The sequence below is a fragment of the Heterodontus francisci genome, chromosome 36 (assembly GCF_036365525.1).
Source record: "Heterodontus francisci isolate sHetFra1 chromosome 36, sHetFra1.hap1, whole genome shotgun sequence".
Classification (NCBI taxonomy): domain Eukaryota; kingdom Metazoa; phylum Chordata; class Chondrichthyes; order Heterodontiformes; family Heterodontidae; genus Heterodontus; species Heterodontus francisci.
Window position 1 is genome coordinate 7867737 of NC_090406.1, and position 144179 is coordinate 8011915.

The 144179-nt window shown below is 44.7% G+C and overlaps 1 protein-coding gene across 3 annotated transcripts; it reads left to right on the forward strand.

Moving 5' to 3' along the window:
* The first annotated feature begins 21080 nt into the window (after positions 1–21080).
* LOC137351558 (tyrosine-protein kinase JAK2-like) lies at positions 21081–112139 on the forward strand. 3 transcript variants are annotated; one of them, XM_068016080.1, is made up of 24 exons: positions 21081–21214; positions 46223–46440; positions 50574–50697; positions 55895–56012; positions 59956–60101; positions 61592–61889; positions 63080–63202; positions 67694–67851; positions 69000–69111; positions 71789–71969; positions 73889–74013; positions 79826–79957; positions 80758–80845; positions 82558–82691; positions 85118–85256; positions 85748–85899; positions 88475–88625; positions 90903–91042; positions 91615–91804; positions 99406–99530; positions 102324–102496; positions 104446–104563; positions 106610–106717; positions 108337–112139. In XM_068016080.1, the coding sequence occupies exons 2-24, from the start codon at positions 46248–46250 to the stop codon at positions 108439–108441; spliced, it is 3333 nt and encodes a 1110-aa protein (XP_067872181.1). In that variant the 5' UTR covers positions 21081–21214; positions 46223–46247; the 3' UTR covers positions 108442–112139. The 3 variants fall into 3 exon arrangements, with proteins under 3 accessions (XP_067872181.1, XP_067872183.1, XP_067872182.1); XM_068016082.1 differs by having other exon boundaries at positions 46227–46440; XM_068016081.1 differs by lacking the exon at positions 21081–21214 and adding an exon at positions 41216–41593.
* The last annotated feature ends 32040 nt before the right edge of the window (positions 112140–144179 follow it).

Below are 144179 nucleotides of genomic sequence, written 5' to 3' on the forward strand. Positions count from 1 at the left end.
ACTGACACTCCCAGCGCAGTATTAAGGGACTTTACACTGCCAGAGATATTGTCCTTCTGATGAGATGATAAACAGAGGCCCCATTTATTCTCTCAGGTGGATTTAAAAGATTTCATGGCCATTATTTTGAAGAACAGCAAGGGAGTTGTCACTAGTACCCTGGGTCAATATTTATCCCTCAATCAACACCACTAAAAACAGAATATTTGGTCATTATCACATTGTTGTTTGTGGGATCTTGCTGTGTGCAAATTGGCTGCTGCATTTCCTACATTACAACAGTGATTACACTTCAAAAAGTACCAAATTGGCTGGAAGACACAGCACAGGACGACAGACTGCAAGTAAATCAGGTGAGTCATTGTTCCAATGGGTGAGGGGTATTGCTTTAAAAAAAAATTTGAAGTCCTCCAAAGATTATTTTTTTCTAAAGCACCGTGTAGAAAAAAACCAGGGAAGACCCAACTCCTTTCCCAAGCTGATCGAGGTCAGCACCATTACAGGAGACATCCGTTAGAAAAAACGTGGGAAAACCCAGATCACTGCAGAGCCTTCATCAACGCAGCCAAAGTTTAAAAAAAAGTTAAACTACTCGAGCATGAATAAGAGCTTCCATCAGCAGCAGCAGAATTGTATTCAACCACAATCTGTAACCTCATGGCCCAACATATCTACCATTACCATCAAGCCAGGGGACCAACCCTGGTTCAATGAAGAGTGCAGGAGGGCATGCCAGACCAGCACCAGGCACACCTAAAAATGAGATGTCAGCCTGGTGAAGCTACAACACAGGACTACTTGCATGTCAAACAGCAGAAGCAGCATGCAATAGACAGAGTTAAGCGATCCCACAATCAACGAATCAGATCGAAGCTCTGCAGTCCTGACACATCTAGTCGTGAATAGTGGTGGACCATTAAAAAACTGATAGGAGGAGGAGGCTCCACAAATATCCCCATCCTCAATGATGGGGGAACCCAACACATCAGTGCAAAAGATAAGGCTGAAGCATTTATATCCATCTTCAGCCAGAAGTACCGAGTGGATGATTCATCTTGGCCAACTCCTGAGGTCCCCAGCGTCACAGATGCCAGTCTTCAGCCAATCCGATTCACTTCATGTGATATCAAGTAATGGAGAACAGCACTGGATACTGTAAAGGCTATGGGCCCTGACAACATTTCGGCAATAGTACTGAAGACTTGTGCTCGAGAACTAGCTGCATCCCTAGCCAAGTTGTTCAAGTACAGCTACGACACTGGCATCTACCCAGCACTGTGGAAAATTGTTCAGGTATGTCCTGTACACAAAAAGCAGGACAAATCCAACCGGCCAATTACCTATCAGTCTACTCTCGATCATCAGAAAAGTGATGGAAAGTGTCATTGACAGTGCTATCAAGCTTCACTTGCTTAGCAACAATCTGCTCACTGATGCACAGTTTGGGTTCTGCCAGGGCCACTCAGCTCCTGACCTCATTACAGCCTTCGTCAAAACATGGGCAATGGAGCTGAATTCAAGAGGTGAGCTGAGAGTGACTGCCCTTGACATCAAGGCAGCATTTGACTGAGTATAGCATCAGGAGCCCTAGCAAAACTGGAGTCAATGGGAATCGGGGGGGGAAATTCTCTGCTGGTTGGAATCATACCTAGCGCAAAGGCTGTGGTTGTTAGAGGCCAATCATCCCAGTCCCAGGAGTTCCTCAGGGTAGTGTCCGAGGCCCAACCACCTTCAGCTGTGTCCTTCCCATCCATCATAAGGTCAGAAGTGGGGATTGTTCGCTGATGATTGCACAATGTTCAGCACCATTCGTAACTCTTCAGATACTGAAGCAGCCCTTGTCCATATTCAGGCTTGGGCTGATAAGTGGCAAGTAACATTCAAGCCACGCAAGTGTCAGGCAATGACCATCTCCAACAAGAGAGAATCTAACCATCTCCCATTAATGTTCAATGGCCATTACCATCGCTGAATCCCCTACTATCAACATCCTAGGGGCTACCATTGACCAGAAACTGAACTGGACCAGCCACATAAATACTGTGGCTACAAGAGCAGGTCAGAGGCTGGGAATTCTGTGGCGAGTAACTCACCTCCTGTCTCCTCAAAGCCTGTCCACCATCTACAAGGTACAAGACAGGAGTGTGATGGAATACTCTCCACTTGCCTTGATGGGTGCAGCTCCAACAACACTTAAGAAGCTCGGTACCATCCAGGAAAAAGCAGCCCGCTTGATTAGCATCACATCCACCACCTTCAACACTCACTCCCTCCACCACTGACGCACAGTGGCAACAGTGTGTACCATCTACGAGATGCACTGCAGCAACTCACCAAGGCTCCTTAGACAGCATCTTCCAAACCCACGACCTGTACCATCTAGAAGGACAAGGGCAGTGGATGCATGAGAACACCACCATCTGTAGGTTCCCCTCCAGGTCACGCACCATCCTGACTTGAAACTATAGCGCTGTTCCTTCACTGTCACTGGGTTAAAGTCCTGGAACTTCCTTCCTAACAGCACTGTGGGTGTACCTACACCTCAAGGACTGCAACAGTTTAAGAAGGCAGCTCACCACCACCTTCTCAAGGGCAATTAGGGATGGGCAACAAGTGCTGGGCTAGCCAGCGATGCCCACATCTCACGAATGAATTAAAAAAAAATACAGCCCCCACAAGTGCCAGGTAATGGCCATCTCCAACAAGAGAGAATCTAACCACCTCACCTTGACATTTTATGACATTACCATCACCGTAAACGGCCCCGTGTGTACATTTTCACATGCAGTTTCTAGACCCTTGTTTTTATCTTTGGCTACTGGACATTATAGGTGAGGATTTCAAAGGGTTAATGATTGAGACAGTGTAAGGAGTACCTGCGACCATGATGATGTCAGAGATCACACGTGAAAGAGACTGAAAGGCGATGCAACGTGGCTTCAGAGAAGTCATACAGACTGGTGCAAAGCTCTATATAGTTAGAATGTAATCAAAGAGTTGATGTTCAAATTACTGAAGACTCAATAATTTCTCTTAGCTAGATGAACCAAATGTACTAAGGTGGCAGCAGACTAACCAAACATACAATAGACATACCTTAAGTAATGTTTGGCAAGAAAACACATTTAAATTAATTTATTTTGCAAAGCAAATGACTCAAATATTTGCTTGAATTTAGTAACATTGCACACATGGCCACATCAGCTGTGGACTCTATTGAGAAACACTAGCTGCCTCAGGATGAGTGGGTGACAGACATCTTCCTCTTGATGGCAGCATCCTCTAAGTCCCATGAGAGTGGACGTATGGGTGAGACATCCAGGAGCCCTCATCATGTGTCAGAGGGATGTCAGCTGATCATTGTGTGGAAACTCATTTTCCGCTTATGCCTGAATTACTGATTCCCAGTACTGGGAAACAATGGGCGTGATATGTGTGGGTCACACCCTTGACCTCTGATGACAATGTCCAATCATCAAATTGACCCTAGGTTGCAGTACTGAGTAGTGCTGGTGGGAGATCTAAGATTGAATTTGCACGCACACACGCACACACACACACACGCACGCACACACACACACACACGCGCACACACACACGCGCGCACACACACATGCCCACACACACAAACACACACACACACACCCTTCTTTGAGTGCATTTGCACCCGAACATGAGCAGCAGTATGAAGCTGGGAGAGCATGATGGTGACACTGGTCAGATGAATATACTTCACTTCGACAAGCTCAAAATTGACGGCAAATAAGTTTGGGTAAAATTGGAATTCAGCGCAACAGAATCCTCATGTTGGCCAGACTGCCTTGTGGTTTACAAACCAGTGGGCTGAAACCGTCCATTAAGCAAAAGTGCATGCCCCATCATATTGCCTCCTCACACCACTGACCCACTTTCTGAGCAGCAGCTTGTACTTCCTTCAAATTTCTGTTGCATCTGATGATTCTTTTTTATTTCATGCTGAACCCAAGTTAACCAGGTTATATTCACACTGCACTCTGAAGGGCCACGTCAAGAATGTCTGGGACCGAATGTCTCTCAATGCTGCTGGCCCTGATTGTCCTGTCCGATGAGTAGCCCCTGGTTTTTAGGTGGTGTTCAGACAGGCAGGAAAATGGGCATCCACCATTTTGTGCTGCTAAGCAGTTTCTGATTGGCTGGAACAATGGCCAAAGGAGATGTCTACCTCAATGAGGGCTTCATTTGAATATTAATTTAGAGGCCTGTCAATCTTGCACACAATGGGCGGGATCTAATGCCAGTGCCGTGGGTCTCGGCAGCAGAAGGGGGTAGGATTGCCATTCAGGGCAGACAGGGCAGGCCGAATGTGATTGCATAGCAGCCAACCAATTAGCAAGATGGAGGCACGTGGCCTGGCCAATCAAGCACCAGGGGCAGGCAGGAAGGTGCCAATACCAGTGTCAGCTGATACAAGGGCAGGTGCTGGTGCCATTTTTAAATGGCAGCCAGATTTCCCTGCAGAGTTCTTGACCTTCCCAGGTCACCGTGCGAGCTGCTGAGAGGTCCGAACATGTGGCCCCTGAAGAGCTCTCCTCATTTGTGCTGCCTTTTGCAGGAGGAGTGGCAGCCTGCCGCATCAGGGGCCTTCTCTCAAGGTACTCCGAGGGTGGGCCCCACCAACCCATGCACACAGCACCAACAATGGAGCATTTCAGGCAACTGTGAGAAGGAGCATGTCGCAGAGCAGACAAAGGTTGGCCCACGGTTTAGTGTTGCCTCCCTGCGGGTTCTCCTCCAGGCTGCACGGGAATGGCGGGAAGTACTGTTCCCTAGGGTGGGAAAAACAGAGTCTCCCGCCTGACCAAGGAAGCCTGGACAGAGATAGCAGTAGAGGTCATCAGCCATGGGGTCCAGCAGCGTATATGGATGCAGTGTCTCAATGGGGTCAATGATCTCCTCCACCAGCCAGGGTGAGTGTAACTAAATGCTCAGAAGGCTCTGGCTTTCATGCGGGCAACACGCGATGGGTCTCGACACGTGATGGGATTGGCCGGGGGGGAGAAAGAATTTTGTCTGCCAGCACCAGCTGCCTCAGGATGAATGGGTGCATGTGGGCGACAGATATCTTCCTCATGATGGCAGTGTCCTCCAAGTCCTGTGAGAGTGGATGTATGGATGAGACATCCAGGAGCCCCCGTCATGTGTCAGAGGGACATCAGCTGATTAGGTGGTCAGCTAATCATTGTGTAAGACTCAGTTTCCCCTTCTGCCTGCAGGAGGAAATGGCACACAACATGGAGAGGGCTAGGACTGATAAAGGTGTACTGGACGTCCTCAAAGGAGGAGGCCCTCAATGTGGCTGGAGAGTAGGAAAGCCAGGCAATAGCAGATGGTGAGACAGGAGTGCAGAGCGAAGAGAGTGGAGGCCTTGAGTTTGGTGTCCACTGCTGTACAGAAAGGAAGCACACCGCCCGCAGCTGTGGATGGGAGGAGGGAATGGGAAGGCCTTAGCTCTAACGGTTTGTGTTCTCCCATGCAGGTTGCCGCACTTTGGAAGGACGGACTGCTGTCTCGACCAGGACCCTGCAGTCCAACTGTGTGGAGGAGGACAACAATTCCTCAGGCGTTCCACCATCACATCATTCCGCCACACCCTCCACCAGTGCAAATACACTCACATCGGTGGGTCCGTGGTTGCAACTAGATTCAGGGCCACAAGCTATGGAGCACCTCACAGACATGCAGGACCAGCTGACGGAGGCTGTGACAGCCGAGGGCCCTGACAATCGGAGGACAGTTGGAGGCCAGGCTCATGCTGAGTCCCAGGCTGATGATGGGCCTCTGGTATCAGGCACACATCACCTACTGGAGATGCAGAGACAGGCAGGGGAAGATCTGACATCTCCAGAAGCCCCTCCATCTCCGGTAGGCAGGGAGGTGACATTGCTGACTGAGAGGGAGGAGGAGTGGCAGCCTGCCGCATCAGGGGGCTTCTCTCAAGGGGCTCCGAGGGTGGGCAGACACTCCTCAGCCCCTCTGCCAGAGACCTGAGTGCTTCCAGTAGCCATGGCAAGAGAGGAGGCTCCTGCACCTGTGCTGGAGACCCTCAGATTTCAGGGGCCTTCCAGGCCTTAGGCAGCCAGAGGACAGCCGCCAAGGTCATCACAGGCCACGGAGAAGCACAATCCATAGCCTGCCTCCACCTCAGCTGTGAGAGCAGGGATCGCACTCTGAACATAGGAAAATAGGAAATAGGAGCAGGAGTAGGCCATTCGGCCCTTTCGAACCTGCTCCGGCAGTCAACTAGATCGTGGCTGATCTTCTACCTGAATGCCAGTTTCCCGCACTATCCCCATAACCCTTGATACCTTTAATATCTAGAAATCTATCAATCTCTGTCTTGAACATACTCAATGACTGAGCCTCTACAGCCCTCTGCAGTAGAGAATTCCCCAGATTCATCAGCCTCTACGTGAAGAAATTCTTCCTCATCTCAGTCCTAAATGGCCTGCCCCTTATTCTGAGACTGTGTCCCCTGATTCTAGACCCCCCTACCCCCACTCCACCCCCCCCTCTCCCCCAGCCAGGGGAAACATCCTTCCTGCATCAACCTTGTCGAGCCATAGAATCATAGAGTCATAGAGTTATACAGCACAGAAACAGGCCCCTCAGCCCATCGTGTTTGTGCCAGCCATCAAGCCCCTATCTATTCTAATCCTATTTCCCCGCTCTTGGCCCGTAGCCTTGTATGCTATGGTGTTTCAAGTGCTCATCTAAATACTTCTTAAATGTCGTGAGTGTTCCTGCCTCTACCACCCCCTCAGGCAGTGTGTTCCAGATTCCAACCACCCTCTGGGTGAAAACATTTTTCCTCAACTCCCCTCTAAACCTCCTGCCCCTTACCTTAAATCTATGCCCCCTAGTTATTGACCTCGCCGCTAAGGGAAAAAGTTTCTCATAAGACAATCTCACGATCCCAGGAATCAGTCTGATGAACCTTTGTTGCATTCCCTCCATGGCAAGTATATCCTTCCTTAGGTAAGGAGACCAAAACTGTACACAATATTCCAGGTGCGGTCTCACCAAGGCTCTATATAATGGCAGCAATCCTGTAATCAAATCCTCTTGCAAAAAAGGTCAACATGCCATTTGCCTTCCTAATTGCTTGCTGCACCTGTATGTTAGCTTTCAGTGACTCATGAAAAAAGACTCCTAGGTCCCTTTGGACATCGACACTTCCCAAAATCTCACCATTTAAGAAATACTCTGTCTTCCTGTTTTTCCTTCCAAGTGTATTCATAGTCTGTACATGTTCATGATTGTTGGCTATGTTTCAGTAAATAGTGTTTTTGCTTTGATTTTTCGGTTGTTTTAGGCAGTGAATATTGTCTTGTCACTTGCTTTGTATATCCTTGCCCCTCATCTGTCTGCCTGTAGAGGGGAAGGCGAATCTGGTCTTCTCTATGGATGGGGCATGAGCCTGGTGATGGACTCTAATAAGTGTTAAGTCTAAAGAGATGTAGTGGCAGCATGGTTTGGAGTTCTTATATGACAGGCATCTCAAGGGCTCCATGCTTGCTGGAAGCAGGTTATTACGACAGAGGTGGGAGGAGTGCACTGTTTATTCTAGTTCCACTTCTCCACAGATCACAACATATATTTAAGTTTTTCCCCACTTAACAATGCGGGCAATCATAGACTCTATTTTTATCCAAAAAATAAAATACACCAACCAGGTTTCTTTAATAAACAGCAAAATTGTCAGTTTAATATAAAACAAGACGTAACCAGTAACAAAGCAAAGCATTAACACAGATTGAAATATGAAAGTTCCCTTTTTACCTTAGCCCCTCACACACACATACACACAGATTAACTGAAAAAATAATAGAGATTTTCATTTTAGGGCGTTATTACAAAAAAACAGACAAAAAGAATACTTTGGCCAAATACTTGCTAATTCTTGAAGAAAACAAAACAGAAGATATGAAGAGATGTCAGATGTTCTTTTCTTCTGGATTGGCATCCCAAATACACGTAGATGGCTGTCACTGGGATCTTCCTGGAACAGTTCTTTTCAGGTGACGTTGAAGATCAGGTTAGGCAGGCTTTCCAGGAGAAATGCAACAACAGGGGTTTCAGTCTGTTTCTTACACTTGCTCCTCAGGGTTTCTTAAAGAGAGAGAAAAACTGGCAGGCTTTTTCAAAGAGCTGAAACAGGGTGATTTGGGGTTTGTCCTCAGCAGGTTAATTCTTTAACTCCTTTTCAAAACTCTGTCCATACCCAAACTCTGTCCAAAGCGAAACCAAAAACATTTCAGGAGTCAAGCCTCCTGACCCCTATAAATCTTGACCTGTCACTTAAATGTAAACATCTTCCCCAGGAAAGCCCCCTGCTGGGTATTTATCTGAAAACAGGTGCCCTCCAGTAACTGTTGTTTACAAGCCATGTCCAACAGATCTTCTGATGAAATAAAAACAAGAAATGCTGGAAATACCCAGCAGGTCTGGCAGCATCTGTGGAGAGAGAAGCAGAGTTAATGATGCAGGTCAGTGACCCTTCTTCAGATTTTCTGATGACCTATTTTTAAAAAAAAAACATGAGGTTTAGTATCTATGGAATCCTTTATTCAGTTTGAAAACACAAGTTATCAAAATTTAACAAAAATAAAATGGAAGCACTTGTAACAGGGTGTGAATGAGCCTCCCTTGTGCGGCTCTCCAGGGCTGTGGTCTCTAGTGCAGGCACCTCATGCTGCTGTCCTGCCTGCTCTGCTCCCTCCTCCACATTCTCCTGGTCAGATGAGGAGTGTGGCTCATCCAAGTCCTCTGGCTGCAAGGCCTCTTCCCTCTGCTGAGCTGGGTTGTGCAGAGCACAGCAGATGACGATGATACAAGAAACCCTCATTGCGGCATACTGCAGCACAACACCAGAATGGTCTCGGCAACAGAATCTCACCTTGGCCCATTTAAGACAGAGATGAGCAGAAATCTTTTCTCTCAGAGGTGAAATTCTCTTCTTCTAAAGGCAGTGGAAGCAGAGTCTTTGAATATTTTGAAGGCAGATTCTTGATAAGCAAGGGGCAGAAGGTTATCGGGGGTAGGTGGAAATATGGAGTAACCAGTTAAGCCATGAACTTATCGAATGGCGGAGCAGGCTCGAAGGGCCGAGTGGCCTACTCCTGCTCCTAATTCGTATGTTCATAAGTTCAGCAGTCCAAATATCTGCTCAATCATGGCCCAGGTCGACCCGTGGCAGGAATTGTAACACTCCTTGATTGAAGGGTTCCTCACCGGCCTCAGCAACCATGTCTTGTGTGGGTACCCTTTGTCACCGAGGTTTCATCCCTGAAAGTGTGTGGGAGGCTGGAACATCTGCGGCACCTGGGAGTGTTGAAGAACAAGCGCCATGACTGCACCCAGGGAAGCGGGCACACACCTGCAGGTTGTGCTTTTGGTGTTCACAGACCAATTGGACATTGATTGAGCAACACTCCTTCTTGTTAATGAAGGCCATAGGCTGGTCCGAGGGAGTTTTGATTGCCACATGGGTGCAATCAATTACACCCTGCACATGTGGAAATCCTGCAATAGTCCTGAAGCTGATAGATTCCCTGCCTGGCTATCAGGGTCAGTGTGGCAGCGCATGAGCTCTCCAGCCTTCTTGGACAATGCATTAGTGACCTGAATGCAGCGGTGGGTTGCAGCCTGCGAGACCCCACACATGTCCCCAGTGGATCCCTGCAAGGAGCTGCATGCGTAGAAGTTCAACGCAGCGGTGACTGTCAGCGCCACTAGCATTGGGTGCCCACCAAGTCCCAATGGTTGCAGCACATTATGCCACATCGCGCACAGGTTAGTGATGGCCCCCCCCCCATGCTAGCCAAAGTCTTTGCTGACACGGGCGCTCCAACATCTGGAGGTAATTCAAACGATTCCGGAAAACTCTGGGCCGTGGTGGGCCTCCACTGTTCCACTTGGCGTCCACTTACCCAGCTGGAGGCTCGCCCTCTTGCTGCTGCAGCACTGGTGCTTCTAGTGACTAGGTCACCCATCCCCTGCACTGCTCGCCCTTTACGCGGGAGTCCAGGAGGCTTAGGTGGATGAGTCTCATGGCTGTTTCAATCCCACCTTTACTGGTCGCTGCCCTTGCAGGAAATGCCCTCCAGTTGGCGACAGGCCTTCCCAATCCACCTGTCACCTGCAGCAATGCACCTCTGCTTGCCTTAACTACCACTAATGTCTGCCCCTCAGCCTCTCTGAGTTGCCCCACTGAGTGATTGTGATGGCCTCCTCTCCCCTTTCCATCAAAGTTTCCACTCCAATGGAAGGCAGCTCCACCATGGCTGACCTTCCCCTCATGAGGTCTCACCCCAATGCCGCCACCTTTGAATGGTCGGGATCTAACGGCCTGTGACCTTCATGCACTGCACATTTCACTCACAAGGTCGCATTAAATTTCATTCAGTTCCATGTAAATGAGACTGAAGTACCTCTTCGATGATTAAAATTGGCTCCCTGCTGCTTCTCGGCATCACTGTCTCCTTGCTGCCACTGGCAGATTGTGGCCCAGACTTCCCGGCGTCGGACTTCCAAAGCAGCAGTCAGGATTTTACTCCAACCAGCTGCAGAAGCGGGCCGGAAGTGGGGGTGGGGAGGGGTGTAAAATTGAGTGGGTGGGGGGGGAGGTGCTGCTCCCGTCGTCTTCTCGCCCCTGCTGCCATTTTACGAGGGCGACGGCGGCAAGAAACAGCCTCCCCACCCCAGGCCAATTAAGGCCCTTAAGTGACCAATTGCCACTTAAGGGCCTCCTCCCGCTACCGCTGGTATATTACAAGCGGCAGGTGGGCGGCTTAGGCCCCCAGTAAAAGCGGCCGGCTGATTGGCCGGCAACTCTTGGAGGCGTGACCTCTAGCCTCAGAGCGGCGGAAGTACCGCCCGAGGCCAATTAAGGGCTCAGGCCACGTAAAATCATAGCATGGTTGCCAGAACTGGTGGAGACGGGCTCGCTTCCGACCTATTTGCCAATGGGCGGGGCCATCGCCTCCCCCACAATTCTACCCTTTCCCCCCACCTCCACCTTGCTTCCCACTACATCAGCCAGCACTAAACTCTGCCCAATTTCTCATCATTCAGATGTGAATTGCATCCATCGGGAATGGAACTCCAGAATTGCTAGGTAGCAATAAACATGGAGGCATGGCAAAGATAGGGTAGGGTGAAAGTAAGTATATTTCAGCCATTTGACAAGCATCTTTTTTCATAATCTTTTTTCCATTGGTTAGATTCTTCTCACAGTTATGGTAATTTCTTTTTCTCCTCCAATACCATTGCCAGCACAAATGGGTTTTCCACTGGGGAACGCCCCATATTTCAATTTTCATGAAGAAGAGGACCTAAAGATGGGTGTCAGGTATGAGAGGGGTTTTTCTGTCTCCATCCATCAGCACTTGCACACTGTGTCTTCAGATAAATGGGAATGTATCTGGTATGGCAAATGATCATTGGAGTCTTCCTGTCTAAAGTGAAACTGGGAGAGAAACCTAGCCTCACCAGTGAACCCCTCAATTAATTCTTTAAAAATTCAAACTGAATTTCAAATTGATTGGTTCCTTTCCCTGGGAATTTTAAACTGATCTTTTAGATTTTAATAAAACATTTGTGTCAGTTTGAACCCTGCCTGCTGGGTGCCAATATTCAAGTCTATCATTGTTGTCGACAGAGACCCCGGAAGGAAAACTACCTGCATCACTGTCTCCAAGAAAACCTTGAACCAGTTAGCCACATCTACCAGCCAGAAACTTCAGGACCACCGAGTTCAGCTGGAAGACAATTGAATTACCAGACTCCACAGACTGTATATTCTTTTTTTATTCTTCCAGACTCTAATCCAACCAATCTATTCTTCTCCACTCTGTAGCCTATTTGTGTGTGTGTGTGTGTGCGCGGCTGTGTGTGTGTGTGTGAAAGTTGGAGTGTAGTTTATTATTTTACTTACATCAGGTCTAGGTTTTAAGTTCAATAAACTAACATCGTTCTTGTTGAAACTCAAGAAAACCTTTCCGATTGGTTCCTTTGTGATCATAGCACGTAAAGGGTTAAACACTCACTGAATTGGTAAGCATATCCACTGTTTAAAAGAAATAAACCGTGTTGTGGCCAACAAGGAGTGGGACAGGAGGTGAGCGTTTTGACCGCCCCCCCCACCCTCACCTGATCGTAACAATATATGTGTCACCAGGAATAGTGTTACTGAGATTCTTCATATTTCTGCTGTCTGATCACACAGGTTTAAAAAGGAATTGTCAGCCGTATTCAAACTGAGAAGATCATCAAAGCATGGTTTAAGTTTGAAATACTTGTCTTACCATCCTTATGTATGGCAACTGGACTTAAAAAAAAAAGAGCCAGGAAACCGAAACTCGACATTGTCACACACTGAACTCTAGCAGGTGTTGTACAGTAATGACGTGTGAAATTCTACCAAGGGTATGTTTACACTACAATCTTGACGTCATTGTAAAACAGAATGTCAAATAGAAACATTAAAATATCATTTTGGAACCAAGGTCTAAGATAACTCTAAGCAGAAGCAATGTGATATTTCCTGGATAAGATAATTACACATCAGTTGGGTATGACACCAGAGGGGGAATTTTCCCAGGCGAGGGGAGGCAGGCTTGGGTGTGTGCAGGAAGTTAAATTTGCCTAAAAGTGACACCGGGTCGGGAGTGTGACATCATCCCGCCCTCTTCTGGTTTTTACTCAGATGGGTTTAAAGGCGAGCAGGAAACTCCCCTGTGCACATGTTGGATAAGTAATTAAAATATTCAAATAGCTCAACAAGTTGTGTTTTGATCAAAGACTCTTGCTTTAACAGGCAACAGACCTAATTCCTGAGCTATGTGGAACTTGCCAGGGTCATTGAGGCGAGTGTAAAGTGGGAAAAGATTCTTCAGTGAAACTGACAGGCTGGGAAGCCTTTGATCAGTGAAGAGCTGCAGCCATGGCCAGGTGAGAGGATACTGCTCCCAGTACTCCTCACCCAGAGAGCTATCAGTGTTTGATACATGATTGTCAAATTCTGGGATGTTACTTCATCTGTCTTGCACTTCACTCACCTTCAGCTGCACTTCCTTGCTGCCAGCCTTCACCAAGGCATGGGAGCAACTTATGGAGCTCTACCTTGCATCTCTGACCAACACTAACAGCCAGAGCAATACCAGCACCAACTGCCTTTGCCTCTACCACATGCCCCTCCACAGGGAAGAGGGGATGGACACAGAGATCCAGTTTCAAGGCGGCCAGACCCCCAACACAGGGTCTACAGGCAGAGGATCAGCTGTCTCAACATGTGTGAGCACCAGTACCTAGGGAGGCGCAGGGTCTCACAGCAGGGCGCTGCTGTTGTCAGCAGCCTCCTGAAACAAGCCCTCCTTCTCAGTGGGTGAGGTGGGCATGTATAGCCAGTGGCCATCAAGGCGCCTGTCACTGGAGGGACACCCTCTCCCAACGCCCACCACCCGCCCCACCTCCCCCCCACTCCGGGTATCTCCCTGTCACCAAGATTGTGTGCTGTCTTTTCCTGTAAGGAAAGAAACTAGTGAGGTGTAAGTGCTGGTAATGGCCTTTGTGCGGGGGAAGGAAGCACACCATGGGTAGAATTCAGTGAACTCGTCGCGGGTTTCGTAAGTGGCTGCCGTGGCCGCTCTTTGCATATGCAGCTGGCCCACCGTGAGCACGTGATGGGCAACCAATTATCAAAATGGAGGCGCGGGGCCCAGCCAGTCACGTGACAGGGCAGGGGGGGTGGGGGGGTGGCAAGGTGCCAATGGAGGCGTTAGCGAAGACAACGCAGATGTTGGTGACATCTTTAAAGCGTCGTCAGCCCTGTTTAAAGTGCTGCTTCATTTACTGACTTTGTTGCTGCTTTACCTTTGATGATGTTTTGCCATTGCTGAACTGCAGTGCTGCTGACCCTCGGCCTGGACTCCCTCTGCTGCTGACCCTCTGCTGCTGACCCTCTGCTGCTGACCCTCGGCCTGGACTCTCTCTGCTGCTGACCCTCTGCTGCTGACCCTCAGCCTGGACTCCCTCTGCTGCTGACCCCCGGCCTGGCGTCCCTCTACCACTGAACTGCATTGCTGCTGACTAAGGACTCAGAAGTCCAGGACCTCTCCAGAAACCAAGAGGGACCATGTCAGGTGCAAGACACTGGGTTGCTCCACAGTTCTATGATGCCTCCCTGGAGGTTCTCCTTCAGGCTGCAAGGGAAAAGTGGCAGGTCGTTTTCCCCAGCAGCGGCAAGAAGAGGTCCTCCCACCTGACCATCAAGCCTCAATGGAAATAGTTGAGAAGTTCAGCAGCTGTGGGATTACCCAATGCAACTAGATCCAGTGTCGGAAGAGGGTCGATGACTTCCTTCGTTCTGCCAAGATGGCTGCTCCGTAGCTCTTTCCTTTTTAGGGATAGCAAATGGCTAAACAGGATTATGTGTGAGGGATGGCTGGAAATGGGTATTTATGAGATTGTCTCCTGCCTCCTTGACCCATCGCTCGATCTGTCTGGCATCCAGTGCAAGGGCTTCACCATCCAGTGCTGCTTGTTCATCTCCTTCCTCCTCTTCTTCCTCATTGGTGGAGAAATGTCGCTCAGTCATGTCATCATCATGCAAGGCCTCCCCCTTCTGCAGTGTTAGATTGTGAAGAGCCACAGCAGACCTTGATGATATGTGATACCCTCGCTGGGGCATACAGCAGGGCTCCACTGGATTGATCTAGGCAGCAGAATCTCATCTTCAGCAGCTCAAAGGCCTGCTCGATGGTTGCTCGGGTGGAGCCGTGGCAAGTGTTGTACCCTCTCCTCCGCTGCATTGCGAGGGTTCCTCACAGGCATCGGTAGCTAAATTTTCAATGGGTAGCCCTTGTCCCCGAGAATCCACCCCTTAAGGTGAGCGGGAGGGGCCTGAAGAGCTGTGGCACCTGGGACAGTCGAAGTATGTGGGCATCGTGGCTGCTTCCCGAGAAGTGGGCACAAACCTGCAGGAAATGCTTTCGGTGGTCGCAGACCAGTTGAACACTGATTGAATGAAACCCTTCCTGTTGATAAAGCCAGCTGGCTGGTCTGTTGGAGACTTGATCACCACATGTGTGTAATCTATCACAGCTTGCACCCGGGGAAATCCAGCGATGGCCTCTCAGCCTGACTATCAGGGTTGGTCTGGTAGTGCACATAGTCTCCGGCCCTCTTGAACAGGGCATTGGTCACCACCTTGATGCAGCGGTAGGCTGCTGCCTGGGAAACCCCTCACATGTGCCCGGTGGATCCTTGGAATGATCCAGACACTTAAAGGTTTAGAACCACCGTGATCTTCAGGGCCACTGGCATAGGGTGACCCCCAAATCCCATAGATCTCAACCCGTCCTGCAGCAGGGTGCGCAAGTCGGTGACGCCCCCCCCGGAGAGGCGTAGCCCTTGCTGACAATGCCGCTCGGACATTTGGAGATAGCTGATTCAAGTCTGGTACGCTCCCTCTGGCACGGCCAGGCGCTTCTTGGCACGGCCGGCTGCTGTTTGCTCTCGTTGTGGAGCTTCATGGTTCAGGTGCAGCTGCCTCTTGGCCCTCCCTCCATCAGAGGCGCCACATCACGCCACGGGGGTCCAAAAAGACAAGGTATATGAGACCCATGCCAGGAGACCAGTGGGCCTACAGAGCACTGTTGATGCAGAGGAGATCCTGCCTTGGCTTCTGAGCTTTTTCTACCTCTCCAGCAAACTCCCTGATGGCCCTCAGTGCACACCCTTGCTGAAAGCTGACCCTCTCATCCAGCAGTATGGGGAAAGCAAACATCTCACCCAACAGTTTGGTCACCCAATAAAGTCACCCAAAATCAAGCCACTTGCAGAGCCCTGAAGATTGTGACCCTCCTTGCATGACCTCACGACCATGAACCTCCTTACAGAACCCCCCGGGATCACAACCTCCCCCCTCCCCTTGCAGAGCACACTGCACTGCAGTCCAACAGTGGCTTCCACACCCTCCTTTTCCCCTATGCAGCACTGTTCATGGCTGTCGACCTGTTCTGGCACTGAAGCCTCGCCTCGGTGCCGCCAGCTTTTAACGGTCATAAACATGAAGACATGAGAGTGCCGACCGCCATCCACTAAATCACATGGTCACCATTAAATCAATATGAATTAGATGTAAATGCATTACAATTAACTGCTCAGTAATGTAAAATAAATTCCCATTGTGTCAGGCTGCCAATGCCGGTTTGGTGGGGCAACGCCACTGACTAAATCCGGAACCGACATCACGACGCCGGATTCCCGGACGGATGCTTCTGATGCGATTCTCCGTTCCCCCCACGTCACCGTTCCCACTTCAAATGGCTGCAGGAAATTCTGCCCCATTTGTGCAGGGCACTGTGAGGCGTGGGTGCAATCGGCTGAGGGTGAGAGCCGGCAGTTCAGATGGGGATCATAGAAATCAAAGAATGGGCCGAGTGGTTGTTCCTCTGAGGCAGGAAGTCCCGCCTCCAAGAGCTGCCAGTCAATCAGCGGGAGTGGCGGCTGCTGCTGGGACTGCACCCAGTGAGAGGGGCCAGCAAGGGATGAGGCCCCAGGATTAAGGTAAGTGTGTGGGGTCTCACTGGGGACCATCGATTGGGCCCTGGTGAGGGAGTGGGAGGGGAGGGTTTCAGTTGGAGGTTGGGGGAACGTGCTCCAGTGGGGGCGTCTTGTGCCATAGGGGTAATATACCAGCAGCGGCAGGCGGAAGCCCTTAATTGGTGACTTATGGGCCTTAATTGGCCTGCGGCTAGTGGGCCGATTGTTGCCTCCCCCGCTGCTCATAAAATTGCAGCAGGGGCTGGAAGGTGATTGGAACGACACCCCCTGCCTTCTACTCAATTTTACACAAACCCCCCCCCCCCCCGATCCCGCACCATGCCGCTCCCCTAGAGGGTGTAAAATTCTGGCCATTAACGCTATTTGTCTCCCCACAGAAACTGCCGGACCTGCTGAGTATTACCAGCATTTTCAGTTTTTATTACAAATGATCCCATTGCTGTTCGTGGGAGCTTGCTGTGTGAAAATTGACTGCCATTTTTCCTGCATTACATCTTCAAAAAGTACTTAATTGGCTGCAAAGCGCTTTGGGATGTTCCAGGTTTCAAAAGGCGCTCTAAAAATAAATGTGAATTCTTTCCCTCTTGTTTAAGGGAGTGCACATTTAAGGTGGCAGGTGAGCTGTCAATCTACGGGATTGTTTGCTGCGGAGCCTGGAGACAACTTCTTTCCAGAATGTGTCAGCTTCTTTGCGGAGGGGATGGGGGTGAAAGGGGTGAAGAAAACTGAAAACAAAAAAAATAAGCAATTTTTAAAAATCAGCCCGGTTTCATTTTTACATCACACACACATAATAAGTTTGCCTAAGTCAATAACAAACACGTGTTTAAGGGAGCCAGTTAAGCAATATTTCCTTTCAGTGCTCACTAAAGAACACAATAAAGAGGCCTCCAATCAAACAGGCGCTGATTACAGATTACATGCACTGTCTGCAAGGCAGTTTTTTTTGACCCAGCAATAATACACACCAGAAACCGCATTAGCTTGTCGGCTTCCGGCCCTGAGCTGTCAGGCCCATTTACTGCATCAACTTTATGCATGACATGCTGTTTTAGTAACACCACTGAGTGCACCACAGACGGATGCTTTGTCACTCCTGCGCTAAATTGCCAGGAAGCACAGAGAGGACAAGGGTAAGGGAGGTGGGGGAGGGAGCTGGGGCGGAGGAGAAGGGGGAGGTGAGGAGAAGGTTGCTTCCCGTCAAGATGCTGCTTGGTGTCAGGAAACGCTTGCCCCAGTGCACATGAGTACCAAATAATAGGCGTCTTTTCACAAAGGACACAATGACGGGAAAGCTTTGGTCCGCAACTTAAGCACAAAGCTTTGAAGTTAAAGGGCCACTCGCACAAGATGACTCACGAAAAGGAAAGAAACTGTAAAGTTTCTTTAAAAAGAAAGAGAATACAAGCAAAATAAGATTAAGAAAGAAAATACTTGTGAGGAAGCTTAAAAATTGTAATATTTCCAGGGTATTCGTTACTATGGTAACGATTAATCTGGCTGCTATGGCCACCATTATGTTCGAGAAACTTGCATTTTGATATGCCATATTACAATTCTCAGAAATATCCCAAAGTGTTTCATATCATTGAATCATACAGCATAGAAGGAGGCCATTCAGTCCATCATGCTTGTGCTGGCTCTTTGAAAGAGCTATCCAATTAGTCCCACTCGCCTTGCTCTTTCCCCATAGCCCTGCAAATTCCCCTTCAACGGTACATCCAATTCCCTTTGATTTCAAAATCCAATGAAATACTTTGAAGTGCAGTCACTGTTATCAGGACTAGGGGACACCGATTGAAGGTTTTGGGCAAGAGATACAGGGGAGAATATGAGGAAGACCTTTTTTACGCAGCGAGTGGTAATGACCTGGAACTCGCTGCCCGGTAGGATGGTGGAAGCAGAGACAATGATTTTAAAAGGAAATCGGATGGGCACTTGAAGGAAATAAACTTGCAGGGCTACGGGGATCGAGCAGGGAAGTGGGACTGACACGGAGAGACGGCATGGACCCGACAGGCCATGTGGCCTCCTTCTATGCTGTAAGTGACTCTATTGGCTGAATTTTATGATCATGCCACCAGGAGTAGTGGCGGGTACACAAAAAGGCAACAATCCCACTTGTGACATGAGCAGCCGCGTCGCTGTGATTGTGCGCGGCATTGACCATTTTGCATAATGGTGGCGGCCATCTCCTTCAATCATGTGGTGGGGGTGGTAACGGAGATGCCACTCATGGCATCACCTGATGTTTCCCCCCCATTCACACACAAGCCCCTTGAACATTCGGAATAGTGGCACTGGCCGCTGTAAACCCCATTTCCCCTATGTTACTCTGGTTTGGTCACCTTCCCTTTTGCGGCACCGAGGTCTCTTGCCTTTGGTGGCGCCAGCTTTTCAAACTCGCCAAACTGAAGAACGTGAGTGCCGCACGTCAACCACAAAACTGAGGAACTTCCGTTGGATCGCAGTGAATTAGATTCAAATTTATTTAAGGCAGCATTTCAAACATTTAAATTACGATGCCGTCACGTCAGGGCATCAGTACCGCCACAGCACTTCTCCGCCTCTGACAGAATCGTCACGCTGAGGTTCAGCACCGGGTTTTAGTGACGGACAACTGTGCGGAGATTCTCCAAACCCCACACGCCACCAAACTCGCCTCGGACAAGAGAGCGAAATTCAGCCCTATGACTCTTTGTGGTCACCATTGCATAGACCCTCAAAGAGCAGTGAGTTGAAGGGACAGTTTTTTAGAAGGTTTGCTGAGTCAGGATACTTGGAGAGCAAGTGCTTTCTCCTCCTGTTCTTCTTCTGAAATAGTTAGCATCCACCTAAGCTTGCCAAATGGGATCTCAGCTTAAGATTTCAACTGCAGGACCGCACTTCTGACAATGCAGCATTCCCTCAGTGCTACATTGAACTGTCGGCCTAGATTAGGTGACAACCGACAACCGACAACCTCCAGATTAAGAGGAGAGAGTGCTACCCGCTGAGCCAAGCAGAGCAAATATTTGTGACCGTATTAATTATATTCCAACACCTGGTGACAAAAGAACATTCTCATGTACATCCAGCATGGTTTCACAAATGATCTCAGTTGTAACAAATACCTCTCATTGTGAAGATTAATGTTTAACTAGGTTTATAAAAGCTCAACCTATTTCCTCACCCCAACACCAATTTTCTCCTCTCCCGAAACAATGGGCCTATTTAACGTTGTGGCTTTTGAGTGAGTTAGAATCAGGCCCAGTGACACTGATGAGGAATAACTTCTACATTGGACTGATCCTATTGGTAGAAATGGATGAGCAAGGAGGAGCGATTAGACAAACTCACACTCAGCAGTCGGGCAAACGAGTGGTTAAGGGCAACATCAGTAAGTTATGTAAAGTATTAACTGGTCCAAGAAAAGAAAGCCAGGAAAGGTCAAACAGAGGATATCAGTTTAAATTAGCAAAAAATTAAAGGAGATTTTAGGAACAATTTCTTTACACAAAAGAGTGAGAATTGTTGGAGATGATCTTCCATGTAGAGATTAGAGATATTGAGGATGCAGTAGATACTTTAATGTGAGAGATGACCTTTGACAGCTTCTAGGGCCTCTTCTTGTCCATAACTTATCTACTAATGACATATATATGGACACATTCTTCCTCAGAGATTATGGCTTTCTTTAGCTTCCTTGGTCCTCCCCTCCTTTTAAAACCCATGGTCTTTTCCAAACCAAAACTGGTGCCAACTCACCTTTATACCTGGATTTAGCTTAATTTCTCTCCTACCCTTTTCGACCTTGGTGCTGCCCTTCATATACATTTCTCAATGATTAACCAAACACTTACCGTGTCTGGGCAGGTATGTGACTCCAGTCCCACTCCAACAAAGTTGACTCTTAACTGCCCTCTGAAGTGTTTCCGGCAAGACCCTCAGCTACTGCAGTTCAAGAAGAAGGCCCACCATCACTTTGTCAGGGCAGCTGGGGAAATGGGCAACAAAAGCCAGCGATGCCCACACCCCGAGAACGAATTAAGAAAATCATCTCGAAAGGTTCTCCCGTTTCTTTCCAGTCTGTGGAATTTGAGTTTCTCTAGTTTTTCCTTACCTGAGTGACGCTTGGCGTCGGTGCTTCGCCAAGCCACGATTCAAGCTGTAATTTATATAAGGATTTAAGAGACACAAAATCATACATTCAGGGAAGAAAAGGTGGTTTGCTCTGATTTTTACAACACAATATTTGGAATTTATTAAAGGTCGTAGAAATTCTGAAAGGGACAGTTTAGTCTCCTTTGGTTTGGAGTGACTTTCCATCAATAATCACTTATTCAACTTGAACATGTTTCAAAGCACTTCACAGTGTGAACTGCCTTTGGAGTGCAGTGAGTACTGTTATGTAGGTTAAAGAGGGGAAAGAGGCTGTGCAGAAGCAGGAAGTTGCTCAGCAAGCTGTGTATCATCCATCCTTAACAGGAAGCCTAGGACGCATGCAGTAAACGCAGCTGCTCACAGAGCACAGAAGCCAGACACAGCAATGGAGAGCATTCTACCCGCTCGCTCCCCTCAGCCTGCAATGTGGAAACATCGCGAAGTGTAGGAGAAGCAGCATTTCAGGGTAAAGAAACTTCATTGACTGGTTTTATAATATTAATATGTTCTTTGTAGCATGAAAGGGCGTTTCTTCACATGTATACACACACATACACACAAAAACTCATATACACATACAAACACTCACACACACACAAACACTCATACACACAAATACACATATGAACACACATACACACACAAACATTCATACATGTACAATGCACATACATTAATACACACAAATACACACACAAACACACATACATGTACAACACACACATTAATACACACAGAAACACACAAACACTCACACGTGTACAACACACACACATTAATACACATACAAACGCACAACACACAAACACTCATACATGCACAAACACTAATACACACATACTCATCTACACACATAAACATTCATATACACACACTCATACAGACACACAAACACTCATATAGATACATACACACACAAAACACGCACACACTCATATGCACGCACAAGCACACATACACACAAACACTCATATAGATAAATACACACGTTCAAATACACATACGAACACACACACACACAATCACTCATACATGTACAACACACACACACAAATACACACATAAACACACACTCACTCATACACAAACACAAATACACACACACACATGCACACATATGCAAACACACACACATATACAAATGCACATACAAACACACACATACTTTCTAGCATGAGCTAATTAAGCAGGAATGGGTTATTTTTGCCCCTCCATGTTGCAGGAACACTTTGACCTGGTGTAGGAGCCCCAACAGCTGTGCTGACCTGAGACTGGTTAAATTGGCACAGACTGGGAATTGAGATTATGATGATGCGGTCTGTGTTGTTCAGTTACACACTGGACTAACAAGTAAATAAACAGAGGAGCCTCCGGTCAAGATCTGCACTTCAGAAGATAAGTTAGTTGAGGACATGTCCCACTGGCAGGGTCAAACCCACAGAGCTACTACTGTGTGCACTGCAAATTACGAGAAAGACTTGTATTTCTATCTTGCTTTTCACAACCTCGGGACATCCCAAAGCGCTTTACATCCAATAAAGTACTTTTGAAGCGTAGTCACTGTTGAAAACTCAGCAGCAAATTTGTGCACAGCAAGCTCCCACAAACAACAATGTGCTAATGGCTACTTTAGTGAGGTTGGTTGAAAGATAAATATTGGCCTAGGATACTGCGAGAACTCCCCTGTGCCTCTTCCAATAGTGTTGTGGGATCTTTTGCATCCGCCTAAGAGGGTAGACAGGGCCTTAGCATCTCTTCTGAATGGTGGCACTATCAACAGTGCAGCACTCCCTCAGTACTGTAGTGTGAGTCTAGATTCTGTGCTCAAGTCTCTGGAGTGAGGTGTGAACCCTCAAACTTCTGATTCAGGTGTGACAGCCATGGCTGACACTTTTCAATGTGACCTTAAATAGCAAGCAATATAAATCACACTTTTGTGCTCCTCCAGATATTAGTACTGGATAATGGAATGGCCAGCAGCCCATTTCCAGCCTCACAACCTGAGTGTAATCAGGCGGAGTGGATCACCTACTCCTGTGGGACCCACCCGATTCTCATTCCTCTGATTCCCGGAGACTGAAGATCAGATGGGTCCTGTAAGGGGGAAGCAATCAACCTAATCCACCAGATTACCCACCCAGCCAATTAGTGAAGCCAGAGACCTAACTTTCCTCTGCCAATGTTTCTTTAATCACTCCAGGTACAGCATGGTCTAGATACACAGTGAAGCTCCCCTCTCTACATCTCAACAATGTTCCTCAGCTCCAACTCTAGAAGCATTCTCCCCGCTGGATCAGAAATTCCTTTGCGGGCTATTTTTTAGCACTTTCATATAGTGACACCCGCATTCCCAGCCAGAATGGAAATGGCTTGGTAATTCCCAATCAATATCATAAAAAAACAAATCATCTGGTCATTGCCACATTGCTGTTTGTGGGAACTTGCTGTGCGCAAATTGGCTGCCACATTTCCTATTTTAGCAGCGACTACACTTCAAAACTACTTAATTGGCTGTGAAGCACTTTGGGCCATCCTGTGGCCGCGAAAGGCGCTATAAAAATGCAAGTTTTTCTTTCGTCTTTTTCTTTCCCCCCCAGCAATTATGCCTGGAGACCTCACTGCTACAAGTGACTGATTGATATTTTTATGCACAGAATTTGTATTATGAAACCATCCTCCACTCACTGCATTTTGCTGGAGAAATCATCCTGCTATTATTGTGAGAAGTTGCTGTAGTTTCGGTCATGAGCTCTGTTTGCTTAGTTTGTGGAGACTCTTTTTAACTAGACTCTGTAGACTGTTTGCTGGGTAAGTAAACTCTGTTTACCATAAATTAGACTGTTCTCTGTGAGTCCTGCCGAAAGCCCAGGCCTGCCTCATTGGCAGATACACTGGTGTCAATGGACTTCGATTTTTAACAGAGTCAGTAGCCTGTTTAAATTAATTGCCGCGAAATTGCTCGTAAAGCAACTTCAAGTACAGAGTTACCTGAGGTAACTAAGCCTCCCTTTGTAGGTAAATATGCCACAGGGTGTGGAACTGAACCATATGGGTCATGGCAGGGTGTGGTTAAACTCTCGTGGGTGCTGAGTTAGCTGCTCGATTTGAGTGTTGTTGGGAAGCATGGGGTGGGGACAGTGCTCAGACTGGCTTCAATGACACTTGGTTTGACAGGTAGAATAAAGCAGCCAGAGTTTCTGCTCCTGCTTGTTATCCAGTTCACATTGCAGCAAAGTTGAAGAATTGTCATAGAATGATATAGCAGAGAAAGGGGCCATTCGGCCCATCGTGTCCATTCTGGCTCCTTGCAAGAGCTGTCCAATTAATCGCACTCCTCTGCCCTTTCCCCATAGCCCTGCCAATTTTTCTCCTTCAAGTGTTCATCCAATTCCCTTTTGAATCTCCTATCACCCTTGCAGGCAGTGCAATCCAGATCATAATAGGCTCATTTGAATATTTCTCTTCTAGAATATTAGGGCGGCACAGTAGCGCAGTGGTTAGCACCGCAGCTTCACAGCTTCAGGGACCCGAGTTCAATTCTGGGTACTGCCTGTGCGGAGTTTGCAAGTTCTCCCTGTGACCACGTGGGTTTCTGCCGGGTGCTCCGGTTTCCTCCCACTGCCAAAGTCTTGCAGGTGATAGGTAAATTGGCCATTGTAAATTGCCCCTAGTGTAGGTAGGTGGTAGGGAATATGTGGATTACTGTAGGGTTAGTATAAATGGGTGGTTGTTGGTCGGCATAGGCTCGGTGGGCCGAAGGGCCTGTTTCAGTGCTGTATCTCTAAATAATTAAAAATAAATAAATATTCTTCAGGGCTATTAAAAAGAACATCCTTTCATTGTGTTCTGCTTTTTTAAATTAATATTTTTGCTTTCAGCGGCAAATGAGGCCTGGAATTCCCTCCCTCAACTTCTCAGTCTCTCCAATTCTCTTTCCTCCTTTAAGATGCTCCTTAAAACCTACCTTTTTGACCAAGCTTTTGGTCACCAGTCCTAAAAAATCTCCTTATGTGACTCAGTGCCAAATGTTCTCTGATTATGTTCCTGTGTAGTACCTTGTGACTTTTTGATATGTTAAAGGCAGTATATAAATGCCAGTTGTTGTTATTCATTCTTGGCGTGTGAGCATCTCTGGTGAGGCTGGTATTTACCATAGAATCACAGCACAAGCCATTCTATTCCACTATGACTGTTGCGCCTTAGGATGTTTTACTATGTTAAAGGTGCAAGTTGTTGCTGTTGCTTTTGTGGCGCTGGATGGTGGAGTGGGTCTTGCTTTTTGGGGTGGGTTTGAATCCATCTCAGACCAATGTTGTGAAGGTCCTCTTTATGGTTGGCCCTAAGGATCCTACTTGTGGCGAGTTTGGAAAGTACATTTCCCAGTTGATGGAGCTCGTGCAGCATGGAACACCCTCCTAGTTTGATGTTAGGTTGAGGGCCTCACTCAGAGAAGTCACCAGGATAGAACGTGTGGGAAATGGAAATGTCATGCTGATGAGGCGAGGGCGGGGGGGGGGGTGCGGTGGTTGGGTGAGGGGGGTGGGGTTTAGGCCTCTGAGATTTATCCTCCATACAAACAAGTAGTTCTAACCACATGTGCCCACCCTGTTCCCAAATCCTTTCAACCGCTTTTCCTGCATCCACATGGTTTCAGAGTGAAGAGACATTGAGCGAGAGAAAGTGTCCATGGAGTTAGGCTGTCATTCAGCATGAAACGCCTGTTCATTGTGATGGCTTCCATTCCGAATCAGCCAGGAGATAGGGCAAGGACTGGTCGCTCCCCACCTTCTCCCACATGCTAAAAGATAGAACTTCTTTTATTCACCTCGGAAGAGCAAGTGTCTGAGTGGTACAAGCACAAACCCATGACCTTCCAGCTCCAAGTCCCACGCTCAACCCAACTGAACTGCCCAAATTTAAAGGAAGCTTCCGTTCACTCCTGAGTCAGAAAGAGATACAGCACTGAAACAGGCCCTTCGGCCCACTGAGCCTGTGCTGACCATCAACCACCCATTTATACTAATCCTATATTAATCCCATTTTTCCCTCTCACATCCCCACCTACACTAGGAACAATTTTTTTTTTAACAATGGCCAATTATCAACCCACAGGTCTTTGGCATGTGGGAGGAAACCAGAGCACCCGGAGGAAACCCACAGGGAGAACTTGGAAACGCCACACAGGCAGTGCCCAGAACCAAACCCGGGTTGCTGGAGCTGTGAGGCTGCGGTGCTAACCACTGTGCCACCCTGTGTTGTGACACAGGTCATTACCAGCAATGGGTGACCCAGAATGAAAAAGTGACTCATTCTCAAGCACTAACCTCACTAACGACAATCAGGAGGATTTGTCACTATAAAACGCGTTGAATGTTGATGTCGTCATCAGGGACACTGGCTTAGAAGAGCTACTGACTAAAAATGTGGTGTGTGGGAGCTTCTTTGTTTATTCATTCACGGGATGCCGGCATCACTGGCAAGGTCAGCATTTGTTGCCCATCCCTTGAGAAGGTGAGGGTCAGCCGTCTTGAACCACTGCAGCCCATATGGTGTAGGTACACCCACGGTGCTGTTAGGCAGGGAGTTCCAGGATTTTGACCCAGCAACAGTGAAGGAAGAGCAATATAGTTCCAAGTCAGGATGGTGTGTGGCTAGGAGGGGAACCTGAAGGTGGTGGTGTTCCCATGCGCCTGCTGCCCTTGTCCTTTGAGATGATAGAGATGGCGGGTTTTGGAGGTGCTGTTTATGTTACTTTAACCAGCACAGTCGATGCCAAATAACCTCTTCACTAATGTTGTTTCAGCTAAGAAACAGCGAGTCTCAGTAACTCCCCCAGTGGAATATCCCCTGATGATATCATTATTTCTTGCTGTTATTTTTACATTAGAGTAGTGACTATGGCACTGAGCTGGCAACACAGAGGTTATAAAGTCGAATCCCACAAATGGCAACTTATGAAATTTAATTTCATAAACCTGCTCTTTTGTTAGCTGGCCACCAGTAAAAGACAATCAAGAAAACCCAGTTGTTTCACTAACGTCCTTCAGGAAAGGTAAATTGCCACCCTGCCCACTTAGGCCTACATGTGACTCCAGCCATACACTCTATGTGATTGACTCTTATTGCCCTCCAAGGTGAAGGAAAGCCTCACCACCACCTTCTCGGGGCAACAAGGGAAGGGCAATAAATGTGGTGATGTGAAATCTTGCTATGTGGAAATTTGCCTCTCTGTTTTCGACACAATAACAGTGGCTGTAGCACAATGATGCCCACATCCTTAGAATAAAAAAACTTCACCGAACTGAAACTACAGAAACAATATCAATTAGAATTCTTTATCAGTTCTGTTTTCTGCACTGACTCTTGCTGGGGCCCTGGTATATATCCTTGACCTTGACTCTCCCTGAGGCAGGGATCATAGGATCATAGGAACATAGGAAATAGGAGCAAGAGTAGGCCATTCGGCCCATTGAGCCCGCTCCGCCATTCAAACAGATCATGGCTGATCATCTACCTCTACGCCATTTTTCCCCACTATCCCCATATTCCTTGTTGTCATTAGTATCCAGATGTCTATCGATTTCTGTCTTCAACATGCTCAACGATTGAGCTTCCACAGTCCTCTGGAGGTAGAGATTTCCAAAGATTCACCACCCTCTGAGTAAAGAAATTCCTCCTCAACTCAGTCTTAAATGGCCTGCCCCTTATTCTGTGTTCCCTTGTTCTAGACTCACAGCCAGGGGAAACATCCTATCCACCCGGTCACGCCCTGTAAGAATTTTGAAAGTTTCAGTGAGATCATCTCTCGTTCTTCAAAACTCTAGAGAATAGAGGCCCAGTTTCTGCACTCTCTCGTCATAATCCCGCCATCCCAGGGATTAATCTGGAGAACCTCCATTGCACTCCCTCTATGACAAGTATATCCTCCCTTAGATAAGGAGACTAAAACTGTACACAATACTCCAAGTGTGGTCTCACCAACGCTTTATACAATTGAAGCAATACATCTTTACTCCTGTACTCAAATCCCCTTGCAATGAAGACCAACATACCATTTGCTTCTTAATTGCTTGCTGCACTTGCATACTAGCTTTTAGTGACTCATGAACAAGGACACCCAGGTTTCTTTGGACATCAACACTTTACAACCGCTCACCATTTAAGAAATATTCTGCCGTTCTGTTTTTTTCTACCAAAGTGGATCACTCCCCCCTGGGGTAGTGTCCCCTCATACAGACCCTGACTCTTGCTGGGATACAGCTTCATGGAGCCAGACCTCTCTCTGAGACCTTGCCCAAGTGACCATTCTTTACATGTGAGCCTCAATAGTTAGTGGAAGGCTGAAATAAAAACAAGAAATGCTGGAAATACTCAGTAGATCTGGCAGCATCTGTGGAGAGAGAAGCAGAGTTAATGTTTCAGGTCAGTGACCCTTCTTCACAACTAGCAGATATTAGAAATGTGAAAGGTTTTAAGCAAGTAAAGCGGGGGTGGGGCAAGAGATAACAAAGGAGAAGGTGTAGATAGGACAAGGTTACAGAGAATAACCGACCAGAAGGCCATGGAGCAAAGGCAAACAATATGTTAATGGTGTGTAGTGGAAGGCTGTTTGATTGTGGAGAGCTTCACAACAGAGCCCAAGTCATGCCCTTATGCAGTGTGCACATATATAAACATTCCAGCACTGGATCACTGGGTCACTGGATCACTGGACACTGGATAGCAATCTGGAACATTTGCCTTGGTTGATTCGTTTGGCTCTGCTGAGCCCAGGGTTGGTGAGTCCACTTGCAACACCTCTATCACCAGGCGGCATTTTAGAAAAAGGAATTTGCATTCCTATAGCACCTGTCACAATCTCAGGACCTCCCAAAGCAGTTCACAGCCAAGGTACTTTATTTTTGTACTACAGCCACAATTGTTGTGTAGAAAACAGGGAGGAAAATTTCCACACAGCAAGATCCCACAAATGACAATGATATAAATGACCAGATAGTCTATAAAATATAATATAAATATATATATATTATAGAATATAAGAGCAGGGAGGTTATGATGGAGCTGTATAAAACGCTAGTTAGGCCACAGCTGGAGTACTGTGTACAGTTCTGGGCACCACACTATAGAAAGGATGTGATTGCTAACGGCTAACTGGAGAGGGTGCAGAGGAGATTCACCAGGATGTTGCCTGGGCTGGAACATTTCAGCTATGAAGAGAGACAGGATAGGCTAGGGTTGTTTTCCTTAGAGCAGAGAAGGCTGAGGGGAGATATTATTGAGGTATACAAAATTATGAGGGGCATTGATAGGTTAGTTAGGAAGAAACGTTTTCCCTTGGCAGAGGGGTCAATAACTAGGGGGCATAGATTTAAGGTAAGGGGCAAAAGGTTTAGAGAGGATTTGAGGAAAAAAAATTTCACCCAGAGGGTGGTTGGAATCTGGAATGCACTACCTGAAGGGGTTGGTAGAGACAGGAACCCTCACAACATTTAAGAAGTATTTAGCTGAGCACTTGAAATGCCATAGCATACAAGGCTACGGGCCAAGTGCTGGAAATGGGATTCGAATAGTTAGGTGCTTGATGGTCGGCATGGACATGATGGGCCGAAGGGCCAGTTTCTGTGCTGTATAACCCTATGACTCTACAGTCTGTTTCTTAAGCGATGTCAGTTGAGCGATAAATAACGAGCAGCACGCCCCCTGAAACTGCCCAGGAAGCTGCAAAAGTTTCATTTTTACAAGAGCTGCTGAATTCTCGCAGGGGATTTTTGGTCTGTGTATTAATTTAATATTTCAGGGAAATCTGCAATGAGATAACTTCCTATTTATTGTGCTAGGCAGTTTCCAAGGAAGCCATAACCTGCTTTGGTAAATACAGTGCCATATTGCTGACATTATTTCCTGGCTTGACATAAACAATTTTGCAATGTGTTCAGTGCAGGGTGGAGTGAACTGTTTGATGTCCCCATAGTAAACTCCAGCTCATTTGCCTCGTGAGCTCCCCCAGTGGCTCCATTAGTTAAGGTAGTGTGTACCTGAGTGATAGGGAGCAATTTCTCCAGTCTGCGCTGTGCTGGTTGAGGCACTGCCGTTAGCTTAATTGAGGGGAAATTAGCAGAGTCCCCCGTTCCCAATCCCACCTCTTCATATGTGTGGATGCTGCATGAAGATTCTCTTAGGCTTGGCTATTAATGCTTTGCTCCCTGCATAGTCACTGTCCATTGTCACAAGTGAAGGATGGTCACTTGGATGAGGTTCTGGAGGATGACAACTGCACCCAATGTCGGCCTTGGTTCAATGGATAGCATGCTCATCTTTGAGCCAGAAGATTGTGTGTTTGAGATCCACTCCCAAAACTTGAGTGCAAAATCTAGGCTGACACTCCAGTGCAGTACCGAGGGAGTGCTACACTGTCTTACAGATGATATGTTAAACTAAGACTCCATCTCCACTCTCAGGCATGTAACTGATCTCATGACACTATTTCAAAGAAGAGCAGGAGAGTTCTTCCTGGTGATCTGGATAATACTTATCCCTCAAACAAAATTATAAAATAAATTATTTAGTCATTACCATATTGCTGTTTGTGGCAGCATGCTGTGTGTGAATTGGTTGCTGTGTTTCCTACATTACAGCAGTGACTACATTGTGTCATGCTAGGCCCCCACCTGCCAAGAATGAGGCACATTAATTTTGTCATGAACATTGATTTTAAACTGTTGCTGGAGCGAGGAAGTGACTTGTTAAACAGATCAGCCATGGCTGAAAAAGACATTTGTATAATAACAGACAGTGCTTGGAAGGACAAAGTACAATTCCCTGACACATTCAACCCACAATGGACCTTGATCATCAGGTATTGTGTGTAAGAGGAACATTCCAGAGACTGCTAAGGTGATGCAATCTAGGACTGGTTAGACCAACTGGTCACATGACTAACTGGCTGTTCCAGGTTTTTTTGAACTAGCCACAGAGAGTTTGAACTCAGAAAGACTGTTTGCTCCTGGACTGAGAAAATCTCTCCTGTCTGCTCCCATCTCTTTCTCACAAGCGTCTGAATCCACTGAAGACACATGATCCCAAGAGAGAAAAGTCTCCTACAGTGAACAAGGTTTAAGAAGAATACTGGGCCCCAACAAAAAGCAAGACCTACCTACAATTAAGGACTCTACAGTGAGCTTGAAGAATCATAACAAAAAATCTTCAGATATTGCCTCAAACTTTTCCACTTTATTTTTCTTCTGATCTTTTCTGTTTCTATTTGCACGTGTATATTGTGTATGCATGCTATCGTGGGCGCGTCGTGTATCCCTGGGCGTCAACCGAATTAGAGTTTAAGTTCAAGTTTCATAAATTTCAACTTTTCTTCTTTAAACCTAAGAAAACCTGTTTGTGCTCATTTCTTTGCCTTATAATTGGAAAGTGGTGAACAAGGATTCACCCAGGGAGAACTAAAAACACAGTGTTTTAAAAATTAAACCCTGTTACGGTAAGACCAGGTGAAGGCTGAGAGGGATTCCTAGACACCTTTCTCACCTGGTCGTAACAGAAATTTGGGTGCTAGCGTTTGGAATTTACCCACAGACAAACGAAAGAAATTGGAAGTGGGAAGCCAAATTGTTCCCAATCAAAAAAGAGCAAGATTTCAATCCAGGTTTTCTTGTGGTTGTGTGTGATTGAATACAAACATGTCACCTGAAATGCTGTAACCTGCAAGGCTACGGACCAGGTGCTGGAAGGTGGGATTAGTTTGGGCAGCTATTTTTTCCAGCCGGCGCAGACATGATGGGCTGAATGGCCTCCTTCTGTGCTGTAACTTTTCTATGGTTCTGTAACTGAAGCCAGTAGCTCCGCAAGCCAAGGTGAAGTAACTTGGGATAAGTTAAAAGCACTGTGTATGGAGGAAAATGGCTGAGCAGTGTGGGATCACTGTACGTGGCAAGGCTAGGAAGTCTGAACTCCTAAGGTTAGTGGCCAACCATTATTCCCCTGAATCTGAAGAAGCAGAAACAGGGTTGGAAGCAGACCCAGAGAGTTAGCAAAGATACAACTGGAACAGAGAAAACTTGATTAGAGGAGAAGGAGAAAGAAAGAGCCTTCCAGAAGGAACATGTAGAAAATGAAAGGCAGGAGAAGAAGAGAGAAAGAATATTCCGGAAGGAATGTGAGGAGAGAGAGCTGAAACGGCTAGAGTTAACTAGGCAGCGACAGAGTAACCCCAGTGAAAGCATAGCCAATATGGAGGAGCGTAATTCAGGGCTGGGTACAAAATTGTTAAAACTAGTTCAACTAATCCCAAAATTCACTGAGGAAGATGTAGAAGCATTGTTTGTGTCCTTTGAGAAACTGGCAAGGCAGCTAAAATGGTCAGCTGAGACCTGGCCTCTTTTATTACAAAGCAAGCTAACTGGAAAAGCCCATGCGGTTTCAGGTAACAGAGGAATTACCAGAAGATGCCTAACTCTATAGATGCTGTTTTGTTAGCTAGTAATCAGTCCCAATATTGCTGAACATCTGTCACATGGCAAGTCTCATATTACCACATGAGAGTTCATCAAATTATGAACTGACCAAAAAAACTATCCTTGGGGCATATGAATTAGTACCTGAAGCCTGTCGCCAAAAGTTTAGAACCCTCAAGAAGCAAGCTAATTCAACTTATCTGGAGTTTGAAAGCAGCAAGCAGCTGGCTTTTGACCAGTGGCTGAGGGCTCTTAAAGTACAGCTCAGCGATGAGAATCTCAGAGAAGTAATTCTGTTAGAGGAATTTAAACATTCTCTCCCACTCTCCATAAAGACCCATGTAAAGGAGCAGCAGGTCCAGAGAGTCCAGCCGATGAGTTTGCTTTAATTTATAAGTCAGTTTCCCAGGAAGAACCTTTCCTAGTCATGCCTACAAATCCGAAAAGGACAAAGGGTGGGAAAGTGTTAGGAGCCCAAGCAGTCCTGGGAGAGAAAGAAAGGCAGGAGACACAGAGGGCCCTCCTCCAGCCAAAGAGGAAGGTGTTGTGAGCAAGAGTGAGACCCAGAGACCTAAAACCAAGAAAACCTGTTTGTGCCTGTTTCTTTTCCTTATAATTGGAAAGTGGTGAACAAGGTTGTAACAACTGCAAAAAATTACTTCATTGGCTGCAAAGCACTTTGGGAACATCCTGAGGTTGTGAAAGGTGCTATAGAAATGCAAGTCTTTGTTTTTTTTTTAACTTGAACTTGAAGCCACAGAGGAATTACGAGAAGATGCCTAACTCTATAGATGCTGTTTTGTTAGCTAGTAATCAGTCCCAATATTGCTGAACATCTGTCACATGGCTCGAAGTGGGTGATTCCTGCTGTTAGTTATCTGCCATCAATTACGCATCTATCATAACCTGCCATTTCTCTGCAAAAAAAGAAGAAAAGCCCTGCAATTTCTTTTCCCAAATCATCAGTTGTTTTCATGATGAAATACTGGAGATTTTTTTTTTAGAGATGCAGCACTGAAACAAGCCCCTTGGCCCACCAACTCTGTGCCAACCATCAACCACCCATTTATACAATTATATATACAAATTATATATAATCCTACATTAATCCCATATTCCTACCACATCCCCACTATTCTCCTACCACCTACCTACACTCGTGGCAATTTACAATGGCCAATTTACCTATCAACCTGCAAGCCTTTGGCTGTGGGAGGAAACCAGAGCACCCCACAGAAACTCACACGGTCACAGGGGGAACTTGCAAACTCCATACAGGCAGTGCCCAGAATTGAACCTGGATTGCTGGAGCTATGAGGCTGCGGTGCTAACCACTGTGCCACCCTAATGCCTGCAGCTTAAGTTATAATGAGCCCATACCCCACTGCCATTTAAATCTAATTATGTGCCATTAGTACTGAAAAGTACTTTGTTGGCAGTGAAATGCTTTCTGGTGATCTGAGATCATGAAATGCACTTAAATAAATTCAAGTCTTTCTTTAGAGACTGATTAGAAAGGTTTTCTTGGCTTCTTTTACACAATTTGTACATGAGGCCACAAATAATTTCTGATCAATAGTTACATCTGAAAGAGGCAGTTGCTCAGCTTTTGCCTGTTTTCTCGGGTTTCTGTAAATGTTGGTGATCCCAGCACCCGCTCGTACCTGGCTCATCCGCTTTGTTCTGGCATGTATTCTGTGCTGCGTCTGGGAATTCCAGTTGTATGATGAATCAGGAACTGATCCAATCCCGGGTTAGCAATCTTTGCGTTGTGCTTGACCCCGAGCTAAGCTTCCGATCGCATATTCGCATCATCACCAAAACCGCCTACTTCACCTCTGTAACATTGCCCAACTCAGCCCCTGACTCAGCTCATCTGCTGCTGAAACCTTCATCCACACCTTTGTTACCTCTAGACTTGATGATTCCTCAGCTGTTCCGGGGATCTCCCATCTTTCATCCTCTCAGCCAAAACTCTGCTCCCACTTGGTTCCAGTCGCCCATCACCTCTGTTCTTGCTCACTTACATTAGTTTCTGCTTTGGCAGTGCCTCAATTTTAAAATTCTCATACTTGTTTTCAAATCCTTCCATGGCCTCTTCTCTCCCCGTCTCTCTAACCCTCTCCAGTGCTCCAATGCTCAGAGATTTTACACTCATCCAATTCTGGCCTTTTGCACATCCCCGATTTTAATCCTTCCACCATTGGTGCCCAAGCCTTCAACTGCCTAATCTCTGAAATTCCTTCCCAAAACCTCTTTTGTCCCCTATCTCTCTTTCCTCCTTTGAGACACTCCTTAAAATCTACCTCCTTGACCAAGCTGTCCTTATATTACTTAAGCTAGTTGGCAAAAGAAGCAATGGTGACATGAGGAAAAACATTTTCACGCAGCGAGTGGTTAGGATCTGGAATGCACTGCCTGAGAGTGTTGTTTAGTTTAGTTTAGAGATACAGCACTGAAACAGGCCCTTCAGCCCACCGAGTCTGTGCCGACCATCAACCACCCATTTATACTAATCTTACACTAATCCCATATTCCTACCACATCCCCCCCTGTCCCTATATTCCCCTACCACCTACCTACATTAGGGGCAATTTATAATGGCCAATTTACCTATCAACCAGCAAGTCTTTTGGCTGTGGGAGGAAACTGGAGCACCTGGAGGAAACCCACGCAGACACAGGGAGAACTTGCAAACTCCACACAGGCAGTACCCAGAATTGAACCCGGGTCGCTGGAGCTGTGAGGCTGCGGTGCTAACCACTGTGCCACTGTGCCGCCCAGTGTGGTGGAGGCAGATTCAATCGAGGCCTTCAAAAGGGAATTGGATTGTTATCTGAAAAGGAAGAATCTGTATGGCTTAGCGGAGAATACGGGGGATGGGGACTAGGTAAATTGCTTCTTCAGAGAGCCAGCACAGACATGATGGGCCGAATGGCCTCCTTCTGTGCTGTAACAATTCTATGATTCTATGAATTTATGTGGCTTAGGGGTGTGTGGTGGGTCTCTCCCAGAGGCATTTTCCAGCTACCCCCCCACCACAACTTCTGATGTCAGGGGGTCTGCAAAATTAAGCCCACTGTCTCCAAACCAGAGACCTGGAGGGGAATGTAAAAGAGAATCAGCAGAACAAATGAGCTGAAAATCTTAAAATAAAGCAGAAAGTGTTGGAAGTACAAGAACTGCAGCAACAGACCTCTCACCCAGTCTTACGATCAAATCATGGAGTAACAGCTTTGCCTGTGTATGACAAGCCCAATGTCCAGTGCACAGACAGGCAGTATTTTCCCACACTGCAGTCCAGTTTCTCGCTGGATTTTCAGCGTGTCACCTGTTCCCCAACCAATCCACTACACTCTGTATATTGTTTTTGATATAAGTGGCAATTACAAAGTCATTATTGCCACTAATTTATCTTAAATGTAAGATAGTGACTAATAAATCCAATGGGGAATTCAGGAGAAACTTCTTTACCCAGAGAGTGGTGAGAATGTGGAACTCAGGGTGGGCCGAAGGGCCTGTTTCAGTGCTGTATCTCTCTATGTCTCTATGGGGAGTGATTGAGGCGAATAGTATCGATGTATTTAATGGGGAGCTGGATTAACAGGTGGCGGAGAAAGGGTTAGAAGGATGTGCTGATCGGGTGAGATGAAGTAGGATGGGAGGAGGCTGTAAACCGTGGGGCAGAGTCAACTCCCTCTTGGCCCCTTTATTCCCTTCACCCACTTGATCCTGGCCATCACGTGGGACTAGGTCCTCTTAATTCAGGCTCAGGCTGGGTGTTCGGGATATCGGGGTTACAGGAGAGCCACCCTCCACCTAATCCACCGGCTACAGTTAATGGCTTAGTACAAAGAGGAGGAAACTCAGTCCTTTCTTTAACTATCGATTTACTTTAGTCACATTGTTGTACAATGTAAGAATAAGGCTTATACACTTTGTTAGACAAAAGCATGCAACTCAAACTGGGTTATACAGTTAATAACAAAGCTAGTTAGAATTGATAAGCACACCCACTAGGTTGCTTTGACCTTTCCCTGACCTAGTCACAGAAAACAAAGGATAATACCCGAAAAAGGGGAGAGCTGACGCTGGCCAGGCGTTCCGTTCCCTCTCTCTGTTACGTCGTCGCCGCATAACTGATGCAGGGTCTTGCACTTCCGCGATGGTTGGTCTCTGCTGGCTCTATGCCTGAGATTCTCCATATTTATTCTCTTTCTTATCTCTTCAAAACTGTGCTGTCTCTTTCCTGTTGGCTTAGGCCTGCTCACCTCGTTCGTATCTTCTCCCTATTGGCCCAGGCCCAAAGACCCCGGTATCACTCTGTGTCCAAATAAGGCTCTATTCCTGTGATCTCTCCCTTGTCTTGTCACATAAATTAATTAGTTCAAACTTGTTTTTCCAACACAGGCCAGTGTCTGAGCTGAGGTTACTTTAGTTCATGAGCTATGCAACAGTTTGTAACAGACTCCGTACTTCTTGCAGCCCCTGGCCAACATGGCTCATGTGGAGCATAAACACCAGCACAGAGCAGATGGGCCGACTGGCCTGTATCTGTGCTGTAAATACTATGTAACAAAAAATACACACCTGTGAAGACAAAAGACCAGGTAATGTTTCAGATATATCCCATTGATCAGTTATTATTGTGGCCTGATCTGGAAATTGAGTAAGGGGAATAGAGTGGAGTCAGAAACAGGGGATGGATTGAGGTTAGAATGATGCAAGTGTTGTTTAAGTTTGGCTGAAGTTAATAGGTGCAAGTTCGGGAAGTATCAGAGAAAGCTGATGCAGGTAATAGATGTCAAGAAGCCACAGATTCTGCACAAAAACAATTGGTGTCAAATATGGTGTGAAAACAAAAGGAAAATACAAACCTCAACAGTCATTGAATTAACAGATGAAAGATCTTTCATCAAGATTTGTTAATAGTTTGGTTATCAAAATCTAAATCTCACTCTGTCATTTCAATCCATCCTTGATCTTCTTAGATTCGACGCAGTTTATGGTTGGAATGGGGGCGGGTACAAAAATGAAATAAAATTAGAAGATGCTGAAATATGTCTTGTTAGTCAGAGTAAAGATGGGTTGTAATATTTAGATGTGCATGTGCCCTTCGTCAGAACTGAAGACTAAGAGAGAAGGTAACGGTGGGGAAGAAGGAGAAAGCAAGGGGGGGTGGGGGGGAGGGCGAGAATCAAGATAAACTAAAACAGAGAGAGGAAGTCAATGAGTTTCATGACCTGCAAATCGCTAAATAGAAAACAGTGAGATGAAAAGAGAGATGAAGATTGAGGGTGACGGAGAGCGATTAAAGAAAGAAATAGAATGGGCGCGTAGTTAATGTGAAAAGAGAGGGAAGAGATCAACACAATGGCAAAGGCAAGAAAATGGGGAAAGAGCAGAGGAAAAGCCACGACTGCCACAAGGTCTTCGAGAACGTACTTTATGGTCTGGCGCTAGAAATTGTCCACAAGAGCAGTTAGGTAGTAAAAACAATGTCCCTCTGAATAGGAACCTGCCATCCTTCCCCAGTCTGGCCTACAGGTGGCTCCGGTCCCAGGCTACATGGTCAACTCTTAATGTCGTCATGGAAACTAGGGATGGGGAATAAACGCTGCCCTGCCGGTGTTTCCCACATCCTGTCTCCCCTCTCAGGCGGATGTAAAAGATCCCATGACGTTATTTGAAGGAGAGCGAGGGAGTTCTCCCCAATGTCCTGGGACCAATACTTACCCTCAAGCAACATCCTTCTCGAAAAGCAAACAGATGATCAGGTTGTTTGTGGCAGCTTGCTGTGGCTGCCACGTTTCCTACATCACAGCGGTGACTATACTTCAATAATAATTTCACTGGCTGTAAAGTGTTTTGGGGCATTCCGAGGTCATAAAGTGCACTCTATAAATACAAGTCTGTTTTTCTTTCTTAAGTGCAACTCTGCAGCTTCACCCAAGATAATTGTGAACAAAATGATGTTGAAATCATGTGTCGGCAGTGTAATGTGATTGCAAGAATCTTGTGCTCAAGTTTATTGTGCTTCAATCCCAAGCGCTTTAAATGACAGCTAAAGGACGAGGGCCGTAGACGCATGAGAACACCACCACCTGCAAGTTCCTCTCCAAGCCACACACCTTCCTGACTTGGAACTATTTCGCCGTTCCTTCACTGTCACTGAGTCAAAATCCTGGAACTCCCTTCCTAACAGCACTGTGGGTGTACCTACCCCAAATGGACTGCAGCGGTTCAAGAAGGCGGCTCACCACCACCTTCTCAAGGGCAGTTAGGGATGAGTAATAAATGCTGGCCTTGTCAGCAATGCCCTCATCCCAAGCATGAATAATTTTTGAAAAATGATAAATGCAAATGCTTTCATTCCAAGGAGGAACTTTGACCCAGAAGCACTGTCCCTCCATGGTGCACAGAAACCTTTCATTTTCCTTGTAAGGTCCAAAAACTTCAAATGGAAGTATTTCTCTGTGGCGGTCTTTTTTTCCCCCCTGAATATTTATTCTGACTATGATTTCTTCAAAGCATCTTTTCTACATTTCAAGGCTCCATATAAACGTGTGGGTGTTGACTGAGATCTACTTTTTAAAAAAATATCTAGTTATGGCCTAGAACAGCGTTAGAGCCAATATTTTATTTCTTTCCACGTTCGAGCTGCTGGGTTTGTCAGCAACAAGCCACAACACACAAAAGCCGGAAAATTCAGATGACAACTTACACCTACGTCATAAAATAGCACTTCCTGAAGAACAAGAAAGATTGTGAAGACCAACTGTTGTAAAACATGAAACGTTAAGATTTGTCACTCAGTCTTTAGGTCTGGGGTGGGATGTGAGTAGGTTGCTATGGGAGGGGATGAATAACGTTTGAACAAGTTTGAAAGGAGAAAATGGTGAACAGTACACTTAAGTGAATAAACTCTTTCATTTGCGCCTAGGATTAATGGACACAAATACTAGGTTCACAAGCCCTGAGTGGAGAAAAGAACATTTCCTCCCCACAGAGTAAGTGGAACAGACTCCCAGAGAATGGGAAGCTGATTCAGGGTCAATTTAAAAAAGAGGAGCCAACTCAATGTTGCAAAGGGAAGTTGAGGGGTAGAGAGGAATTATTAAAAATAAATGTTTCGTGTCACGATAAAGAACTGCATAAAACACTTGTTAAGCCGCAACTGGAGTATTATGTGCAGTTCTGGCCACCACATTACAGGAAAGATGTGATCGCACTAGAGAAGGTACAGAGGCAACTTACAAAGATTTTGTCAGGACTGGAGAATTTTAGTGTTGGCGTACGTGTCTGCTTCTGTGATTCCCCCTCATGCTGAGCACCTAAATTCAATCCTGCAGCTGAGAGCAGTTACCGTGGAGACCAGATATTTCCGCATAGCAAGAGATGAAAATAGATCGGACACATAGCTCTAGTTAATAGTCAGTTTTAATGGGGCACTTTCTCTTGCAGTATGCAGGTGGGTAAACCCTGGCTCCATTATAACAATCCATTGGCTCTCTTTACTGGAGAGCAAGAGAAGATATTAGACTGAATCTCAGCTCAGTCGATAAGTTATAGCCAGGGAGGCTGTAAATATAGCCTTGGGGAGATTGAGCTGCAACTCTCCCAAGGGCCACAAGGGAAGGGGAAAGGGGTTGCAGATGGCTCCGAGCCCGAGTGCTAATTGATCAGTGACATGGAAGCTGCTGCAGTCTAGTCTCTCCAGTGTCAGATATTCATAACTCTGACCGATTCACCTACAATAGGAAGGATGGACAGGTCATGTTAAACCTTTATTCATCACTGGTGAGGCCTTAGTGGAATACTGCATCTAATTCTGGGCAGCACACTTTAGGAAGGATGCCAAGGCCTTGGAGAGGGTGCAAAAAAGAGACTTACCAGAATGGTACCAGGGATGAAGGACTTCAGTTCTGTGGAGCAACTGCAGAAGCTGGGGTTGTTTTCATTAGAGCAGAGAAGGTTAAGGGGAAATATACTGGAGGCATTGAAAATCATGAAGGGTTTTGAGAGAGTAAATAGAGAGAAACTGGTTCCAGTGGCAGGAGGGGCGGTAACCAGAGGACACAGATTTTGAAATAATTGGCAAAAGAACCAGGGAGAGATGAGGAGAGTGTCTTTTTACCCAACGAGTTGTTATGATCCAGTATAGATGAAAGGAAGATTCAATAGTAATTTTCAAAAGAGAACTTGAAAAGGAAAAAATTGCTACTCGGAAAGAAAAGGAGAAGTAGGAATATTAAGATAGGCCTTTCAAAGAGCCAGCACAGGCACGATGGGCTGAATGGCCTCCTTCTGAGCTGTACGAATCTTTGGAAAGGAGCTGTTTGGTGAGTCTTAGAGCAAATGAACTTCTGAGTCAATGACAAGGCAGCAAACAAGGGTTGCAGATGATGTCGTCAACCTGAAGTTGTTTACACTTTACTTCCCAATACAGATTATTGAGAAATATCCATAGATCTGAATTGAAAACAAACATACTTCGCACCTCTTTTCGTCATTTCATCATTCTTTTGCTTTTGCCGATGCAATGTGCCAAAGGATGTGAGTGGATTTTGAACGAGTAACATCGGTTCCACATCTTGTCCAGTATGGATTCTAAAAGAAAGATCATTTATATAAAAACAGAAAATGCTGTTGATCAGGGAGCAGCTATGGAGAGAGAAACAGAGTTAACGTTTCAGGTCGATGACCTTTCATCAGTTCTGAATCACTTGACCTTTCATGACCACAGGACATCCCAAAGTGCTTCATAGCCGATGAAGTACTTTTGGAGTGTAGTCAATATTTGACAGTGGAGCATGAATTTGTTCGACACCTTGGCATATTCATGCGCACTCCCTGATTGTCAGCTGCTTAATGAGACACCACTACGTTAAAGTCCAACCTCCATTGTGTGTAGAGTTACTTCCTTTTGCCATAGTAACCTGGAACTTATGGTGTTGACTTCCTGAAGTGGTTAGAGGTGATCACGATCTGAATCATGCTACACCAGTGGCGCTGATAATTTATTCGCCTCTGGCACAGTCCGGATTCTCTGTACCTATGTGCTCTCTCCCGTTACAAAGAAACTGAATTTAAGCAGTGCTGTAACCAAACTTTCAGGACATTCCAAAGCACTTTGCATCAACTAGTCGGGGAGAAACAATATTAAACCTGACTTAGCTGTCAGGAGCCGACCATTCCAGATCTTAAACTGCTCTATAGAGCAGGTGGCAAGGACAGCCCCCCAAAGCCACCCACGCGGAATCCTTCTTTGCATTCGTATGATGTCAGTATAATCTGGCTGAAATTTTGATTGGACAGTCTGAGTCAGAAGCAACTGTGGTTTTCCTGCCAGGTGAAGATAGTGGGAAGAAGACCTCAGACAGGTAAGTTTTTTTAAATTTTCCTTGTGGGATCCGGAGGTGCAGGAGTGCATCAACTTCCTTTCTATCCCACTTATCGAACACGCGATCCACTCAAGATGGCTCCAGAAGCCAATCTCACCATATATTTGGTGACCGTGAATGGCCACCAGGTGGACACTAATGGGCAGCGCTCTCTTTCTCTTTAACCGCAAGATTAATGTGATCTTCAGGATGTGGAAATAAATCCCACTGTCAAACCTCCAGGGATCTTCTGCTCCCCCCTTTAAATGCTATCCTATCTCCACATTTTCCTCATTGGCAGCAGTGGGCACCTTCTGGGTGATGGGCATCATCGCAGGAGCCTGCCCTGCAAGTATATGGGCTGAGATCTGTGGGTGGGAGGGGATTGAGGTAATGGGCAGCTGTTCTGCCTCAAGCCGCCTCCAACAGGAAGGGAGAAGTCCAGCTTTTGGGGTTCCAGTATGAGACTCTGAGATACTAATGTCAGCTTCTGTCAGAAATCCCTCTCTGTCACTTTATGGCCCCATTGAATCAGTCCAGGAAACAGCGTTAAGTGTTTCTACGATGGAATTTGCAGGGTCCTGATCTTGTGAAACCTCAGAACCCTCACGCCATGAGATTACCAGGAACTGGACACTGAGCAGTTGTTAGTCTTTGCTGCTATAAATCTAGAGATAACTAGAAGTTCCTCCCTTAGCTCGATCGTGGTGTCAAGAATCTAACCAGGCAGCTAACAAAACTGACACTGCATGCATGCAGGAGAATGTGGTGCCTCCCCCATCATTTTTATAAAGGACAAGGTGTCCTGCACTCCAAATCTCACTCTTGAAAAATGTACATGTATTTTCTGAATAAATCCCAAAATTGTGCAATTTGAATTAAAAGAAAAATATTGCAGATGTTGGAAATCTGAAATAAAAACAGAAAATGCTGGAAATGCTCAGCAGATCTGGCAGCATCTGTGGAGAGAGAAACAGAGTTAACATTTCAGGTCGATGACCTTTTGTCAGAACTGAAGAAAGTAGGAGATGTAGCAGGTTTTAAGTACAGAGGCAGGGAAATAGAGTGGGACAAAATAACAAAAGGGAAGGTGTGTGATAGGGTGGAAGGCAGGAGAGAATAAATGATAAAAGGGATGATGGTGCAAGGCAAAAGGAGATGGTAATGGGACAAGTCAAGAAACAAAAGATGGCTCTAGAGGAGGTGTAAACACAATAGCAGAATCATCACCAACAGCTTCCATCTGAAAAAATGGGGGCAGAGGTTATGATCTGAAATGGTTAACCTCAGTCTTGACTGTGAAAGGTCGTACAGTGCCTGATCGATCGGTGAGATGCTGTTCCTCGAGCTTCCATTGAGCTTCATTGAAGCAGTGTAGGAGGCAGAGGACAGAGAGGTCGGAGTGGGAGGGGAGCAGAGAATCTGAATTAATTTGGGTAGAAGTCCCATTCAGCAGTACCTCTGTTGAGCAGGTCTATGTGGCTAGTTTACATTCCTGCATCAACTCAGGTACCATGGTCACTGTACCGTAATCGAAGTACTGGTACTCGCACCATAAAGGGCCAGTGATAGTTGACGACATGCATAGTAGCAATGTTGATAGTTAAAGAGGTGATATTCAAATGTTGAATATCTCCAATGGATATGGCAGCCACATAAACATTGCATATTTCTCGCACCTTCAGTACAAACTGGACAATAGCTTTGTTTCCAGTGTTGGGTGAGTTTAAACCATTCTTGGGCTAACCACCAAGTGAAAAGCCTTGGCAACATATAACGTTATGTGGAATGGGGAGTTCAAGAGAACAGAATCTATATTACTTGGCTGTTAATCTGTTAATTGTTTATCAATTGTTTAATTATATGAGATGGAGGATGTTAATTGGCGTCTTATTTGAGCACTTATAAGCAGACACTTAGTGAGATTTTTGAATGAGGAGCTACATGTCCACAGGTATCTGAAGGTGATGAGACAGGTAGATAAAGTGGTGAAGAAGGCATATGGAATGCTTTCCTTTACTGGCCGAAGTATTGAATACAAAAGCAGGGATGACACAAAACTAGGTGGGAATGTATGTTGTGAGGAAGATGCACAGTGTCTTCAAGGGGATTTGGACAGACCTTGTGAGTGGGTAAGAATATGGCAGATAGAATATAATATGCAAAAATGTGAGGTTATCCACTTTGGTAGGAGGAACAAATGTGCAGAGTATTTCTTAAATGGTATGAAATTAGAGAGTGCAGATGTACAAAGGGACCTGGGTGTCCTCATCAATAAGTCACTGAAAGCTAACATGCAGGTGCAGCAAGTAATTAGGAAGGCTAATGGTATGTTAGCCTTTATCACAAGAGGATTTGAGTACAGGAGCAGTGAAGTTTTGCTTCAATTGGTTAGACCGCACCCGTAGTACTGTGTGCAGTTTTGGTCCCCTTACCTTAGGAAGGATATTATTGCCATAGAGGGAGTGCAACGAAGGTTCACCAGACTTGTTCCTGGGATGGCGGGACTGACCTATGAAGAGAGATTGGGGAAACTGGGCCTGTATTCTCTAGAGTTTTGAAGAATGAGAGATGATCTCACTGAAACCTACAAAATACTTAAAGGGATAGACAGGGTAGATGCAGCTAAGATGTTTCCCCTGGTTAGGGAGTCTAGAACCAGGGGACACAATTTCAAAGTAAGGGGGAAGCCACTTAGGGCAGAGATGAGGAGAAATTTCTTTACTCAGAGGGTTGTGAATCTTTGGAATTCTCTACCCCAGAGGGCTGTGGAAGCTCAGTCATTGAGTATGTTTAAAGCAGAGATTGACAGAATTTTAAATATAAATGACATAAAGGGATATGGGGTACTGTGGGAAAAAGGCATTGAAGTGGAAGATCAGCCATGATCATATTGAATGGCAGGGCAGGCTCGATGGGCTGAATGGCCTACTCTTGCTCCTCTGTTCCTTTGTTCCTCTATAATGCTGGAACTGTATAAAATGCTGGTTAGGCCACAGCTGGAGTATTGCGTGCAGTTCTGGTCACCACATTACAGGAAGGACATAATTGCTCTGGAGAGAGTACAGAGGAGATTTACAAGAATGTTGCCCAGGCTTGAAAGTTGCAGCTATGAGGAAAGATTGGATAGGCTCGGGTTGTTTTCCTTAGAACAGAGGAGGCGGAGGGGAAACTTAATTGAGGTGTACAAAATTATGAGGAGCCTAGATAGAGTAGACAGGAAGAACCTGTTTCCCCTAACGGAGAGGTCAATTACCAGGGGGCACAGATTTAAGGTGATTGGTAGAAGGATTAGAGGAGACATGAGGAAAAACTTTTTCACCCGGAGGGTGGTGGGTGTCTGGAATTCACTGCCCGGATCAGTGGTGGAGGCAGAAACCCTCAACTCATTTAAAAGGTACCTGGACATGCACCTGAAGTGCTGTAACCTGCCAGGCTACGGACCAGGTGCTGGAAGGTGGGATTAGATTGGACGGCTAGTTTTTTTTTCAGCCGGCGCAGACGTGATGGGCTGAATGGCCTCCTTCTGTGCCGTAACTTTTCTATGGTTCTATGGTTCTATGGTTGTAATCCTTTTATTCTGCACAATAAATGTGAAACTGAGTAAAGATAGGCTCCAGCATCATCCTTCCACAACAAGCTTTCTGGAATTTAACATTGACTACCCATATACCTGCCATTCTTGTAGAAGGGGACTGGAATACAAAGAGTAGGAGGTAATACTTCAGTTGTAGCTCCCTTGGTCTTCCTCCCGGCAAGTGCAGGCTTGGGTCTCCCATTTGGTCCTGGTGTTTGGTAAAATTCAGCCCTATATTTTCTCTAGTGGGGGGACTCCAGAATAAGGAGGCCTAATTTTAAAATCAGTGCCAAGCCATTCAGGAGTGACATCAGGATTCACTTATTCATACAAAGGTAGTGTAAATGTGGAACTCTCTCCCCCAGAATGCTATAGAGGGACAATTGGAACTCCAAGATTTTTGTTGGATTTGGGTATGGATATGGGTCAAAATGGGATTGAGATACAGATCAGCCATGATCTAATTTAATGTTGGTACAGGGTCAAGGGGCTGAATGGCCTCTTCCTAATCCAATATTCCTACATTCCTAAGATAAATAGCCTTGAGATAATTAAGTCTAGGAATAGATCTGGTTGATAAGAACATAAGAAATAAGAGCAGGAGTAAGCCATACTACCCCTCAAGCCTACTCCACCAGTCAATAAGCTCATGGCTGATCTTCTACATTTCCTCTCTTCCGCCTTATTCCATATCCTCTGATCCCCTAGAGTCCAAAAATCTATTGATCCCTGTCTTGAATATACTCAACAACCACAGCCCTCTGGGGTAGAGAATTCCAAAGATTCACAACCCTCTGTGCGAAGAAATTTTTCCCCACCCTAATCATCCTGAGACTATGACTTAGTTCTAGATTCTCCAGCCAGGAGAAACTAAATCTCGGCATCTACTCTGTCAAGGCCTCGAAGGATTTTATACATTTCAATGAAATCACCTCTCATCCAACTAAACTCCAGAGAATATAGATCCATTATACTCAATGTAGAATAATGGTAGCATAACTGGACCAGTTAGTAGGAAATAATCATAAAAGCTTTTCTCTTCTTTCTCTCAGCTAGGAGGCAGCATCCTCTTTCTAGATGCCGCCATTACAGAGTTTTGGGGAAATGGCTGCTCCTGATGATACAGCTCGCAACCTGCATGGATCTGAAGGTGCCGGACTGAAGGTCTATCTCTATCACTCCACCACTGATCCCAGTGGAAGCACCTTGGAGTTCTGCTCTGGAGGGTACACAGCGGAGGAACTTTGCATCCTGGCTGCAAAGGCAAGCGGTAAGGACCTTTGTTTTATGACCCAGCTTTGGACTCTTTAGAACTGCTCAGAATTCTTCTGTTTTCAACATTAATCTGTGCAAAATAAAAAGCTTTCAATGGAAGTATGGCCCAGTTCTCTTAGGAAGCTCCTTCCAGACTGCCCACCTCTGTAATCTGCTCCAGCTCTGCAAGCCTCTAAGATCTCTGCATTCCTCTAAGTCTGGCCCCTTGAGCATCCCCAATTTTAATCGCTCCATCATGGGTGGAGGTACCTCCAGCTACCTAGGCCCTAAGCTCCCTAACTCTCTCCGCCTCTATACCTTGCTTTCCCCCTTTAAGACTCTCCTTCAAACTATCTGATGTAATATCTCCTTATGTCAAATTTTGTTTTATAATGCTCCCCTGAAGCACCTTTAGACATTTAATTATGTTAAAGGGACCATATAAATATAAATTATTGTTGGTGAATAACAAAATTGAAAATGACAGAGCTTCTGCTGTTTGTATGTGGGCATCAGATGGAGTCATTTTAGAACTTGATGTGTCAAGACAATAACGAGTTTCACTGATGTAAAAACTCAGCTATTCCACATATTAGTTTAACTTTAATCTTTGAACTATGGGGTAGAAATCACTATATCTTAGAAAGACCATGGTTTAACTCTGTAACACAGTGGTCTGAATGAAAATCCGTTCAATGTACTGTTGTAGGGTTTTTACTCTTGATATTTTCCTTGTGTTTAGAGTTGCTATTTGGTGCTGTAAGTAGACCTTGGATCTTCTTTAACCAAAGTGTGCTTTCTGCATGAACGCAACAGCCCTGCCCCAACCAAGAGTAACATTCTCTGTAAATGAGAGTACATTTTCTCTTTGTTGACCCTCCTCAACCTCTCTGACATGCTCAATCACCCCATCCTCTTCCCAACCTCTTCTCCGTTGTTCAGCTCAATAGGATTGCACTTACTGAGCTCCACTCTCAGCTATTGAATCGTAGCCAGAGCTTCTCAGCAATGGTTCCTCGTCTTACTCCTGTACTGTTACATTCAGAATCCATCCTTGGGTCCTTCTCTTCTGTAGCTGCATGCTGCCCAATTATTTCATTCAGTCTCAGGTTGTGAGCATTGCTGGCAAAGCTCGCATTTATTGTCCATCTCTGAGAAGGTGTTGATGTGCCTTCCTCAAGTACTGGTAGTAGTCTGAGTGGATTTCAAGACCATTTTAGGGAGCAGCTCAATGTCAGTTGGAATCAACTATCAAACAGATCAGTTCAGAACAGCTGGTTCCCTTCCCTAAAGGACATCAGTGAACCAGCTGGGTTTTTACAATAATCAGACAGTTTCAGGGTCACTTTCACTGATACCAGATTTTTCTATTTCCAGATATTTAAAAAAAAAAATGAAATAAAAACAGAAAACGCTGGAAATACCCAGCAGGTCAGGCAACATCTGCGGAGAAAGAAACAGAGTTAATGTTTCATGAAAGGTCAGCACCCTGAAGCGTTAACTCTGCTTCTCTCTCCCCACATGCTGTCAGACCTGCTGAGTATTTCTAACATTTTCTCTTTTTATTTCAGATTGCAGCATCCACAGTATTTCGCTTTTGTACTAAAAAGGTGAATTAAAATTCTAAAACTGCCGTGGTGGAGCTTGAACTCAATTACATTGGATTGTTAGTTCAGTGTTGGTGGGTTAACAATCAGGTAACACACCCACTTCACTGTACAGCTGACCTCCCAATGCTTAATCCCTGCATCACAGGGACGGTCTATTTCCACCTCTATAACATCAACTGGCCTCACTCAGCTCTTCTGCTGCTGAAACCCTCATACTTTGTCACATTCAGACTTGACTATTCCTGGCTGGTTTTCCATCTATCCAAAAACTTTAGCTCGTTCAAAACTCTGCTGGCCACATGTGATTATCAGTCGAAGTATTATCTGTGGCTCAGTGAGTAGCATTCTCATCTCTGAATTAAAGGGTTGTGGGTTCAAGAGTCCTAAACACAAAATCAAAGCTGACACTCCCAGTTTGGTACTCAGAGAGTGCAGCACTGTCAGAGGTGCTGTCTTTCTGATGAGACTTTAAACTGGTGCTGCGGGTGGATGTAAAAGATCCCATGGCTCTATTTCAAAGAAGAGTTGTGAGTTCCCCGTTCAACATTTATCCTTAACAAGTATCACTGCAATAGATTATCTGGTCATTATTTCATTGCTGTTTGGGCGAACCTTGCTGTTGGGAAACTAGCTGCCGCGTTTCCTACATTACAACAGTGACCCTCGCCTCCTTCAAAACTGCCTCTTTGAGCTTGTCAACCTCCTTTGCCTCATCGTTGCTTTTTTTACACCTCTGGGAGGCGCCTTGAAACATTTTTATTCTTAAAAGTGCTATATAAATCCAAGTTGTTGCTGCTGACTTAACCCAGTATCTAGGTAACTGTAGCCAAGACTTGAAGGTTAATAAAAGAACCTTTGTCATTGTACTGCACTTTACTGGACTAGATCACATGTGCTTGCATGATCTAAGCACTTTCAGGTGACGGGAGGACAGACACTTTAGCAGCCATTTTTGTGCACAGCAATATTTCACTAACAGACATGAGATGAATGACTTTTTTTGGTGGTATTGGACAGAACAGCAGGATAACACCTTGATCGTCTTCAAAAAGATTTATTTGCCCAATGGAACAAGTGATGGAGCTTTGGATTATGTCTCAACTGAAGGATGGTACCCACTACAATGGAATAATCCCTCAATACAGCACTGACGGAGTGTCAGTCTAGCTAAAGTACTCATATCCTAGAGCGTGGCATGACTCACAACCTTCTGACATAGGGCAGAGACTTCTATCAACAAAGCTTTGCTGTTTGTACTTGTAAATAAATATCTAGCTTAATTTCACTTGCATTTTCAAAGCCGTTTCATTCACCATAGATGGGGCCACCCTCATTATGTCTGTCGACCTTCTCTTTGAAGTGCTGTGCAGGATCACCAGGCATGGAATAGTTATCCGACATTTTGTCTAGGGATATAATTCCATAAATTCACAAGGAGAAATAATGAGCATGGTCTGGACATCTCCCTTTATTAAACTTGAGGAATCAGGTTCAGAGTGGGCCATTGAAAAACACTGCAATCTCAGCAAGAGCTTAAACAAATAAGCTACTTGACACATCATTGAACCTTGCACTACGTTTGGAGACCTTGGCTCTGTTAAAATAAATGTGGCAATCCTAGACTAAGCTGGTGTTTTACTTTCGCCTACCTCTCCAGGATTAGCATCTCAGTTTAGAAATTTTGGAAGTTTGTCAATGATGGCGGGGTTGTTTGTTAACTATCTGAGTGCAAGCTTCTGTAAATTAACCAGGAGTGAACTGATGAGACAGTTGCAATATATAAACATGGTTGGTGGATTCACATTAACAGATCAGGCTGAATAAAACTCACAACTCCATTCAATTCTTCAGAATGGACACTAGGGTTGACATTTCCTAGAATCATAGAATGGTTACAGCACAGAGGAGGCTATTTGGCCCATCGTGTCCGTGCCTGCTCTCTGCAAGAGCAACAGCTAGTCCCGCTCCCTTGCCTTTTCCCCATAGCCCTGCAAACTTTTTTTCCCTTTCCAGTGCTTATCCAATTCTCTTTTGACAGCCTGATTGAATCTGTTTCCACCACGCTCTCAGGAAATGCATTCCAGATCCTAACAGCTTGCTGCATGATCAAATTTTTCCCCCTGTCGCCATTGCTTCTTTTGCCAATCACCTCAAGTCGGTGTTCTCTGGTTCTTGATCCTTCCGCCAATGGGAACAGTTTCTCCCTATCTACTCTGTCTAGATCCCTCATGATTTTGAACACTTCTATCAAATCTCCTCTTAACCTTTTCTTCTATAAGGAGAACAGTCTCAGCTTTTCCAATCTGCCCTGGTAACTGAAGTCCCTCATCCTTGGAACCATTCTTGTAACTATTTTCTGCAATCTCTCTAAAGCCTTCACATTCTTCCTAAACTTCCTAAGTGTTATCCCCGAACTCTCCTTGACCTTTCAACTTTTACTATCAAGTTTGAACTTTTAATTTACCCTTTAACTGCAATAGTCTCAGTTCTCGATTCTTTGCGTCCATCTTTGACATTTGAACATTTTGATCTCCCCCAGGGATCCTGCCGGTCTACAACAGCCTCTTCGCTCTTGCGACTGAAGATCTGAAAGTTTGGTTTCCTCCAAACCACATTTTCCAAGTTAATGGATCGACTCAACAAGTTGTTCTTTACCGGATCAGGCAAGTTGTGGCACATTACATTCATGTTATAGTCACTAATGGTCAGTCTACTGTTGACAAACAGTCCTTGCTATATATTTGCTGCCCAGTGGCTGGGCTTGCAGTTTCACCATTAAAGATAAAAAGGAAGACTTGCATTTCTATAGCACCTTACACAGCCAAAGGATATCCTAAAGCACTTTACATCCAAGGAAATACTTTTGAAGTGTCACTACTGTAAAGTAGGAAACAGCAGCAATTTATGTACAGATAGCTCCCAGAAACAGCAATGTGATAATGACCAGATAATCTGCCTTTTTTGTGATGTTGTGTGAGGGAATAAATATTGTCAGCACACTTGGGATAACTCCCTACTCTTCTTTGTATAGAGAGAGTAGACAAGACCTCAGTTTAATAGCTCATCTGAAAGAGAACACTGCAGCACTCCCTCAGTACTACCCTAGAACATCAGCCTAGATTTTTGCACTCAAGTTCTAGCATGGGACTTGAACCCAGAACCTGCTGGTTCAGAGATAAGAGTTCTCCACACTGAACCACAACTATAAGTCAAATACTGATGTTTGTATGTGGACAGGCTGAGGTCAGCAGGCCAATTGAGTAACAAAGTTAGACTTGGTAATAAATTGAGTCTTTGTTGATGCTGTGCCAATTCTGGAGGCATCCCAATTATTCATGGGTAATATGTGGCAGGTCCTGTTACATTCTGATACAATTTCCATCAAGGACATTGAAAAAAAATCCCAATCTGTATACAGCTCTTCCCTGGATGCCATTAGTGTTATAACATTAATATGAAACTGTCAGAGAATCAGATGTAGAATTATGCTTCATCATTGTCATAGCAACTTCAAAGCAGAAAAGCAACGACAATCACCTCACTGTTACATAAAGTCATGTAGGCAAAAGATTCCCACACCTGCATACGGTTCCCAAACCCAAGGAGGTTCTTCTAACACTTCAAGAGCAACTAGCCATGATCCTGGTCAAAAATACAAGAAAAGGCTTCTAGTCTCATAGTTGCTCTTTGTCTCACCTGTCAGGTATAGGACTGTAACACACCAGTTACAGATTATTAAAGTGAAAAGTGCTAAGCAGTTCTTACATGTTGATTTTTTTGACTCAATGTTCAAAGTTTTACTTAATTTTATCACTTATTTATGGTACTGGCTATTTATCCTCGCGTGTGTTCCATAAATTAACTATAGTTCTGGCATCCACAAACCACTGTAGATGGTTCCTTTTCTAAATTTACTTTGTAATAACAAGCAGACAATGAACTCGATGAATTCTTAGAATGCAGTTTGTTTTTGTTCTGCTTTAAATGCTGACTATTTAAAAAATATTGGTCACTATAAAAGTCAGTTGTATTTCTCTTTTAAGGAACTGAGAGGAGCTATAGAGTACCATCAAGATTGAAAAAGTAAAATAAAAGTTGAGGTAAACCAGAAAGTAGTCGTTAGGTGACACCAAGTTTTGAAAGCCCGATTGTAGGAGGAAGTACTAAGTTAGTTTCACAGTTTGGTGGAACAAACTCTCTTTATACAACAAAAACAGCATCTTGCATTTATATAGCTCCTTAAACATAGTAAAACATCCCTAGATGCTTTGCAGGCGTGTTATGAAACAAAATTTGACACTGTCACAGATGGAGATATTAAGACAGATGACCAAAGGTTTGGTCAAGAGGTAGGTTTTAAGGAGTGTCTTAAAGGAAGAGAGGGAGATGGGGAGATGGAGAGGTATAGGGAGGGAACTTCAGAGCTTGGGACCCAGGCAATTGAAGGCACAGTGATTATTGGTGGAGCGATTAAAATCAAGGATGTGCAAGAGGCCAGAATTGGAGGAGCACAGAGATCTCAGAGGGTTGTAGGACTGGAGGAGATAACAGAGATAGGGAAGGGTGAGGGCATTGTGGGATTTAAAAACAAGTTGAGAATTTTAAAATTGAGGTATTACTGTACAAAAGCAAGAAAGTTGGCCAAATTTTTACAAATCGTTGGTACGGTCACAGCTGGAGTATTGTGTCCAATTCTGGGCACCACACTTTAGGTTGGATGTCATATCTTTGGAGAGGGTGCCGAGGAGATTTGCTGAATGAAGCACTTCAGTTATGTGGAGAGAGTGAAGAAGATGGGATTGTTCTCCTTGGAGCTGCGAAGGTTAATGGGAGATTTAATAGAAATGTTCAAAATTATGAGGTTTTCTGAGAGAGTACTAGAGAGAAGCCTTTTTACACTGGCAGGAGGATCAGTAAGCAGAGGAGATACATTTAAGATAATCAGCAAAAGAATCAAGAGGGACGATGAGGAGATTTTTTTTTTTAACACAGTGAGTTGTTGTGATCTGGAGTGCGCTGCCTGAAAAGGTGGTGGAAGCAGATTTAATAGTAACTTTCAAAAGGGAATTGGACAAATACTTGGAAAGGAAAATTTTTCGGGGCTGTGGGAAAGAGCAGGGGGAGAGACTAATTTGACAGCTCTATCAAAGTGCTGGCACAGGCATAAAAGGCAAATCCTTCTGGACTGTAATATTCTATGATTCTACATCTCTTCACGAAGGCCCTCGTATAACCTGTGCTGCCTGTACATTCTATGAGAGTGAGGGATTATTAGCTGGTGGGGTTAGATAATGTCTGATTCTCCTTTGCCTATCCCAGGCCTTGTGCAGTCCAATCAACACTGAACAGAAACAAACTGCATTCTGAGAATTTGTGGAATTCATTTGTCTGCTCATCAGGAGACATTTGTTCTGGAAAAGGAGGTACTATCTACAGTGGCTCCTGGATGCCAGGATTCCTTTTAAATTTATGGAACATGAACGAGGATATGTACTGGTGTGGTGAACCAGTGATAGAAATAAATAAAGCTTAAACAGCAAAAAAAATGTAACAACGATTTAACCCATTCTGTTTTATTCTCCAAAACTGACATGTTACGGACCTGTAGCTGATATGTTACTGACCTCTGCTTGACATGTTACAGTCCTGTAGCTAACATCTGAGAGCCCTGTAATAGACATGTTGCAGTCCTAATCCTGACTTGTTACAGTCCTATATGTTACATGTTGCTGTCCTATACGTGACATGTTACTGCCCTATAACTGGTTAATGCTCCTTACTTGCCCTGAGTGTTCTTGATATTGTGCTGAATCCCAGAATGAGTAGATCCATCTTACGCACTAATAACCTACACCTTGATAAACACAAATCCCAAAGAAAAAGATTAGAATGAACCAATAATATCCCCCAGTTGGGCTGTTAAATTTAAGGCATTCGAAGCATTGAAGGGAAGATTTGTCCTGTTCAGTGTTTGTGCAAAATCATAAACAGGAAATCTACCATCCCCCTCGCACCACCACCCACTCCCCACCCCCACCCCCACCCACTCCCCTCCCACCCCCCAACCCCACCTCCCGCCTCGGCTGTGTACCGGGGAGATCTGCACTGCGATAAAAAGTGTTTCTTCCTGTGCTTCAGTTAGAGATTAAAACAGAGTCTTCCTCTTGACTGAGTGGGTAGTGTTGATCACTTTCTAGATGCAAGCTGAACTTGATTTGAGCCCATAATCCAGGATGACACTCCAGTGCAGTAGTGAGGGAGTGCTACACTGTCAGAGGTGGCACACTTTAGATGAGACGTTAAACCAAGGCCCCACATCTCTCTGTTCTGGTTAATAGAAAAGATTCCATGACACCATCCAAAAAGCAGGTAATTCATCTGGTGAACTGGAATACATTCTTCCCTCAACCAATATCAGTAAGCAGAATTAACCAGGTGTTTATCGAATTGGGAATGTAGAAACATGAGTAAGCCATTCAGCCCCTCACTGAGACAGTTTCCACCCTTGCTTGGCAAAAACCTAACAATCTCAGATTTAAAATTTTACTTTCTGTTAATGGGACCTTGCTGTGCACAAATTGACTGCTATATTTGCCTACATAGCAACAGTGACTTCAGTTCAAAAGTAATTCACTGACCATGAATTGACAAGATCTTCTACACCTACACCCTTAGTCTCATTGTAAAATCCATGAAAATGAGGTGTAACAGGGTTTTTAACGACATACTAAGTTCATAATTACTGCTGAACACCCTCACAGGCCCTGAAAGAGTGATTTTATATTTGTTGAATGTCAAATTTCTCCATCACAAGAAATTCCACATATTTTTAAATGATTCTTTTTAAAGTTTGTTTATTATGTTTTATTTTCCTTCTTAAATCCCATGTGCATGTCCCAATTATTTATTTTGCTATGCGTGAAAATTTTAAATTAAAAGTGAAGGGAATCAGTGGTTTGCTGTCTGTGAGAATACAGCAATGTGGTTGGCTGCCTACCCTGCTTGAAGGCATAATCGCTGCTGGACACCTGGAGATCCCCTTGACTTGGCATCAGTTTTAAAGTAACATCAGGAAAGGGGAAATCCACACCACAGAGATCACTAGATCTTTTTTGGGTAGCTTTCTTCGAGGCCATCAGCAAGCACCATTGCTTCACCATTGACCTCAAAATATAGCCCAATCATTTCAATATGCTCAGTTCAATGTTTCTTTGGTAAGGGTTGTAATTGGTTTTCAAAGTTATTACCCTGTCATGAGCCACTGTTCAGGTAATTGTAAGGTAAAGGGAGTGAATGGGTCTCTTCATAATTTTTGTTGCACCAATCATTTTTGATGGAATATCAAATTTGATCAATTAGTAAAGCCACTAGTTGCCAATTAGCAAGATAATCCTTCACTTTTGTGATGGGTAGAGATTTTGTCTGTGTGTTAAGTACTGTCTGATAATGCTCCTGTGAAGCACCTTGAGATGTTTTACTATGGTAAAAGGCACTATATAGATTCAAGTTGTTGTTGGGTATGGTAGTTTAGGGATGATGGTACTGGATTAGCAACCCAAAGGTGCTGAGTTCGAAATTCAATGCTTTGCAGACTGCCACCAGAATGAAATGGTCATAAAAACTGTCAGATTGTTGTAAAAGCCCACACCTGTCCTTCAGTGAAGGAAGCCTGCTCCCCATATCTGGTCCAGCCTACACGTGACTCCAGTCCCACACCTTGACTCTTAATGTGCTCAGAGCATCTAGGAATGGGCAATAAATGTGGCCTTGCTGGTATTGCCCACATCTCATGAATGAACGAGAAACAATATCCTGTATTTTGATATTGACGGTGCCATCTCTCTCCCTCTCTCTGAATAGATTTTTCTTCCCTAATTGGTTTGGTCAAGACAACAAGAAGTCATATCGCTATGGTCTTACAAAGCAGCGCATTAACACCGTTTTGGATTACTCTGTCATAGACTACCTCTTTGCTCAGGTAATTGTGAAACTTTTACACCTTCGGGAATATGCACCAGCCTGGGATCTTTCTAACATTAGGGATTGTTAATTGAATTCTGGACGTTAATGGTTGGGGCCAAGAAGTCAAATATTTCTAAAAGTAGTGAAGCAACTTAGTAAAAGCAAACAAAGCACTGGGGTTCATTTTCTAGAGGGCTAGAATTGAAAAGTAGAGAAGTTATGTTAAACTTGTACAGAGCCTTGGTTAGACCATGCTTTATGCACAGTTCGGACACCATATTATAAAAAGGATATAGTGGCACTGGAGAAGGTGCAAAACCGATGCCAAAACTGAGAGGATATACCTAGCAGGAAAGATTGTACAGGTTGGGGCTCATTTCTCTAATAAACAGAAGACTGATAGGGTGACCTGATAGAGGTCTTTGAGTTTATGAAAGGGTTTGATAGAGTAGACATAGAGAACATGTTTCTATTTGTAAGGGAGACCAGAACTAGGGGCCATAAATATAAGATCGTCACTAATAAATACATAGGGAATTCAGGAGAAAATTCTTTATCCAGAGTGGTGAGAATGTGGAACTCGCTACCATAAGGTGTGATTGAAGCAAATAGCATAAATGTATTTGAGCAGAGGCTAGATGAACACATGAGGGAGAAAGGAATAGAAGGATTTACTGACAGGGTGAAATGAAGTAGGGTGGGAGGAGGCTCATGTGGAGCATAAACACCAGCATCGACCTTGGACCGAATGACCTCTGACTGTGCTGTATATTCTATATAAAATATTTAAACCCAATCGAACAGAGGTGATATATTTACTCTCTATTCTTGTGGGAAAATCTTTTGGAGGAGTATCTTCCAGTGTTAAGGGAGACAATAGGAGTAAAATGAAATCTACATAAACATTTATGTGACTGTTAAACTCCAGATGGCCCACTCCAGATACCACCCTTTGTGCAAAACATCACCAAATCACAATTAAGAAATCTCAAAACAAAACTCTACAAACAGAAAGATACCCAGTTGTTTCTTATTGTTTTTCTGACTTAGAGATAGGAGAGATGGTGAGATAACTAAGAAAGGAACCTAGCAGCTGACACTCTCAAGAACTTCCAACAACAACGTTCATAAATTTCTTTTAATTCAGTATACTATATTTGTTGCTCAAATGTGGTCTGCTCTACACTGGGGAGATCAGACACAGACTGGGTGACCACATCGTGAAACATCTCCATTCAGTCCACAAGAATGACCCCGAACATCTAGTTGACTTTTATTTCAATTCTCCGCCCCACACCCGCTCTGACCTCTCTGTCCTCAGCCTCCTGCACTGCCCCCATGAAGCTCAATGAAAGTTCGAGGAACAACATCTCATCTATCGATCAGGCACTGTACGACCTTCCACACTCAACATTGAGATTAACAATTTCAAATCATAACCTCTGCCCCCATTTTTTCAGATAGATTCTGTTGGTGATGATTCTGCTATTGTGTTTACACCTCCTCTAGAGCCATCTTTTGTTTCTTGACTTGTCCCATTACCATCTCCTTTTGCCTTGCACCATCATCCCTTTTATCATTTATTCTCTCCTGCCTTCCACCCTATCACACACCTTCCCTTTTGTTCTTTCGTCCCACTCCATTTCCCTGCCTCTGTACTTGCTTAAAACCTGTTACTTTTCACCAGTTCTGACAAAAGGTCACCGACCTGAAATGTTAACTCTGTTTCTCTCTCCACAGCTGCTGCCAGATCTGCTGAGCATTTCCAGCATTTTCTGTTTTTATTTCAGATTTCCAACATCTGCAATATTTTTCTTTTAATTCAAATTGCACAATTTTGGGATTTATTCAGAAAATACATGTACATTTTTCAAGAGTGAGATTTGGAGTGCAGGACACCTTGTCCTTTATAAAAATGATGGGGGAGGCACCACATTCTCCTGCATGCATGCAGTGTCAGTTTTGTTAGCTGCCTGGTTAGATTCTTGACACCACGATCGAGCTAAGGGAGGAACTTCTAGTTATCTCTAGATTTATAGCAGCAAAGACTAACAACTGCTCAGTGTCCAGTTCCTGGTAATCTCATGGCGTGAGGGTTCTGAGGTTTCACAAGATCAGGACCCTGCAAATTCCATCGTAGAAACACTTAACGCTGTTTCCTGGACTGAGTCAATGGGGCCATAAAGTGACAGAGAGGGATTTCTGACAGAAGCTGACATTAGTATCTCAGAGTCTCATACTGGAACCCCAAAAGCTGGACTTCTCCCTTCCTGTTGGAGGCGGCTTGAGGCAGAACAGCTGCCCATTACCTCAATCCCCTCCCACCCACAGATCTCAGCCCATATACTTGCAGGGCAGGCTCCTGCGATGATGCCCATCACCCAGAAGGTGCCCACTGCTGCCAATGAGGAAAATGTGGAGATAGGATAGCATTTAAAGGGGGGAGCAGAAGATCCCTGGAGGTTTGACAGTGGGATTTATTTCCACATCCTGAAGATCACATTAATCTTGCGGTTAAAGAGAAAGAGAGCGCTGCCCATTAGTGTCCACCTGGTGGCCATTCACGGTCACCAAATATATGGTGAGATTGGCTTCTGGAGCCATCTCGAGTGGATCGCGTGTTCGATAAGTGGGATAGAAAGGAAGTTGATGCACTCCTGCACCTCCGGATCCCACAAGGAAAATTTTGAAAACTTACCTGTCTGAGATCCTCTTTCCACTATCTTCACCTGGCATGAAAACCACAGTAGTTTCCAACTAAGCACTTTACAACCTCCTGGACTCAATATTGAGATCAAAAATTCCAGATCATAACCACTGCTCCCATTTTTCCGGTCAGCAGGTGCTGGTTCTGCTGTTACCATTTACACCTCCTCTAGAGCCATCTTTTGTTTCTTTCCTTATCCCATTACCGTCTCTTTTGTCTTGCACCATCATCTCTTTTGTCATTTATTTACTCTTTCTTCCACCCTATCACAGACCCTCCCGCTTCTTCTCTGCCTCTGTACTTCCTTAAAAGCTGTTACATCTCTAACTTTTTGCAGTTCTGACCAAAGGTCATCAACCTGAAACGTTAACTCTGTTTCTCTCTCTCCACAGATGCTGCCTGGCCTGCTGAGTATTTCCAACCTTTTCTGTTCATATTTTATGAGTTTCTAATTGGCTTCATGGCTTCTCTATTTAATTTCCCTGCCAAAAATGCCTGGGTAGTTCCCTTCAAGGGGTGGGCTAGGTTAGCAGCTAAACATCACGACCTTTTTGCACAGCCTAGAGCAGCAATGAACAATTTCACAGGTGATCAACCAGGTTTGAGGTTCAGAGGGTTAAAATAACTTACAAGGACAGGTTGCATGAACTTAGCTTGCATTGCCTTGAGTATAGAAGATTGAGGGGTGAACTGATCGAGGTGTATAAAAATGTTAGAAATATTTGATAGGGGGAAACTATTCCTCTGGTTGGGGGAATCAAGAACAAGGGGACGGAAACTTAAAATTAAAGCCAGGAGGAAATTAATGAAAGTGCTATTTACACAAAGAGTAGGAGAAATTTGGAGCTTTCTCCCCAAAAGGCTGTGGATCTTGAGGGGCAATTGGAGCTTTCAAAACTGAGATCAATAGATTTTTTGTTAGATAAGGTGGGAAAATGGAATTGAGTTGCAAATCCGCTATGAGCTATTTGAATGGCGGGGCAGGCCCAAGGGGCCGAATGGCCTCCTAATTTTCCTGGCATTTGTTTTAAAAGTACAAGTCTACTAATACAGTTCTAATAGTTATTTAATCGCTGATTTGCCAGGTTGACAATCAGTTCAGTTTGATCGAGCATAATTAAAGTGTTGATGAGGTAGATGTGGGTTTTTCAAAGAGGAAACTCAATGTTATTCAAAACATCTTATCAAGGTTTCCGTGCAAGGAAATGGGACTTATCGTGTAAATCATTGCTATATTTTTTTCTCTACTTAGTCACGCAGTGACTTTGTCAGTGGGCTCATAAAGGTCCCAATGAACCTGCAGATGCAAGAGGAATGCCTAGGAATGGCAGTACTGGACATAATGAGGATATCAAAGGAGAAGAAATGGAACTTGCAGCAGATCTGCGAGCGCGTCAGGTGAGATAGTGAGCAAACCAACTTATACTTCGCCATTCCCCGCCCCCTTGATTATGGATTCCATCTTCTCCCACTATGCTTCCCATCACCACGAGCTTCTCCAAGGTTAGTTCCATATTGCAGTGTGAGCATCTGGAAGGAAGTGTGAAGTACCCTGATGTGTGCCCTGATTGCTGTGCTCAGTGACAATTGTAAATGCTGTCACAACTGTTTAGTCTGGCCACTCTGTCTGGCCATAACGTTGCCTTTCTAAGTAGGTGTTTTTGTGATTTCTCCACCACTCCACCTCTGTTTACTCCTTTAGGACTTCTTAAAACCCATCTCTTTGACTTCCCCCTCCTCCTGTTCCCTGATTACTGCTGCTCTGCACCCCTCTCCCACAATCCCAACAGCCTGATGCTTTCTGCAGCTCACTAGCTTAATAGAAATGAGGCCTCAAGAGAGTGATCTAAGCAACCCTGCTGGTCCAAAAATGGGTGTGCCCAAATTTCTCAACCATTTTTTTACAAGTGTAGTTACCTTTGTAAATCAAAAGCCCATTGGCACACAGCGAGCTCCCACAAACAGTAATGAGATAATGATGAGATGATCTTATTTTTTAATGATGTTGGGGCCTCTTTAACATCTCCGCCAAAAGATGGCAGCTAAAATTGGGTGCTCCTATCTCTGGAGCAGGGCTTGAACCTATGATCTTCTGACTTAGAGACAAGAGTGCTACCAATGGGCCATGGCCAGCTGTTAAAGTTGGTGAAATTTTTGGACGTGCCCATCTTTTACTCTTTGTACATTTTTTTTCCTTTATACTCTTGTGAAGAACATTCAGACATTTTGTTCATTATGGCGTGACAGGATTTCTTTTCCAGTTTCCTAACTTTCTGGGAATGATCTGTTGATCATTGTCTCATTTGTTTGTGAAAGAGACTACGCACTTATTTGGGAGACCATTGCCTCCCTTTTTGGAATGCCTCACTAACAAAAGACCTCTCCTTGCTAACAAAGCTTCTTTGTGCTAAATGTTATCCATACACTGAGAATTCAGAGATTGAACATCTTAACCATTGTATTATCTAAGAGCATTAGAAATTGGAGTAGGAGTAGGCCATAAGGCCCCTCGAACCTGCTGGGCTATTCAGTAAGATCATGACTGATCTTCTGTTTCAACACTACTTTCTCACCCTATCCCAATTTCCCTTGATACCCATAGTGACCAAAAATCTATTGATATCTCTGTGTTGAATTTACTCAACATTTTTAGCTATACAGCAAACCTACAATCAATTTAAAAGTGAAAATAAAGGAAAATCCTTAACCATATCAGATTAAATCAAATCGTATATTTGTATATAAGAATAGGATATCTCGCAATTCTCAAATTATAAGCCAGTTTATAATTCTGCATTTCCCAGCAAGTCGTTCAGAGAAGCCTTTGTGCCTGAAGTGATCATTGACTGACTGTCTTGCTAATCAAATCATTCTCATTCCACTTAAAGCTACAAGTCTTGCATCCCAGCCACGCTCCGTCACCAGATCCAGCAGCACAACTTCCTGACAAGGAAGAGAATCCGAAGAAAGTTCTACAAATTCCTGAAGAAAATCAGCCACTGTGAGGCGGACCTCAGATACCTGAAACTGAAATATCTCATGGACATGGAAAGTTTGGAAACTGTGTTCAGCAAGGAGACCTTCCATGTTAAAGATCCAACATGGGACCACCAAGGCCAGGAAGATCACAAGTTCATTTGTGTCTCTGGAGAATTTGGAATTCAGTGGAGTTTAAAGGAGGGCGAGGTTGGTGTTTCTTTTTGACAGACTGTATGCAGATAGTAAAAGGAATTCTGCTGAATGGAACGTTCTTGCCTTTAGCCAAATCTAGGCAACTCATAGAACCATAAAACCATTGTGCACCAAAGGAGGCTATTCAGCCCATCATATCTGTGCTGGCTTGCTGGAAGAGCTGCCAAATAGTCCCACTACCCATAGCCCCACAACTTTTCCCCTTTAAAATATAGATACAATTCCCTGTTGAAAGTTACTATTGAATCTGCTTCCACATCCCTTACAGGCAGTGCATTCCAGATCATAACAACTTGCTGCATAAATAAAATTCTCCTCATCTCTCCCTTGACGTTTTTTTGCCAGTTATCTGTATCCTCTGGTTACTGGACCTTCTGCCAATGGAAGCAATTTCTCTCTATCTACTCTGTCAAAACCCCTCAATTTTGAACACCTCTATTAAATCGCTCCTTAAACTTCTCTGCTGTAAGTGGTACAATTCCAGCTTCTCTAATTTCTGTAAATAACTGAAACCCCTCATCCCTGGTTCTATTCCATTGAATCTCCTCAGCTCTGTCTCCCAGGCCTTGACGTCCTCACTAAAGCTTGGAGCCCAGAATTGGACACGATACTCCAACTGAGGTCTAACCAGTGGGTTATAAAGATTTAGCATCACTTCCTTGCTCTCCTTATAAAACTAAGGATCCCATATGCTTTTGTAACAGCTTTATCCAGCTACCTTCAAAGCCTTGTGTATGTGATTCAGATCCATGGCTTCACCATTGTGCAGTTCATTCAATGAGTTTTTTCTGCAAGCATTTGCTAAGCCTGTGGTCTGGCTAGTCCAATTCCATAACGCTTCTTCGCTATGAATATTGTTTTCCAAATTGAAAACTGCAGGTAGATTTTGAATTTGATGATAATCCTTCTCAATACTTCATAAAGTGAGGACTTTGATAGGAGGATAGTTTCCAACATGGGATTTTATCTGGTTTTCGCCTCTCCCGGGCGATCATTGGGTGGAGTGAGGAATGTATATATTGTGATATACGAGGTATCATAATTGTGTAGGACAGGCTGGTTGAACCAGAGGTTCTTTACCTGTCTGTCATTGTTCGTATGTTTGAAAAACCTTGACTATAACTCACTTAAGACTTGATTTCTGGACAGTAAGAAGATCTCTATTTGATTTCCCACTCTCATAGCAGTGGCAGCCATTCTGTGACTTCCCAGAGATTGTAGACATCACTCTCAAGCAAGCCAGCCGCGATTATGTCTTGGAAGAAAGTCGAATCGTCACACTTACTAAGCAAGACAACAAGCTTTTGGTAAGCTTTATTTACGAGATGACTATTATATTCCCAGCACAGAGTGCTCCCATTAGGAGCAGCAATCAGCAGAGTGAATCTGTAATTTCACAGAGGCACGCTATGCGCCCTGAATGCTCATCTATAATATTCACTCCTATGGATGGATGTATATTTTTAAACTTTTGGCAAATGTGCAACGCTCCCTCACACAGCCAAGAGTACTATCCATCACCTCTGCAACCTTGGTTCAAATCCAGCCCAGATCGATCGAAAGACTGTTCAATGTTCCCAAATAAACAGGGTTTGAGTTTGGCTCAAATCAGTTCTGAATTGCTGCTAATTTGTCACATAGAGCAGAGAAGTTTAAGAGGTGATTTGATAAAGTTGTTCAAAATAACGAGCAGAGTAAATACAGAGGAGTGGATAGAATCCGACTCAATTGTAACTTTCAAAAAAGAGTTAATTTAATGCTTTAAAGGAAACATTTTTGCAGGGCTATGGGGAATGGGATGATTTGGCTAGCTCTAGCAAACAGCCAGCACGAGCACAATGGGCTGTGCTGTACCATTTCATTGCAGTACCATTTTAAGATACCAAACAGACTCACCCAGAAAGGCTACAACAATGGGTGATATTGGAAATACAACACTGAGGTTGTTGAGGAAATGTGAAGGGAAGTTTATTCTCTGCCTAAACCAAACTATGTCTTACAGAGGAGTGCCTGATGGGGCAGTGATTGCACAATATTCAGCACCATTCACAACTCCTCAGATACTGAAGCAGTCCGTGTAGAAATGCAGCAAGACATGGACAATATCCAGGCTTGGGCTGATAAGTGGCAAGTAACATTCGTGCCTCACAAGTGCCAGGCAATGACCATCTCCAACAAGAGAGAATCTAGCCATCTCCCCTTGTCATTCAATGGCATTACCATTGCTGAATCCCCAACTATCAACATCCTAGGGGCTACAATTGACCAGAAAACTGAACTGGAGTAGCCATATAAATACCGTGGCTACAAGAGTAGGTCAGAGGCTAGGAATCCTCCGGCGAGTAACTCATCTCCTGACTCCCCAAAGCCTGTCCACCATCTACAAGGCACAAGTCAGGAGTGTGATGAAATACTCTCCACTTGCCTGGATGGGTGCTGCTCCAACAACATTCAAGAAGCTCAACACCATCCAGGACAAAGCAGCCTGCTTGATTGGCACCCCATCCACAAACATTCACTCCCTCCACCACCGATGCACAGTGGCAGCAGTGTGTACTACCTACAAGATGCACTGCAGCAACGCACAAAGGCTCCTTAGACAGCACCTTCCAAACCGCAACCTCTACCAATTAGAAGGACAAGGGCAACAAATGCAGGGGAAAACCACCACCTGCAAGTTCCCCTCCAAGTCACACACCATCCTGACTTGGAACTATATCGCTGTTCCTTCACTGTCACTGGGTCAAAATCCTGGAACTCCCTTCCTAACAGCATTGTGGGTGTACCGACCCCACATGGACTGCAACGGTTCAAGAAGGCAGCTCACCACCGCCTTCTCAAGGGAAATTAGGGATGGGTAGTAAATGCTGGCCTGGCCAGCGATGCCCACATCCCATGAATGAATAAAAAAAGGATAGAGGGTGCTCTACTCTGTATCTAATTTGGGAGTGCTGAATGAAAGAAAAAACTTGCATTTGTATAACACCTTACCATGTTTTTATGAACATCCCAAAACATTTGGTAACCAATGGCAACTTTTGAACTGCAATCACTTGTTATGCAGATGCATATGGCAGCCATTTAGTGTCTGGCAAGGAAAATGAGCAAATAATCTGTTTTTGGAATGTTGGCCAACACCCCAGGATAACTCCCCGATCCTCTTTGAGTACTCCCCGGGACCTTTTACATCCACCTGTGCAAGCAAACGGGGCTTAATGTCTCATCCAAAGCATTCCAAATTCATAATGCTGCACTCCCTCAGTACTGCAATTAAGTGTCAGCCCAGATTTTGTGCTCAATTCTGTCCTGGGGCTTGAACGCATGAGCTTTTGACAACTCAATAATGAAAGAAATGATCAACCAAGGAACAGATTTCTAGTATTAGAGAATTGAGTTATCATGAAATATTGGAGAAACCTGAGTTCTTCAGTCTTGAAAGGTGGTGACAGATGAGCTCATTGAGGTCTATAAGACAGTAAGTAGTACAGAAAATGTAAATATAGAACACTAGGAACAAACATCAGAGACCCGTCAACCCATTGAGCCTGTTCCGCTGTTCAGTTAGATCATGGTTGATCTGCATCTCAACTCCATCTACCCACTTTGGTACAATAACCCCTAATACCCTTACATGACAAAAATCTACCAATCTCAGTTTTAACATTTTCAATTGACCCCCCAGTCTCAACAGTTTTTGGGGGGGGGGGGGGGGGGGAGAGAGAGAGAGAGAGTTCCAGATTTCCATTACCCTTTGAGTGAAGAGGTGCTTCCTGCCATCACCCCTGAACAGCTAAGGTTATTTCGCCTTGTTCTGGATTCTCCCCCAACCAGAAGAATTAGTTTCCCTCTATCGATCCTATCAAATCCTTTAATCATCTTAAACATCTCAATGAGATCACCCCTTAATCTTCTAATCTCAAGGGAAAACAAGCCCGGTCTATGCAACCTGTCCTCATATTAACCCTTTTAGCCCCCAAATGGATTAAGATACTCTTACTTCAAACTAAACTATGACAGAAGGACAAGGAGACAAAGTGGCAAAAGGTAAATTTTGGACTGATCAGGAAGCTCCCCTTCGCAAAGAATGACCAATGTGTGGAAAGGACGTCTTGGTAAATGAGGCAAAATCCCTGGAGTCAATTAAGAGACTGATGTTGTAATAATGGACTGTGCATTGACTGCGGATGGGCTAAAGTAAGCCAAGTGGCTCCCCTCATTCATATAAATCTGACTTTTCTGAGTCAATAGAGTCTAAATTTCAAGATCTCAACTTAACATTACGGTCAATTATGACCAGGGTAGAATTTTTATCCCTTCCCCCTCCTCAGTAAAACAGCCAGGATTAGCAACTCATTCCTGTCAATTCAACAAAACTAACACCTAAAGATTGTGAGTGTTTTTGTTGTGTGGCTTGGTCAGGGTATTTTTTTTCTTGTTGCACGTATTACTCAGGGTGTAAAGATAATGCATTATGGTCAACAGCACTATATAAATAACTCTTTCTGTAAGGCTGAGCTTATTTGTGGCAGTGTCACCAACATGACAAATGAAGATATTTATCACCATTTGATGCCATTCATCGTGCATTCTGTTTTATAATTGGGAGGCCTAGATGAAAAGGCAATGCTTGTAGCATTCATCACCAGAAAGATTGTAAGGAGCTGAAGACAAGTGAAAATGAACCATAGTGTTTATTTTTTATTCATTCACAGGATGTGGGCACCGCTGGCAAGCCCAGCATTTATTGCCCACCCCTAATTGTCCTTCAGAAGCCTAAGTCTTTAAAACCTCTGTGTTGGAGAAGGAGGGTAAGGTTAAGGGGAGTAAGTTTTGAGGCCACTGGAAAGATTGAGCTAGATCAGAAGATAACGTGTTGATTCTTCATTTCAATAAAGTGTGGATATAGGAGAAAGAATGTGTAAAAGAGAATAAAGATGTACCTTTATATAGAACCTTTCACAACCTCTGGACATCCCCAAAGCGCTTGACAGGCAATGATATTTTTTTAAAGTGTAGTCATTGTTGTAATGTAGGACATGCGGCAGCCAATTTGCACACAGCAAGATCCCACAAACAGCAATGTGATAATGGCCAGATAATCTGGTTTTGTGATGTTGATTGAGGGATAGATATTGGCCAGGACACCAGGGAGAACTCTGCTGCTCTTCTTCGAAACAGTGCGCCAGGATTTTTTACATCCACCTGAGAGGAAGACTGGGCCTCAGCTTAATGTCTCATCTGAATGTCGGCACCTCGACAGTGCAGTGCTCCCTCAGTCCTGGTACAGGGAGTTCCAGTATGTGCTCAGGTCTCTAAAGCAGGACTTGAACCCACATTCTCTTGACTCAGAGGGGAGAATGCCACTGACTGAGGCATATATTTGGAAATTAGGAGAAGCAAGAATAGAAAATTCAGAGAAGCAACGACAGTTGCAACATCTAAAATAGAGAAAGACTGGAATATCTGGGGCAGAGAGAGTGTGATCAGAGGTTAGAAGTGAGAGTAAGAGCAGCTAACAGATGGCAAGATTTCCCATTTTTAAATATACAGGAGTGTGTGAGAAATATCAGAAAATTTCCAGAAACAGGAGCAGTTCTCAAGTCTTTCAGTGACTTGGGCTTTATATTCACAATATCTGTTGAGCATTTGTGCTGTTTTCAACTCAAAAATATGTGGTAAAACTGTTCAGCGTTGTTGCTTTTCGCTATATTTATGATGAGTATGACTTCATTCTGACTGGCACCCTGCCTCTGTAAGCATATTGGCCTAACAGTTGTTCCACACCTGCTACCTCACAGGAGGCGGAGTTTCCCACCCTGAGAGAGGCCCTCTCCTTCGTATCTCTTATCGATGGGTATTACCGACTGACTGCTGATGCACATCACTACTTCTGCAAAGAGGTGGCTCCACCAAAGCTGTTGGACCACATTGAGGATAACTGCCATGGACCCATCACGTAAGTTTAAGGGTTGGACATTACAACTGTCCTAATGAAAGTGGGTCATCTCCTTTAAGAAGGGGACTAAGCATTAGAACTATATGCGTCTTTAAGCCCTTATTTTCTTGAATTTCCTTCCACTGTTCTCAATGTATTACCCACCACTGAAAGAACTAAAACCTACATCCAGGTTTCTGCTGGTGCTCGCCAGGTGCACACTATGATGACCATGTAAATGGTTTTCAGGGACAATGCCTCTACTATTTTATTGCCTCTTCCACCAAAATAGCTGTCGTCCATTCAGTGCCTCCTTACAATGGGATTGCTAGGATCAGGAACGCATGAAGTTGGGTATCAAGTTCGGCCATTACTCTGTGAGACATCTTTTTGGAATCCCACCACATTTACTATCCATTCTGTTCATTTAGCACCATATTTCCTCACCATCAAGATATATCCCTTATAAACATGAATAAGCATCTGCTGCCCATATGCTAACGTATGCCAAGTCTCATTCACCTATCATCTACCGTGCTCGCTGACCTACACTGGCTTCCAGTTTGGCAACAACTCGATTTTAAAATTCTCATCCTTGTTTTCAAATCCCTCCATGGCCTCGCCCCTCCCTACCTCTGTAATCTCCTCCAGATCTACAACCCTCTGAGATCTCTGCGCTCTTTCAATTCCGGCCCCTTGCGCATCCCTGATTTCGATCGCTCCACCATTGGTGGCCATGCCTTCAACTGCCAAGGCTCTAAGCACTGTATTACCACCTCTATAACCACACCTCGCCATCTCTCTCTCCTCCCTGAAGATGCTCCATGACACCTAACTTTTTGATCAAGGTTTGGTCATCTGTCCTAATATGTCTGAATGGGCTTCCTCTCACTTGCGAACCTGTGGAAAGTTTGTTAAATGCCAAGCTAATTCTTAGTCTATTCCTGATAATGTCTGCCTCACTCAAAAAGGGACCACAGGGAGCTTGCACTAACAAACAGAAATGTTTGACTTTTGTAAAGGCATCAAAGACAGACCAAAGCCATACTGGAAACCCCACTACAACAGTTCTACCCACCTACCCTCCCACACCACCCCTCCCTGTAAAAGGGTTGGTGATATTTTTAGGCTCTTGTCTTCAATTTAAGTTGATTGCTCTTCCTTAACAGCTCTGACTTTGCCATGTATAAGCTGAAGAAGCTTGCTAACAGCAAAGGCCTCTACATCCTGCGTTGCAGCCCTAAGGAGTTCAACAAGTACTTCCTGACTGTTTGCGTTGAAGTAAGTCTTCATCTTAAGATGCCAATTGCTTTGGGTTTTGAATTTAATTTGCCTGTTTTATAGTAGAACCCTTGCAGATGAGGAAGGTCCCAGGTGCCAGCTGAGGTCGGTGATGAGTCAGGTAGAAGGTGGAGTCATGTGTGTTAGAATAGTCTTCACAGTGACCCAGGGTCAGTGAATCCCATTGCTGGATGTGTTTGTGAGTGTGGATATTGGCTGAGGAAAGGGGTCAAACTCGGCAGTGATGCTCCCATGGTCCAATAGCCTGCTGGCAATCAGAGATTTCTGACCTGAAATTTCAGGGGTCCTGCTCTTCCAGCACAAGGCCATTGGCTTCTTCCCAAATTGTGAGTGCAGTTGCTTCCATGGCCATATCGTGTCACATTGCCTCTGAGCACGTTCCAACAATAGCTGTCCTTCACATCCTTACAAGGTAGATCATAGCCACTCTGCTATTTGTCCTTCTGCGATCTTTCCTGAGTAGAGAAACCTTGCATCATAGGAACTGGAGATGGCCATTCAGCCCCTTCAGCCTGTTCCACCATTCAATTAGATGCATAACTTGACGCTAAAGAAAGCCACGTTCAGGCACAACATTGATCACCTCTGGGATTTCTGCTGGGTAAGGTTTACAAAACCAAGGTGGGTAGATGGAGTTCCAATACAGATCAGCCATGATCTAATTGAACAGTGAAACAGACTTGAGGGGCTGAATGGCCTACTCCTGTTTCTATATTCCTATAATTACTTTTGCTTGAACCCACACTGCTCAGCAGCTGCCCAGAGTAAACCCATTCATGAAGGCTGTGAGTGGGGCTGGCCCTTTACCAAGCCTTCCCAAGTGCTGGCCTTAACAATCCCAGATAATCCTCTGATAATGGAATAGCCCCTGCTAGCCTACAGCAGGATGTGGGTAACAGACAAGCGGCAGGTAACTTTCAGACCCAATAAGGGACAGGCAGTGACCATTGAAGGAAAGAAATTTCAATCAACTGTCCCTTGACCTTCAACTGAGCCACTATTTTAAACTCCCTGACCATCCACATCTTGGGGCTCGACCTAGTCCAGACATTTAACTGAAGTAGCTACAAGGAACAGGACCAGGCTGAGTACATGGCGATGAGTGACTCACCTCCCGACACCTGAAAGCCTCTTGAACATGCTGAAGGTTTGAGTCAGGAACGTGATGGAATACTCACCACTTACCAGGCTGGGTTCAACTGCAAGAAGACTCAAGAAGCTCTGGCACGGAGCCACGCACTGGATCAGCATCCCTTGGGCTCTCAACTTAATACTGTCCTCCTCTACCACTAATGCACTGTGGCGGGTGTGTAGACCATCTACAGGATGCCCTGCAGGTAACTCGCCAAAGCTACTTCGATAGCACCTCCCTCTCCTGCCACCTCTACCACCAAGCAACAATGCCAGAGGAATGCCCTCACCTCCTTTTACACAGCGAGTTGTTGTGATCTGGAATGCACTGCCTGAAAGGGCAGTGGAAGCAGATTCAATAGTAACTTTCAAAAGGGGAATTGAAAGGGAACGATTTCCAGGGCTATGGGGAAAAGGATTGAGATGAATTGGATAGTTCTTTCAAAGAAACAGCACAAGCACAATGGGCCGAATGGCCTCATTCAGCGCTGTATCATTCTATGACTCTGTGAAGTCGCACCTTATTCTGATCATGCACATCATTCCTTCATTGTTGTGGGATCAGTTTCTTCCAATTCCTCATCCATCACCATCATCGGAGCATATTATCACCAGGGCTACAGCAGCTCAAGGAGAAGGCTCACTGCCATCTTCTCCCAGGGCAACTGGGGAGGGCAATAAATGCCCATCTTGCCAGCAGTGCCCACATCCCAAAAAACGATATTTTTAAAAAGCAAGTTTACTTGGGTTGTCTCTGTTGGGAGCTCAAGACACCAGCATGGCATTACCCCTAATGTAAAAACAACTAAATTAGCCTTGTGTATGTTGTTTTAATGGAGTAAGTGTTAATGTTTTAATGGTGCAGGTTACTACCAAGAGGAACAGCAGGCGAACAAATTAGGTCATTTAAGAACTGGTGATTACATGATATCCAGCTTGAGTTTTGAAGGCTGTAGCAGCTAAAGTATGTCCATAGATCCCTGAAGCTGAACAGCTGTTAAGGCGGTTAAGAAAGCATACAGAACACTTTCCTTTATTAGCCGAGGCCTGGAGTATATAAGAGCAAGGAGGTTATGCTGAAACTGTAAAAAACACTAGTTAGGCCACAGCTAGAGTATTGAATGAAGTTCTGGTCACTACATTACGGGAAGGATGTGATCGCACTAGAGAGGGTACGAGATTTACCAAGATGTTGCCAGGAATGGAGAACCTTTGCTTTGGAACCTAGGAGGCTGAGGGGAGATTTAATTGAGGTGTATAAAATTATGAGGGGCTGAGATAGAGTAGATAGGAAGGACCTATTTCCCTCAGCAGTGAGGTCAATAACCAGGGAGCATAGATTTAAAGTAATTGGTAGAAGGATTAGAAAGGAGTTGAGAATTTTTTTCACCCAAAGGCTGGTGGGAGTCCAGAACTCACTGCCTGGAAGGGAGGTAGAGACAGAAACCCTCATTGCGTTTAAACAATACTTGGATATGCACTTGGGATTTCAGTGCATTTGTTAATATTCTATCATTTGACACAGACGGAATTTGGAAAGGACTACAAGGACTGTCTGATTATAAAGGAGAAGAACTATTCTCTGGCTGGAGTGCAGCGACAGTTTGAGAGTCTGAAGGAGCTTCTGAATTACTATCACAGCACTGGCCTCATGTCAGAAGGTGTCAGCATCCAGCTCAACACCTGCTGTCCACCCAGACCTAAAGGTAAAGCTCTTTATATTCCCAATTTTCTCTCTCTAACTCCCTCCCTAAGTCAGTCCGTCACTCTCTCCTCTTTTTTGATGCTCCTTAAAACCTCCCCCAACTGTCCTAATATCTCCTTTTGTGGCTTGGTGTCCAATATTGTCTGATAATCTCTCCTGTGAAGCACTTTGGGAAGTTTTACTATGTTAATGGTGCTATATAAATGCAAGTTGTTGTTGTTGTTATTCATCCTCTGCTTAAGCCAGTAACAAACTCTACACGAACCATCCTGTTATTATCCAAGAGGCCATTCTTAATGATTGGCTGTAGGCAATGAACGTTGGCAGGTTATTTGACCATTGGGTTGGGGACTGTGGAGAGACATTACAGAATCATAGAACTTTACAGCATAGAAGGAGGCCATTTGGCCCATCAGACATCTAACGGTTCTCTGTAAGAGCTATCCACTTCATCCCATTACCTTGGTGTGACCCTATATCTTTCTAAATTTGCTTTTTCAAAATATTTATCCCACTTCTGTTTTAAAAGCTATAACACATTCCGATGATTGCCACTGTTTCTGCAATGGCCCTTCACGTACAAACAACCCTTGGTTATGAAACATATTGTTCTCACCCTTTCTTTGTTATTTTGGTGATAATCTTAAATTTATGCCCCTTGGTTACCAACTCATTGACCAGCGGAAACAGTTTTTCCTAATTTACCGTATCTAAGCTCCTATTGTTTCGAACACTCTATCAATTCTCTGCCTATCTTCTCTTCCAATATAAAGAGCCTCAGCTTGTCTAGTAACTCACAACTAAAGCCTTTCATTCCTAATGTTATCTTAGTGAAAGAAAGTTCTTGCATTTAAATAGCCCCTTTCATGACCTCAGGACATCCCAAAGCACTTTACAAACATGGCAGCCAATTTGCACACAGAAAGCTCCCTCAAACAGCATTGAGATAATGACCAGATAATCTGTTTTCATGATCTTGATTGAAGGATAACATTTGAGCAGGGCAGTTGGCGAGTTCTTCTGTTCTTCTTTGAAGTAGTGCCTGAAGGTCTTTTACATCCGCTTGCTATTTATGGGATCTTACTTTGTGCAAATTGGCTACTGTGTTGTCCATATTACAACAGTGATGACACTTCAACAGAACTTTGTTGGCTGAGAGGGCAGCGCAGACCTCATTTGAACATCATCCAAAAGACAGCACCTCCAACAGTGCTGTACTCCCTCAGTCCTACACTGGAATATCAGCCTAGATTTTAATCTCTGGAGTGGGGCTTAAACCCGTAACTTTCTGACTCATAGGTGAGATTGCAACTGCTGAGCCACAGCTAACCATGTGGCTGAGTGCAAACATCCTGCACCCTCTCCCTGATATCCTTCCTAAAGGAAGGCAGTTACACCTAACTATTACCTAACCAATGGTTTCCATCGTTTTTGCTTCACCACTTAACCATTAAATAGTTAAGCATGAAACTGTCCTTGCCTGATATTCCAGCATGAGTGCTCCCAATTCTGGGTACTGTAGTGTTGTGGTCATGACACTAAACTAGTAATTCCACAACTATAGTTTCAGTGAGGTTTCTACTTATTTCTGTAGCTGTAATATCACTGTCTGGAAGATCATAAGCAATGAAACAGTGCATGAGATCTCTCCATTGGTGTTCCATATAGAATTTGCAGATGGTGTTAGCTGTTGGAAGATAAAGTCCAGCGCTTTGGTTGGTATGAATGAAAAGATCAGGGTTCAAGCAACAATCGAGTAGGTTTTTATCAACATCTGCATGGTAAACTGGCAGAGGGAATCTGAATGAAAAGTGAGCAGTTTCTATAACAGGCAATCTGTTCTACCAGATAATCTTCCTGGTGGCTTGTCCCTCATTGCTGAAGTCCCAATCAATGTCTTCCTTTTCTCTCCCCTTCCAGAAAAATCCAATTTGATCATCATACGTAGTAACCACTCTTCTGACCTCCTCACATCTCCATTCATGCAACGAAGGAACGTCAATCAGATGATGTTCCACAAACTGAAGAAGGAAGAGCTGATCTGGGTGAGTCAATGAAAATGGAGCGAACAAGGGAGCTTTCGACATGCAAGAAAAGGGCAAAATACCGCAGATGCTGGAAATCAGAAATAAAACAGAAAATGCTGGAAATAGGTCAGGCAGCATCTGTGGAGAGAAAACTGAGTTAATGTTTCAGGTCGATAACCTTTCATCAGAAAGGAGCATTAGAAATTGACTCCAAGTTCTTGGCATAGAGTAAAAGATGTCAAGTATTAACTTGGCAATGAACGTAGTCAACCTCATTTTGTAATTTCACGCATATGTGCACTTGCATCTCAGAGAGTGAAAGCCAAGGTTAATGTTAAGCCTGGATATGTTTTTCCTTTCATATTTCTGTGCGTATCAAGGTGATAAATGTCAAAGCAGGAGAATATCTGGCACTCCCAGGGCAGGAATAGGACAGTGAGATAGAGTAAAGCTCCCTCTACTCTGCCAGAACAATATACTTCAACATTCCTTACTGCAGCAGTGTGACATTTTACCAATTTTGCGTGAGATCACCTGTTCATGCCAAATTAGGAACTGTTTTGAGGTGCAGCTCCAGACGACTCAGAGTTAGATGGAGACTGTCGAAATTCATTGCATGTAGGATTCTTACAGCCAGCAAGAAAAGGAGTCTTTTATCTCAATCAAATGGTTTTGCATTTGAAACCAGAAGTGAAAGTCTTGTTAATCACTAATTGCACCATCTGGTTTCCAAGAAATGCAGGTTAGATGATGCCAAATTCATGTATTAAAAGCTATAGATTACAGAATGAGAAGAAAGAAATACTTGCATTTATAAAGTACTTTACAGCCAATGAAGTACTTTTTTGGAGCATAGTCACTGTTGTAATTTAGGAAACATAGAAACCAATTTGCACACAGAAAGCTCCCACAAGCAGCAATGTGATACTGACCAGATCATCTGTTTTAGTGATGTTGTTTGAGAGATAAATATTGGACCAGGATATCTGGGATAATTCCCCGGCTCTCCTTCAAACAATGCCATGTCCACCCAAGAGGGCAGACCGGGCCTCAGATCAACAACTCATCTGGCAGCACCTCGGACAGAGCAGCACCCTCTCAGTACTGCACTGGGAGCCTCAGCCTGAATTTTGTGCTCAAGCTTCATGAGTGGGGGCTTGAACCCAGAACCTTCTGGCACAGGGGGAAAAGTGTCGCCCACTGAGCCAAGAGAGGTGGGGAGTTTCACACCTTTGAGGGCCTGGGAGAGTGTGGCTTTGAGCTGTGGCTCAGATGGCAACACTCTTTCCCTCTGAGTTACAAGGTTATAGGTTCCAGTTCCAGTCCCACTCCAGGGATTGAGTACAAAAATCAAGGCTGCCACTCTACTGTAGTTCTGAGGGAGTGCTGCATTGTTGGAGGTGCTGTCTTTTGGAATAAACAATAAACCAAGGTTCCATCTGCTTGCTTGGGTGGATATAAAATATCCCATAGCACTATTTCAAAGAAAAGCAGGAGAGTTCTGCCCGGTGTCCTAACTAACATTTATCTCTCAACCAACATCACTAAATACAGCTGGTCATTATCACATTGCTGTTTGTGGGAACTTCATGTGCACACACACACTGCCGCGATTCTTACATTATGCAGTGACTACACTTACATACGAACACACGAATTCAGAGCAAGAGTAGGCCACTCGGCCCTTCGAGCCTGCTCCCACCATTCAGTAACTTCACAGCTGAACTGATTACTCCACATTTCCACCTACCTCCGATAACCTTCCAGCCCCTTGCTTATCAAAAATCTATCTACCTCTGCCTTAAAAATATTCAAAAACTCTGCTTCCACCTCCTTTTGAGGAAGAGAATTCCAAAGACTCACGCCCCTCTGAGCGAAAGAATTTCTCCTCATCTCTGTCTTAAATGGGCGACCCCTTATTTTTAAACAGTGACCCCTAGTTCTAGATTCTCCCTCAAGGAGAAACATCCTTTCCACATCCACCTTGCCAAGACCCCTCAGGATCTTATATGTTTCAATCAAGTCACCTCTTACTCTTCTAAATTCCAGTGGATACAAGCCTAGCCTGTCCAATCTTTCCTCGTAAGACAGCCCACCCATTCCCGGTATTAGTCTAGTAAACCTTCTCTGTACTGCCTCCAACGTATTTACATCCTTCCTTAAATAAAGAGACCAGTATTGTACACACTACTCCAGATGTGGTCTCACCAATGCCCTGTATAGCTGAAGCATAATCTCCCTAGTTTTGTATTCAATTCCCCTCTTGATAAACGATAACATTCGATTAGCTTTCCTAATTACTTGTTGTACCTGCATACTAACCTTTTGCGATTCATGTACTAGGACACCCAGATCCCTCTGCATCTCGGAGCTCTGCAATCTCTCACCATTTAGACAATATGCTTCTTTTTTATTCTTCCTGCCAAAGTGGACAATTTCACACTTCCCATATTATACTCCATTTGCCAGGTCTTTGCCCACTCACCTAACCTATCTATATCCCTTTGTAGCCCCCTTATGTCTTCTTCACAAGTCACTTTCCTAACTATCTTTGTGTCATCAGAAATTTAGCAACCATACCTTTGGTCCCTTCATCTAAGTCATTTATATAAATTGTAAAAAGTTGAGGCCCCAGCACAGATCCCTGTTGCACACCACTCGTTACATCTTGCCAACCAGAAAATGACCCATTTATGCCTACTCTCTGTTTCCTGTTATTTAGACAATCTTCTATCCACTTCAAAAGTATTTCATTGCTGTAAAGTGTTTTGAGACATCCAGTGGTTGTGAAAGGTACTATATAAACGCAAGTCTTTTTTTTCTTTTAGTGTGACAGGTCTTGATTTCAACACAATAACTAGGCAGAAAGGCAAAGGAGTTTGCAGGACATTTAGAAGAACAGTAACTGTGATAGTATTGATAAAATAGGGAAAGACAAGGAAATATTGAAGAGTTTTGATAGTGAAAGAGAAAGACTATTTTCCCTGCTTGGGGAACCAATATAAGTGGTCATCAATTTAAAACTGTCACTAAGAAAGTGAGGGGAGGAATTGGGAGAAATTTTCTTTTATTGGAGCGATATTTTCTTGGTGCATGGGTTGCTTTGTCACCGAGGCAGAATCCTTTGCACCTCTTAAGGAAAAGATGGATAGATATTTGATTCAGAGGTAAAAGAAGCAATGGCGACATGAGGAAAAACTTTTTCATGTAGTGAGTGGTTAGGATTTGGAATTCACTGCTTGAGAGTGTGGTGGAGGCAGATTCAATTGAAGCCTTCAATAGACTGTTATCTGAACAGGAAGAATGTACAGGGTCATGGGGAGAAGGTGGGGGAATGGCACAAAGTGAATTGCTCACTCGGAGAGCTGGTGCAGACATGATGGGCCAAATGGCCTCCTTCTGTGCTGTAACAATTCTGTGATACTGGGCTATAGGGAAAGAGCAGAAGCAATGGGATTAGTTTTGGATTGCTGCAGCAAAGGGTCGGTACAGACAAGATGGAGAGATTGGAGTATAAGGATTGTATATCAGAGAACAAACTATTTCGGCATCTGCATAAAATATATAACATGAAATAAACATATATTTTCCTGTTAAGCATCACCTCAGAACCTAGGTTTAACACAGTTCCAAGTAAGCTATGTAAGTGACAAGTTGATGGATTTCGGTTTCACCACAGTGAGAATGCAATGAGGAAACAAGAACAACTAACAGTTCATTGTACTCTTTCCCGAAAACAAACTCCAGTTACCTCCCTAAATATTTCTGCCTCTCCACTTCTTTCACCTGGTTCAAGACACTCCTTAAAAACCCACCTTTCTCAGACACTCCCTTATGTGGCTGAGTGCCAGTCTTTTATCTGATTGCACTTGGGGCATTTTTAACTATGTTAAAGGCACTATATAAATACAACTTGTTCTTGTAGATTTCATTGTCCATTGTGTAATGAATGTCCTTTGTTGTAATTGTCAACACATTTCTGCATTGTCAGTCACAGTCAGTTAGTTTCATCATTCTATCCGACTGTCCCAATTTCGGCTTCAGTTACAGTGGTAAGTATGCAGGCAGTGCACCTATTACAGATGTAATTAAGGAGCCTGTCATGAGATCCAGATAGTATAATTCTTTGACTCACTGTGTTGTCATTGGGCATCTGGCTCCCGGACACTCAAATTACTCAGGACGCCAATGTGTATCCATCAGGACCAGAGGGCAAGGACACAAGGTGCATGATCCCCTCAGTTAAATACCACAAAATGTGAATTAAGTGCTTGCTGACATGCCCAGCGCAGTACTGAGGGAGTGTTGCACAGTTGGAGGTGCCGTCAGTCAGAAGAGACATTAAACCAAGGCAGTGTCTGCAATCGCAAGGTGTAAAACATTCCACATCCACTATTTTGAAGAAGAGAAGGGGAGTTAGCCCTGGCGTCCTGACCAATATTTATCCCATGATCAACATCACTAAAAACCAAATTGCCTGGTCATTATCATATTGTTTTTTGTGGGAGCTTGCTGTGCACGAATTGGCTACTGTGTTTCCTACATTTCAACAGTTACTACACTTCAAAATAAAAACAGTGCTGGAAATACTCAGCAGGCCAGGCAGCATCTGTGGAGAAAGAAGCAGAGTTAACGTTTCAGGTCTGTGACCTTTCATCAGCACTTTCTGTTTTTATTTCAGATTTCCAGCATCTGCAGTATTTTGCTTTTACTACACTTCAAAAGTTCTTTATTGGCTATGAGGTACTTTGGGTCATCCAGAGGTTGTGAAAGGTGCTACAGAAATGGAAATTCTTTCTTTGTTGTGCTCCAGCACCCTCATGCTGAGTGGATATATGCATTCACATAGAACCTCTTTAGATTATCTCACATGAATAATTGGTGTAGAAAAGTGACAAGAGTTCTGATCCTAGAGATGAAATTAAACTGATATTACAAGCTCTATCTGTGGAATAGGGGAGATATCACACCAGATGTCTGCTTGGATCAATGATTGTTACCTGAGTTACACTGTAATATTTTCATGAACAGACCATATGTATGAACTGTTAAAATGCTTGCACTTTGGGCCATTTATCTGATTGTGTATATATTGCGCGTTACTCATGCCTGATCAGCTGACCTGGTGGCTCAGGAATCCTGCAGGCAGTGATCCCAGCAACTCCACTGAAGTCATTCCTACCAGTGCCCTCCAGCACTGTCCCCTGCCAGAGTCTGTGGAGTCATTGTCAGGGGAATTCATTTCCATGGAAGCACTTGAAATACTTTTTGGGGCCTGTCTGTGCTATGGGCAGTTTGGTTAGCTTTGCCTGCCTGTTAGGAAGAGAGTGTCCAGGACCCCCACCTTCACCCAACTAACCCATGACTGCTCCAATCAATCACTGATAGGGACACACATGCCCTTAGCAAAGCTGATAGACCTCAACTCACTTGGAATATCAGCCACCACTCATACACCTATCCAGGGCTAGGAAGGGAACTCTGGTGCAGAGAGTCCTCTGGACAGTACATCACTTTCTTTATAAGGAAATGGAGAAAGATAATGTATGTGGGTTTGGGAAGAAGAAGGAAAATGAAATAGCGTACAGTCGGGCTGTGGGCCTGAATTTACTGGCCGAAAGAAGGGCTGAATGGCCTGCTCCTGTGTGAGAATGTCTATGTTTCTAACCTGTGATTGGTGGTGGGAATGCACCTTTATAAACAGCACTGCCTGGAAGGTCCCATGAGAGGGATTAACTGGGCGTGCAACAAGCTGCAGCTAGTCCATTGTCCAAGATGAGGATGAAAGCCACGTCACACTCATGGTCAGACTTTCCTTCCTTCACAACAGGGTGAAAGTCTGGGTCAAGGCTCCTTTACAAAGATCTTCAAAGGAACAAGAAAGGGAGGTGGGGATAGTGATTTTTACCAGATGGATGTTTTACTGAAGGTCTTGGATCACACGCACAGGAACTACTCTGAGGTAATTCCATCAACATTTCATTCTCGTCTACAGGGACTCTCATCAGCAGAGATTAGAAGATTAAGGGGTGATCCAACTGAGGTGTTTAACATGATTAAAAGATTTGATATGGTAGATAGAGAGGAACTATGTCCTTGGAGGCAGGGGGACGGTGGTGGTGGGGTGGGGGAGAGGGGAGTGGAGGGAGCCCAGAACAAGGGGATATACCCTTAAAATTAGAGCTAGGCCGTTCAGGGATGATGTCAGGAAACACTTCACACAATGGGTGGTGGAAATCTGGATCTTTCTCTTCAAAAAGCTATTGAAGCTATGGGCCAACTGAGATCGATAGATTTTTGCTAGGCAAGGGTATTCAGGATGATGGAACAAATGCAGTTAAAATGTAGATCAGCCATGATCTAGTTGAATGACGGGACAGGCTCAAGGGGCTGAATGGCCTCTTCCTGTTCCCATGTTGCTTCCTAAGTTCAATGCATTTAATCGCTGGCATTTCACAGATAGGTGTGAGGAAAACTGATATCGCAGGAGGAAGATCAGGTGACTGAAAGCTTGGCCAAAGATGGGTTTTGAGAACTGAAGGAGCACAGAGAGGTGGAAAGCTGCAGATGTTTAAGGAAGGACTTCCAGAGACTGCAAGCGTGGGGTGATGGGAAAAGAGATCTAGAGATGAGAGCCAGAGAAACAGACCATTGGAGGGAGGTTATGTGGCTGGAGGAGACTGGAGAGATCTATCTCTGTTAGTTTAACCCATAACAGTACATTATATCCATTGTTGAAACCTGAACTCTCTTTACCCTCAGTCATTCTTTGAGGCAGCGAGTATAATGTGTCAAGTTTCCCATAAGCATCTCATCCTGGTTTACGGAATCTGTGCAGTCAACAAAGAAAGTAAGTCTTGCAATTTTAACGGTGCCTAACTGAATTCTCTGCTTTAATTTTTCTCCAGCAACCAGTCGTTTAAATTGTTTAAAATGTGAATGAGTAAAAAGCCTTCATTGTAACACACTGTTCTATGACTCAGGAACAGGAGTAGGCCATTCAGCCCTACAAGTCTGTTCCTCCATTCAGTTCAATTATTAGGCAAGCGATGCTAACCGTTTGCCATCACCATGGCCCTCAATTACAGAGGTGCCACTTGAACCGTATTAAGCAACCCCGATTATTTCGGGCAGAGTTTGCCGTGTCGTTTTCCTTTCTTGTTCTGCCATTTTGGTCCTCGCCACTCCGGTTGCATAATCAGTCAAGCAGCTCTATTAAGATAGCCTTTATTGGTTCTAAACTGCACGATTGACGTCAAGAGCAGGGAATTTTCAGACAGAGAATCTACAACCCGCAGCTGCAGCTCATAAGTAGAATAAGGGAAAAGAGTGGAATCTTGGTGTGGATTGGCACATCCAGTCTGGTCCCACTACTTTGCCAGCTGTCACAGTCAGAGAACAGGTATAGTTATTCACAAGGCTGCCTTCCCATTCCATATTATACCATCCACTTCTTATAGAGTGCTAATCGCGTTAACACCATTAGAACGGGTGAAGACTGTATTTCTTTCCCTAAAAATGTAGGCCATGCCAGCAACACCAGCATCCTCTGAATGAATAAATATATTTTTTAGATCCTCTCCCTAAACCTCTTTGCCTTTCCCCTTTAAAGACATTCCTTAAAACTTCATCTGTGACCCTTTTGGTCACCTGTCCTAACATCATCTTATGTGTCTCAGTGTCAAATTTTGGTTGATAAGACTCCTGTGAAGCACCTTGGTATGTTTTACAACGTTAAAGGTGCTATATAAATGCAAGTTGGTGCTACGGCTAATGCAAAGGCTGATTGAATGCTGGCCTTTATATCTGGAGGACTAGAATACAAGGGGGTAGAAGTTATGCTTCAGTTCTGGTTAGACCACACCTGGAGTTACTGTGAGCAGTTCTGGGCACCACACCTTAGGAAGGAGATATTGGCCTTGGAGGGAGTGCAGTGTAGATTTACCAGAATGGTACCTGAACCCCAAGGGTTAAATTATGAGGAAAGATTAAACAAACTAGGGTTGTATTCCCTGGAATTCAGAAGGTTAAGGGGTGATTTGATTGGCATATTCAAGATTTTATGGGGAGCAGATAGGGTAAATGAAGAGAAACTACTTCTGCTGGTTGGGGAGTCTAGAACAAGGGGGCACCAACTAAAAATTAGAGCCAGACCTTTCAGGAGTGAAATTAGGAAGTATTTCTACACACAAAGGGTGGTAGAAGTTTGGAACTCTCTTCCACAAACAGCAATGGATGCTGGATCAGTTGTTCTTTTAAAACTAAGATTGATAGATTTTTGTTAACCAAAGTTATTAAGGAATGTGGGGCAAAGGTGGGTATATGGAGTTAGGTCACAGATTAGCCATGATCTTATTGAATGGCAGAACAGGCTTGAGGGGCTGAATGGCCTCCTCCTGTTCCAGTGTTCCTAAATGACAGTATTCATGGAAGGAGAGCACATTAAGTTATAAAAGCCTTAAAAACAGCCAGTTTGCACTTTCATTCAAGCATTAAGCATTCTTCAGGCGTTCCATTCAGTAGCCACATGATGTCTTTGATTTGCTCCCTTTTGCTTTGCAGACATCATGGTGCAGGAGTATGTAAAGTATGGAGCCTTGGACATGTACTTAAAAAAGAATAAAAACAATAGCTGTGTCAATATCAGCTGGAAACTAGAAGTTGCGAAACAGCTTGCCTACGCCATGAATTTCCTGGTAAGTGTTGCATACATATAGCACAGCAGCTGTCATATTGCTCACTTCCGGATCCACCACTCACAGCTCTATTTCCAAACTATTGTGAGCTATCTTGGTGCATATTGGGACTAGAGTCAATGCACAGGGTTTAATTCCGCTGTCAATTGATTGGGTGAAATATTTCCTTTCACTGATTGCCCACAAAGGTTGGAAATGGGTTTGGGAGCGTCTCAAATGAAAGAAATGAGTAAAAGGTCATTTGTGGCTGGATAAGAGATTCATCTGTCTCATGATGGTCAGAGTGAGAGTGATGATGATTCGTTAGGTCTGAGAGTTGGGTTCAGCTGCATGGAAAGCCACAAGAAGCAGTGCCCTGACCAACTGGAGTGATAGGGGTAGGTTATCCTACAGAGTGACAGAGTACAGATCATCCTATGAAATGGCAGGACATAGGACTTCTTATGAACAGACAGAGCATAGGTCATCCAAAGTGAGGGTCAAGAAGATTTACGGTGCAGAACACCACTGAAGTTGCAAAAAGAAGAGATGAGATAAATAAGACTGCAACTGTACGGCAACCTTAGTTGTTATTATATAACTGGAATCAGGGGACAGCCCAGAGGATGGAGACTCACTCACCTTGCTCTCGTATAAATGCATCTTGTGGAGTCAGCCATGGCTCATTGGTTGCACATCTGATTCAGAAGGTCTTGGGTTCAATTCCCATTCCAAAGACTTGAGCACATAATCTGAGCCATGGCTCCAGTACTAATGGAGTGCTGCACTGTCAGAGGTGCTGCCTTTCAGACAAGACATTAAACTGAAGCCCTGTATGCCCTCTTGGGTAGGTGTCAAAGATCCCACTGTACCAAGAGCACCTCTCATTCTTCTAAACTCCAATGGACACAGGCCCAAACTGTCCAGAGCAGTCCTCTTGATCGGTATCTCATCCACCATCTTAAACATTCATTCCCTCCACCACTAGTGCACAGTGGCAGCAGTGTGTACCATCTATTGCAGCAACGCACCAAGGCTCCTTAGATAGCACCTTCCAAACCCGCGATCTCTACAGCCTAGAAGGACAAGGGCAGCAGACACATGGGAACACCACCACCTGCAAGTTAAAAAAAAACTTTGTTGGCTCTAATTCAGTATGGGATGTTATGCAAGGTGCTATATATGTGCAAGTTCTGTCTTTATGGAGCATCAGTAAATTGAAAGGAAATTTGTAGATTGTAGAAGGAAGGGATGGTAAAGCTTTGCTGTGCTGGGGAAGAATGAGTTGGGATAGGGAGATGCGGGGAGAAGGAAGGCCACGGTTTGAGGTGAGACAAATACTGCTGAGGAAGAGAAAGAAAATGCAGACCAGAATAATCAACAGTTGCTGGCCTCATGTGCCCTCTATGGATTGAGTATAGAATTACAGTGACAGATTCCTGGGAGCAAGTTACCCTTCAACCTTTCCAGTCAGGAATATCTAAAAGGTCAAACGCAACTTAAACGCAAAACTACACCAAATCATAAACTTAAGAATAAAGTAAAAGAATGAAAGTCAGCTGTCACTTGACTTTGAATTTCCATTATTTTAGAACATAAATGTTCTCTTTAAAACAGAGAAGGCTAAGAGGGGATTTGATAGAAGTGTTTAAATTCATGAAGTGATTTAGAGAGAGTAAATAAAGAGAAACTGTTTAAGTGGATGAAGGGTCGATAACCAGAGGGCACAGATTTAAGGTGATTGGCAAAAGAACCCGAGGCAACGTGTGGAAAAATGTTTTTACACAGCTAATGGTTAGGATTTGGAAGGCACTGTCTGATAGGGTGCTGGATACAGATTCAATAGTAGCCTTCAAAAGGGAATCGAATAAATACTTGAAGGAGAATAAATTGCAGGGATATAGAGTAAAGAGTGGGGGAGTGGGACTGACTGGTTTGGTCTTCAAAAGAGCTAGTGCAGACATGATGGGCCAAATGGTCGCTTCCTGTGCTGTCCTCGTCTATGATTCTAAGGCTGTCCACTTAAGAAGGCATTTGATATCGCAAGGTTGACTTGGATAAGGTAGACTCTTGGATCCATTTGATCTCCTCTTTCCAGAATACCAAACCTCACTGTCTTCCCATTCAAGCATCCAACTACTTGATGAAGTTGCTCAGGGTTCAATCACCCTTCCTTGCTAACCCTTTCCTACCACTGTGTGAAAAAAATCCTTCCTGGAATCTGTCCTATATTTTTCCTTAACCTGTGCTCTCATCCAGTGGTCCTGGAGTATCTGAAAGTACTGGTCCAGGGTCTTTATTCTGCCTTGTTTATATAACCCTCTGAAACCTCCCACTCTGAGGGTGTAGAACCCCAGTTTGTCAAGAGTATCTTCACCAGCCCAACTACATTCAGCTTCTACCTGTTGCTGAAGTTTCCTTAAACATGAGGCTTTCTCCTTTTACAGGAGGACAAGCACATTGTCCATGGCAACATTTGTGCAAAGAATGTTCTGTTGACACGCGAAGGAGATGGGATGGCTGGGAGTCCTCCATTTATCAAGCTCAGCGACCCAGGGGTCAACATTACAATCCTGCCAATTGAAGGTAAGAAGGTGAGGGAGATTAGCATGAAATTTACATCAGTGAACAGAGTGTTTTTTTGTTGGCGAAGAGATTGTCCATCAAGATGGGGAATGCCGGGGAATAATGTGAACACTTTTTCATCCAGTCAATATAGATGCTGCCCTTTTAGAAGAAAATTCATGCCTGGATATGGGTGTCACCGGCAAGGCTGGCATTTATCATCCATCATTAATTGCCCTTGACAAGGTGGTGGTGTGCCTTCTTCTTGAACCATTGAGGTCTGTGTGATGGAGATGCTCCCACTGTGCTGTGAGGGAGGGAGTTCCACAATATTGGCTCAGCAAGAATGAAGGAATGGCCGATTTCTGTCCACGTTTGGACGGTGCATGACTCATAGTGGAACTTGGTGGTGATCGTGTTCCCAAGTGCCTGCAGCCTTTGTCTTCTTAGCTGGTCGTGAAATAGCTCATAACTAATTCAGAGGCTGACATATAACTGTGCTTTTTCTGCAGTACGAATTGACCGGATCCCCTGGGTGGCTCCCGAGTGCATTGACGATCCCAACCGTCAGGCGCTAGAATCAGACAAATGGAGCTTTGGGACAACGCTCTGGGAGATATTCAGTGGAGGAGACCTTCCTCTCAACAGCATGGAGCCCACACGGGTATGGAGCTGTCCTCTTCTAGTTTGTCAACATTTTAATAGATTTTGTTCTGGAGCTATTCAATTGCAAAGAACTGCATTGTGAATTACTGGGAGAATTCACCAACATGAATTGGTTCTACAGCCTTTTAAATATAAGAAAACCCAATAGTCCAAACCAGTCATAAAATTGAGAATTGCTAATCCCTGTATATATTCGAGGGAATAGCAAGACCTTGTATGTTATAGGGAAGCAACCGACCCAAAATATAGGGGATAGCAAATCCTGTGTATATTAGAGATATTACAGACCCTGTGAATGTTACAGGGATTCGCAGCCCCTGTGTATGATATAGGGAATAGCAGACACTATACATACTATATAGAATAACAGACTCTGTATATTACAGGGAACAGCAACTTTATGTAAATTATAGGAGAATAGCGGCCCCATTATAGAGTAGGGAATAGCAGCTGCTGTGTATATTTCTCATCTACATGCTACTCCTCAGTGACATCATCCGAAAGCACTATTAGTTTTCACATGTACACTGACGACACCCGGCTCTACCGCACCACCACTTCTCTCAACTCCTCCACTGTTGCTAAACTATCAGACTGCTTATCTGACATCCAGTACTGGATAAGCAGAAATTTCCTCCAATTAAATATTGGGAAGACTGAAGCCATTGTTTTTGGCCCCCGCTCCAAACTCTGTTGCCTAGCTACTGACGCCATCCCTCGCCCTGGCAACAGTCTGAGACTAAGCCAGTCTGTTCACAACCTTGGTGTCACATTTAACCCTGACATGAGCTTCCAACCATATATTTGCACCATCGCTAAGACCGCCGATTTCCACCTCTAACATCGCCCGACTGCGCACCTGTCTCAACTCATCTGCTGCTGGAACCCTCATTCATGTCTTTGTTACCTCTAGACTTGACTATTCCAACACACTCCTGGCTGGTCTCCCACATTCTACCCTCCATAAACTTTGAGGTCATCCAAAACCTGGCTGCCCCTGTTTTAACTCACACTAAGTCCCATTGACCAATCACTCCTGTGCTCAATGACCTACATTGGCTCCCCGTCAGGCAACAACTTGATTTTAAAATTCTCATCCTTGTTTTCAAATCCCTCCATGGCCTCTCCCCTCCCTATCTCTGTAATCTCCTCCAGCCCCACAACCCTCTGAGATCTCTGCGCTTCTCTAATTCTGGCCTCTGAAGCATCCCCAATCTTAATTCCTCCACCGTTGGTGGCCACACCTTCAGTTGCCTAGGTCCCAAGCTCTGGAATACCCTCCCTGCACCTCTCTGCCTCTCCACCTCGCTTTCCTCCTTTAAGACACTCCTTAAAACCTACCTCTTTGACCAAGCTTTTGGTCATCTGACCAAATATTTCCTTATGTGTCTTATTATGTTTTATAATGCTCCTGTGAAGTGCCTTGGAACATCTTATTGCATGAAAGGGGCTATATAAATGTAAGTTGCTGCTGCTGCTGATGATGATGATGATGATGACGATGATGATGAATAACCCCCTGTATATATTACAGAGAATAGCAGACACTTTGTGTGTGCTACTATTCCTTCAATGTTTCTTCAGTGTTTCTGGCTATCCTCTTTCTTTATTTCTATCCCTTTTTAACTAATTGTCTCCAATTCTTCTCCTGATTCTTGCTGGGGTACCATTTCACACCTTTGACTCTCACTCAGGTGCCTATTACTCCAACATGAGTGTAAACACTGAATGCTAGTAGGCTGCTTAACTGTAGGAGGCATCACAGGGATGCTGGCCTCATCCATATACATGTACTTTCCACCACGGTTCACAGAAAATAAACTTGGGAGCAGGACCCGGCTGATTTTCCTCCACTTCTGCTTTGACCTGGATGCCGAGGTCTATTTATGTAACCCTATTTCCAACTTGCTTAAAGAAAGTTGCATTTATGAGAGTGTCTATCGTGACCTCCCAGAATGCTTTACAGCCAATGAAATACTTTTCAAAACGCAGTCGCTGCCATGGCAGCCAATTTTCACATAGCAAGCTCCCACAGACAGCAACTTGAAAAAGGCCAGATAATCTGTTGTGGGATAAATATTAGCCAGGATACAGAGGCAGATCTCCTCTGCTCTGCTTTGAAATAATGCTACAGGATCTCTTATGTTTACCAGAAGAAGGCAGATAGGGCCTCGGTTTAATGCATCATCTAAAAGACAGCACTGCCAACTGTACGGCACTCACTCAGAACTGTACTGGGAGTGTAGGCTTACAATTTTGCACTCAGCTCTACTGAAACGGGGTTTAGACGCCACAACCCTCAGGTGACAGTGCTACACACTGAGTCACAGCAACTCAATGGAGAACGAGCATTGATCCCAGGACCTCTCCATTCTGCGTGGTTCAGTTGTGGACCAGTCATTGAATTTGAAATTTGGGGTAGTTTTCCCCTTCTCAGTTCGGGCAATAATCCGATGGAGCAGATCAGCTACAGATTGTAGAAACTGCCAAAGAACAGAAGATCTGCTGGTGGATATTTGTAATTGTTTTTTTTTTTAACACCTCTGGTCTGTTTTGCCTCACTAATCACACAGAAGCTACAGTTTTATGAAGACCGTCTCCAGCTTCCTGCTCCCAGGTGGACAGAACTAGCCAACCTCATCAATCAGTGTATGATCTACCAGCCCTACCTGCGGCCCTCCTTGAGAGCCATCCTCAGGGAACTCAACAGATTGAATACATCAGGTAGCCAGTTTTGGAAATTAGTGTTTTTTTAACTCATTCATGGGATGTGGACGTCGCTGGCTAGGCCAGTATTTATTGCCCATCCCTAATTGCCCTTGAGAAGGTGGTGGTGAGCTGCCTTCTTGAACCGCTGCAGTCCATTTGGGGTGTAGGTATACCCACAGTGCTGCTAGGAAGGGAGTTCCAGGATTTTGACCCAGCGACAGTGAAGGAACAGCGATATAGTTCCAAATCAGGATGGTGTGTGACTTGGAGGGGAACGTGCAGGTGGTGGTGTTCCCATACATCTGCTGCCCTTGTCCTTCTAGGTGGTAGAGGTCACAGGTTTGGAAGGTGCTGTCGAAGGAGCCTTGGTGAGTTGCTGCAGTGCATCTTGTAGATGGTACACACTGTGCGTCGATGGTGGAGGGAGTGAATGTTTAAGGTGGTGGATAGGGTGCTGATCAAGTGGGCTGCTTTGTCCTGGATGGTGTTGAACTTCTCTAGTGATCTGTGCAGGAGTGTCAGATAGCTGGAGTCATATAGAAAAATATTATTTTGGGAAACAGTTTATGAGTAATAGGGTTAATGGAATATTTTAAACTTTATTCCCACTTTTTGTGAATTTTGTGCTCTTCAAGCTAGTGGTATTAGTGTTGGGGAATGGAGTACTTAAGCAGCCACTGTCCCATTCAACCCTCCCAGAACAGGTACAGCACGGGGTTAGATACAGAGTAAAGCTCCCTCTGCACTGTCCCACCAATGCATACACATGAACATATGAATGAGGAGCAGAAATAGGCCATTCGGCCCCTCGAGCCTGCTCCTCCATTTAATAAGATCATGGCTGATCTGTTTGTGTTTCAAATTCCACATTCCCATCTACCCCCTTTGATTCCCTTGCCTAACAAGAATTATCTACCCTGCCTTAAAAATATTCAATGACCCTGCCTCCACCACCTTCTGAGGCAGAGTTCCAAAGTCGCACAATTCTCTGAGAAAAAAAAATCTCCTCATCTCTGTCCTGAAAGGGCGACCCCTAATTTTAAAACAATGCCCCCTGAGTTCTGGATTCATCCACAAGAGGAAACATCCTTTCCACAACCAACTTGTCAAGACCGTTCAGGATCTTATAAACTTCAATCAAGTCTCCCCTTACTCTTCTAAACTCCAGTGTAAACAAGCCCAGTCTGTCCAACCTTTCCTCATAAGAGAACCCACTCATTCCAGATATCAATCTAGTAAACCTCCTCTGATCCACCTCCAACACATTTACATCCTCCCTTAAATAAGGAGACCAAAACTGCTCACAGTATTTGAGATGTGGTCTCACCAATGTCCTGAATAACTGAAGCATGACATCCTTACTTTTATTTTCAATTCTTCTCGTAATAAAGGATAGTATTTCATTAGCCTTCTTTATTACTTGCTGTACATGGATACTAACTTTTTGTGATTCATGCACTAGAACACCTAGATCCCTCTGCACCTCGGAATTCTGCAGTCATTCTCCGTTTAAGTAATACTCGTTTTTTTTATTCTTCCTGCCAAAGTGAACAACTTCACATTTTCCCACATTATACTGCATTTGCCAGATCTTTGCCCACTCACTCAACCTATCTATATCGGTCTGCAAGCTCCCTATGTCCTCTTCACAACATACTTTTCTAACCATCTTTTTGTCATATGTAAATTTAGTTACCTTGCCAGTGCTCCCCTCATCTAAGTCTTTGATATAAATTGTAAAAAGTTGAGGCCCAGCACAGACCCCTGCGGGACTCCACTCGTCACATCCTGCCAAACAGAAAAGGACCCATTTATGCGTACTCTGTTTTCTGCCAGTCAGCCAATCTTCTATCCATGCTAATATGTTACTCCTACACCATGAGCTCCTACTTTGCACAATAACCTTTTATGTGGCACCTTTTCAAATGCCTTCTGGAAATCCAAATACAGTTTGTCAATGGGCTCCCCTTTATCCACAGCACATGTTACTCCTTCAACGAACTCCAATAAATTGGTTAAACATGATTTCCACCTCAATCCCAATCTCAAAGAGCACACTCTGTGGCCTGAATGGGATTGCCATTTTAGAACTACCTAGTGGTAAATTAAAGGCAGTTTGATACTGCACTGGAGACTGGGTTGAAACTAATTTCACATGACCCTCATAATAGGCAAAGGAGGGTTACATCCCATTAGGTTTGACTGGAATTGAATGAGACCCTAGAGATGAAAGGTCAGAGTTCAACCCTACATCAATCGCCCAGTGTTAATGGCGTTGCTGTCTTTTTGCAGACTATGAACGGCTATGTGACTTATCCCCGAGTGACATCCCGAATACAGATGGCTTCTGGCGCTTTGTTGACATGAGGAAACAGGATGATCCCAGTTTCTTTGAAGAGAGGCACCTTAAATTCATCTCAATGTTGGGCAAGGTATTAACACTGCATTCATAGAGGAATAAAATGGTGGATGGGAAAACGAGAGAGTTAGTTGTGAGCATAAAAGTCACATTTCAAATCCTCAACAATGCTGGGTTCGCTCATCTCAACCCATTCATATAGCTCCTTTTATGTCCTTGGGATGTCCCAAAGGATTTACAGCCAATGAAGTACTTTAGAAATGTCGTTGCTGATTTAATGTGGCAGCCAATGTGTGCATGTATAGCAAGATCCCACAAACAGCAATGAGATAAAAGATCAGATCATTCACTTTAATGATGTTGGTTCAGAGAAACATATTGGGCCAGAACACCTCTTCCAATATTGTCATGGGATCTTCTACATCCACCTGAGGTGCCAGACAGGGCCTTGATTTAACATCTAAACCGAAAACCATCACCTCCGACTCTTTAATTTCTCCTATGATTTTTCTCCTGGGCTTTACTCTCAGCAGTGTCCTGGATATTAATCTTTAATTCCTGGTGACTCCAGGGCAATCCTGGAGGGTTGGCAACTCCCATCCACTAGCCCAGTTTGCTCAGTTTCTCTTGTTCCCCGACTGGCAGGGAAACTTTGGCAGTGTGGAGCTGTGTCGATATGATCCACTTGGCGACAACACAGGAGACCTGGTCGCCGTGAAAAAGTTACAGCACAGCACGACGGAGCACCTTCGGGATTTTGAGCGAGAGATCGCGGTGGTCAAGAATCTCCACAGTGAATACATTGTGAAATACAAAGGGGTCTGCTACAGTGTCGGTGAGCGGGAATGATTTTCAAATTCTTTGTTTTCTTTATTTGTTATGAAGTGCTTTGGAAACTGAGGACTTCATGTTGAAAATTTTTTTAAATTGAGGAATCAAGGGGAACAGACAAAGTCTCATAGTGCAGGAGACAACTAGGGTTGAAAAGGGTAGGAAACAAGACACAAGAGATCACAAGATGAAGAAGACTCATTCTGTCCTGTCCTGTTCTGTCATGTATCGGGGCTTTTTAACAATAGATATTCTTTCAGCTTCAGTGGCCACAGCTCACTCCTGTAAGTGGTCCTTAAGCCCCTAAGGTCTGGAGTGCGCCATTTTCTGCCGAATGTTTTGTTGAATGATATCATCATAATGGAAAACCCATAATCAATACATAGGCTACAGCAGTGGTTCTCAAACTTTTTTGGATTAGTAATCATGGATCAGCCCCATCTAAATCATAACACTATACAATTACTCATAATACCAGGGAAAACTTGTATTTTGGCACCATTTCTTTGACTTTAAGTAGCATGTAGTATTCAAATATTTTAAAAGCTCCCCTCTCTTGAACAAGGCTGATCTCACCTGGCACCCACTACCAGCTGTGGGAACTGCGGATCTACCTGGCAATCTTCTTGCTGTTCTCAGCAGACCTCCCAGCAGGCCCCACACCCCCTCGCCCCACACCCCCTTGCCCCACCCCCGAGGGGAGACAGCCAGCCCATTCTACACTGCGCAAGTGGCAACCGCACTTCAGTCCTGCCTTCCTGCTCACACCAAGGGTTGGATTTTCCTCTCCCTCTGCCGGGAGTGGCGACGGACGAAACAAAATGGCAGCCCGCATGCACGGGCCGGGTACCGCCATGGCTGCCGCGATCTTCCTTGCTTTGGCCCAGGATAATGAGCTGGTCGGGCCGCCCCGCAACCACCCCCCCAATCATTTTTAAAGGGCAGCCAGCCCGGCCAGCTCATTTACATTTTTAAAGGACTGCACCCCCCCAATGTACAGCCGATAAATCTATTGCCCCTTCCCCCCTCATAACAATTAAATTCAACATTTGCCCTCTCCCCCACAAATCATTTATCTTCAACACTTCACCTTCCCCCCCCAACCCCAAACCGATCAAAGTGCAGAGGTCTCCCCATCCCATCTTCCCCTACACTAGTAATTAGAGCCCGTTCTGCACCCCCCCCCCTTCCATGCTTCAATAAAAATCATAAGCTTCCCCCTCCCCAATACGGTGACGCCTGCTTTCCCTGGAAGGGAAAGTGAAAGTGCGTGAGTGTCGGCCGCTGCTCAGAAGATTGCAGCCCAGAGGTAAGATCACTGTCGATTTTATTTAAATATATTCATTTCATTAATTTAAATATGTTAATCCGGATCCCACACCCTGCGGCTGCGGGGGGTGGGGCTGCCACGGAGCCTTGCCACCACCAGGAAGAGCGGACCCGGCATTCATGGCATCGGGCTCCGTGGCGGGCTGCTGCTGGAACAATCTTCTGGCCCCTCCCACCCCCGCCACGGAGCCCGACGTCGGGAGCTCAGTCAAATGTCGGCCCAAGTGTGAATCAGGCCGCCACTCACTTACGTACCGCTGGGCTATTTTACAGATGCCCTGGAAAATCTTTTCAGATCTCTCAACCACCACCTCCCCAGGGATTGAAGCACCCTGTTTGAGAAACAACAGGCTATTAGTATGAAGCAGATGCCACTGCCGTGTGAATTCTCCTCCTGATGGGGCAAACAGACTTACTAATCTGAGGCATATGCTCTGACCTGGTTTTATTGGATAAATAATTTAGTTCACTGATTCCCTCTAGTCCTCGATTTGTAAACAACAAAGGTGCAATCACTTTCTCTCTGAACACAAGCCCTGAGTCAAAAGACCATGATTGTAAACTTATACGAGCTTAACTTCCAGCTATTTAAAACACGCTTTTAAAACACGGACATCCTTTCGGAACAAAAGCAAAATACAGTGGATGCTGGAAATCTGAAATAAAAACAGAAAATACTGGAAATACTCAGCAGATCAGGCAGCATCTGTGAAGAGAGAAACAGAGTTAACGTTTCAGGTCGATGACCAGGGATTCTGATGAAGAGTCGGCGACCTGAAATGCTAACTCAGCATCCTTTTGGATATTGCTTGTGCAATTCAAAACACAGCCTGTCTCCTGGTTTTTCTTACAGTAAATAAAGGGTCCTGCACCAGATTGGGGCTTTACCCTTTGAACTGTGACCCATAGGGCTTGTGAAGATCCCCTCAGATCTGAAACAAGGGCAGCAGACAATATACCTCTCATGATTTAAACTAAATAGCTATTCATTCATATCGAATGACAGAAATCTTCATTATACGAACATACGAATTAGGAGCAGAAGTAGGCCATTCGGCCCCTCGAGCCTGCTTTGCCTTTCAATAAGATCATGGCTGATCAGTTTGTGTTTCGAATTCCACATTCCCATCTACCCCCGATAACCTTTGATTCCCTTGCCTGACAAGAATCTACCTCCACCTTAAAAATATTCAATGACCCCGCCTCCACCACCTTCTGAGGCAGAGAGTTCCAAAGTCGCACAACCCACGGAGAAAAAAATTCTCCTCATCTCTGTCCTAATAGGGCGTCCCCTGATTTCAAAACAATGCCCCCTCGTTCTGGACTCACCCACATTCACCTTGTCAAGACCGTTCAGGATCTTATAAACTTCAATCAAGTCTCCCCTCACTCTTGTAAACTCCAGTGAAAACAAGCCCAGTCTGTCCAACCTTTTCTCAAAAGACAACCTGCTCATTTCATGTATCCTCCTCTGAACCGTCTCTGCCTCATTAATGGCCTCAGATGATTATCATTGAATACAAGCGGTTCACAAGGAGGAGGTGTTATCAATTTTAGAAAGTGTGAAAATAGATAAGTCCCCTGGGCCAGATGGGATTTATCCTAGGATTCTCTGGGAAGCCAGGGAGGAGATTGCAGAGCCTTTGTCCTTGATTTTTATGTTGTCATTGTCGACAGGAATAGTGCCGGAAGACTGGAGGATAGCAAATGTTGTCCCCTTGTTCAAGAAGGGGAGTAGAGACAGCCCTGGTAATTATAGACCTGTGAGCCTTACTTCGGTTGTGGGTAAAATGTTGGAAAAGGTTATAAGAGACAGGATTTATAATCATCTTGAAAAGAATACGTTCATTAGCGATAGTCAGCACGGTTTTGTGACGGGTAGGTCGTGCCTCACAAACCTTATTGAGTTTTTCGAGAAGGTGACCAAACAGGTGGATGAGGGTAAAGCAGTGGATGTGGTGTATATGGATTTCAGTATGGCGTTTCATAAGGTTCCCCATGGTAGGCTATTGCAGAAAATATGGAAGTATGGGGTTGAAGGTGATTTAGAGCTTTGGACCAGAAATTGGCTAGCTGAAAGAAGACAGAGGATGGTGGTTGATGGCAAATGTTCATCCTGGAGTTTAGTTACTAGTGGTGTACCGCAAGGATCTGTTTTGGGGCCACTGCTGTTTGTCATTTTTATAAATGACCTGGAAGAGGGTGTAGAAGGGTGGGTTAGTAAATTTGCGGATGACACTAAGGTCGGTGGAGTTGTGGATAGTGCCGAAGGATGTTGTAGGGTACAGAGGGACATAGATAGGCTGCAGAGCTGGGCTGAGAGATGGCAAATGGAGTTTAATGCGGAAAAGTGCGAGGTGATTCACTTTGGAAGGAGTAACAGGAATGCAGAGTACTGGGCTAATGGGAAGATTCTTGGTAGTGTAGATGAACAGAGAGATCTTGGTGTCCAGGTGCATAAATCCCTGAAGGTTGCTACCCAGGTTAATAGGGCTGTTAAGAAGGCATATGGTGTGTTAGCTTTTATTAGTAGGGGGATTGAGTTTCGGAGCCACGAGGTCATGCTGCAGCTGTACAAAACTCTGGTGAGACCGCACCTGGAGTATTGCGTGCAGTTCTGGTCACCGCATTATATCAAAGATGTGGAAGCTATGGAAAGGGTGCAGAGGAGATTTACTAGGATGTTGCCTGGTATGGAGGGAAGGTCTTACGAGGAAAGGCTGAGGGACTTGAGGTTGTTTTTGTTGGAGAGACGGAGGAGGAGAGGTGACTTAATAGAGACATATAAGATAATCAGAGGGTTGGATAGGGTGGATAGTGAGAGTCTTTTTCCTCGGATGGTGATGGCAAACACGAGGGGACATAGCTTTAAGTTGAGGGGTGATAGATATAGGACAGATGTCAGAGGTAGTTTCTTTACTCAGAGAGTAGTAGGGGCGTGGAACGCCCTGCCTGTAACAGTAGTAGACACGCCAACTTTAAGGGCATTTAAGTGGTCATTGGATAGACATATGGATGAAAATGGAATAGTGTAGGTCAGATGGTTTCACAGGTCGGCGCAACATCGAGGGCCGAAGGGCCTGTACTGCGCTGTAATGTTCTAATTCTAATTCTAATTCTAAAGCTTTCTAGTTAATTGGTATCTGGAGCTTTCTGTTCTTCCCAGTTTTATCAGTTTGCATATATGTGGTACACCACAGTCAGTATATGGAATCATTTTTTAAAAATTCTTTCACAGGATGTGGGCATCTCTGGCTATGCCAGCATTTATTGCCCATTCCTAATTGCCCTTGAGAAGGTGGTGGTGAGCTGCCTTTCTGAACTGCTGCAGTCTGTGTGATGTAGGTATACCCACAGTACTGTTTGGAAGGGAGTTCCAGGATTTGGACCCAGCGACAGTGAAGGAATGGCAATATAGTTCCAAGTCAGGATGGTGTGTGACTTGGAGGAGAACTTGCAGGTGGTGGTGTTCCCATGCATCTGCTTCTAGGTGGTAGAGGTCACAGTTTGGAAGGTGCTGTCTAAGGAGCCTTGGTGAGTTGCTGCAGTGCAGCTTGTAGGTAGTACACACTGCTGCCACTGTGCATCGGTGGTGGAGAAGGTGAATGGCACCCCATCCACAAACATTCAAGCAGGCTGCTTTGTTCTGGATGGTGTGGAGCTTCTCGAGTGTTGTTGGAGCTGCACCCATCCAGGAAAGTGGAGAGTATTCCATCACACTCCTGACTTGTGTCTTGTAGATGGTGGACAGGCTTTGGGGAGTCAGGAGGTGGGTTACTCACGCAGAATTCACAGCCTCTGACCTGCTCTTGTAGCGACAGTATTTATGTGGCTACTCCAGTTCAGTTTCTGGTCAATGGTAACCACCAGGATGTTGACAGTGGGGGATTCAGCGATGCTAATGCCATTGAATGTCAAGGGGAGATGGTTAGATTCTCTTTTTTGGAGAGAGAAAAAAAATTATATGGCTTACAAGGTGGCTATTCAGCCCATCATGTCTGTGCTGGTTCCTTTGAAAGAGTTATCCAATTAGTCCCATTACCCTGTTCTTTTCCCATAGCCCTGTAATCTTTCCCAATTTATGTAATTATCCAATTCTCCTTTGAAATGAAAGTTACTATTGAATCTACTTCCACCGCCCTTTCAGGCAGCGCATTCCAGATCACAACAATTCACAGTGTAAAACAAATTCTCCAAATTTTCCTCCTGATTTTTTGACAGTTAAATCTGTGCCCATTGGTTTCTGGCCCTCCTGCCAGTGGAAACAGTTTCTCCCCATCAATTCTATTAAAAAAAGCATCATAATTTTGAATACCCCTATTAAATCCCTAATTAACTGTCTCTGCTGTAAGGAGAACAATCCCAGCTTCTCTAGTCTCTCCAGGTATGTGACTTTGGCTGTGTGGGTACAGTAGTACAGTGGTTATGTTGTTGGTCTAATAATCCTGAAATGTGAGTTCAAATCCCACTGTAGTAGTTTGTGTTTAGTTAATTAAATGAATATCGAATTTAGAAGCTAGTATCAGTAATAGTGACCATAAAACTACTGGATTGTTGTAAGAATCCACCTAGTTTACTAGATCATAAGATCATAAGAACTAGAAGCAGGAGTAGGCCGTCCGGCCCCTCGAACCTGCTCCGCCATTCAATAAGATCATGGCTGATCTTTTCGTGGACTCGGATCCACTTACCCGCGCTCTCACCGTATCCCTTAATTCCTTTATTGTTCAAAAAGATATCTACCTTAGCTTTAAAAACGTGTACTGAAGAAGCGTCAACTACTTCACTGGGCAAGGAATTCCATAGATTTACAACCCTCTGGGTGAAGAAGTTCCTTCTTAATTCAGTCCTAAATCTGCTCCCTCTAATCTTGAGGCTATGCCCTCTTGTCCTAGCTTCACCTGCCAGTGGAAACATCCTCTCTACTTGTATCTTATCTATTCCCTTCATAATTTTATATGTTTCTATAAGATCCCCCCTCATTCTTCTGAATTCCAATGAATATAATCCCAATCTACTCAGTCTCTCCTCATAAGCCAACCCCCTCAACTCCGGAATCAACCTAGTGAACCTCCTCTGCACCCTCTCCAGTGCCAGTACATCCTTTCTCAAGTAAGGAGACCAAAACTGCACACAGTACTCCAGGTGCGGCCTCACCAGTACCTTATACAGCTGCAACATAACCTCTCTGCTTTTAAACTCAATCCCTTTAGCAATGAAGGACAAAATTCCATTTGCCTTCCTAATTACTTGCTGTACCTGCAGACCAACCTTCTGCGATTCATGCACAAGGACACCCAGGTCCCTCTGCATAGCAGCATGCTGCAACTTTTTACCATTCAAGTAATAATCCTTTTTACTGTTACTCCTACCGAAATGAATGACTTCACATTTACTAAGGTCTTTAGGGAAGGAAATTTGCCATCCTTACCTAGTCTGGTGTATATATGACTCCAGACTCACAGCAAAGTGGTTGACTCTTAACTGAGCTCTGAAATGGCCCAGCAAGCCATTTGATTGTATATAAGAATGGGCAATTACCTTGGCAGTGGCAGCCATATCCTGTGAATGAATTTTTAAAAAGTTGAACCGATGTGTTCAACAATACAGATTTAACCCTTTCCATGCTGATTCTAACAGTCATGAAACACAAGTCAAAAAATACAGCAAGGCATAAATTCACACGACCGTAGGCCGTCTGATTGCTATGTTGTGGCTAAATAACGACAGTCTTCAGTACCAGAAGTCTAAAGTTTGCCGAGAGAAGCAAAGGACATCAAGGGTCCCACAGTTTTGAGACCCCTTGAGTTAGAGTAGGTGATTCAACAAGTCTTGATTTCAACATAAGGAGGGTGCAGGCTAAAGGGTGGAAGAGAGTGTAAATGGTCTTGAAGTTCAGAAGTCAGAGAGGAAGGTAGTAGTTTTGATAGAAAAATACTAAAAAAACTTTTCAAAGCAGAGAGAGACTGGAGACTGGAGGTGAGGGAAGGATTCCTCAGTGATGAATACTTTCCTTCTCCACTAAAGGGAAAAAACCTGTATTTTTATTTCTACGTGTTACCTAAATGTTTACATAAAAATATTTTTTTTTTAAATCAAAAAGTTCATCCAGGTGAGACACTCAGACTCATTGAAAAATCTGGTTCAGTTTGTATGGAAGGCTCCACACCATTCGCATTTCTCCACAATATGTTCCATACTGTCTGTGACTCAACATCGTTACACGCCCGTGTAACACTTCTTGTGTCAGAAATAGCTGTTGTTTTATTTCCACAGGGCGCAGGAACCTGAGACTGATCATGGAATACCTGCCATATGGAAGCCTGCGAGATTACTTGCAAAAGAACAAGCACAGACTGGATCACAAAAAACTCTTGCAGTACGCCTCGCAAATATGTAAGGTGAGCAGGGCCAAGGAGAGAGGGTTCGACTTGCATAGTTTGGGTATTTATTACACTGTGTGACTTGAGGTGACAGGTACCTTCATTTCAGTGCAGTAGAATAGAGTGTCCAACACAAGGTCTACAGGCAAACCCAGCCCTTGTATCAGCCTCACTGAGCTCCTACCGGTTCCTTTCACCTTTCTGTGCTTGTCCGCAGTCACATGTAGACTTCAACTCAAGTTCAGCTGTTGAACTTTCTTTACCTGAGAGATTGCTAAAGGCTCCCTGTTTAGCACCAGGTGTCAACCTTGGGTCACTTGGTGGCACTCTCTGAGCCAGAAGGTTGTGGGTCCAAACTCCACTTCAAGGCCGCGGCATATAATCCAAGCTGACACACCCAGCGCAGTAGCGAGGAAGTGCTGCACTGTCGAAGGTGCTGTATTTCAGTTGAGATGCTAAACCAAGGCCCTGTCTGCTCTCTCAGGTAGACATAAAAGAGCCAGAATTCAAAAAGGTACAGCGGGATGGGTGGGTCCTGGCCAATATTTATCCCTAAACCAATATTCACTAATTCAGTTTATCTGGTTATTTATCCCCTTCCTGTATGTGGGATCTTGCTGTGTGCAAATTGGCTGCCATGTTTCCTGCATTACAACAGCTCCTGACCTCATTACAGCCTTGGTTCAAACTCAAGAGGTGAGGTGAGAGCGACTGCCCTTGACATCAAGGTAGCATTTGACCGAGTATGGCATCAAGGAGCACTAGCAAAACTGGAATCAATGGGAATCAGGGGGAAAATTCTCTGTTGGTTGGAGTCATACCTAGCACAAAGGAAGGTGGTTGTGGTTGTTGGATGTCAATCATCTCAGCGCCAGGACATCACTGCAGGAGTTCCTTAGGGTAGTGTCCTAGGTCCAATCATCTTCAGCTGCTTCATCAATGACCTTCCTTCAATCATGAGGTCAGAAGTGGGTATGTTCGCTGATGATTGCATGATGTTCAGCACCATTTGCAACTCCTAAGATACTAAAGCAGTCCAAGTAGAAATGCAGCAAGACCTGAACATCATTCAGGCTTGGGCTGATAAATGGCAAGTAAAATTCATGCCACACAAGTGCCGGGCAATGACCATCTCCAACAAGAGAGAATCTAACCATCTCCCCTTGACATTCAATGACATTACCATTGCTGAATCCCTCACTATCAACATCTTAGGGGCTACCATTGACTAGAAACTGAACTGGAGTAGCCATATAAATACTGTGGCTACAAGAGCAGGTCAAAGGCTAGGAATCCTCCGGTGAGTATCTCACCTCCTGACTCCCCAAAGCCTGTCCACCATCTACAAGGCACAAGTCAGGAGTGTGTTGGAATACTCTCCACTTGCCTGGATGGGTGCAGCTCCAACAACACTCAAGAAGCTCCACACCATCCAGAACAAAGCAGTCCACTTGATTGGCACCCCGTCCACAAACATTCACTCCCTCCACCACTGACGCACAGTGGTAGCAGCAGTGTGTACCATCTACAAGATGCACTGCAGCAATGCACCAAGGCTCCTTAGACAGCATCTTCCAAACCTGCGACCTCTACCAACTAGAAGAACAAGGGCAGCAAATGCATGGGAACACCATCACCTGCAAGTTCTCTCCAAGTCACACACCATCCTGACTTGGAGCTATATCGCTGTTCCTCCATTGTCACTGTGTCAAAATCCTGGAACTCCCTTCCTAACTGCATTGTAGGTGCACCTACCTCACACTGCAGCAGTTCAAGAAGACAGCTCACCACCACCTTCTCAAGGGCAATTAGGGATGGGAAATAAATTCTGGCCTGGCCACCCTAGACACCCACATCCCATAAATGAATTTAAAAAAAACAGTGACCACATCTCAAGGGGGGTTCATTGGCTGTAAAGTGCTTTGAGATGTCCTGCTGTCATGAAAGGTGCTATATAAATGCAAGTTCTTCCCGCCAGACGTACAGCTGAGACTCCTGACACCCCATGTAAATTTATGGTCTCTCGCCAATGGATGTGCTTGGCTTTTCTATGTATGAAGGGAGGTTGGATGATTTTTATATTGGGGCCTTTAGACCTAGGGGCTGACAACTCAGGTTGGATATATTCCTGGAGATAGTATAACCTGACCTCCAGCCTCCAAAACCCTGCCTCCACACATCTGCCATTGGTCAGCCAACACGTCCATTCTCGCAGTGCCCCACCTTTCCACAATCAATCGGAAAGAGAACAGACTCTTCATTCGCCAGATAAAAGCAAAATACTGCGAATGCTGGAAATCTGAAATAAAAACAAGAAATGCTGGAAATACTCAGCAGGTCTGGCAGCATCTGTGGAGAGAGAAGCAGGTAACCCAAAGAGTTCCGAAGAAGGGTCACTGACCCAAAACGTTAACTCTGTTTCTCTCTCCACAGATGCTGCCAGACCTGCTGAGTATTTCCAGCATTTCTTGTTTTTATCTCTTCGTTACCCAATTGGATGATCTTAGCTGTCAGCCTTTTCCCCAAATGCTGATATTTGTACAATTAACAACCAAATATTCAAAGAATTTTATTTTAAAAACACAATATTTTTGATGCCCCCCACACAAGATTTTTTTTCTTCAGTTTTCTCGCCGCAGTATCCTGGAGTTTAATGTCTAATCCCAGCGCCAGGGAGATTTGGCAAACCTACGCAGACCCCAAGTGTTTTAGGCGATGGGTTAACATTAACATTTTCTCTAATTAGGCATCACAGTTGAAATGCTCCAACCTGCAAGCACACGTGACAAATCTTTCTGTTCTTTTTGAAAGGGAATGGACTACCTTGGCTCCAAACGATATGTTCACAGGGACCTGGCAACACGGAACATTCTGGTAGAAAGTGACACCTGTGTAAAAATTGGTGACTTTGGACTGACCAAGATTCTGCCTGGAGACAAGGATTATTACAAAGTGCTGGAGCCTGGAGAGAGTCCGATCTTTTGGTAAGAGTGGTAGATGTTATTAATGAACAATGAGGCCTCCCCCTAATGTCTCCGTCAGTTACTGCAAAAGGTTGGTCCTTGGTTTGATTTCTGAGGAATGCTGTGTTGCAAAAGAAAGAAAAAAAGACTTGCATTTATATAGCATCTTTCACGACCACAAGGTGTCCCAAACCACTCGACAGCCAATGCAGTACCTTTTTGAAGTGTAGTCACCATTGTCGGGAAAGCGGCAGCCAATTTGCACACAGCAAGCTCCCACAAACAGCAACGTGATAATAACCAGATAACCTGTTTTTTTGTGACGTTGGTTGAGGGATAAATATTGGCCAGGACACCAGGGAGAATTCCCCTGCTCTGCATCAAAATAGTGCCCCTGGGATTCTTTACATCTACCTAGAAGGACAGACAGGGCCTCGGTTTAATGTCTAATCCAAAAGACGGCACCTCTGACAGTGCAGCACTCCCACAGTACTGCACTGGAATTGTTAGCCTAGATTTTTGTGCTCTAGTCCCGAAGTGGAACTTAAACCCACAGCCTTGTGACTCAGAGACAAGGGCGCTACTCACTGATCCGCATAGATAGGTAAAAATATAGAAATGGTAGCTTTATTATACCTCTGTGCATATGCTTCACCTGCCTAGATGAGAGCAGCTGCAACAATACACAAGGGGCTGAATTTTATAGACCCCCCCGATGTCAGGGGTCATGGTGGGACGGTCGGAAAATGCCTCTGGGAGAAGGCTGCCACGCACCCCGATGCCAGGAGGGCCAGGAGAGCCTGGGTCAAATCAGCGTCATTGATGTAGGGGCTGGTGGTAAAGGTTTTAGGTTAACGTTTATGTCCTTTGGGTCGGGGGGGGGGGGGAAGGTCAGGTGGTCAGGGTAAATGTTTTTTGGGGGGGGGAGAGGGCTAGTAATTAATTTTATGGTTATTGGGGGGGTGGGAGAGGGGCAAAATAAATGTATTTAATTTTTTTATTAATTGTTTCTTTAAATATTTAAATTGAATGGTAGAGCTCGAAGCCCTTTAAAAAGGGTGTCACCGCCTGTACACAGGCAGCTGACGCTATTGCCGTGGGCAGACACCCCGCCCCCTCCACGTGATTGTCGGAGGCGGTCTGCCCCAGCTATTTAAATGAAGGGCTGCGCTTACAATTGTCCTGGCTCCGCGATGTGCAGCCCACCCATTGTTTTCGTATAAATTTCAGCCCAAGAAGTTCGTCACCATTCAGGACAAAGCTTGATCAGCACCCTAGACATCCACTGCCCCCATCACTGGCACACCGTGGCAGCAGCTTGTAGTATCTACACGATGCACTGAGATTGGAAACAAGAGTAATCATATTTTACAAGTTTTCCACTCTAGTATATTTTGATGTTATGCACTGGTGACCTGTGTAAATGATGTCTGCATTGATTTAGGGTACGGTAGCATAGTGGTTATGTTACAACATTAGTAATCTCGAGGCCTGAACTAATGATCTGGAGATATGAGCTGCAATCTCACCATGACAGTGGGGGAATTTAAATTCAGTTAACTAAATAAATCTGGAAGTAAAAGTTAGTATCAATAATGATGACCATGAAACTACTGGACGATCGTAAATACCCATCTGATTCACCAATATCCTTTAGGGAAGGAAATCTGCCATCCTTACCTGGTCTGGCCTACATGTGACTCCAGACCCACAGCAATGTGGTTGACTCTTAACTGCCCTCGGAAATCATCTAGCAAGACATTCATTTGTACTCATGAAGGCAGCTCACCAGCACCTTCTCAAGAACAATTAAGGATGGGCATTAAATGCTGGCCTTGCCAGTGACACACACATCCTGTGAATGAATAAAAAAATTACTGGTGGGTTTTTGGTCGTAATCCTGTTAACGTGATACTGCTGTGTGGAAAGTCTAGATAATAATGTTTGAATTGAATTCCCTTTGTGTTTAGGTATGCCCTTGAATCCCTGTCCGACAGCAAGTTTTCCAGAGAGTCAGATGTGTGGAGCTTTGGTGTTGTGCTTTACGAGTTGTTTACGTACAGTGATCGAAGCAAGAGCCCGCCAATGGTGAGTGCTAATATTGAGGAGGAGGCAAATCCACAAATGCTGCTGAGCTTGGTATTCGAACCCCATAAATCTTTGTGTGCTAAATCAATCTTGGTCAGGACCTCAAAATGTGGAAAGCCTGACATTTCTCAGTCTTCCAATCCAAATAACAGTCTACAGAGTAAATGTTTGAATGCCATGTTATTACACTATCACACAGGGTCAGAATTTACTCTATAGATTGTTCATTGTTGGAAAGGAAGATGGAGGGAAGTAAGAATTTCCATACTTTGAAGTCCTGGCAGAGACGGAGATGGAGTGACAGATGATATGACAAGACCTGATTTCTACCTGGTGAAAATGCAGGGAGGAAGAAGAGTAAGATTTGCAGTTTAAGGCAACGAGAGAGCAAAGTTCAGATAAACAGTGATCAATTTGGTACAGAATGGCAAGAAGGATTGGATTTGGTTTGTGTAGAATTGAAATATAATTAGAAAATATGACACTTGCTTTTTAAATAAGTATTCTTTGTGCGGCAGCCATGTTGTCATGTTCTAATATAGGAAGGTCCATTGAAACAGCAACAGCTAGTCAATCTCCCTTGGCACTGCATAAAGGATGATAAACCAAACGTTATCTTCAGGTGGGACAGAGTCAGGGGACAGGGGCATTACCCATTTTATAATAATGTTTTCTGTCTTTGTTTTGATTGATTGATTTTGCAATTATTGTTCATTCTTAAGTAATACAATTTTCAGCAAATTGGGAATCAGTAAAGCAGAGGTAGTTGGAACATAAACATTTCTCTGCAGCGCAGGCTACAGCACCATCAATGGTGGGAGGGTACAATTACAGTGTGACGAGTTTACATAGACAGTTTCCATTCTAAATTTGGGCACAGGAATTTACAATGGAAAATGTTGACACTAAAGTATGACCAAAACATGACAACAGGAAATAAGGTCTTTCAGACAAAAAAAAGTGTCCAGGCATAAGGGGCTGAATTTTGAGCCCCCGGCTAGGGCTGGGAATGGAGGTGGGCAAGTGCTTAAATATAGCACCTCTGGCCTGCATGCCAGTTCCCTGGCTTCATCCCACCTTCCCGGGCCATTTTCCCAGAGGTGGGACGAGGTGCGGCAGGGCTACCTGCCCACACACTGTGGGTAGCTGATCAAACTAATCAAGGGCCACTTAAGGCCAATTGAAGGAGCCGACTGGGATTTTCCAGTTTGCCTTCAGGTTCCCAGAGGTGGCAGCGATCAATTTAGCTGCTGAAGGCGTCCACCCGGCACCAGACAGGAGGGTGGGGGGGGGGGCGGGGGGGGGTGGAGTGGAGCTCGCACTCCTGGCAAGCTTAGAGGCTCCCCCACCTTCCTTGGTGCTGCAGCAGCCATAGGCCGCCCTTTAGAGGAATTCCCCCTTCACATTGGTGGCTTAGCTGCAAAAGCCATTTTTTATTTATATTTGAAAAAGTCGGAGCGAGGGTGCCTCCATTTTGAAGTGCCCACTCCCCAACTTACCTGCCATGGCATCCTGCTGCTGCTTTTAACCTGGAAGGCCTCTGATTGGCCCACTAGCTTCAAGAGTCGACCCACCGTCCTTAATTGGATGGCAAGCCCATCTGTGGCCATCAATTGGCCGCTCTGGGGAAAATCCCATTGAGTGACTGTTACCCACATCGTGCAGGCTTCTGACCCACATTTGAGCCTGACAGTGATGTTCAGAAGACCACGGGGAAAATCCTGCCCAAGATTTCTAATTATTGAAATCATTGAGAAAATCAGTTGAAGACTTGGAAAGAGGAAATTTCAAGGAATAGGGGCCAAGTTTGGTGTTTAAGAATCTTTAAATTGTAGAAAGAAAGACTGAGTTACCAATTTTGAAGTCCTGGGAAGGAATAAATTGGGTTAAGAGCCAGTGCAATGGCAATGATTTGGACCTGTTGGGAATGAGTGAGGAGGAGGAATGGGTGGGACGACATGCTTGCACCTCAGCGGGAACAAGAGTGGAAAGTTTGGAGAAGCAATGAACAAAGTAATGTTCCTTTCCCTTTCTTTTTTTGGAAAGGAGTTTCTGAGGATGATTGGTGCAGATAAACAGGGTCAGATTGTGTTCCAAATGCTTGAAGTCCTGAAAACCAAACGTCTCCCAGCACCTCAGGACTGTCCCAGAGAGGTAAGGATGCTGCATGCGCTAGGGGTGTCCAAGGCTTTTGTCTCTGTGGGCCATATGATGGAGCCTCAGATGGGGCATCCACTTATACATTAACCAGCCTGAAATCATCCATCCACCCATTTTAATAGGCACAATGAAGATTGATTTTAAAGCTTAGCACCAGCTTCCCATTAATTTAGACATATCTCAAGTCAATGGGCTCTGGTGACTCAATTTAGGTTTCATCTGCCAAGGAGGCTTGTATTTCCCCTGGGAAAGGGGAGCTACTGGATAGAGATCAAGAGCAGATCTTCCCTCCCTAGACCAGGAGTGCTGAGGCGATACCAACCGGTTGAGCTCAACTACCTCAGCATAGACTAGGAATCGAAGCTGGTGACCCCTGTAACTCAACTGCTCACTGTCTTGGTCACCTGAGCCAATGAAGACGGTCATGTTGCCTTTAAGTGGGCTGCTCCAATGTCATTATTGTATCTCTTGACCACTTAAAGATCTAGTGTGGAAATCGATAGGCTCACCACAACCTCATGGGCAGTTAGGGAGGAGCAAGAAAAGTTGGCCTTGCCAGTGATGCTCACATCCCAATTATGAATTTTTTTTAAAAAGTTCACCTTGGGAGATAGCACTGGAACTGATGTTGGGTTGGGCGTGTAACAGGTGGCTGATGTGATTCTACTTGCTTTACGCTGCCCCTGCCAAACCCCCTCCCTTCCAAAGGCTAATCTCTGACCTCAACATCTCTGCACCATGACTGAGATGTGGGGCATTGTAAAAATTAAAATGAAAACTGGCCAAATGTGGGGAATGGCCAGGAATTCCCTGGAATATGCTCCCATTCCGTTGACATAACTTTGCCGGGACATACAAACATACGAATTAGAAGCAGGAGTAGGCCACTCGGCCCTTCCAGCCTGCTCCGTCATTCAATAAGTTCATGGCTGAACTGATTACTCCACATTTCCACCTACCCCCGATAACCTTCCACCCCCTTGCTTATCAAAATCTATCTACCTCTGCCTTAAAAATATTCAAAGACTCTGCTTCCACCGCCTTTTGAGGATTCCAGGGAATAACAGACAAAAGCAAGATCCCTAGCTGATGATTCCCTTCCCCTAACCCAGGGATGTTGAAAGATATTGTAGCACCTTATTTCTACCCCAACTGTAAGCAACAAACTCAGCACCAACTTAAGAAAATTGGCAGACAGGTGGGGGGAGGGTGTAGATGAGGGAAATATTTTTGGTGCAATAAGTTGTGATCTGGAATGTACTACTGCAAAGGTGATTGAAGTAGATTTAATGGTAACTTTCAATACTTGAAGGAAAAGTTTTCAGGGCAGCATAATGAGACGAGTTGGATCGCTCTTTCAAAGCGCCAGCACAGGCACGATGGGCTCAATGGCCTCCTTCTGTGCTGTATGATGAACTTGGGATTGGCCAGGTATGGTCTGTGTGGCTCAGCCCTACACCAGACAATATATTTAGCCATTAAACCATCATATTTTGAGTCTTCAGAAGAATGTTCGAGTGCTTTCTATTGAGCTGATTAGAACACATTGCATGGTACCAGTTTTAATTACTAATGATGATCTTTATCTCTTTTTCAAAAAAACTGTTCTCCAGATGTACAACATAATGCTGAGTTGCTGGAACCATAATCCCGCACAAAGACCAACATTCATGGAACTGCTGCGGAAAGTTGAGGAAATGCAAGATGCCATTCGGTAATCAGCTTTGCTTGCTGGAAAGCACTCACCTCACCGATCAAATATGGGCAGGAGGCTGTGCAGTGTCACCACCGCCCAGAATGAGCTTAAAACTGATTCTTGCACTTATGTGTCACTTTATCAAGTTGTTTGAACTATCTCAATGTGCCTCATACAATTACTCTTGGAGCACAGTCACTGTTGCTGTGTAGTGTAGCCTGAACTTTCCCTGCCACAGCCTTTCCAGTTCCACATTATTCAGTGCCTTCAAAATATCGAACTGGGCATCATGCTGCGATTGTTGGAAGTTGGAAGGAGTTGGTCTTGAGGACTAAATTTTCTCCTTCTGCGCTTTTCTTGTACTTTTGTGATATTTAAATAGCTACCAGCTCTCCCTCTGAGTGTAGAGACTACAGACTAAGGGCAGCGTGAGTGTGAAGAGAAGCAGAGGCAGCACGTATTTAATGTAATTTACTGTTTGTTTTAAAGCTAATTTGCAATAGATGTCCTTCTCGGCACAGAACCTGAGGATAGGCAGAATAGCTGGGGTGTTTACCTGTTGGAAGCTGTGCTTAGAGAGGGAGGGGAAGGATGGAGGGGCGCAGGGTGTGGGGAGTTGCTTGATAGATCCTTCTGGTGGTACAAGTCAGACTGGGAACAGGTGACCCGTCACTGCTCAGTTTACAATGGGAAATCCCATTAAAGCGCCACCTAGAGGGGTCACAAGGAATTGTGACAGCTAACTGTTGACATTGCAATATTGTACAGCTCAAGCAAGATCTTCACCTATCTTTTCAATACAGCTTGCAGCTGATGTATCAATTTCAATATATCATATATATAGATGCTGTTTTTGAACTAACTTTTGTTTGTTCACCTGTTTTATTCAAACGACGTGTCAGTTGGTTTCTGGCCTCAGTCTGATAGAATGTTCCTCAGAGCTTCTGCCAACCTGAGCGAGATCATTCAGTGAACGTAGACTCACCATGAGCCACCAACCCCCAACACTGGAGCAATTGGTCGATGACCTTTCTACCTGTTGAGATACAATGGACTCACATACCCCTCTGTGCCTCCAAACTCTCAGATCACCACCCAGTCTCCACAAGATTGATCATGTATGCAGCCATTGGGAAGTAATGAGCTCCTCTGGGAGTGATGGTCTTGTTTTGTAGGCCCTACAATGGAACCAAGGCCTCCTCTCAGGGAAGGTTGGACCCATTGACTGGCAGAGGCGTGTATTGGGCAGAATTCCCTTGGGATCCTGGAATGTCGATAGAAATCATCCCCCACTTTGGCAACATAACAGAGGTGAGCAGAAGATCCGCCAAACTGTTGCCCTCCACTTACCCCTCCCTCCCCAGGTTGGATCTTTCAGGGTAAGTTATATGGGGGAAGCAACACAGCATTTCCAGGATTAACCCCAAATTCTAACTCCTACATCCATTCCCCCCACCCCACCACCTGACTGACAACTCCACTTGAGAATTCTTTCAATTAGGACCCTAATCTGGATCCAAACCAGACTCACCCAATCCATCAACTCACAGTGGACCAATAAACCCCAATTCATCCATTCTGAGCGCTCTTCCTTGTCCACCCTTCCATCTTGTCCCATCTTACCATTGTACCCCATGGCTGAGTTGATGTGAGCTGTGACTCAGTTGGTAGAAGTCTCGCCTCTGAATTACAAGGTTCTCTTTAAAATCCCTCTCCAGGGGTTGAGAACAACAATCAAGGGTGACACATGCCAGTGCAGTACTGAGGGACTGCTGCACTGCTGTAGGGGCTGTCTTTGGATGAGGCATTAAACTGAGACCCTATCTGCCTGTTTGGGTGGATGTAAAAGATCACATGGTACTATTTTGAAGAAGAGCAGGGGAGTTCTCCCTGGTGTCCTGGGCCACTATTTATCCCTCAATCAATGTCACAAAACCAGATTATCTGGTCATTATCACATTGCTGTTTGTGGGATCTTGCTGTGCGTAGAATGGCTGCCACATTTCCTACATTACAACAGTGACTACATTTCAAAAGTAGTTCATTGACTGTAAAGCACTTTGAGACGTTCGGTGCTTGTGAAAGGCGCTATATAAATGCAAGTATTTTTTTTAAAAATTGGCTTCAGAAAATGAACTGTGAGGAAAGAAGCAGCAGAAAAGACAGTAAAGAAAGAGCCAATTCATGGAGGAAAAAATGAAAGGGTTCAAGATTCTGTTTCTACAGTGGAGGCACTTTGTATCTGCAGAGTTGTTACTGTCACAACTTATATCTGAAAAGCAGCAGACATCAGCTGGTAAGGGGAATGATAGAACACAAATGTTGCAATTCTCACATCTCCCATCAGGTGAAAGATAGCTTTAGTTCAGAAAAAAATGTATTTTTCACAAAAGCAAGAAGTGTATTTGAAATGAGAGCAGGGCCTGAGGTACATGCTAGCTGCCAGTCAACCGACCAAATCTCAAAAACGAAACCACCGCACCACAATTAACCCAGTGAGTGATGTGTGGTCTGACTTCACATAAGAACGTAAGATATAGGAGCAGGAGTAGGCCATTCCGGTCCCCTGAGCAACCTCCACCATTCAATAAGACCCTGCCTGATCTTTCACCTCAATTCCACTAACCGTTCTTTCCCAAATAATATATGCAAAAATGTACGAGGGTTGTGGGAGAGGGAATTTGTTAAGGCAGAAAAAAATGCAGTCAAGGAATACAGTATCAATCAAACAATGCTACAAATCTCAAAGAAACAAAAAATCAAACTAAGGACAAAGGCAAGGAGAACTCGGTTAAATGTCACCTTGTAGCATCTCCCGGTTTAGAGCCTAGTGTGTTGCTGACACACGCAGACTGGGAAGGTCCTAAACTCAGATGAGAGAGAAGAAGGAAAAAATCAACCATTATCCCTCCGACAATCCCTGTGCAGTACTGAGGGAGTGCTGCACCGTCGAAGGTGCAATCTTTCAAACCCGGTTTGCTCTCTCAGATGGTAAAAGATTCCATGACACTATTTTTTTGAAGAAGATCAGAAGAATTCTCCTTGGTGTCCTGGTCAATATTTATTTCTCAACCAAAATTACTAAAAACAGATTAACTGGTCTTTATCACATTGCTGTGCGTGGGAGCTTGTGTGCAAATTGGTTGCTGTATTTCCTATATTTCAACAATAACTACACTTCAAAAGTACTTCATTGGCAATAAACCACATTGAGATGTCCTGAGGATGTGAAAGGCAGTATATAAATGTAAGTCTCTCATTCCTTCTTGCCTGATGAAGCTGCTTGCTCAAGATTGGTAGGGATGTGGGTTAATGGAAGATCTACCCAAGGTCCTAATAAACACCGCCACCAACTCCTAATTGAGAAGTGGTTGCTATAAAACATGGGGTGGAGTTCCAGTTCAACCTGGTTCATCCCCATTCTCGACTCCCTAGTCAGCCAGTCCACCCAGGTCCATTTCTGACCCCATCCCAATTTCAGCCGCAAAGATTAAAAAGTAAATCTCTCATGTGTCGATATTGGCAGATAGTTTTCGGTGGCGTTGACATTCTCTAGTATAACTGTACTCACTTTCTTAAAGCATTTTTGGTTAAGACTAGCAAATAAACCCAACTCATCAGCAAAGTTGCTACTGCTGCAAAAAGTATTTTTAGCTGCTAATTTATCACAGTTCTGTGTTATCATTGGTTATGATAATTAAAATAATACAATGTACTTTATCTGATGAGCTGGTTCAGTTTGTTTTTATTGAAGGTTATGTCTTGCCCAAATTAAGAGAAGCCTCAAGGTTGTGTGACTGACAGCTCTCCTCATAGAAAGAGCTGGAAGCTGCACCAGTCTGCTGGGTTAACAAGACAAAAACAAATAAATAGAGGGATTCCCTTGATGACTGAAGTGGTATAAATGAGATAATGAGCTGCACATACCAGTGGCAGGTCCCATTTCCCAAGTCCCTTCTTGGATCAGGAAAGTAAATTATGGTAACAAGAGTTGATAAGGGAAATGGAGAAATTCCCTGGTTTCCTGCCACCTTAGCGACACTTCCAGTGTTTCACCACCTGAAGTGACCGCAGACTTATAATATGTCCAGCCAGCCTGACACTCCCAGTGCCAGGACTGAGGGAGTGCTGTACTGTCAGATGTGGCATCTATTGGATGGGACATTAAAACAGAAGTCCCACCTACCCTCTCAGGTAGAGCATGGCTACCTGACCCGACCCCGACGGGACCCGACGACAAGTGTCGGGTTCGGGTTGGGTCGGGCCGGGTCAGACACGCTCTGTCACCACCTCCGGTACGTGGCTCCAATGTTAATGTACTTTTTGGACTTGAAAGGTTGTTTAGTTACAGTTTTTTTAAGCTTGTGCAGATAAGCAGCAAAGTGAAAAATGGAAGCTAGGTTACCTGATGGTCGGGTCGGGTTGGGTTGGGCGCGGGAAAAAATGAAAGGACTCGGGCCGGGTCGGGCTCGGGTCGGATGTGGTTCTGATGGGCTTGGGTCAGATTTCATTTGCAGACCCAAGATGACCTTTACTCTCAGGTGAACATGAAAGATTCCATGGCCACTGCTATGAAGGAGAGAAGGTAATATTTAGTCCTCAACCAACATCAGTAAAAATGCAGATAACCTGGTCATCGTCACATTGCTGTTTGTGGGACATTCTGACTCAGAGGCGAGATTGTGACCCACTGGAGCCACAGCTGATACAGGGGAACAAACAATGGTTTCTAAGATCAAACCCATTGAATCGGGCAATTGACATCTCCCAGTGTTTAGCCTATTGAATTGTGCAGCCGTCATCACTCAACGGATTTTTCATTAAAACAGGGAATCCCATCTTCTCTCTCATTGGAAACATAATTCTATGAACAGAATGATCCCAACAAGGTCAAGGCAGTCGTCCCTCTGTACAAATCAAAGATTGGATGATTCAAGTACAAAGAGTTCCTTAGGCCTCTAACGTGACAGATACAAAGACTTTTTCTAAAACAGATCTGGCACACAAAGGAGCTTTTGTCTCCTCTGATAGAGATCCTGGGTCTGTATCGCAAGCCTGTGTCTACATTCTTCATTCTCTTGTAGCTCATCAGTACAGGTGGTCAGTGTGAAACTGACACCCAATTGAACACATCAAGGTTGTGCTGATTTGGGTTCGAGTGGTAGCCTGTGCATTTATGCAGTCAGATTCCCTACACTCGAGTAAACCAGAATATTTTTCCACATAAAGATCCCAACAGAAACGAGAATAAAGCTCACTCAGCGGCTCAGCGGTAGCAGTCCCTTGTCTCTGAGTTGGAAGCTCATGGGTTTGAGTCTCACTTCAGCAACTTGGACATAAAATCCCAAAGTGACACTCCCAGTGCAGTACTGAGATCCCATGACACTATTCGAAGAGCAAGGAAGCTTCTTCCCAGTGTTCTGGAACAATATTTATCCCGCAAGATCATGAAAACAGATTATCTGGTCATTATCACATTGCTGTTTGTGGGATCTTGCTGTGCCCAAATTGGCTTTTGTGTTTTCTACATTACAACAGTGACTACACTTCAGGAAGATCTTCATTGGCTGCAAAGCACTTTGAACATCCGAAGGTCGCGAAGGGCACTAGAGTAATGGATGTCTTTATCTATTTTCTTTTTTCTCTGTTGTAATGTAGAAAACACAGCAGTTAATTTGCGCACAGCAAGCTCCCACAAACAGCAATCAGATAATGACCAGATAACCTGTTTTTGTAGGGCTGAAATTTATGGTGCCCCCCCCCCCCCCCACAGATCATGTGGAGGGGGCAGGCTGTCCATCCCTGGCAGTGGTATCGGCTGCGCAGGTATTGATGTCATTATTAAAGGGCTTTGAGCCCTACCATTATATTTAAAGAAACGGTGAGTTAAAAAAAATTGAATACATTTATTTTGCCCCTCTCCCCCCAATAACCATTAAATTAAGTACTTGCCCTCCCCCTCCCCCACAAAACACTTACCTTGACCACCTGACCTTCCCACCCCCAAAGTGCATAAACTTTAAAGTAAAATCGTTCCCACCATCCCCTACCCCAATGATGTTCCTTTAACCCTGTTCTCCCCCTCCCGCATTGAGAAACCTATCTCCTCTCCCCTCCCCACGAGTGTTCCGCCTCGTTTTCCCGGACGGGGATCCAAAGGCGCGGGAGTACCAGCCGACGGCAGGGAGATCACAGTGGGATGGAAGGCAGCATCCGGCAATATCGAGCTGGGCCCTCCCGGCGTCGGGGTGTGTGGCGACCCTCTCCCAGAGGCATCTTCCAGCCCCCACCCCCCGACACAAACCCCGACATCGGGGAGGGGGGTGGGGGGGGGGGGGTCTGTAAAATTCAGCCCGTAATGTTGGTTGAGAGATAAATATCGGTTAGGATACCCGGGGAGAACTCTCCTACTCCGCAATAGTGGCCGTGGGATCTTTTATATCCACCTGAGTTAAGTGTCAAGCAAAACTAATTATGACAGAAACTAATGTTACTGCGGTAACTCCATGGAGACCTAATTTTTGCATGGTGGGGGTCTGGAACTCAGCCTGAAAGGGCGGTAGAGGCAGAAACCCTCATCACATATAAAAACACTTGGATTTGCACTTGCAGTGCCATAACCTGCAGGACGACAGACCAAGAGCTGGAAAGTGGGATTAGGCTGGATTTGGATCACTCTTTCTTGGCCGGCACAGACATGATGGGCTGAATGGCCTCCTTCTGTGCTTTAAATTTTTCATGTTTCTATGCTTTCCAATGGCTGAACTGAGAAAGGTTTTAGAAAGGCCACCACCTGACGTCAGGTCTACAGACAGAGTGGAAATTAAACGAGTGAATGTATTGATTTACTACATGGGTGATGAAGTAAAAGCATTGTCCACATCTTTTGACCTGACAGGCAATAAAACTAAAATGGGCAGTGCAATGATGGAAGCGTTTCCTCGGTCATTTCTCCATCAAAAAAGATGTGATTTATGAAAGGACTAAACACAACCTGCAAATATCATTACTCGATGTAGCTGCTCAACTGGGAGCAGCACCAGTCATAGGCATCTGGAGGTCCAATCAAACACCCAGACTGGAACGTCCGCAATTACAAGCACAAGAAGCATTATAGTAAATCTGACATGCATCAGGAAGACTAACCTGACCGCTAGTGCTGAATTAGGCTTGTGTAGTGGTTATGCTCCTGGGCTAGTAATCCAGTAGAATGTTAGTTCAAATCCCACCAGGGCAGTCTGCAATATTAATTCAGCATTTTAAAATCTGGACATAAGATGCTAGTATTAGTAAAAGTGAACACAAGCTGTTGGTTAAAACACCCAACTGGTTCGATAATGTCCCTTTAGGGAAGGAATCCTGCCGTTCGTACCCAGACTGGGCTTCTCGGTGACTCCAGACCCCACACCAACGTGATTGACTTTTAACTGCCCTCCAATGAGGCCTCTTAAGTCAGTCTGTTGTATCAAACTTTCTCATGCTCACTAGCGGATGGGCAATAAATGCATGCCTTGCTCGCGACGTCCCCATCCTGAAATGAATAAAAATTAATTATGGCCAAAATAGACATTTAGTGGCAATTTCTGGGATGAAAGGGCTGTCCTGTGAAGAGAGATTGAGTAGAATGGGCCTATATTTGTTGGAGTTTAGAAGAATGAGAGGTAATCTCATTGAAAGGTATAACATTCTTAGAAAGCTTGACAGGTAGATGTTGAGAGGTCGTTGCTCCTGACTGGAGAGATTCAAACTGGGGGTCATAGTCTCAGGATAAGGGGTGAGCCACAGGCGAGGTGATGGCGTAGTGGTATTGTCACTGGACTAGTAATCCAGTGATCCAGTGTATTTCTCTGGGGACATGGGTTTGAATCCAACCACAATTAATAAATCTGGAATTTAAAAAAAGCTAATCTAATGATGGCCATGGAACCATTGTCGATTGTTGTAAAAACCTATCTGGTTCACTAATGCCCTTTAGGGAAAGAAATCTGCTGTCCTTACCTGGTCTGGCTTACATGCCACTCCTGACCTAGCAAACCACTTAGTGTTGTACCTAACTGCTATGAAGTCAATGAAACCTGATATAGTCATACTCAAGGAATGCATTTGCAACAATTTTCAGCCAGAAGTGCCGAGTTGATGATCCTCCTCCTGAAGTCCCCAGCATCACCGATGCCAGACTTCAGCCAATCCAATTCACTTTGCATGATATCAACAAACAACTGAAGGCACTGGATGCTGCAAAGGCTATGGGGCCTGACAATATTCTGGCAATAGTACTGAAGACCTATGCTCCAGAATTTGCTGCGCTCCTAGCCAAGCTGTTCCAGTACAGCTACAACACTGGCATCTATCTGGCAACTGTGGAAAATTGCCCAGGTATGTCCTGTACACAAAAAGCAGAAAAAGTCCAACCCAGCCAATTACTGCCCCATCAGTCTACTCTCAATCATCAGTAAAGTGATGGAAGGTGTCAACGACAGTGCTATCAAGTGGCACTTGCTTAGCAATAACCTGCTCAGTGACAATCAGTTTGGGTTCTGCCAGGGCCACTCAGCTCCTGACCTCATTACAGCCTTGATTCAAACATGGACAAAAGAGCTGAATTCAAGAGGTAAGAGTGACTGCCCTTGACATCAAGGCAGCATTTGACTGAGTATGGCATCAAGGAGCCGTAGCAAAACTGGAATCGGGGAAAACTGTCGGCTGGTTGGAGTCATATCTAGTGCAAAAGACGATGGTTGTGGTTGTTGGAGGTCAATCATCTCAGCTCCAGGGCATCACTGCAGGAGTTCCTCAGTGTAGTGTCCTAGGCCCAACCATCTTCAGCTGCTTCATCAATGACCTTCCCATCTGTCATAAGAGGGTATATTTGCTGATGATTGCACAATGTTCAGCACCATTCGCGATTCCTTAGATACTGAAGCAGTCCGTGTAGAAATGCAGCAAGACCTGGACAATATCCAGGCTTGGGCTGATAAGTGCCCAGTAATATTTACACCACACAAGTGCCAGGCAATGACCATCTCCAACAAGAGAGAATCTAACCATCTCCTCTTGACATTCAATGGAATTACCATCGCTGAATCCCCCACTATCAACATCCTAGGGGCTACCATTGACCAGAAATTGAACTGGAGTAGCCACATAAATGCCGTGTCTACAAGAGCAGGTCAGAGGGTAGGAATCCTGTGGCGAGTAACTCACTTCCTGACTCCCCAAAGCCAGCCTACCATCTACAAGGCACAAGTCAGGAGTGTGATGGAATATTCTCCACTTGCCTGGATGGGTGCAGCTCCAAAAAGACTCAAGAAGCTCAACACCATCTAGGACAAAGCAGCCTGCTTGATTGGTACCCCAGCCTCAAACATTCACTCCCTCCACCACCGTCGCACAGTGGCAGCAGTGTATACCCTCTACAAGGTGCACTGCACCAAGGATCCTTAAACAACACCTTCCAAACCCGCAACCTCTAACAAATAGAAGGACAAGGGCAACAAATGCATGGGAATATCACCACCTGCAAGTTCCCCTCCAAGACACACACCATCCTGACTTGGAACTATATCACCGTTCCTTCACTGTCACTGGGTCAAAATCCTGGAACTCCCTTCCTAACAGCACTGTGGGTGTACCTACACCAGATGGACTGCAGCGGTTCACGAAGGCAGCTCACCACCACCTTCTCAAGGGCAATTAGGGATGGGCACTAAATGCTGGCCTGGCCAGCGACACCCACATCCCATGAATGAATTTTAAAAAAATTTAGGTCTGAGATGAGAAGAAATTTCTTTGCTCAGAGGGTTGTAAATCTTTGGAATTCTCCATCCCAGAAAGCTGTGGATGCTCAGTTGTTGAGTATATTCAAGAATGAAATCAATAGCTTGTTGGACGCTAAAAGAATCAAGGGATATGGGCTTCAAGGGAAAGTGGAGTTTATCAGCCATGATTTTATTGAATGGTGGTACAGGTTTGACTGGCAGTATGGCCTACTCATGATCCCGTTCCCTTTGTTGTTATGTCCTTATGTACACAATTGTATATTATTCCAAGCAAAGAACCCTAACCCCAACCCTAAACCTTCTATTCAATTCTCCGTCATGTATTTATCTAGCTTCCTCTTAAACACAATTCACCTGAACTACTCCCTGTGGTAGTGAGTTCCACATTCTCACCACTCTCTGGGTAGAGAAGTTTCTCTTGAATTCCCTGTTTAATTTATTAGTGACTATCTTATATTTATGGCCTCCAGTTTTGCTCTTCCCCACTAGTGAAAGCGTCTTCTCTATGCCTACCCTATCAAAGCCCTTCCATAATTTCAGAAACCTCTATCAGGTCACTCCTCAGACTTCTGTTTTCTAGAGGGAGAAGCGCCCCAGCCCATTCAGTATTTCCTGATAATTATAATATCTCCCTTCTGGCATTGCCCTTGTAAGAATGACTAAAGTGATTTCATTTAAGACTTGACAGCTGAAAGAGGAAGCACAGTTCGCCATGGATTTGGACTGAGGTCACAAAGGTAAAAGGTCAGCACCCCATCCAACCTTTCCTCACTCCCTCCTATTAATGAAGCTTCTGAGGTTTGGGGTGACATGTATCTGCTGCGACTGAATTCATTACAGGCACATATGGCTCTCAACATGCCCAGAGAACCCTCACAGAATATAAAATCGCCTATGAAATTTGGCTGGAACCTCCAGGAATGTTTTGCAGCCATTGATGCAGCAAATTAGCATGTTTACAGATGGGAAAACCCTATGAATGTTCCTCATGCTGGCCTATATGAACTGCAATAACACAGGGTCGATACAAAGGTTCTCCAGTCATCTATATTTTTGACATTCTGCCGAACTGCGCATTCCTTCCTAAAATGATAGCACACCAGCTGCATAGCCTATTCACTCCTTTTACCTTGGCAGAAGACGAAATAATTGTTCCCTGCGCCCCCCACCCTTCGTTTTTTTTAACCTTCTTGCTCTTTAGGGAACTCTCCTTGTGGTGTGCAACTGTATCAACCTAACTGAGCTGGACAAAGGCACTGCCTGACCACATCTGTGCCCAACCTGCTTTCTCAATGAACCTTGCTCCAGTTAACGCTCCATCTGACATCTTGCTTTGCTTCTTCTAGCCTTGTGAGCTCAGGATTGCTGGGGTCAGTTGCAGTGTTGGTGGTCTATCTACTTTATAATGTACCAACTGTGTTGCCACTTTTAACATGTACAGAAAAATTACAGAGCCATAGTCTGCAGGCTCGGTGAAGTGGGTTCACTTCTCCATTTCTTTTCTGAGTTGTTTGTGAAGCTATCTTCTCTGCCTTGGAAGATGCAAAAGGTGCTTCATTAGTTCAAGTATCTTCCTTCCCTCTGTCTCTCTCTCTCTCTTCCCCTTCCTTCCTTTATTTTCTCTTCCTCCCTTCCTTTTTCATTCCATTTCTCCTCTCTTCCTTCCATTTTCCCTCTCTCCCTCCCTTCTCTCCTTTCTTCCTCCTTCTTTCTCCCTCTCCCTTCTCCCTTTTCTCCACTCATTACCTTTCTCTCCTTGTTCCTTTCTCCCCTCCTGCCTTCTCCCCTTTTCTCCCTCCCTTCTCCCTTTTCCCTCTTCCTTTACATCCTTCCCTTTTTCCCGATATCACAACAGCACTACATTTTAAAAGTGTTTAATTGGCTGTGAAGCATTTAGGGACATTTTGAGGATGTGAAAGGCACCAAGTGCAAATTCTTCACTCCCATCCCTTGTTCTTTTGATGTGAGGTTTCTTATAGATCATGGAAGTCAAATGCCAATGACATTCTTTGCCCTCAAGAACCTACAGCATCCAGCAAGATCCAAAGAATCAGCTTGCACAGACACTAATTTTATCTGTTTCATTTCTTTGAATGAAGAAACCATTTGAATTTGAAAAGATACAGCAACAAATACAGGATAACACATTGCAACTACTGCAAGAAAGGACTTAAATGCGTTTATATAGCGCCTTTTTCAATCTGAACATGTCCCAAAGAACTTTGCGGAAATTAAGTATTTTTTAAAGTGTAGTCACTATTATAATATAACAAACTCAGCAGCAGATTTACACACAGCAAGATCCCACTAATATCAATGTGATAATGACCAGATCATCTGTTATAGTGACATCATTCAAGGGAGAAATATTCCCAGGATACCGGGGATAACTCTGCTGCTCTTCCATAAAAATAGTGCATGGAATCTTTTATATCCACCCAAGAGGGCAGAAGGGGCTTCGTTTTAGCACCTTACCTGAAAGACGGCACCTCTGACAGTGCAGCACACCCTTGGAAAAGCACTGGGAGTGTCAGCCTAGGTTTTGCGCTCAGGTCTCTGGAGTGGGGCTTAAAACCCACAAACCTTCTGACTCAGAGGCGAGAGGATATTACCCACTGAGCCACAGCTGACATCAGTATAGGAGAACGCGAGCTAGTTCAGGAAGTAATAGTGTCCAAGTGGGGGTTTTAAAAATCTGTCAGTAATAGGAGGATAATTAGACTGAGAGAGGTAATGGGTTGGAAAGGGTAGGAAAGGGAGTAGCAAAATAAGACAAAGTTCCAGAGAATGATAATGGAATGAGTCATAAGTGAACAAAAAAGGAAAATGGATTTGTCAACTGCCTCAAGATAGTCCTTAGAGTCTCTTCAAAACTGACTTCTTCAGAGAATCATTGAAACCTACAGCACAGAAGGAGGCCATTTGACCCATTGTGCCTGTGCTAACTCTTTGAAAAATCAGTCATGCTAAGTCCCACATCCCTGTTTTTTTTTTGCCCGTAACCCTGTGCATTCCTCCTCAAGGACTGTCCAACTCCCTTTTGAAATTATTGATGGAATCAGCTTCCACCACCTTTTCAGGTTGACCGTTCCAGATCCCAACAACTCTCCTCTGGATCTTTTACCAATGATTTGAAATCTGTGAACTCTGGTTATTGACCCACTCACCAGAGGGAATAGTTTTTCCTTGATCCCCGCTAGCAAAACCTCCCATCGTCTTGCAAACCTCTTTTTGGTCACCTCTTCACCTTCTCTGTAACAAGGACAGCAGTCCTAACCTTTCCAGCCTCTCCTCGTAACTGAAGTCCCTCATCCCTCATCATCATGAAGATATATTAGAACTTTGCATAAAAGATTTACAGAATTTTTTTTTCGCAGTTTGTTAATATTGCGAAATGCGACAGATGGTCCAACAAGCACATAGATGACAAACAAACCCAGATTTGGCAGAAGCACCTAATCTTCAGAGATGTGACTGTGATTTAGATGATAAAAATTTAGCAAAATGTGATAAAAGTGATAATGTTCAGTTACAGAGGAATAGACACCATTAAAGAGCACAGGGCCAGGAGTTACTGTCAGCGATGTGCGTTTAGCATGTTTACGTACCATTTTTCTGGCCATTATTTTAACACTGGTATTTATTTACTTTGAAAGAATGTCAAACACATTCGGCCACTAATGTTGTCAAGACTCAGCTCAAAGCTACAGTAACACAGGGACCGCGTGATGCAGAATGTTTGAATATTGTGCTTTCCTCCCTCAGGGTTATGTCTGAATACAATTCCAGTTCAAGAGATGGAAGATTGCCAATTTTTATAAAAGTCTCAAGTGCGATTGGTTTCAGAAATTCCAACCAAATTCTCAGTGAGTCCATGATGATTAAACTATCCAAAATCATAGAATCACAGAATGGTAGAACACAGAGGGAGGCCATTTGTCCCATCATGCTTGGGCTGGCTCTATCGAAGAGCTATCCAATTTGTTCCACTCCCCCACTCTTTCCCCATAACCCTGCAAAGTTTCCCTTTTCAAATACTTATCCAATTCCCTTTTGAAAGTTACTATTGAATCTGCTTCCACCACCCTTTCAGGCAGCACATTTTAACTCATAGCGACTTCCTGTGTGGAAAAAAATGTTTCCACGGCTGGGATTTTATCCGGGCTACAGGGGCCTTGACCTCGGGAAAAGCACCAGCAACAAGAACTCTGCGTCGCCCCTTCTGTGGGAGGCCTGTCAAATCAACTGCCAATTAGACACTTCGCTGGACAGTAGCAGGTCTTCCACAGGATCAAGGACCTTGGCGACGGAAGTCCTGCCCTCTGAGAGCTGCTGGCCAATCAGGGGTCGGCAGCTGTTTAACTGAGCAGCGCCACCGCAGAGGTGGTGACTGCTGCCGACGGAGCACCCACCCGAGGCCCAGGAGCAGCACTGGACCCAGGCCACAGGTAGGTCAGGGTGGGAGGGGTCTCACAGGGTGGGGTCACTTGGGAGGGGGTTTTGGGAGGTCAGCAGCAAGGGCAGGGTGGTGGCTCTCAGCAGGCACCCCCTTCCCGATGCCAGGTCCCTCATTCAGGGACTAAGTGCCTTCTAATGAGGGTCTTCCCCCCCCCCCACCCCATCCGCCCCATACTGCAGCCAGAAAGCCCACACGGTTTTTCTTGCCGTGCTCCCCATGCGGTGACAGATGTGCCCACCGCTGGGCTAATTGCGGGAGGGGCAGGATGAGGCCCTTAATTGGGCATTAATTGCCCATTTATGGGCCTCAATCGGTAGCAGGACAGGAAGGTCGTTCACAGGTCTTCCTGCCGGGGCCTTAATGTCAGTGGAGGAGGGAAGGTGGCGGGGTACACCCCCACCACCATGCCACACAATTACATGCTCTCCCCACCTCCAAAACCGCCATGGGGGAGAGCATAAAATTCCCCTTCCCTCATGTCCCCTCCGGTTCTTTTGCCAATCACCTTAAACATGTGTCCTCTAATTACCGACCATCCTGCCACTGGAAACAATTTCTCCTATTTACACTATCAAAACTGTTCATGATTTTAAACACTTCTATCAAATTTCCTCTTAACCTTTTCTGCTCTAAGGGAGAATGTAACACTAATTACCTTTGATTGGCTGAACTAGGGAGGTTACAACGATCACTGTGGTGATTGGCCTGATCAATTAGAAAAATCAAGGGGCAAGGAAAGACTATTCAGCCCATCAAAGCCCTTCCCTCTCATAACCTAACTTTCCCATTATAATGTCCAAACTGTATTTTGAACGCAGCTAATAGTTTTGTCTCTACTGTCCCACTTGGGACAATGGGATTAATCCCACCCTCCCAGCAGGGAAACGATATTCAGGGGAACAATGCAGGGCAGACTTAGGACTGGCCCAACTCTGCCTCCAAACAGGGTTCCTCACTGGCAGCACAGGATCGTGGACGTAGCCCAATTGTGCAAACACTCATCACCCGTTGAGTATAGAAATTCTACTGAATGTCTGTTTTAAAGCAATTTTTCACTTGGTTATCTTAATTTGAACTACTTTTCTGAGTAGTACGGAAAGTCCTCATCAGGGAACTCCTCTTTGCTGACGATGCTGCATTAACATCCCACACAGAAGAGTGTCTGCAGAGACTCATCGACAGGTTTGCGGCTGCCTGCAATGAATTTGGCCTAACCATCAGCCTCAAGAAGACGAACATCATGGGACAGGACGTCAGAAATGTTCCATCCATCAATATCAGTGACCACGCTCTGGAAATGGTTCAAGAGTTCACCTACCTAGGCTCAACTATCACCAGTAACCTGTCTCTCGATGCAGAAATCAACAAGCGCATGGGAAAGGCGTCCGCTGCTATGTCCAGACTGGCCAAGAGGGTGTGGGAAAATGGCGCACTGACACGGAACACAAAAGTCCGAGTGTATCAAGCCTGTGTCCTCAGTACCTTGCTCTACGGCAACGAGGCCTGGACGACGTATGTCGGCCAAGAGTGACGTCTCAACTCATTCCAACTTCGCTGCCTCTGGAGAATCCTTGGCATCAGGTGGCAAGACCGTATCTCCAATGCAGAAGTCCTTGAGGCGGTCAACATCCCCAGCATATACACCCTACTGAGCCAGCGGCGCTTGAGATGGCTTGGCCATGTGAGCAGCATGGAAGATGGCAGGATCCCCAAGGACGCATTTTATAGCGAGCTCGTCACTGACATCAGACCCACCGGCCGTCCATGTCTCCACTTTAAAGACGTCTGCAAACGCGACATGAAGTCCTGTGACATTGACCACAAGTCGTGGGAGTCAGTTGCCAGTGATTGCCAGAGCTGGCGGGCAGCCATAAAGGTGGGGCTAAAGAGTGGCAAGTTGAAGAGACTTAGCAGTTGGCAGGAAAAAAGACAGAAGTGCAAGGAGAGAGCCAACTGTGTAACAGCCCCGGCAACCAATTTTATCTGTAGCGCCTGTGGAAGAGTCTGTCACTCTAGAATAGGCTTTTATAGCCACTCCAGGCGCTGCTCCACAAACCACTGACCACCTCTAGGCGCTTACCCATTGTCTCTTGAGACAAGGAGGCCAAAGAAGACTCTTCTGAGTGTACTGTGTCTATATACTATTGAATATTTCATATCCCTCAATAATATCTGCCTTGAACCATCTCCTTTCTAGATGGAAAAGCTTGACCTACTGTAACGTTTCCATACCATCATCCTGTTTATACTTGTGATCAATTTGGTTTCTCACCTCCTCATCAGTGCTCTATGTCTTTATTTTCAATATGACTCAGTTGCCCTATGGCACTGTACAAAGAATGTACAGCACAGAAACAGGCTATTTGGCCAACAGGTCCTTGTTGGTTTTATGCTCCAAATGAGCCTCCTCCCACTCCCTCTTCATTTCATTCTGTCGGCATCTTTCTATTCCTTTCTCCCCTCATGTACTTATCTAGCTTTCCCTTCGATGCACCTCTTCTATTCACTGCAAGCACTCTCTGTGGTAGTGGGTTCTACATTCTCACCACTCTCTGGGTAAAGGAATTTCTCCTGAATTGCCTATTGGATTTATTAGTGACTATCTCTTATTTGTGGCCCCTAGTTCTGGTCTCCCCCAACAAGTGGAAACATCTTCTCTACATCTACCCTAGCAAACCCTTTCATGATCCTAAAGATTCCTATTAGATCACCCTTCAGTCTTCACTTTTCTAGAGAACAGGGCCGCAGCCTGTTCAACCTTTCCTGACAGTCCTAACCTCTCAGTTCAGCTACCATCCTTGTAAATCTTTTTTGCACCTTCTCCAGTGTCTCTATATTCTTTTTATAACATGGAGACCAGAACTGTGCACAGTTGATGAATATAGATGTTCATTACATCCAAAAACACAATGGGGCTGGGAGAGAGACTTTACAAACTAACTCCAGCATGCCATCTGGTGAGCAGAGACTGCAATTACATCGTGAAAGTTGACATAGCAAAGTTGAATGGGAAATGTTGACATGGCAATTTACAATGACAAATGTTGACAGAATGACATGACCAAAAGTAAGTGAGGTTTCAGACAAGAAGTGGATGTCCTGCATAAGATTTTTAATTAAATTCAAGTTGACCTTCCACGGCAATGCATGTGGGATGTTCAGATCAAGAGTAGTGATCAAGTGAAGCGAGGTTGCAGAGCACAAATAATTAGATTGAGGTGTGCGGACTTAATTCTGTCCCAAATTTAGAGCCCTTATTTTTAGATAACGCTTTGATTTATATGATTTATAGATGAGTAGCAAAAACTTACTGTGATTTGAGGAGCAGAGAAGAAGAGTTGGTTGAAGCAGTACAGGTTGAGGAACTGGGAGGTGTAAAGCTGACACACAACATCACCACCACTGGTGGGAGAGTGTAACTATCATGTGACGGTTTACATAGAAAGCTTCCATTATAAATGTGGACATAGGAATTTGCAATGGAAAAAGTTAATAGAAAAGTATGACAAAGACATGACAACAGGAAGTAAGGTTTTGTAGAAAGGAGGTTCACACAGACATTATTTTATATATTACTAATCTCCTAGGATGTTGGACAGAATAAATCAGAGAATATAATCTGTTTTTCTGTTCCTGTTTCTCTCTCTGGGCTGAATTTTACAGACCCCCCCCCCCTCTCCCCCCGACATCGGGGGTCGTAGCGGGACGGGGCTAGAAAATGCCTCCGGGAAAGGACCCCCCCCGACACCCCAAGGGCCCAGCCTGATAATGCCGGCGGCGGCAAGGCCTCATGACAGCTCCCCCACTGCTCGGCGACAGGACTGCCATTTAAATATTTAAATAAATTAAAATCAATGAACTAATTACACTTACACTCCCACTGTCTTTGTGCTGCTGTCCGGCACTGCCATGCCTTTGGAGATCCATCCGGGGAAATGAGCCTGAACACTGGTTGGGAGGTGGGGAGGAGGTAAGTTTCTCAGTGCAGGAGGGGGGGGGCAATTGGGTCAAAGAAACATCATTGGCGTAGGGAACGTTGGGAAGGGATTTAGGTTAAAGTTTCTGCACTTTGTGGAGGGGGGGAGGTCAGGTGAGCAAAGTAAGTGTTTTGTGGGGGGGAGAGGGCAAGTAATTAATTTTATGGTTATTGGGGGTGGAAGAGGGGCAAAATTAATGTATTTTATTTTTTTTTACTAGGTGTTTATATTTAAATATAACAGTAGGGCTCAAAGCCATTTAAAAATGGCATCAGCGCCTTCGCACAGGCAGCTGATGCCATTGCCAGGGACGGACAGCCCACCCCCTCCATCCGATCGGGGGGAATGGCCCGTCCCGGCTATTCAAATGAGCCGCCAAGCTTAGGATCGCAGCAGCTCCGCGAAGTGCAGCCCGTGTTATCGCTGAGGGCTGCATTTTATACTCCCGCTGCTGAAATCGGTGGCAGTATAAATTTCAGCCCTCTGTCTTTCATCCTTTTCTTCTATCTTTCTCTCTCTGCTTCTCTTCTCTCCTTGGGGTGGCACAGTGGCGCAGTGGTTAGCACCGCAGCCTCACAGCTCCAGTGACCCGGGTTCAATTCTGGGTACTGCCTGTGTGGAGTTTGCAAGTTCTCCCTGTGTCTGCGTGGGTTTCCTCCGGGTGCTCCGGTTTCCTCCCACATGCCAAAGACTTGCAGGTTGATAGGTAAATTGGCCATTATAAATTGCCCCTAGTATAGGTAGGTGGTAGAGAAATATAGGGACAGGTGGGGATGTGGTAGGATTATGGAATTAGTGTAGGATTAGTATAAATGGGTGGTTGATGGTCGGCACAGACTCGGTGGGCCGAAGGGCCTGTTTCAGTGCTGTATCTCTAAACTAAAACTAAACTTTACTTGTTTCTTGCTTTTCTCTCTCTGTATTTTCCCTCCTCCCTTGCTTCCCTGCTTGTGGTGTAGTTAGTGTCCAATAGGGCAGCCACGAGGCTGGGAATTTGAGTTACAGCATGACAGGTAACACAGCTTCTGACAACTGACCTGAAACATTAACTCTCTTTCTCCGCAGATGCTGCCAGACCTGCTGAGCATTTCCAGCATTCTCTGTCTGTATTCTAGTAAGCATGTTTCTGAGAAGTTAAATGGATGAGATAAGCAGGGAGATTTTAATAGTTGATCTCTTGTGGTATTACAAGCAAGACAAGACCAAGTGTAGTCTCCACATGGTGAGGTTAGAAGCTGGCAGTGAATAGGAGTAGAGTGTTGCTCAATTTTCATTTTAAAATCATAAATGATCCACACTGTTATTTTTCTGTTATCAATTCCTATGTCCATATTTATACTATAAACAACACTGTGGTTTTCACACTGTAATTGCGTCCCCTTCTCTCACCTTTTCTCTATCAATCCCATCCTTTTTTGTTCTTTCTTTCTCCCTCCCTTTTTCACTTCCTTCCCCTTCTCCTCTCTCTCCCTATCTACTCCTTTCCTCTTCTTCCTCCCCATCCCTCTCTCTCCTCTTCCTCTCACTCTTTCCACTCACACCTTCCTCTATTTCTCCTCTCACCCTCCTCTGACTGTCTTCTCCTTGTTTCCTCTTTATCTTCTCTCACCCTCCCTCTCTCACCTTCCTCTGTCATCTCTGACTCTCTTCTACCCTACACCTTCCTTTTCTATCCTCTCTCACCCTCCCCCTCTCCTCTCTCTCTCTCCCTTCTCTCCTCTCTCCCCTCCTTTGCCTCCACTGACCCTCTTCTCCCCTTCTGCTTTCCCTCTCTATCCTCTCTCCTCTCTCACCCTCCCCCGCGCTTTCTCTCCCCTCTCCTGTCTTCCCCTCTCTCCTCTCCCCTTCCCTCTCTCCTCTCATCCGCACCCTCCCCCCCCCCCAACACTCCCTCTCGCACCCTCCCCCTCCCACACTCTCCCATCACCCAACTGTCTTCTCTCTTCTGATCTCTCACCAGCTGCTTGTTTGTGACTTTGCTTGTGCACGAGCTACAGGAACATTCTGTTGCACCAGTCAAAGTTGCTGCTTTGTAATCCTTTCCCTGTGGCCCTCAGTGAATCAGTCCAGTTTCGGACTTTTTGAAATACCAAACAAAGGAACTGTTTTGAAGTGGGTTAGTGCTTTCGACTCTAACACTATGCAGTATGACAGCGGAAGTGCAGAATTCACCCAAAATAAGTTCCTTCGATAAATATTTGCTCATTCATATTTGATTTTATTGGAAAAAGAAACAAATCAACCAACTGAGAAGTCATTCATAAATACAATAAAGGGGTTTAAAATACAAATTGTCATTTAAAAAAATTATAAACACAACATAAATATATTACAGAGCCTGAGGTCGGATCTCTCCCTCAAAAATAAAACCCACTGTTGTGCCAGACAATTGCTCTGAGCCTGCACTTTGGCACCATCTTCAATATTTTGGGCACGTTTCAAGGAAGCTCAGGTGCTAGGCCTTGAGCTGCAAAGCTCACAGGGACTGTGCACTCCGTGAGAGAAACACTAAATTCCTTTCACATTGCAGGGGAGCAAGGAGCTGTCTGTAGAGAGGCACAAGGCAGGTAACAAAATGTGGAGATGGAGTGAGAATTTCATCCAGGCAAAGATGGGAAGGAGTTTAGAAATAATAATGGGACCAAGCCATGAGGTCTGATCCATAGAGCCAATGGGCCAAGTTACAAGGAAATACTGGAGAGATTCAGGCTGTTCGCACGTAAAGGGATGGTTTGGGCGAAGTTCACAAAAGAGATAAGGGATTGCTGCTTCAACTTGAACTGAGGGAACAGAGCAAGGGCCACAGGTTTAAACCTGTTGAAGGTAATTTCAACATGGCAAGTGGAATCTGAACCCTAACATGTGTCATTATCCGTGAAACCTGAATCCAAACAGAAAAACAACAGAATAAAATTCAGGAAAGAAATCAATTTCCCTCGTCCCCGATTTTCTCCTTTAATATTAAACAAAATCCCTCCAAATTCTCGAGATAAACCTTGGCTTCAATTTCAGCTGAAATATTTGAGAGTTCTTTTTAAAAAAGAGAGAAGACCCCAGGCTCTAATAATTGGAGAATCACAATATCACATGTGCAGATGCTTTAATCCACGAAACACCAGCAATGTTATAAACCAACACCACCCAAAATTTATAAAGATTAAATACCATGGTGGATTATTGGAATTAGACAAATCAGAGCTGGTGGTGTCAGGGTTAACGGCCTAAATTAATTAGCATAATTTATTTATTCATAAAGGGAGGCAAGCAAAGTATGTGAAAGAGGAGTACCAGCATGTTTAAACAGCAATGATGGCTCCGAAGCTTGATTCTTTTTCTATTTACTCTTTGTACCATCGCGCACAATCAACTCAGCACAGTTAAAATCATAGAAAGAAATTTCATAAGCATCACTGCACCCTTGGAGGGTTCAATTTTTTTTTAACATCCATTTGCTCACATAACAGTCAATGAACTTCAAAAATAATTCATTATGTGTCGCATTTCGGGGCCTTTAGATGACAAGGTAAGACTGTGTAAATGCAAGTCTTTTTCCAATCAATTTTTGATATTTCTACATTTGTAAGACATTTGTAAAAAATTGGCCTACTGAACTTTGCAAAACCTAGTTGGGGATTCAAAATTTGCTTAAAAATAGTGGTCCCGATTTTAACGCCCGTCCTCTGGCGGAAATCGGGTGCAGTGAGGAGGGGGATGCAGTTAAAATGAGGGCAATCACATTTGTTCCAGTTCTCCGATGCCACTGCCTTCCCGTTGTGTCCTGATGATAACCCGCTCTGCTGAGCAGGCGAGACAACGGGGTCCTTTGAATGTGCAGGTCGGGGCCCGACTGCCCTATTAGTCAGAGGTCTGAGTTGGGGAACAGTAAGAGGTTACAACCCTCTCGTCACTGCCCACCTCCCCCCGCCATCCTCCTCCACACCCTCAGGTCAATTCCTCTAATAAGGGGGTGGGCAGGGGGAGAATCAATGGCAGGAGATACTCAGGCAGGTAAGTCTCAAAGCTTAATTTTAGGCTTCTTTGTTGGGTCAGAGGAGCAGGATTTCTCCAGGCTCCAGGAGGAAGCCTAGGGCCTTTCTTACATACTCCCCAACCCCTGACAATCATCACCTGCTCAGCCACCCTCACCCCACCTCATTAACTGATGCAGCCTCCAACAGTTGAATTCCCCGCTCCCACCCAGCAACCAGGTGTCAGGAGAGAATCCAGGAGACTTCATGTAATTGAGGCCTGGCCATTGACATGGGTATTGGGCTCCCCAAGTTCATCTCTCATTTGCTCCTCTGCTCCATACCCACCATTACGATGGAATACAAACAAGAAATGCTGGAAACACTCAGAAGGTCTGGCAGCATCTGTGGAGAGAGAAGCAGAGTTAATGTTTCAGGTCAGTCAGGTCAGAACTGAAGAAGGGTCACTGACCTGAAACGTTAACACTGCTTCTCTCTCCACAGATGCTGCCAGACCTGCTGAGTATTTCCAGCATTTCTTGTTTTTATTTCAGATTTCCAGCATCCGCAGTATTTTTCTTTTGACCATTACAATGGACTTGATATTCTGTAAATAATTTGAAATCTTTGAACCTTATTTATCTTAAGAAAACTGCCATCGTTTTCATTGCTAATGTCTTACTGCCGCTTGTAATCTTGTCACATTCTGGTTCGCTGTTAGATCAGAAGAAGTTGATTCCCACCTGGGTAGTGGGAAGCAGCACAAGAGGGGCAATTGATTTCTATCCTCCTAGGTTAAGAATGAGTGAGGTGGGGGGCACAGGGGTGCTGTGGAATCAACCAGGATCCCTGTCCCTGGTGGGCTTTCTTGTGGCTCCCACTGGCGATGTACCTGTGTCGGCTGACACAGGATTGGGGCAGAAATGTGGCAGCCTCCATTGTTGAATAGTCTGTTGACATACTCTGCCATGAAGAATGGCACCCTTGGGTGATGTGCAAGAGAGCCTGAGCTCTGGGTCCCATAGCACCCACATTTCAACCAGGGTCAGTGCTTTCAGGGGAGGAGAGGAGAAAATTGGAAAACGGGAACAGGAGGAAGGAACTTTCCTGCCCACAGAACAACAGTCACTGCACTTCTGTCATTCATGACCATGCTGGTCCCAAGCTCTGGAATTCCCTCCCAATATTCCTCCCTCTCCTTACCTCCCTCTATTCTCCTTGAAGACTCGCCTTATAACCTACCTCTTTGACCAAGATTTTTGGTTAACTCTTAGAAAAATGTCTCTTTCTTTGGGTCAGCGCCCATTTTTCTTTTCCTTGCACATCTGTGAAACACCACAGGGCAGTTATCTGCCTCATATTAAATGCAAGTTATTTTGGCTGTTCTGAATGACTGAGTGATCTAGTGACCAATAGGGTGGGTATGGTTGAGATACACTAATCGTTAAGTGGAACTAAATTACCTGAGATGGTAATGGAACCCCAGGGTTTGAAATTCCTCCAGTATATGTTGTGTTTACGCTTTCAGTAGCACAGCAGTGGGAATCTTCACAGCCCATTTGCCTTGTTGGTACTCATTCTGGATTGGAGAAATTCTAACCCCTTCGCCCTCCGCACTCCCCGTTTCCCACCTGTTGTTACAAAGTCATGTCAGCTCTGGAAAAAAAATCCCCCAAAAATAAAAATCAATCCTCACCACCTCCTGCCCTATTTCCGTTTGTTAATTATAGGTAATTTCCATGAGGGACCCATTATCCCATTACGTGAAAAGACCCAATACTGATCAGGGTAGAGGGGTGGGAGGAGGCTCGTGTGGTGCATAGACACTGGCATAAACCACTTGGGCCGAATGGGCCTGTTTCTGTGTTATGGATTCCATGTCATTGTTGGAGTTGGACTTGCCTTGAGATTGTTAAGTTTAACCAGCTGGTTTTACCAAAAGCGGCACTAGATAAGATGGGCACGGTGCCTGGCACTCTGGCTCACCCTATGCAAATGGCATCCCTGCCAACTAGCAGACTAGCATTGATGGCAAAACCTTACATTCCAGAGAATGCCAGTCTCCTGGTTGGAAGGAGATGGGTGCTGGTAAGTAAAGGTTGTAAGAGGACAAATTTGGGGCATAGAAAAGTGAAATAAACTGGGCGGCACAGTGGCGCAGTGGTTAGCACTGCAGCCTCACAGCTCCAGGGACCCGGGTTCGATTCTGGGTACTGCCTGTGTGGAGTTTGCAAGTTCTCCCTGTGTCTGCGTGGGTTTTCTCCGGGTGTTCCGGTTTCCTCCTACAAGCCAAAAGACTTGCAGGTTGGTAGGTAAATTGACCATTATAAATTGTCACTAGTATAGGTAGGTGGTAGGGAAATATAGGGACTGGTGGGGATGTTTGGTAGGAATATGGGATTAGTGTAGGATTAGTATAAATGGGTGGTTGATGGTCGGCACAGACTCGGTGGGCCGAAGGGCCTGTTTCAGTGCTGTATCTCTAATCTAAATCCTTTGGTATTAATATGAGGCAAACCAGCAAATGAATCCTGGGGGTCAGGCTCCGAAACTAACGTTGCCTCGGAAGGCCGAAGCTTAATCACTTAACAAAGTTTGGCGATTTCGCTCCTGGTGCAGCCCTGCTTGCAACAAGTCTTGGCCACTCCTGCACTGCGCTTGAATCGCGAAGATTTTGTTTCCAAAGGGATGAGGAAAGCTGAAGATAACCTGGTTCCTTGTTCTTCATCCCAATCCTCACTTGACCCAGCAGAGGCTCCGTGACCTTCGAAGTGAGGAAGGAGCGTCTCGCTCCCCGCGATTGGAGTCTCTGTCTCTGTGTCTTCCATCTCTCCGGTCTCAGGGTCCTCGACTGGTGAGCTCCCTGGGCTGTCGTCCAGTAAGTCTAACAGGGCACCTTCAATGTAAAGACAAGCAAACTTATTAGGCACTGGAGAAAGTGTAAAAAAAAAAGATTTTACAAGGATGTTACCTGAAATAAGTGGGTTAGAACTATCAAGAAACAACAGCAAAAAATGTGTATTTATATAACATAATGAAACATCCCAAGGTGCTTTACAGGAGCATTATAAAACACAATATGATATCAAAGCATATAAGGAGATATTAGGGCAATTAACCAAAAGCTTGGTCAAAGAGGTAGATTTTAAGGAGTGTCTGAACAGAGGAAAATGAGGTAGAGAGGCAGAAGGGTGTCGGGAGGATAATCCGGAGCTTAGGGACCGGGTAGCTGAAGGAACGGCCACCAATGATGGAGAGCTTAAAATTGGGGATGCTCAAGAGGCCAGAACTGGATGAGCGCAGAGATCTCAGAGGCTTGTAGGGCTGGGGGAGGTCACAAAGATAGGGAGGGGTGAGGCCATGGAGGGATTTGAAAACAAGGATGAGAATTTTAAAATCGTGGCATTGCCGACTAGGAACCAATGTGAGTCAGCGAGTACAGGAGTGATGGGAGCTGCTGTTGCTTAAAATCAGTGGGGATGATTTTTTTTTAATGTTTTGTGCTAACAATGTCCAAATAAAAGATATTTTGTAAAAACAAAAAAAAAACAAGGAGTGATGGGTGAACTGGAGTTGGTGCGAGTTACCAGAGATTTCAGAGAGCTGAAGTTTATCTAGGGTGGAGAACATTGAGTGGAGCAGTCCTGGACGTGCTGCACTCAGGCCTGATGAATTTCCGGGACAGATCCTGAAACAAGCATTAGGCCCTTTTTTTAACACATGTAAGGGGTCTAATGCATTATGTTTCCAGCAGCTACCAGAGGGTCTGATTATTGGCCGATACTTTAAGAACAGCTGGTTTGCCCACATGTAGATGCATTTGTCCTGAACGCAGCTGGGATGGCAGCAATTGTGTTCAGGGCTGACTGATTTGGTAAAAGGGAAAGAAAGAAAGACTTGCATTTATATAGCGCCTTTCCCGACCTCAGGACCATCCCTAAGCATTTTGCAGACAATTAAGTATTTTTGAAGTGTCGTCACTGCTTTAATGTAGGAAACGCGGTCACCAAATTGTGCACGGCAAGCTCCCATAAACAGCAATGGGACAATGACCAAATCATCTGGTTTATTTTGCGATGTTGATTGAGGGATAAATATTGGCCAGGACACCAGGAGAACTTTCCTGTTCTTTTTCAAAATAATGCCTAGGGATCTTTTACATCCACCTTGGCGAGCAGACAGGGCCTCAGTTTAACCTTAACAGCTCTTCTGAAAGACGGCACCTCCAGCAGTGCAGCACTCTCTCAGTTACTGCGCTGGGGGTGTCGGCCAAGATTTTTTTGCTCAACCTTCTGGACCCATAACCTTCTGACTCAGAGGCAAGAGAGTGCTACCAGCTGAGCCACAGCTGACACAAGGAGGCATCGAGTAGACATTAGGTCCCTTATTTTCATATGCAAAGAGCTTACCACGGGTTCCTGGATGCATCTTTGGATGCCTATATAAACATGGCATTGGGAGCATGCACTTCCTGGTCAGAATGTGCATGTGTAGACCAGCCACCATATTGGACAATTTGATGCCTATTTAATATTTTCAGAGCAGCCGCAGCCTCATTTAATTTCTTGCAGGCAGCATTTTTGCAGCATTTTCTGTTATTATTTTATTGAGCTGGGCCACTCCTGACCAAGATGCCAACAGCAACACGTCCACTTTGCACAACTGTCTATAATTTAGATTAAAAAGAGCAATTTCCCTCACATAGGTCAGACGGACCATCAGTGTGAAAGTGAAAATGTCAAAGCACTGTACTACAGTTTGGGGATGGTTCTAACCTTGGTGCTGAGACAGTGTCGAGGGAGCTTTACTCTGTATCTAACCCCGTGCTGTACCCACTCTGGGAGTGTTTGATGGAGACAGTGTAGAGGGAGCTTTACTCTGTATCTAACCCCATTTTTTTTTTTACTCCGTGCTGTACCTGTCCTGGGAGTGTTTGATGGGGACAGTGTAGAGGGAGCTTTACTCTGTATCTAACCACCGTGCTGTACCTGCCCTGGGAGTGCTTGATGGGGACAGTGTAGAGGGAGCTTTACTCTGTATCTAACCCCGTGCTGTACCCACTCTGGGAGTGTTTGATGGGGACAGTGTAGAGGGAGCTTTACTCTGTATCTAACCCCCTGCTGTACCTGCCCTGAGAGTGTTTGATGGAGACAGTGTAGAGGGAGCTTTACTCTGTATCTAACCCCGTGCTGTACCTGCCCTGGGAGTGTTTGATGGGGACAGTGTAGAGGGAGATTTACTCTGTATCTAACTCCATTTTTTTTTTCTTTTTTTTTTCTTTTTTTTCTTTTTTCTTCTTTTTTTTCTCTTTTCTTTTTTTTTGATGGGGACAGTATAGAGGGAGCTTTACTCTGTATCTAACCCCATTTTTATTTTCTTTTGTAGAGGGAGCTTTACTCTGTATCTAGCCTGTGCTGACTGTAATTGGAAAGAATTACATTCCCGAACGGCAACATCCCACAGCTTGATGGACTCAAAGCTTCACCACAAATAAAACAGTTTCAAATTCAACAATGTTTCATTGTATAACTTGCTTGATTTCAGAAGTGTTAAATTCTGAAGTCTTCTGTTATTTGCTCTGTAATCAGAACCCTCTTTTTTTTAATACTGTGTGTGTTTTTTATCTGTGAATCCTTTTCGAATAAAAACAGCTTCATTACCTTATCTGACCAAAACCAATTGTACTCCCTACAGATCTGATTGGCTAGAGCGCAGGATAAAACATTGGAGGAGATAAATCATTAAGAGAAAAATAAGTTGAATTTTAATTGTCTCAGCAATTCACAGCCCAGATACATAACGGAAATAGTTGTACCGAGACTGTAACAAGCAAGACTGAGCTTCCATTCATTCAGTGCAGAGGTGACACAATTATCTGTTAGTTCTCAGGTTTCCGAAGAGCTGCTGTTAAATTGGGACATGCTGTCCTCACTTCCTCATAACTTGATATCTGTCAGGTTTTTTTTTAAAAACAGACTATTACAAAGTAGAGTTTTAGAACAAATGACACGTTAGTGTCTTTGTTAAACTGAAAGACTAAAGAATGTTGTTGTCGGAATGACCACAAATTTCTAGTCTTACAGTCCAATCAGCAAATAACACAAGACGTGAGTGTTGACTGGGCTGAGGTTACTTTTGCTCGTGTGTTAAATTTACCTTGTGAGAGTTTGTGGAATTTTCAGCACTGAAACAGGCCATTCGGCCCAACTGGTCCATGCTGGTATTTATGCTCCACATAAGCTTCCTCCCACCCCACTTCATCTCACCCTATCAACATATCCTTCTACTCCTTTCTCCCTTATGTGTTTATCTAGCTTCCCCTTAAATATATTTCTTCTATTCACCTTGACTACTCCCGTCAGTAGCAAGTTCCACATTCTCACCACTCTCTGAGTAAAGAAATTTCTCCTGAATTCCCTGTTGGATTTATTAGTGACTGTCTTTTATTTATGGCCCCTAGTTCTGGTTTCCCCCACGGTGGAAATATCTTCTCTTCGTCTACCCTATCAAACTCTTTCATAATTTTAAAGACTACTATCAGGACACCCCTCAGTCTTTTCTATCCAGAGAAAAGAGCCCCAGCCTGTTCAGCATTTCCTGATAACTCTATCCTCGCAGTCCTGGTGTCATCCCTGTGAATCTTTTTCACACATTCTCCAGTTCCCCCATATCCTTTCTATAATACAGTGACCAGAACTGTTCACTGTAGCTCCAAGAAACAAGGTTCTGCAGGACTGCTCTGCTTTTCTGTTCTATTCCTCTAGAAATGGACCCCAGTGATTGGTTTGCATTTTAATGACCTTATTAACCATCATTGCTATTTTTAGTGACTTTTCTACCTGCACGCCAAATCCCTCTACTCCTCTACCCCATTCTGACTTATCCAAAAGCACTATGTGGCCTCCTTATTCTTCTTAACAGAATGTAGTGACTTTAAAAATCATACATTCTGGATTCACCTTCTGCATATTGTTTAATATTTGATACGCTTTAACCTGGCTCTCTCCAACTATGTTCTTTCTCTAGGCTGTAGAGACCAAATATTTTTTAATCTTGGCTCACAACTCAATCATCCCGTCCCATCCCAACACCCACACCATGCCCTCTTGCACCAGTTGCTGTTCTCTGCAATCTTTCCAACACTTGCGCATCCGAATGCTCCCAATATTTGACATAACTCAGTCGCAGTAACATCGTAGTGATCAGCTGCGCCCACTTTGCCCCTGCACTTTTCCTGAAATGCCCACAAGAACAGTGCCCAATTCGGCCAGCATGCACCTACCGTCTTGCGATGTGGGAAAGAAGGTAAAGAGTTACTTGCATTTCTATAGCGCCTTTCACAACCTTAGAATGTCCCAAAATGCTTTACAGCCAATGAAGTGCTGCTTGAAGAGCAGTCACTGTTGTAATGGAGAGAGGCATTAAATTAATCCTCCCTCCCTTCCCCTAACCTCGAAAAGGAGCCCCTCCTTTTGTTTCCTCTGTGAGCAAAATGCAAAACGGAGGTTCCTGATGCTGAGGTTTCCGCCCGACCTCTCAGGTGAACTCTGACCCCAAGGCCTAGGCTCTGTTACTTACTGTACAAGCTGCCTCTCTCTTCATTTTCTTCAGGGGAGTATCGCTTCCACCTGGAGCCCCCGCAAGAGATGATGACTGTCCTGACGAAGTCTCGGCCACACAGCTTCATGCCCGGTTCCGGGAGCTCGGGCCTGACCCCCGGCAGGAGCCCAGAGATTGCGATGGTGGCAATTAGAAGCCCGCCAACCAACACACCGGAGAGGTCCTTCATTTTTCTTCTTTGTGGTGAAGAAATGGAGTAGGCGAGCTGAAGATCAGCTGCAAGGCTGGGCTCAGAGGACGGAGTCGAGCTCAGAGATTGTAAAAGCAATGCTACTGGTGATGGCAACTGCTCTGAGCTGCTCCCACATGGACGCTTGTCCTTTTATAATCGTCCGTTATCAACGCTGGAGCTCGATTGGCCCTTCGCCCAGGAGCTGAGGTGAATCATTGCCTGACCTTAGCAGCCTTGGTGGTGTTTATACGTGTGTGCAGTATCAGGGGGAGCGTGCGAGCATTCTCAAAGGTATCCTTGGACCTTCTGCTCACTCAGAGAGTTTTTTTTAATAAGCCGGCCAAACTATCCTTTTTTTTAGAAGATAATTTCTGCAGTGTTTCAAAAATGTGGGTTTGCTCAGTGTTGAGAACAAGGAGAATGGGGATGGGGAAGAGGAAGGAGGGATGTAGGGCCCTTCTGAGAACTTACGGCATTCTCACCATAACCGTCACAGGCTGCCCGCCGGCTGCCTTTGTGCAGAGTCATTAACAGTGGGAAAAGAGCCTGCATTTATATGGCACCTTTCAAAACCTCAGGATGTCCCAAAATGCTTCCCAATGAATGAAGGACTTTTTGAAGTGTAGTCACTGTTGTGGTTAGGATCTGGAATACTGCCTCAGGGTGTGGTGCAGGCAGATTCAATCGTGGTTTTCAAAAGAGAATTCGATAATCATCTGAAGAGAAAATATTTGGCTACAGGGTAAGGTGGGACTAGCAGAGTTGCTCTTGCAGAGAGCTGGCAGGGACAAGACAGGCCAAATGGCCTCCTTCTGTGCTGTAACCATTCTATGATTCTATTCTATGATAAGGCCCTTACAACCAGCAGGCATGGAGACTTGCATCCCACCTGTCTGCGTTGTGCTTGGCACCTCCTTGTTGTGTACATTCCTGCATCGTTGTGAGGTCAAGTCTGATGCCCAACATGAGCTTCCAATCTGCCCAATAAGTGTCACCATTTATCAGCAAAGTCACCAGGTGGAGCACTTTACCTCCAATCCAAATCGACTCTTGCGTTCAACAACAGACAACTTCTAACCATCTCCTTCGGAGAGCTGCATTATCTGGGCTCTCCTTTCACAGATCATTGTGTCTCATTCCCCAACTTCCTCTCTTACCCTCTCTCTTTCCAACACTGAATCTCTCGACCTCCTTCTTAGATAAGGTGAAGCTGCACAGTATTGGAAAATATGAAGTGCAGAAATTTAACCACAGAACAGAGTTCTGGGCGGCACAGTGGCGCAGTGGTTAGCACTGCAGCCTCACAGCTCCAGCGACCCGGGTTCAATTCTGGGTACTGCCTGTGTGGAGTTTGCAAGTTCTCCCTGTGTCTGCGTGGGTTTCCTCCGGGTGCTCCGGTTTCCTCCCACATGCCAAAGACTTGCTGGCTGAAAGCTAAATTGGCCATTATAAATTGCCCCTAGTATAGGTAGGTGGTAGGGAAATATAGGGACAGGTGGGGATGTGGTAGGAATATGGAATTAGTGTAGGATTAGTATAAATGGGTGGTTAATGGTCGGCACAGACTCGGTGGGCCGAAGGGCCTGTTTCAGTGCTGTATCTCTAAACTAAACTAAACTAAGAGTCTAATAAATGAGTCTAAGCTTAGGGGTAAAGTCGCAGATACAACAGGATGTTGAAAGGACAGTAAATAGTCCCATCTGATGGCTTCATTGGAAAATGGCAAAAGTCACCTGGCATGTTCTCAATGGATTTGGGCCTCAATCACAGATAGGCACAGAGAAACTGGAGGAGGCCATTCTGCCCCTCGAGCCTGTTCTGCCATTCAGATCTCCACCTCAACTCCATTTACCCACTTTTGTTCCACATTCCTTAATGCCCTTACCCAATAAATATCTATTGTTCTCAGTCTCGGAAGCTCCAATTGTCTCCCCCCAAGCATCACAACCTTTTAAGGGGAAGAACGTTCCAAATTTCCATTATCCACTGTGTAATAAAATTGTTCCTAATATCCCCACTCAACAGCCTAGCTCTAATTTTAGGATTATATCCCCCCATTCTGATTCCCCCACCAAAGGAAGTAGTTTCTCGATACCTCCCTGACCAAGTCCTCCTCAGATGGACAGAGTTGGAGAGAAGTTATTCAGTTGATGCTTGCTCAACATCTAGGAACAATATCCTTACCGTTCCTGCCCCTCTCCACTTCTTAATTCATCCAGTTGCCAACTGAACGAGTGTGAGTTATTTTATTCCTTTCCCAAAAGACCATTCGGTGTTGATGCTGTTGGGCACGAATTGCCTCCTAACATCAGTTTCATATTGACCTTTATTAATTTTAGCCTCTTCCCCTTGTTCTAGATTCAGACTTTGCGCTCAACTCTCTGAGGTGTGACTTGATCCCACAACCTTTGAACTCAGTGATGAGAGTGCTACCCACTGAGATACAGCTGTGGTGCACTTAGGCAGCCAAATAAATTCTGCTCCCATTTTTGATCTCCTACACCAAAACACCAAGAACACAAGGTTAGGAGCAGGAGTAGGCCATTCAGCCCATCGAGCCTGCTCTGCCATTTGATAAGATCATGGATGACCTGAATGTGGCCTCAAATCCACTTTCTTGTCTGGCGCCCCATAACCTTTGACTCCCTTGTCAATCAAAAATCTATCTAACTCAGCCCTGAATATATTCACTGACCGAGCCTCCACTGCTCTCTGGGGAAGAGAATGTCACAGACTTACGACCCTCTGAGAGAAAAAATTTCTCCTCATCTCAGTCTTAAATGGGAGAGCCCTAATTTTTAAACTGTGTCCCCTAGTTCCAGTCTCTCCCACAAGGGGGAAACATCTTCTCAGCATCCACCCTGTCAAATCCCCTCAGGATCATATGTTTCAATAAGATCACCTCTCATTCTTCTAAACCCCAATGGGTATAGGCCCAACCAGCTCAATCTTTCCTCATAAGACAAACCCTCCTCCCAGGAGTCAGTTGAGTGAACCTTCTCTGAACTGCTTCTAATACAGTTATACCTTTTCTGAAGTATCACCATTATCCGATCACCTCGCAATCCCCTCCCTTCAAGGCCAATAAACCCTAAGTTTTAACTCATAACTCAGTCCCCGATTCCTGGGATCTTCCTCAGTTAACACAATTATTTTAACACCGATGCTACAGGCAACTGTCCAAGGAATCCTTATAAAGCTCCCACATGCCAAACAGAAGTGAGCTAAATTAATTTTACCGCCCAAGGGCACCACAGCTGTGGCTCAATGGGTAGCACTCTCACCTTTTAGTTCAAAGGTTGCGGGATCAAGTCATACTCCAAAGCGTTAAGCATAAGATCTAGGCTGAAACTCCCAGTGCACTACTGAGGGAGTGCTGCACTGTTGGAGGTGCCATCTTATAGATGAGATGTTAAACCAAGGGGCCCCTCTGCCCTCTCAGGTGGACTTAAGGACCCCGCGGTGCTATTCAGGAAGAGCACAGGAGTTCTCCCCATGTCCTGGCCAACATTTATCCCTCATCCAATACCATTAAACAGAGGAGCTGATCAGTACCTCATTCGCTATTTGTGGGATCTTGCTGTGTGCTAAAATGGCTTCTGCATTTCCTACATTACAATAGTGACTAACATTTAAAAATATTTAATTGGCTGTGAACTGCTTTGGGACATCATGATGTTATGAAAGGCACTACAGAAAATCAAAGTTTTCTCTTTGTTTAAAAACCTACATAATTAAATTGCACTGTGCAGTGTATTCCAGATCATAACAATTCGATGTTTAAAGGGAACTCCCCTCATCTCCCTCGCTTGTTCTTTTTCCAATGATCTTAAATCCATATCCTCTGATTACTGACCCCTCCACCACTGGAAACTCTTTCTCCTTATCTATGATATCAAAACGCTTCATGATTTTGGACGCCTCTATTAAATCTCCCCTTAACCTTCTCTGCCGTAAGGAGAACAATCCCAGCTTCTCCAATCTCTCCACAAGACACAGTTCCTTCATGCGATGTTATACAGATGGGCTCCTACATAGAATTACATAGAAGATACAACACAGAAACAGGCCATTTGGCCCAACTACTCTGTGCTAGTCTTCATATGCCACATAAGTCTCCTCCCATTCTCTCTACGTCATCTCACCCTTTCAGCATATCTTTCTATTCCATTTTCTCTCATGTACTCATCTAGTTTCCTTTGCATTACTAAAATGGGCCAGTGTACAACTTAATGCACATTTACAACAATCAAGCAAAATATATTTACTTAAATACCAAAATGTTATTGGGTTATTTGGATGGTGATTAATATATAAATAATCCCTGGTAGATAGTTCTGAACTATTAGTTTCCTACTGTTGTCATGCAGGCCTAGACCTGCCAAGAATCGGGCATTTTAATTTCACCACATGTACATTAAATTTCAGATTGTTGCTGGGAAGAGGAGAAGGCCTGATACAAGAGGTTGACAGACACATGGCTAGAAAGACGTTATTGCATATTAACAGACAGGCTTGTAGACAAAGGAGCCACTCCATGCTCCAATTCAATCCACAAACAGACGTGGTCAGAACTGTGAGTCACATGGCTAACTGGCTGTTGCAGAGTTTGAACTAAGAGTTTTAAATTGGAAAGACAATGTTTGAGAAGGCAGAAAGCTCTTTGCTCCTGGACTGAAGAAGACCTCCTGCCTCTCTGCTCCCATCTCTTTCTCATGGAACTCCAAAACCCACTGAAGACATATGAATCCCAAGAGAGAAAAGTCTCTACAGTGAACAAGTTTTAAGAAGAATACTGGGCCCCAACGAAAAGCAAGATCAACCTGCAAAAGAACTCTACAGTGAGCTCAAAGAACTGTAACAAACTCTTCAGATATTGCCTCAAATTATTCCACTTTATCTTTCTTCTGCTCTTTTCTGTCCCTATCTGCATCTGTGTATCGCATATGCATGCTAGCGTGGGCACATCGTGTATCCTTAGCTGTCAACCAAATTAGCGTTTAAGTTTTAATAAATTTCAATCGTTCTTCTTTAAACTTAAGAAAGCCAGTTAGTGCTGGTTTCTTTACCTTATAATTGGAAAGCGGTGAACAAGCATTCACCAAGTGGGAGCTAAAAACAGTGTGTTTAAAAATAAACCCTGTTATGGTAAGACCAGGTGAAGGCTGAAAGGGACCCCTAGACCCTTTCTCACCTGGTCTTAACACTGTTCAGGGACAGGATTTGGTGAAACTCCCCTACCTCAGAAAATATCATATAATTGCATTGATTTTGTTTTTATTTTTGGAGCGAATTCTTTCGCTCGTTAAAGGATATAACTTTCTTTGGGAAGGTGTTATTACGCGCCCCCCCCCCCCCCTTCTCCTGGAACAGTATAGATCAGGCACAGGATAAATCCCCTTCCACTCAGCCCCAACTCATCACTCCTGTTGTATGACTGCCTCAAGAGTGATGTCCCTTTAAGAACTCAGTATGCTAATGAGTTAAGTCCCAGGATGTGGCCATGTGACTAGAAGCCATAGTCACTCTGCAACTGTAACAGCCCAGACAAAGCTTCTGTAAATAGTTTGCTCTGTATTGTATATACTAGTGTAGCTGTTAATAAACCTGTTAGAGATCTTCAACGAACTGGAATCCACGTACCTGTTTGTGTTGCATAAGACAACACAAAGAACACATGACAACTCCCACACTCATGTCAGTCCCTCACTCACCAATGAAAATCATTCTAACACCCACCATGCTCTCCTCTCTCTCTCACTGTTTCTGTCTCTGTTTTTCTTTC

Coding starts and splice junctions, on each gene's coding strand:
- LOC137351558 (XM_068016080.1), top strand. CDS start 46,248: ATGCCGCCATTACAGAGTTTTGGGGAAATGGCTGCTCCTGATGATACA. Junction 67,852..68,999: donor AACTGCCATGGACCCATCAC/GTAAGTTTAAGG, acceptor CTTCCTTAACAG/CTCTGACTTTGCCATGTATA. Junction 91,805..99,405: donor AGGGGTCTGCTACAGTGTCG/GTGAGCGGGAAT, acceptor TTATTTCCACAG/GGCGCAGGAACCTGAGACTG.